Source organism: Adelges cooleyi, unplaced genomic scaffold (genome assembly GCF_023614345.1).
Source record: "Adelges cooleyi isolate 19-005CV unplaced genomic scaffold, UGA_ACOO_1.1 ACOO_flye_CR_arks_rails_tigmint_CR_PRNA_376, whole genome shotgun sequence".
NCBI classification, from domain to species: domain Eukaryota; kingdom Metazoa; phylum Arthropoda; class Insecta; order Hemiptera; family Adelgidae; genus Adelges; species Adelges cooleyi.
In genome coordinates, this window is record NW_026096053.1 from 8,723,916 (window position 1) to 8,846,893 (window position 122,978).

At 29.7% G+C, this 122,978-nt stretch overlaps 3 protein-coding genes and 1 long non-coding RNA gene across 11 annotated transcripts; 2 read left to right on the forward strand and 2 right to left on the reverse strand.

The window, feature by feature from the left end:
- The first annotated feature begins 20,886 nt into the window (after positions 1-20,886).
- LOC126840680 (nocturnin-like) lies at positions 20,887-23,214 on the forward strand. Its single transcript, XM_050576573.1, has 2 exons — positions 20,887-21,121; positions 21,573-23,214. Exons 1-2 carry the CDS (start codon positions 21,055-21,057, stop codon positions 22,700-22,702), a joined length of 1,197 nt encoding a protein of 398 aa, XP_050432530.1. The 5' UTR covers positions 20,887-21,054; the 3' UTR covers positions 22,703-23,214.
- A 20,721-nt stretch (positions 23,215-43,935) lies between these two features.
- Positions 43,936-45,792, reverse strand: LOC126840644 (uncharacterized). 6 transcript variants are annotated; one of them, XR_007686083.1, is made up of 6 exons: positions 45,482-45,792; positions 45,222-45,350; positions 45,039-45,150; positions 44,608-44,774; positions 44,336-44,542; positions 43,936-44,195 (listed from the first exon to the last, which is right to left on the reverse strand). It is a non-coding gene; the product is annotated as an uncharacterized LOC126840644 (long non-coding RNA). The 6 variants fall into 6 exon arrangements; XR_007686082.1 differs by having other exon boundaries at positions 43,939-44,195; positions 44,362-44,542; positions 44,603-44,774; XR_007686084.1 differs by having other exon boundaries at positions 43,940-44,195; positions 44,362-44,542; positions 44,608-44,770.
- A 143-nt stretch (positions 45,793-45,935) lies between these two features.
- Positions 45,936-50,135, forward strand: LOC126840297 (DNA-directed RNA polymerase III subunit RPC2). Its single transcript, XM_050575942.1, has 2 exons — positions 45,936-46,395; positions 46,915-50,135. Exons 1-2 carry the CDS (start codon positions 46,192-46,194, stop codon positions 50,047-50,049), a joined length of 3,339 nt encoding a protein of 1,112 aa, XP_050431899.1. The 5' UTR covers positions 45,936-46,191; the 3' UTR covers positions 50,050-50,135.
- A 178-nt stretch (positions 50,136-50,313) lies between these two features.
- On the reverse strand, positions 50,314-118,971 carry LOC126840681 (otoferlin-like). Of its 3 annotated transcripts, none has more exons than XM_050576574.1 (37): positions 118,856-118,971; positions 97,977-98,023; positions 90,512-90,700; positions 80,869-81,176; positions 77,964-78,182; positions 77,696-77,891; positions 75,023-75,085; positions 72,694-72,778; positions 70,562-70,718; positions 66,147-66,333; positions 61,221-61,404; positions 59,856-60,070; positions 58,971-59,154; positions 58,345-58,529; positions 57,756-57,953; positions 57,578-57,694; positions 57,342-57,494; positions 57,051-57,251; positions 56,822-56,938; positions 56,611-56,745; positions 56,390-56,551; positions 56,178-56,320; positions 55,308-55,476; positions 54,981-55,167; positions 54,708-54,835; positions 54,496-54,645; positions 54,166-54,345; positions 53,959-54,093; positions 53,614-53,885; positions 53,361-53,531; positions 53,113-53,288; positions 52,908-53,038; positions 52,647-52,834; positions 52,203-52,441; positions 51,960-52,138; positions 51,718-51,818; positions 50,314-51,655 (listed from the first exon to the last, which is right to left on the reverse strand). In XM_050576574.1, exons 1-37 carry the CDS (start codon positions 118,932-118,934, stop codon positions 51,475-51,477), a joined length of 6,111 nt encoding a protein of 2,036 aa, XP_050432531.1. In that variant the 5' UTR covers positions 118,935-118,971; the 3' UTR covers positions 50,314-51,474. The 3 variants fall into 3 exon arrangements, with proteins under 3 accessions (XP_050432531.1, XP_050432533.1, XP_050432532.1); XM_050576576.1 differs by lacking the exon at positions 72,694-72,778 and adding an exon at positions 74,203-74,287 and having other exon boundaries at positions 56,614-56,745; XM_050576575.1 differs by lacking the exon at positions 72,694-72,778 and adding an exon at positions 74,203-74,287.
- Between the last annotated feature and the right edge of the window lie 4,007 nt (positions 118,972-122,978).

Below are 122,978 nucleotides of genomic sequence, written 5' to 3' on the forward strand. Positions count from 1 at the left end.
GAAATCAAACATTACACAATAACACTATTTGAATTTGACAAGAAACGTGCCTGGTTGATATACGGTGTCGAGTGTAAGCAATTTAGCTACATGAAAGAATAGTGTGCTTCACACTACCTGTTTTTTACTTTTTAATACTTACATAAGTAATTTAGTAGTTTTTGGAGAATAACTTTTTGGTTATATCTATTTTAAATTAATCAACATAATTTAATATTTAGGGGGATCAACAATAGGATATTTGTTTTTCGATCGCATATCCAATTCATTTTTGTAGAAGAAACACCATAATTATATAGGTAGTATTGTTATATTATATTTTCTTATTGTTTATCTAATTCTTTTTCAAACTTTTTGAATTCTCTTAACCCTTTCGTTCCTGGAATTTTTTTTTTCGAAAAAAAATCAACAATTTTTTTTACGTATTGCACCGATATTGATTATCAATATAGCTGTGTCAGTTTTTTAATCATCAATCTATACTAGAACTTGTGCTTAAAGATATTTTTGATAATGTTAGTACGTTGTTAATATTTTATTGGATTTTTAAAGTTGAATCCTTGTACGAGGATGTCAGTAACGAAAGGGTTAAATGTTCATTCTGTGTTTTTTCTAAAATGTATAGCATAATAAATAATTATAGTTAACTATAATAGTTATTAGACTAGTTAAGTAAAGACGGAAACTTAATCCAATAAAAATGTAACAAAAAAACAAATAACTTAAAATTACATTTCAAAATTTAGTAATCAAAAAAAAATATTACTAACGAAAAAAACAATAAATGTATGAACGAATTGAAGTTTTTCTAGTTATAAAACTTTTAAAGTTATTTTTCGGCGTATGTATTGGACGGAATTAAATTTTTTTTTTGTTAAGCTTACTATTTTCTCTAGGGGGCTAAAAGGCCGATTTTTGATTTAGCTATCAGAAAAATTGGTTATATTTGTTAGGAAATATTATAAAAAAGTAAACTATAATGTACTTATTAATACAGTAATAAGGATATTTTATTGGTTCATTTTTTTTTTAAAGACTATCACAGTCATTTCTATAGGATAAATTACAATATTTTTCCTATCAAGTCTGATTTGTGCTAAATAAGTATGTGAGGATAGTATTAACTGTAGATTTAACACATTTTCACAATCTATAGTGAAGAACATTATCTATGGGGTAGTATATTAATTTTGTTTTATTCCATACTATTTTTTACAAATAAATTTAAAAAGGAAAAAAATGAATCTTCGCGAATCAATAATTTGTATTGTGCTCAAGTTATCAAAAAACTAAAAATGCTAATCCCTAGTTAAAGTTCTCATCTATCCATTGTACTAATTATGTACGGTTACTGTTAATACTGCCCTCATATTCTCAAAAAAACTAAATTATAATTTATCCTTCAATTATTTTGTTGAAAAATATTCGTTAGGACATCCATTTTTTATCGTTTAATAATTGAAAATTGTCGAAGTACCTCCACTGGGTGTTTTCTCCAATCAAGAAATCAAGCAAAATTATATTTATCCATTATCACTTACGCTTATTGTACATACAAATTGTATAGATTGTGTAATATAAATAATAATAAAAAAAACAATTGAAACATTCATCATATTGTGTAAAGCTTTTTGTTGACATCATTTAATAATTTAAATCATTTTTTATAATTTGAAAAATATTTTTCTCGTTTTTCAGTCAGAATATTAGAGCATTTTTATCAAGATGTGTGTAATGAAATTTATTTGTAAGCATTTATGTTCAACCTTAGATTTTATCCGATTAAGTTCACTGCATATGTTTTATATTAAAACTATAAAAATAATGCAGGTAAAAAAATATACAAGTATTGTATGTAAAATTTTAATTATAAAATACAAGTTACAAAAACGCTCATAATATTTCAAACCTTATACTTTTATCTAAGGTAATGACATAAGAAAAAGGAGATAAAAGGAGAGCTAGTTATTAATAAAAAATAATATCAAAGTATACAATAAATCTTAATTTTATTGTTTGAGAAGAAATTAAAATTGTGTAGCTACATCATTTTACTCATTCATTTTACCAATCCGTAATGGTCTTCGATAATAATAATATGTCTTAAAGTTTATGAATATTTCAGAAAATGGTATGTAAACCTCAATTAAGCTACCGTCATTCCTTATTTTTCGAATTGTAGCATAAACTTGCAAATTATAAAGAAGTAGCTATGGTAAATATTTAATAAATTGTACAAAATTTTATATATTTCTGTTAAAAATTCTAATTTTACATTAAACACTTAAAACTGATATTTTTTGTTATACCAAGTATCGAAATTTTGCAGCTATGTAGCATAGTATATTGTATACACAGGTGTTGCATGAGATACATTTTTAAGAATACGCACAATGTACGTGGAATTGTAAAACAGCATTAGCATTATGGTTCTTTAAATGTATTATTCAAACTGGTCTTTATTCAAACGATTCTTGATATCATACACAAATTCACAAATTATTTTACTGATATATTTTTATTATTGTGTTTTGCTATGAATTTAACGACACTAATTTTTATGGCTTGCTTCGTCTCGTGTAATTTTGGTTTCGACAATGAAATTGAAGAGAAGGAATACTATCTTGAAAGAGTACAACGAACGGTCGACCTAGATTTTGGCCACGGAATTATCGCCGACAAACATATCCTAACTAGTAAGTTTAAAGACATGACACTTGGTGATTTGAAAGAAACTGCAGTGGAGCTATACACGGCGTTGGAGTGCAGTTATATGATGAATATATATATTCATGCGGCACTTTTTAAATGGTATTTGCGATTCGAAACGAAACCGAATTTGGTCGCCAACGAAATAGACATGTATTCTTTTGCAAAAGAAGCACAACGTATGCTGACCGCAATGCATAACGTTGAAAAATATAGTACTGCAAAGTACATAATGTGGGCGTATCTAATATTTACAGAGAAAATGGCTAAAATCATGAGTAATCCCGAAAAAAACTTAAGTTCACACGAAGAAGGAATAATAAAGGTCTCCTTTAAATCCATTCAAAATCTTCTATCTAAATTCATTAAAAACCCATTGTGTAAACATTCATTCTATAAGAAAGAAGAAGTGTTTAGTAATTGGCCGTTAAATAGGCATAATACTATGGATTATCACGTATGGACCATGTTACTAACGAGTACCCGAAAAATCATACTTAAACAATTAGATTTTAACGACAGCAAAGGCGTGAATTCGATAGACCACAATAAGTATTCTTTAGACGTGTTGCATTTAAAAGGCGTGTTTGACCAATCTGGCAAGTTAAACTATTTACTTAGAAAATTGCTCGTGAATATTAATTGGAGTGCAGTAAAATACAAATGTCAAGGGTTGTTGGTGTTACCTGAAAATGTGGATTGTAATTCATTGAAGATCAGTTCGGTAAGTTTCAAAGAACTACAAGAGACAATTCAAACCGACTACTATCTGTCTTTGGCCCAACAAATAAACCATTTGATAAATTTCCATTCGAACTTCATTCAATTGTTAAAAGTTATCACGTTACAACTGATTAACAAGTATCTGTTAACAATAATTAATTCAATACCCAAAAACTCGCGTATTGAAGACCGAATTCCACCAATAATGTATTTTAACAAGGAAATAGCTGATCAACTATCGGTCTTTGTCGAAATTTTAGATTTAGGGCACGATGAAAACTTATCATCAACAATTCGGTTCTTTCTTACATTTTTGGATGATAGTCGTCTAAGTTTACGTATAGTAAGAAAATTTCAAAAAAAATTAAACAAATGTGTTGTGTATAATGTAGGGCAATTTATTGACGGTCCAATTATAAAATACATAATGTTTGATGAATTCGGAACAACACAGTCGGCCGTGAATACCACCTCAATGGGACAAACTGATTACATAATTACTGAAAAGCTACACGGGTTGTTAAAAGATATTAGAGGTATCATTATGTACGTAGAAGAAAATATAACCAATATCGTCAATTTCAAGGGGATACATTCATTTATTGACATGATATTCTCAGAAGAGTTTACTAGATTGCAGAAATTGGAAACATTGTACAAACAAAAGTTTAATGTAACATAATCACTTATTTACTTTAAATTTGTTAAATGATCAATTTAAATTCACAAATCAATACATTTTTTTGAAAACATCACAACAATTTTTCTAGTGTATTTAAAATGTTTGTATTTCAATCTCAATAGGTTCAAATGGTTTATGTATAAGTTCAGGGAAATGTATTATAAGGGTCTTGAAATGGAATTTGTTCTTTTAGCATTCAGGTTAGGGATCTCTTCGCTTCACTGTTGGCAGTGGCTCGGTGTTCATTTGGCTGGTGATGTGCTCGATGTTAGAGGCCGACGGTAATCTACTGTAATTTTTGTGAAAATGTTTCCATGTTGCATCTCGTGTAAAGCATGAATTTTTTTATCACCATAAACTTCCAACCTAAGAAATTATTGTAACCCGTTATTAATATACTTATATAATAGTTTTATATTATAGTTAAGTCGTTTACAGAGTACAACATGTATGCCTAAAGTAAAAAAAGAAAGCAAATGAAGAATTTGTATTAACCATTTTTCAAAACGCACACATAAGCCCTTTTGTAGTCACGTTTACTGAATCGTAGAGATACATCCATGGTTATATTTCAACGTATGTTTTTGTATAAATAATGAATCTCCAACAATATCAAACAAATATTTAAGCATTATGCCATTATATAGGATAACCAAAATATGACTAAACGAATCTAGCTGGGAAGTTTGATTGAATAAAATGGAATATTGTTTATTGGTAAACCGTAAAATAATTATTATAAAATTAGCAAAGGAGCGATTATTGTTGAGTGCTATTATATTACATCATCATTAGTTAAAAATTACTTGAAAAATCTGTGTCATAACTGTTAGCTATTTAACTACTTTCTAACTAATTATTTTAAACGTAAAATGAAAGTTGAAAAAATAAGATTGATCTGCTAAACGAGTGAATTGACGACGTTTATTCTCTTCTGTCGTTTTCTGTACATTTTATATATTTCTGTAAAAATAAAAAATTTTGCATAACATTTTAAACTGATATTTTTTGCCCTACTAAATATCTAAATATTGCAGTTATAAAGCATAGTGTATTGTATACACAGGTGTTGGATGAGGTACATTTTTAGGAGTACGCACAATGTTCGTGAAATTATAAGAAAAATCATAAGCACTACGGTTCTTTAAATGTATCATTAAAACGGCATTTGTATTAACGGTTGTTGATATCAATGAAACTATACATCTGAAAGTCCCAAAACATTTTGTTTTGCTATGAATTTAACGACACAAATTGTTATGGCTTACTTCTTCTCGTGCACGATTGGTTTTGATAATGAAATTGAAGAGATGGATTACTATCTTGAAAGAGTACAACAAACAGCCGACCTTGATTTTGGACACGGAAATATTCGCGATAAACATATTCTAACTAGTAAGTTTAAAGACATGACACTTGTTGATTTAAAAGTAACTTTAGTGGAATTGTATACGACATTGGAGTGTAGTTACATATTGAATATATATATTCATTCGACTTTTTTTAAATGGTATTTGCTTTTCGAAACGAAGCCGAATTTGACCGCCGACGAAATAGAGATGTATTCTTTTGTAAAAGAAACACAACGTATGCTGACTGCTACGCACAAGATTAAAAAATATAGTATTGCCAAGTACATCATGTGGGTGTATCTAATTTTTACAGAGAAAATGGCTAAAATCATGAGGCATCCCGAAAAAAATTTTAGTTCACACGAAAAAGGAATGATAAGGGTCTCCTTTCAATCCATTGTCAATCTTCTCAATCAATGCATTCTAGACCCATTGTGTAGACATTTATCCTATAAGAAAGAAGAAGTGTTTGGTGATTGGCCGGGAAATAAGCGTAAAACTATGGATTTCCACGAATGGACTATGCTACTAAACAACACCCGAAACATCATACTTAAACAATTAGATTTTAACGACAGTATGGGTATGAATTCGATGGACCACAATACGTATACTTTAGATGTATTGCATTTAAAAGGCGTGTTTGAATCTGGCAAGTTGAACTATTTAATTAGAAAATTGCTCGTGAATAGTAATTGGAATGAAGTAAAATACAAATGTCAAGGGTTGTTGATGTTACCTGAAAATGTGGATTGTAATTCATTGAATATCAGTTCGGTAAGTTTCAAAGAACTACAAGAGACAATTCAAACCGACTACTATCCGTCTCTGGGCCAACAAATAAACCATTTGGTAAATTTTCATGTGAACTTTATCCAAATATTAAAAGTTATCCCGTTACAACTGATTAACAAGTATCTGTTAACAATAATTAATTCAAAACCCAAAAACTCGCGTATTGAAGACCGAATTCCACCAATAATGTATTTTAACAAGGAAATAGCTGATCAACTATCGGTCTTTGTCGAAATTTTAGATTTAGGGCATGATGAAAACTTATCATCAACAATTCGGTTCTTTCTTAGATTTTTGGATGATAGACGTCTAAGTTTACGTAGAGTAAGAAAATTTCAAAAAAAATTAAACAAATGTGTTGTGTATATTGTAGGGCATTTTTTTGACGGCCCAATAATTAAAAACATAATGTTTGAAGAGTTCGGAACAACACAATCGGCCGTGAATACCACCTCAATGGTACAACATGAAAACGTGACAACTGAAAAGTTACACGGGTTGATAAATGATATTAGAGATATCATTATGTACGTAGAAGAAAATATAACCAATATCGTCAATTTTAAGGGGATACATTCATTTGTCGATATTATATTCTCAGAAGAGATTACTAGATTGGAGAAATTGGAAAAATTTTTCAAACAAAAGTTTAATGTAACATGATCACTATACATACTTTAAATATGTTAACTGATTAAATTTAATTAAAATCTAGTTTAATTAAATTTAATATATCATATAATACACTCTTTAATTTATAAAACATTGTTAATTTATCATTATTATTTTTGTATTATTTGTACTGTACTGAGCCCGATAGGGCGTATATATTATCAATAAATTAAATTAATAAATCAATACGTCTTTTTTGAAATATCACAACAATTGTTCTAGCTTGTTTTAAATGTTCGAAAACTCCAACTTGAAACTCTATGGGTTATGTATTCTTTGCGACTTGAAATTATATTTTAAACTCCAATTTAAATAACACCAATATTGTATTGGAGAAGTGAATGTGTATTGTAAGTTCGAGCCAGGTGGAGTCTTTCTAGCTAATACTAAAAAGTAAGTTAATGTCTAGATTAATTGTATCTACGACATCGAAAGTATGTTTTATCCGAGAGGTAGCTGTTATATGAGATTTTATATTAGGGATCTCTTCGCTTCACAAATAATATTGTATGTTCTTTTATATAAACTAAAGTAAATTATTTTAAGTTTAATACATTAACAGGTTATTAATATCCCAATACTTTTATTTGGCAACTCGATTTGCATTTTACTAAGATTTTCCTAATTCTTTTTATTAGGATAATCAGTTTTTTATTTTATAGATTCAGCTTTATTTAAACTAAAATACAAAAATTATTCGCTTTAACCTAATTTTATGGATATTTTCACAAGATTCATCCAAATAGTTTGATCAATTGGTTTGACTTGTAGATTTTTACAAAAAATAATTGATATTATGTATGTTACCTCTTAATTTGCAAGCGGTCGAGAAACCCCGCAATAATAATTATTTGAGTTCTCTTTTGAAAATTTTGGTTGTAAAATTTATAAGCTCGCAGAACAATGGTTATACAAAGTTTTCGTAAAAGCAAGTGTACAAATAAAAAATATCGATACTCCTAACGAATTCTATCGTCGACTTAACATGTTCCGTATACCAGTTTTTTTTTTAAATTAACATCGATCGCATAGATGGAGCCAGTGTAATCATTATGTTGTCTTGATGATGTTGATGTTGATGTTGATGTTTCTGTTTAAAATCTAAACGTCTGGAAACTATTCAAACTGATGAGTAAACCAAGTATCTAAATATTGCTGTTATATATAGCATATTACGTAGTATACATATTTATATTTAGTATATCGTTTACACAGGTGTTGGATGAGAGATTTTTTATGAAGTATAAACAATGCACGTGTAATTATAAGAAAGAGCATAAGTACCACGGTACTAAGGTGTATTATTCAAAGGCGTTTAGTATAAGCGGTTATCAATATCGATTAAATCATATAACTGAAATTTCCATAATATTGTGTTTTGCTATGAATCTGACGACACTAATTACTGTTACTGCTTGCTTTCTCTCATGTACGTTAGGTTTTGATAATGAAAAGGAAGAGAAGGAATACTATCTTGAAAGAGTACAACGAACGGCCGACCTCGATTTTGGATACGGAATAATCCATAACAAACAGAACCTGAATAGTAAGTTTAATGACATGACACTTGGTGACTTGAAAGTAACTTTAGTGGAACTGTATACGACGTTAGAGTGTAGTTACATATTAAATTTATATATTCATTCAACTCTTTTTAAATCGTATTTGCTGTTCGGAACGAAACCGAATTTGACCGCCGACGAAATAGAGATGTATTCTTTTGTAAAAGAAACACAGCGTATGCTGGCCGCAATGCACAACGTTGAAAAATATAGTACTGCCAAGTACATCATGTGGGCGTATCTAGTTTATACAGAGAAAATGGCTAAAATCATGAGGCATCGCGAAAAAAACTTAAGTTCACACGAAAATGGTATGATAAAAGTCGCCCATAAATCCATTGTAAAGCTTCTTACCCAATTCATTCTTAACCCATTTTGTAAACATTTTTACTTTGATGAAAAAGTATTAATTGATTGGCCAGTAATAAAGCGTGAAAAAATTAGTTTTTATATTTGGACAAAGTTCTTAATTAATACCCGAAAAACCGTACTTAAACAATTAGATCTCAACGACAGCAAGGGTGTAAGTTCGATGGACGACATTGCGTATTCATTGGACGTATTGCATTTAAAAGGCGTGTTTGACACACCTGAAAAGCTAAACTATTTAGTTAGAAAATGGCTCATGCACGGTAATTTGAATGTAATAAAACTCAAAACTCAAGGGTTGTCGATGCTACCTGAAAATGTAGATTGTAATTCATTGAAAATCAGTTCATTATATTTCAAAGAACTGCAAGAGACAATTCAAACCGACTACTTCCCGTCTCTGGTCCAACAAATAAACCATTTGATAAAATTCCATTCGAATTTCATTCAATTATTAAAAGTAATCCCGTTACAACTGATTAACAAGTATCTGTTAACAATACTGAATTCAATGCCCAAAGATTCGTGTATTAATGACCGAATTCCACCAATTCTGGATTTTAACCAGGAAATAGCAAATCAACTATCGGTTTTTGTCGACATTTTAGATTTCGCACATGACGAAAACTTATCAGAGTTAGTTCGATTCTTTAATGAAATTTCAAACAGTGGACGTCTAGACCTAAGCATAGTGAGTAACGCTCAAAAATCATTAATCACAACACTTGAACGAACTGGAATGCAACTATTTGACGGACCAATAACACATAATATTATACTTGAGGCGTACAGTATTTCTGCTGGCTCAATAGTACGACCTAAAAACGGGACAACTGAAAAGTTACGTGCTTTAGTAAATAACATTAAAGAGATCATTGAATACATAAAAGACAATATAACCATTTTCATTAACTTCAAGAGGATACATTCATTTATCGATATTGAATTCTCAGACGAGTTTTCTAGATTACAAAAACTGGAAGAAAATTGTGAACCGCATTTTGATTTATAAATTAAACGCATATTTAAATTTGTATATTAATATAATAATAATTATACAATTATCAAATGTGTTAACTAATCTAAATCCTTTTGGTATCATTTACTGGAATTTATTTTTTTTCAAGAGTTTTAGGATTTGAATATTATAGAGTTATCCCCACTGACGGCTCAGTAACTTTTAGATAGAAAACCGAGTACGAGTAGACAGAAGTACGATTAATTTTTTATTTATGCTGAGATACATTAATGTAGGTATATCAGTGTGGATTGGATGAAGTATGAAATAAAACAAAGCCCACGTATATGATATACATAGGTTAAAAATCATAAAAATTTTTGAAATATTTTCATAGGAATTTATAATCGTCTGACCAACAACGCGTAGGTCCAGATGAATCGCAAAGTAAACTTCAGCGGAGTTTATAGCTGTAGTTTAACCAATACGGGTAACGCTTACTGAATAAAAAGGTTAAGATCTTAACACCTAAGTCGTGTAGAACGAATCAATTCGAAATATTCAGTGGAATCTCCAGAAAGAGAGCTCAAGGAGAGACTTAAGTTTTTTGCATTATTTAATAGGTATGACACAACGTGTTTTTAACTAATAAACAAAATATTTTATTAAAAAATACAGATTAAACTAACACAGTGTAACCCAGCAAAGTCTATACCAAGCACAGCTCAATCCAAGTACTGTATGCATCGAAGCATTATCTTGAACGTGATATTACGAAAATATAATTTTTTAACTATTAAATGTTTTTTGTAATATATTCGGTTTTTAATAAATGCTGTTTAGGAGTCGAGCAATTTTATTTCAATATTTGTATGTAGTGCGTACGTGTTCATTTATTATTTGTAAGTACTAGGTACGGCCGTTTTTTTAAAAAATAATTTTAAATAAATTCGTTATAATTTAAAACGTTATAGATTGTGGGACACTTGTATACACAAAAAAATGGTACCTACTGCCTACACCTCGATTTTCGAAATCAAATACCCAACGAATATAATATTTTCAATTATAAATGACGGTGCTTTATACATTTTAAGTCAAAATTTAAATGGAATATTCTTTAGACATAGTACTACCGATAAATGTTGACAAACCAAAAAAAGTAATATAAATCCTTCCCCTTAGATGGGGTGGAATCCTTTTCGTTGTTAAGCTTTTTTTGCTGAAGTTTTAAGGTTTTTTATTAAGGAAAAACCCAAAGAAATAAAAGGAAAAATTACACTTTGTCCGCAATCAATTTCTAGGTTGTTATGTTTGAAAGAATCAACTATCAACCGGTAATTGAAAACATATGCATTATATTGTTAATTATAATGTATGTGTAACTATGGCAATAAATTGCTATAGATATACGATTAACCCTAATCGTATTTACCCTAAAACAGATCCAGGGGGGTCTTAGGGGTCATGACCCTCTCAGATATTATATTTTTCCTTCGTATTTATTTAAAAACAACTAGATAATTTTAGTTTTGTAAAAAAAAAACTAACGTTGAGTGAGACAACAATACAACTGCAATTGAATTTTCCCATGATATTGACTATGGGCATTATTTCCATAAATCGTTTGTTTTATTATCGGTGTTCCATTTCAGAATTAGTTCCTTATGTGAAATAATTTCAGCCATTTAAAAAAAAAATAATGACTTTATTTTTAAGTAACAGAAAGTCATTAAAATCGAGTTTATAATCTAAAAAGTTGGTTTTTCGTGTTGCTAAAAATTTGAGATTTTGTCTTATATTTTTTTTTAAGAAAGTTTTACATAATGTGTGGAATTAAAACTGGGATCTCGATAAAAACCAATAAAAGACGTGAAAAGTCATAGTAAAGTCGAAAAAACGGTAAATTATATTATTTGTACACATAATTATTTCAACTAATTTGGATACTGTGGTAGTTTTTTCCATTTTTTTCGACCTTTCTATGACTTTTCACCTCTTTTTTTGGTCTAACGTTTTTATGAAGATCCTTGTTTAAAAATTACATGTTTAATGTAAACTGTATATAAGCACACATTTTAATGTTTTTTAGTGCAAAGTCACAAAGCCCCAACCTTGATTATTAATTATATATTTGGATCAAAACACGCCACATTTTATACAAATAATGACCAAAACGCAAAGTAATTTTTTGAAGTGCCTACCAAACATTTTTTTGTTATCAAGTTTAACGTCTTCTCTATGTGGGCTAAAAGACCTATTTTTTAATTTTTTGTTTTTAAAATTGTATTAAAACTTGTAATTTATAAGGGTTTATATTTTTACTTCATTATCATTTTTTCTAATAAATCTTTCTAATTTTCTAATAGCCCAATCAAAGTCGGCCCTTCAGCCTTTATAAAGAAAATAGTAAGAGATACGCCAAAAAATTATTTCTACGTTAGTAATTTTTACTAATTAATAGTATACTATTATTATTTCTTAATATTAAATATTTTGTATTATTTTGAGAAACTTGACCTCCCCCCCAAATTTTGTAGATATAATTTTTAATAATAATAGTACAGGTTATAATAAATCATAGGCTGACAATATCCTCGCATCAGACATACTCTTTTAGGGTTTTCGTCCACAAATATTTTAATTTTTTTTTTTATATTAAAAAGTATAGACAATGATTATGTGTACCATAATATATGTAATTTGTACACGTGGTATTTTAGTTTAATATTTGTTTTATGGCTACATGTGTGTATTAAACTTTAAAACATTTGTGATTACACACAATGGTAATATTGTATCCGCTTGATAGCAAAAGGTGTGTCTAGAACTCTTTAAAGCAAAATTAGAAAAACCAGTACAGTGGTGACGGGGCATAGTGGCGGTGGAGCATATTGGGAGGGGGGATCATAGTTCTAAAGAATTATTACAATTTGAAAAATATGTAAACTATTCAGGTGTTTTTCTCGATTTTAAAGTTAAAGGTGAATCATTTTTTGTGTACTTATACAAGTGTTCCATAATCTATAACATTTTAATATGCGACTTAAAACTATTTAAAATTATTAGTTAAAATTATTTTTAAAAAAAACGGTTGTACTTACAAATAATAATTGAACACGTATATACTACGTACAAACATTTAAAAAAAATATGCTACACTAAACAGCATTTTTTTAAACCGAATTTCTCATAAGAAACATTATTAGTTTTTAATTTTACAAATTAAAGTTAGGGAATTGTTTTTTTTTGCAATTATAAATTATTTATGTCTGGTTTGAGTATTGTATTAACATTTTCTTCAAAAACATATTTTTCTAAAAGGGTGTAAAAATTTGAAAAATAAAAAAAGAAGTTAACATTTTTCGCCTATGAGCCACCAAAGTAGACATTGCACACATTTTCGGATCCTTACGTAGGCACTTTAAGAAAATACACAAAAAAATATGTCATAAAAAAGCACATTTTTTTAATTGTGACCCAGCAGAGTCATTATTATGTATAGGTAGTTATGGAAATTTATTTTCATATTCTTAATATAATTTGTATGCGCATAATAAATTATTAACAGGGTCAATGCTTTTATCGATATTTGTATTTTTAACTGTGAACACTGGACCTTCCTTACTTACTCACATACTACTAGTACTACTCCTACTTACTACAGATATTAGCAGCAGAAATAAGTAAGAAAACACCATATTGTTTGACCGTGATGAAAGAATTAAAAAACTTCGACAAAATCGAATATAATTCAACCTTATACCCCTATGGCTCATAATGGAATTTTCGTTCTTATTGAGGTTAAAATATAAACATGGTAAATAATATACTGTAAACATTTTTCGAAAACATTTTATATTGATTTGTGTATTAAAATGAATAGGTTAACAAATTTAGTGAATGTATAGCTATTATGTTATTGTATAATTATTATTATATTATTAAATGCGTTAAATTTATTAATTTCATATTGGCATGGCTGCTTCATCTTCCTGTAATACTAAAAACTCTTTTGAGAATTCAATATCGATAAATGAATGTATCCCCTTGAAGTTAATGAAAATAGTTATATTGTCTATTATGTATTCAATAATCTCTTTAATGTTATTTACTAAAGCACGTAACTTTTCAATTGTCCCGTCTTCAGGTTGTACTATTGAGCCGGCAGAAATACTGTCCGCTTCAAATGTAATATTATTTATTATTGGTCCGTCAAATAGTTGCTTTCCAATTTGTTCAAGTGTTGTGTTTAATGATTTTTGAGCGTTACTCACTATGCTTAGGTCTAGACGTCCACTGTTTGAATGTCGACAAAGACCGATAGTTGATTTGCTATTTCCTGGTTAAAATACATTATTGGTGGAATTACTTCATCAGCAGTATTCATTATTGTTAACAGATACTTGTTAATCAGTTGTAACGGGATTACTTTTAATAATTGGATGAAGTTCGAATGGAATTTTATCAAATGGGTTATTTGTTGGACCAAAGACGGGAAGTAGTCGGTTTGAATAGTCTCTTGAAGTTCTTTGAAACTTACCGAATCGATCGCCAGTGAATTACAATCTACATTTTCAGGCAGAATCGACAACCCTTGAGATTTAAATTTCACTTCACTCCAATTACTATTCACGAGCAACTTTCTAATTAAATAGTTTAATATGTCAGGTTGGTCGAACACGCCTTTTAAACGCAATACGTCAACTGAATACGCTTTGTCGTCCATCGAACTTAAACCTTTGCTGTCGTTGTAATCTAATTGTTTAAATACGATGTTTCGGGCATCCATTAGCTTCTCGGTCCATTTGTGGTAATCCATAGTATGACGCTCATATATCGGCCAATTACTAAACACTTCGTCTAGTTTATAGGATAAAAGTTTGCACATCGGGCTTTGAATGAATTCTTTAATATAGTGTACAATGGACAAAAAGGAGGTTGCTATCATACTGTTTTCTGATGTCATTACACTCCTATAGTCTTTTTCGGGATGCCTCATGATGTTAGAAATTTTCTCTGTAAACACTAGATACGCCCACATGATGTACTTGGCAGTACTATAGTTTTCAACGTTATGCATTGCGGCTAGCATACGCTGTGCTTCTTTTACAAAAGAAAACATCTCTATTTCGTTGGCGGTCAAACTAGGTTTCGTTTCGAACAGCAAATACGATTTAAATATATTCATATAATAATGTAAATTCAATAGGTAGCTACATTCCAACGTCGTATACAGCTCCACTGATGCTGCTTTTAAATCATCAAGTGTCATGTCTTCGAACTCTTTATTTGGGTTAAGTTGGTTGTTGAGTTTTCCGTGTCCAAAATCTAGGTCGGCCGTATGTTTTAATTGTATGAAATAATATTCTTTCTCTTCCATTTCGTTATCAAATCCAAACGTATACGAGACAAAGCAAAATATGACCGAAATGAGTGCCGTTAAATCCATAGCGAAACACAATTTTATGGAAATTGCAGTATAATAATTAAGTTTTTATGACTAACCGTTTATACGTACGCAGCTTGAATTATATATTTAATGAACCCGTGTATCCAAAAAGCTTTCTTATTGTTCGACGTACATTGTTCTTACCAACTCGTTAAAAAAGCTCTGATTCGACAACTGTGTGCACAGTTCTGTAATTAAGCATGTCATACCGAATCAATATCTAGGCCCGTGACTCAGTGTTGAACTGGCTAGGCGACGTGGGCGCTAACACACTGCCGTCTTACCCACTAGGCCACTCCTCTTCCTCAGCGTGGAACAATAAGATAGCTTATACGATACACGGGTTCAATTAATATAATATCGTTCCCAGGAATCACCTGGATAGAAGTAATATCAATTTATTTCACTTACATCAATGTTTTCTGAGTTAATTATATAAATAAAAAAAGTTAATTAGCACATGTTTTTATTTTGTGCAGAACAGTTAAAATAATGTTAAAACCATATAATATGCTTATCCATTCTTTTGTTAAAATTAAATACTGATAATAACGACATATTCATTTTAAATAATAGCCAATACATTAATGTCTGGTTTATGACCAATTGGAACAAAACTTTCATTGAAACATATAATTCCTGTAGTAAATATAGCTGGCCTGAAATTATCCATTAGCGTTAAAATTACTACTTTTTGGAAGTCAACAGATACACGAACTCCATTAGTAAATTATATTTTTACTATGTCTTTTAAATTTTTTACGGGCAGCAATGTAATTTTCTTTTTGTGATTTGACCATTTTTTACATAATGCCAATGTCCAATGTTACATTTGTATATTTTTCAGACACCTGTTAAATTTTGATACTGTAGTAGGAGCGAGGCATAATACGAATATGAAACTAAGTAATATATCTAGGCCAAATGGCAACATTTGAGAAATTGATGATAACGATTATGACGATAACGGCCAGAGATTATAAGAACAATTTTTTTTTAAACTACCATTATTGTTATATTTTGCATACCTTCTAATAAAATAGTTGTCAATAAATGTTATGTCTTTAAAAATAAACAGCTTTATTCACTATTAAAAAAACATTTGTAGTTTATGTATTGTTATGATAAGTATTAAATAACACTAAAAATATATAATATTGTAATACTCGAACTAAACCAAATTGTTATTCAACAACTATTTTGAAAAATAATTTTTGAAATAGTGGAAAACATACGTAATAAACGGGAAATATTTATAAAAAGAATCGGTTAATAAATTTAGTGATTGTATAGTTATTATATAATTGCAAGATTATTAATGCCATTGTGGTTTCAAAGTTTCTTCCTGTTCTTGTAATGTTGAAAACTCTTCTGAAAATTCAATATCGATGAACGAATGTATCCCCTTGAAATTAACAAAATTGATTATATTTTCCTTTATGTATTTTATGATCTCTTCAAGGTTATCTACTAAAGCATTCAACTTTTCAGTTGTCTCGTTTTCAGTTTGTGCTATTGAGCCGGCAGAATTACTGTCCGCTTCAAAGGTAATTTTATTTATTATTGGCCCGTCAAATAGTAGTTGTCCAATTTCCTCAAGGTTCGTGTTTAATAATTTTTTAGCGTCACCCACCACACTCAGACTTAGACGTCCACTGTTCGAAATTCCAAGCAAGGACTGAACTATCCCTGCTAAGTTTTCGTCATGTCCTAAATCTAAACAGTCGACAAGGACCGATAATTTATTTGCAATTTCCTTGTTAAAATCCCGTATTGGTGCTACTAGGTCTTCAATATATGAGTCATTGGACAATGAGTTCATTAGTGTCAACAAATACTTGTTAATCAGTTGTAAGGGGATCACTTTTAATAATTGGATGAAGTTCGAATGGAATTTTATCAAATGGTTTATTTGACGGACCAAAGACGGGAAGTAGTCGGTTTGAATTGTCTCTTGAAGTTCTTCGAAACTAACCGAACTGATCGCCAATGAATTACAATCTACATTTTCAGGTAGAATCAACAACCCCTGAGGTTTCAATTTGCCTGTATCCCATTTACTATTCATGAGCAATTTTCTAATTAAATAGTTTAACGTGTCAGGTTGGTCAAACACGCCTTTTAAACGCAATACGTCCAATGAATATGCATTGTCGTCCGTCGAACTCACACCCTTGCTGTCGTTGAGGTCTAATTGTTTAAGTACGGTGTTTCGTGCTTTTCTTAGTTTCGTGGTCCAAATATGAAAAGTAATACTGCCATGCTTAGTTACCGGCCAATCACTGAATACTTTGTTTTTCTTATAGTGTAAATGCTTACAGAATGGGTTAATAATGAATTGAGTAAGAAGATTTACAACGGATTGATGGACGACCGTTATCAAATCTTTTTCAAATGAACTATAGTTTATTTCGGGATGCCTCATGATATTAGCCATTTTCTCTGTATAAACTAAATACGTCCACATGATGTATTTGGCAGTACTAAATTTGTCAACGTTGTGCATTGCGGTCAGCATACGTTGTGCTTCTTTTACAAAAGAATACATCTCTATTTCGTCGGCTGTCAGATTCGGCTTGGTTGTGAATAGCAAATACGATTTAAAAATATTCGAATGAATATATAAATTTAATATGTAACTACACTCCAACGTCGTATATAGGTCCACTAAAGTTACTTTCAAATCACCAAGGGTCATATTTTTAAACTCACTAGTTAGGTTACGTTTGTCGCGGATTTCCCCGTGTCCAAAATTGAGGTCTGCCGTTTGCTGTACTCTTTCAAGATAGTCTTTTTTCTGTTCCATTTCATTATCAAAACTAAACGCACACGAGACTAAGCAAAACAAGATTATAGTTACTATCGTTAAATTCATAGCGAAACAAAATTTTATGGAAATTGCATTATAAAAATCCAAATGATTTTGCTAACCGTACGCCTTTTAAATAATATATTTCATAAACCTTTTTAAGCTTGCTTCTAATCGCATTTACATTTTTTGTTATCTTAAAAATAGCTCTGATCTAACAACTGTGCACACAGTGCTGTACGGTTTCACGCTAAAATTAAAAAAATATATATATTGCTTACCACTTCAAATTACTACAACTATTAAATTAATGCCAAGAACAAAACAAAATAATATTTGCCGATCTTGAATGACAGGTTAAACATATATTTTTCGTTTTCTTTAATTATAAAATAATTTAAAATTACATATTATGTGATGTGGTAGTCAAAAAAAGGACCTCTTGTCAGGTTAGGTTATACCTAACCTATCCTAACCTTACAACATTTAAATAGTGATATTCTAAGTGGTACATTTCCCCAGATAGCTTTATTCTAATTTAGGCTGTTATTTCATTCGATTCCTTGTTTTTCCTATGTCCTAATCTTAGAGACTCCGAGTTGCAATTATTTACATATATTTGGTAAGAAATTGACACATTCATCCTTCATCGTCGTTTTGATTACCTACTAGAAAAGTGCCTTTGCGCATTTTTACTTAGTAAATTAAAAAGTTGTATAATAATTCATTGTTGGTTTTTAAATAAAACAAGTTTATTAATACTTAAATTTACATATATTAATTAATATTGGCAAAATCGCAGTAAAATATTTTACTCGTTAACTTTATTTACATAATTGACATACATTTGTAAACATACATTTGTATGTAAACGGCCACCATATTCTAATGATAAAATTATGAGATGTCAGTAGTTGCTCCTTAAAGTTAAATGATGCAACCAAAATAGCAGTGGGGGAGTAGGTAAGCCGTGGCAAGAAGCAGAATAAAACACGAACACGTCTAGTGTAGGCATCAGAGGTAATGTAGCGTAGAGCGTACCTTAATAAATAGCACCACGATTAATTAAGGTTATTAAATTTAAGATTATTTTTATCAATTACAAAGGTTGGTTTATATTACCCAAAATAACATTGTTTTTTATTTTTTTTTAAAAATCCATTTACGTTTTTCTATATCTTAATTGATAAGGCTTCTGGTAAATATTCTGGGTTTCTTTCTTCTTATCAAGTGTCGGTGACAAATATTTTACCACCTATTTGATAGGACAAGTGTCGAACACCTTAAATATTTTTGTCAATAATGAGGAATACACATAAACACTACAGTCAGGTTTTTACAAAAAAAAAACATTTAGTATATAAATAGCTGTCATTATAAAAATAAAAATGTATCAAACAATTGAATTATACAGATTTTTGTTTAACAAAACAGTATTAATAAAGCGTTAAACCAGTTCCACACATACCTTTTTGCTTTAATGCAAAAGCAATTGTTATTTTTGTCTGTTCGCATGATAGCTTTAAAACCGTTGAATTAATTTTCTTTACTACTACTCGTATCTATTCTTAATCGATTAAAAACCTGATACTAATTTGATACTAAATGAGAGCAGAAGTTAAAAAAAAAATAATTTTTCACCCTTTAAGACCTTTAAAAAATCTGGCGATTTTCAGCTTTCAACTATGACTCACAATATCTTCTCAAAAAAAATGATTGGAATGAGTTTACGAAGAACATTTTTTGATTAGTCCAACAATAGTCTCTAACATGCATTTCACCAATCTTCCCCCTTAACCCAGGGTTTTTTTTGTATTACTAAACCTGCTGTTTTAGGACTTTAGCCTCAAATAAGTCAGAAAGTAAGACTTATATATAACTTATTGAATTAAACAAATCGAATCATAACGTTGAACGGTTCTTACTTTTTTTTAATTTGTGTACTTTGTCGCAACATGCTGTTGTGGTCTAGTTGTTACTGAGATTTTTTCCCTCAATATTTGAAGATGAAAGTCATTTGCAACATAATTAAAAATTATATTTCTTCTTCGCCCCTTTCATATTATATTACTTTTTTTTAGTGAATAATAGTAGTAAGGCTTTGTAGACTGTAATAGATAAACCTATCAAAGTAAATTTTTAATTTTCAACATATATTATACATATAAAGTTAAAACATGAAGAGGTTATCTGTCGAAAATAAATAAAAACTAACACTGCAAATGTCATTTCTTTATTTTAGCACACATAACATGAAAGCAAGAAACATTTTCGGTTTTATGTATTTTTGTAGTGTTGTATGAATTATTTCATAAAATTTGATTACTTTGATAACAGAATATTGTTACGTGTACTTTATATGGATCTTTATACTTATAATATTGAAATTGTACAGAATGCTTCTATTTTTGGTAAATTCCAAATTTAATTCTCTTATTTACCGAAGCTATAATTAACAGGCAAAGTATAGTAAAAGTAACAGTTTCACTAAATTTCAATTTTTAAGATATTTTTAATTTACTTAATATTTTTACTACAATTTTTTCATTCAACGCCTCTGTAAGCTACCACGATACAGTATTTGAATAAATTCACACTGTGTGAGTTAAACATATGTATAACAACTAAATAGGGTTCTGTGTAAAACATAAACGTACAACACAACTGCATAAAATATAGAAAACAAATAAGGTAGTTCACATTAAATATTGAGAATAATATGACGTCATAGAAAAACCAAATAGGCCGAAAAGACACGTATTTTAAAAACAAATTAGTGTACAAAAAAAGAAGCTTACGGTAACACATCATTATTAACTAAGATAACTGAGTTTTTAAATATTTTTAACTAAACGCTTATAATTACATTTTCATATATATCACTGGCTATCGTTCGCACGTAAAATTTAATTAATACTTACGGTCGCAACGATTTATATTTTTCCCATAACATTTCATTTGTTCGGTAATAATGATTTTACAAAAAATTGCGTTTGTTATTATTGCAAAGCTAATCATTGCTCAAGGAAGAATTTCAGGTATTATATTGATCTAATTACATTATAATATACATTAGGGTGTCTTTTATTTTGGATTTGTTCGAAATGTTATGCTTCCAAGATCTCAAACTACTTTAGTGGGTGAAAAAAGTTCCCTATACGTTTCACTGCTCTAGCTCAATATTGACCCGTGTCAGTAAAGACGATGAAGTATCTTATTTAACCTTTTTTTCGGAAGATATAAAAAAAAATCAAGCGCAGTATAAATCAAGTTCCGTCTAAACCAGCGGTTCCCAACCTTTTTGAGACTATTACCCATAAATCAGGTTAGATATTAACAAATACCCCTCCCTTCCAAAAAAAGACTTACTAATTTTTGCATTCTCGTTTAAAGTACGTGTCACACACAAGCGACTCACGTTGGTACCATATGCTTAAGACTTTTTTTATAGTTTTGTATGATAGCTTAATACTTTATTTTTCATCGCAGACGGTGAGGGAGACCACAAAGATAAAAATTTGGAATTTAAACCTGAAATGACAAGTAAAGAACTGTTGGATTTTTGTCATAGTCACAGCACATATGTCAGAGACACGTGTTCTCAACGGATCCGAAGAAAGTCCACTTTAGATTTAAATTGGACTAATCATAGAGCGAACTCGGAAAATGGGTTGAGGGTAAGGGTGTTACAATGGAATATTCTATCGGATGTCTTAGGCCTATATAAAGATAACTTTAGTAGATGTCCTACTGAAGCATTGGAATGGGTTTACCGGCGATGTCTAATACTCGATGAAATGTTTGCCTATGAACCCGACGTTATGTGCTTACAAGAAGTCGACCACTTTGATTTCTTTAATAGAGCCTTGGCCACTCAGTCGTATAGTGGTGTATTTGTACCCAAAAAGCGTACACCTTGTATTGGGATAAAAGGAAATAATGGACCGGATGGCTTAGCAATATTTTACAATAACAATAAATATGAGCTCTTAGAAAAACACAAATGGAACTTTTATCACTTAGCAAGAGGTAGTCGACAGGTGGCATTATTAGTTATACTGAGAGATAAAAGTTCGGGAGTTAAGTTCTGTGTTGCCACCACTCATCTCAAATCACAAAAAGGTATAAGAGAGTCAGCTTTACGAAACAAACAAGGCGAAGATCTTTTGAAATTTGTATCTAAACACGCTAAACGCTGTCCTACTATTATAACCGGTGATTTCAACGCTGAACCCATCGAACCCGTATATAAGACTATGTGCAGTAACCCTAAATTCAGATTGGATAGCGCATACAATTTACACGGTAAAGAATCAGAATATACAACATGGAAGATCAGGGCCGAAGAAGGTGAAGTTAAAGAAACTCTTGACTACATATTTTACACTCCAAAGTACCTAGCTGTAAGTACCATAATCACCATGCCAGAAGAAAAAAGTGTTGACGAAAACAGATTTCCCTCGTTTGCCTATCCTTCCGATCACTTATCATTAATTGCTGATTTTACCTTTAACAAAATACACATAACTACGGACTTGATTGACCAAATATTGTCCTATATTGAAGATCTACAATCATTATTTACCACTATTATTAAAAAGCTATACACAAAAAAATGACTAGCCAGCCTAAATTTAAATTCCACAAATGTTTTCATGTTATTATTATTACTTTTTTAAAGCTGATACTTGGCTTTAAGAGTGTAAGTGACAAGTGTAAATTAGTTATCACAAAAAAAAACCTAGTTAATGAAGTAGTATTCTAATTCTTATATTAAACTAATTAAACAAATTTTAAATGCAATTCAGCTTGGACTCGCATATATAATACGGAGTACGATGAAATGAAAATGAAAATTTTAAGGATTTACAATTAAGCAGTAAAGAAGACAGCTGTGCGTTTTTAATTTGTATTGTATTAAAATGAGAATTGTATTTACTCTCCTTTACTTCCAAGTGGTCCAACCTCCTACAATCTTTAGGTAGAACTGATTGGGTTTCCCATCCTACTACATCATTATTAATCTATAAGTCAATGATTAAGTCTTAGATCTTGACTATTGTTCTTAAAAAAAACAAAAAAATACTATATATACTTTATCTTAATCAAACGTTTCTCGTCATTTTTTTTTTAAGACCTTTTCTTTTTTCTAGTATTTAACAAATACTGGTTCTTTCGAACCCTTTAGAACTCTTTAGTTTTAGTTAAAGTAAACTGATAAATTATTATATCCTAGTTTTAATTGGAAACTGACGTTGGAATAAAAATAAACTAATACTAAACAACTCTTTTTATTTTCCTGTAGTGGTCGTACGATCTTAACATTTTTTTTTGATGGAATACAACAAATATATTATACGATGTATATTTTCGTTTTTTATACTTTAGTTAAATAATTTATACTAAAGTAAATGAAAACAGAAAGAAGTAAATTTTAAATAGTTAATAAAAACGAAGCTATTAAGGTATAAAACAAAACCGACGCTTAACCAAAAATCTAATACTTCAAAGTTGGATATAAATTTAAGAGCTATTTAAATTTATACACTACTTTACTTAACTACATTACATGCTTTGTTTTTTATTGAAATGTTTGCAAGGCTCTATTAAAGGTTTTTACATAGGTATTACATGTTATATTTTTACAGCTTGCGTACGAGTCCGCAACACCACGAAATACTTTTTTATGTATCTAAGGTGGCTAGTAAACATATCAAGTTTCTGGCTAATATTAGTGTTTTCATAATATCTGGCCTAAAAAAATTCATAGAGAATTTGGCCACTTAAATTATTGAATTTATTGTTCAGTTCTATTTTGAACGTTGTGAATACAATGGTGTCGTTTTCCCGTGTGTGTGCCAGCCAAAGCAAAAACATAAAAATGTCAAAAAAATAAAGCAGTTTACCTAACTAAATAATCAAAAATAATCGTTAAAATTCATTACAATTATTGTAAAAATCTAAATTTTTAAAAGAAAATTAAAAATGCTACGGCTCTTTCGATTAATGTTTTCAAAGTCCAATCAATTTCTATTTTACTAATAAATGTAGCCTAACATACACACCTAAATATATATTTATGCAATATATTTGGACTTGCGTTTCAGTAATAGTTTTAAAAACTCACTATGAGTCGATTATGTATTGAACGATTTACCTACACAACGTTAGCCGTTTTAAAATGAGTTTTTCCAAACACATAAAGCCTATTATGCCCCGCTAGGAAATGTGTCAATATTTGCGTAGTCTACTGTATAAAAACAACCGATATATGCTTGTAAATATCGTAAAAAGGCGTTTGCACAGTGTGTTATTTCCCGAATTCTTGCAAGTATAATAATCATAAATCCAACCATCGCATCAGTCCCGTCGAAATAATACATATTATTATACAGGGTGTCCCAATTTAAAATACTAATCGATTTTTCTCCAAAAATACTTATCCAATCAATAAGTTGCTTATTAAAGACTTTTAGAGTACAAAGGGGGACGTTATAAAAGTTTTAAAAATAGGGTCCAAAATTCAAAATGGCTGACTTACGGTCAAAAATGTGTTTTTTTTAAATGGAAACCATGTATTTTTTGTTAACCAAACAAATGTTCTTATCAAAACTAACAACTTTTGTAGGACATTTTTTTCGAAAAACCCATAACCTTGTCATGTGTAGTAACCTTGGTATGTGTGGTAACCTTGGTATGTGTGATAACCATGGGTTTTGTCTTTGTGATACACAGAAGAGGATAACGTTAACGATAAAGATAATGATAATGTAATGGTAAGGTTAGGTTAAGTTGGGAAATTATAAACATACCACGGTTACCACACATACCGTGGTTACCACACAAACCAAGGTTTCCACTCATACCAAGTTATCACACAAACCAAGGTTACCACACATACCAAAGTTACTACACGTGACAAAGTTACCATATGCATAAAAATAAAATATCAAAACTAAAAATAGCTAAAGATACTTAATTTACAAATTATGGGTTTTTCGAAAAAAATTTCCTACAAAAGTTGTTAGTTTTGATAAGAACATTTGTTTGGTTAGCAAAAAATACATGGTTTCCATTTAAAAAAAACATATTTTTGACCGTAAGCCGGCCATTTTGAATTTTGGACCCTATTTTTTAATTTCTTATACTGTTTCCCTTTGTACTCTAAAAGTCTCTAATAAGCAACTATTTGATTGGATCAGTATTTTTAGAGAAAAATCGATTAGTATTTTAAAATGGGACACCCTGTATAATAATAATTATTAAAAACACATACATAAGCCTTAAGGTTGATAATGTTCTCCAACATGTCGAAGGCCATTATTATTGTGTAAAGGTTGTAGTGATTATATTTTAACAGTAACATTATTTTCTTAATCATGTGGCTAATAGAAAGCGATATATTAAATACTCTTTTATTTGTAACATTTTTGTTTTTTTTTCTATGTACCCATACTACTTATAGTTTTGTTTATTTTTTAATTTTGCATCTTGTCTTTCATTATCATAACCGTATGTGATAGTCGGTATTTTTGTACATTTATCACAATTTTAAACAGTAAGCATAAACTTTTATATTTTTTCAACGCGTAGATTTGAATTGAAAATTGGTTTTAGAGTAAAAGCACCCATTATAAAATTAAAAGAGAACAATATTCCGGAGGGCTAGATGGTGCGTTTTTTTCATTATTCCAAGTATAAGGCTCAATAAATAGTTTAGAAATAACGACTATTTTAATATTTTTAAATGACTTTTCAAAAAATGATTTTTTTTTTAAAAACGCACCTTTTCGCCCTCCAGAATATTGTTCTCTTTTAATTTTATCATCGGTGCTTTTACTCTAAAACCAAAATCAATCGAGTTATTTTCAGTTGGCGTAAACATGTTTTTAACCACTGAAAATCACCGGTTCACCTTCTTAAAACGAATTTTTTTTTTCTGCTGTTGTTGTCGTTTTTATTTGTACAAGTGTTTTGAATACCTACGAAAATATTTCACTAAAAAAACGACTTAGTTTTTTTGGATGCAAGTCGATATACTATTATATTATTTGTATTTATAACATTATGCATATTGTTGTTTTCAAATGTCTACAGTAATTTTTTATAATTTATCTATTCGTATACATTTTTAAATCCGCCTTGCTATGTCGGTCTATGTTTATTTACTTTTCCATATTTCGGCACTAAGACACTGTAAGGGTTTTAAAAGACTTTTCCCTCCTATCTTCAATAGCTCCGAATAAATAATATCGTAACCGGGTGTCATTTTTCTTTTGGAGTTTAGTTTATCAACAAATATGAAATCAACAATACTTTGTGCAAATATCAGATTAAAACAATAAACGTTAAATTACATTACATAAACAATTAAATTATATTGATGTATATTATGATATCATTGGTTTTAAAACCAATGATATTATTTAAAATAAAAATGGCATTACCTAATATAAATTTATAAGATCGACGTTCTAAATTCAATAAATACCGTAGTCTTTAAAGGCTGCAGCTGTTCATCGGCGACGAACAATAATACTGTTCTATTACATTAGTCTATAACATCTTTTGACAATATGTATAATATAATATATGTATACAAATATTATATAACAGTATTAAAAATAAGTATATAGACTTGTGGACATGATGTACATTATGGTTATAAATCTAAGTTCACTGGACTGTAATCTGTTCCATATTATTTTTTATATTTGATAAGATACGGCATGTAATGTGTGATATCATCGTAGCTCTCAGCCATACAATATACTTATCTATGGTCACAGAGAACTGCGCTTGTATAAATTTAAATGGCCATGAGAGAATTATTAATAATTAATTAATAATAATATGTGTACTGGCGTACCATTTTTTTGCTAATTTACGTAATAACTGTAATTTAATAAAAAAAACTTCAATCAAGTATAACAATCTTAAAATCTTTATGCAAACGCTGTTGTTCCTACTAGTCGATTGCCAATAGACAAGTTCTGCAAAAGAAAATTTAATAGACTTTTGTGAGTTTTTTCATAATTTAAACCAGGGGTTTTTGACATATTTCAATGCTAATAAGGAAAAAGGTCTTGTAATTTTACAGGAGAGCCAAAATAAAAATACAGTAATTTTTCTGTTCTCTTTAGTTGGAAAACGCTATTTAAAGTTCTAATTTTTATATTAATCCATTTATTTGGCGTGAGTGCAAAAAATCAAATTGTTTAGTAAAGCCCAAAAACCATAATGTTACTCACAATTAGGCTTAAATGACGAAAAGTGACTTTCGAGAAAATGGTGGCTTACGCCAACTAGCCTTCTAACAGTCGGTTTATTTTATTTGTTTCTCTATTACAACTTAAAGGAACATATCACAATAGCATTTGAAAGTAAACCGTTGCCTTTTTATTAGATTGGGTATACCTAGTACAATTGTTTACTTAATCGGTAATAGAGCGTGTATATATTATAGTATCTTTTTAATTATGCGATAAGATTTCTTAATATTTAAATTTAACATGTACAATGCACATGTATGTTTTGTTTTCTTTAAATGTTATTTTCCAGATATATTTGTGTAAGTTCTGTATACTTTTTTAACTACAGAGTGTTCATTATTAACAGTAACGCTGGTTATAACGCTCAGGAAATTTACTAATTTATTGTTTAGTATATTTTTTTTTCTAAAAATCCATTTACAATTTATCATTGGATTAGGACCATTTTAGTGTTTAGTGAGACCATCATCTTTTCTGAAGTACCACAAAAGTTTAGCAAATGACAACACCAAAAAAATCAAAACGAAATAGAAAATACTGTCTTGTTTTGTACACATAAATAGTTGCTGAGTATATGTTTTTTATCTACATTTTAGAATAATAAAATTATTTAAATGTGTTATCATTTTTAATTGACAATAAACGTAAACAATTAATTTTACAAAAAATTTAAACGCGATGATTTTAAAACCGAAAACGCTATACCTAAAGTTATAATTTTTTCAAATAAGTAACAGAAATCTGTACGTTTGTTTGACGTTGTTTGGGTCAACGTATGTGCGAATACCTATACTTTTAATTTTTTTTTTATATCAGCTGTAAAAGCTACATACATTTACATAACTATGTACTAAAGTCTAAAACGCGATGATTTTATAAACTTAAAGCGCTTTAACGATATATTTATTTCAAATAAGTTACAGAAATTCGAATCAAATTTAGTTTTTGCTTTAAGATAGACGAAGGCAGCAGTAGAAAGGAATATATTATAACACTTGTGTGCATAAATCCTCAGCTAGTATGTCCGTTACGGAAAAAAATGTTGAACTATTTGTTATTACATTGGTAATATAACCATAAGTCGCTTAACTTTTTTTTTTATATTAATTGAATGTTCACATCAGAATTTAAACAACCAACACAAGTAAAATTCTAACAGTTTACTTTATCAATGTGTATAAAATAAATACATAAAAAAGAGACAATTTAAAAAAAATCCGGAATGAGAACAAAATATTAAATTTTTACCTGGTATAGCTACAGAGATGTTTAAAGTTTATTTTATAGTTTAATTATTGTAACAATTGCCTCATTTTTTTTTATAGCCTTTATTATGAATTTAACAGCTCAACAACTACACAGATTAAAATTGCCTCATAATTGTGTTGTATAAGAAAAAGGAACTGTCACACAGTTATTTAAGAGTTCATGAGAAACCTTTTACTGACAAATATAGAGCTATTATTTATATTATTTAAATTTTAAAAGTGGGATGCCGAGTTGCATAAAAAGTTAATCATTTTAATGGTTTATTAATTATTAATGGACCAATCACAGGCAACTAAATTGTATATAAAGAATTCTATTAGGTTTGTTTCATGTTAATTTTATCACTTAAATAAAAGATTTTCTTTAAAATAAAATTATTGTTATATATTTTACTATCATTCAACTAAGGGTGTACTCCGAGTCAGTGCATTTAGTTATTTATTTTTGGTTCTGCTGTTAAAAGACAACCGTGTTTGAAAACAAAGAAAAAAGCACTTGTTGTTGTAACTTATTAAGTAAAATATTTTCAAAATATTGTGCCATTTTGTGTAGTTTAACGATAAAACTTGGAGACAGATTTATTCGAATCTGTAAAGTCATCAAAACATTTCAAGTACACTATCCTCTACTAAATAGCCATTTGGTTGAAATTGTACAGTTGAACTGAAAACAAAAAACGCTTTTGATTGACGTCATAGGAAAGACAAATGACTGTACAAAACACACTAATATTTTATTTAGAAAATGTTAAGAATTTGTTCGATTCTATTCATCACAGATGAATGAAACAACGAATTGCTTAAAGTTTCCCAAAAACAGTGGGTTTCAAGGATTACTCATGTTTGGCAAACTTAATATTATGATTGTTAGCATATTTAGATTCATGTTGGTGCGACTCACGTGGGAATTCCTGATGCAAATAATTCGTATGATAAACTCTAAGCCAAAACTAGCCGCTTATGATACAGATGAAGACATTGATTTTTTGATTGAAGATTTCCAATTGCTTTTACCGCGCGTTATTAATGCGTTACACTTAAACGACGACGATATCTTCTGTGAACTCGACAGTATCATCTTAAAACAAGGTACAGATTATTTTATACAAAACACAGATATATGTCTGGAAAATGGATGATGCGATTAGTGTTGATTAATTGCTTATAATAATTTTTTGCCGTTACTACCGTACTTAACAATATAACAAAAAAAGTTATTTTCAAATATCTATTGGCTAACAATTCACGTATACATGACAAACCTAGGGACTTACAACGGTCAAAATGTAGTTTTCCCTCTTTTTTTATGAGTTATTTTTCTATTAAAAAAATTTGACTATAGATTTTTAAGAAAATTGATTATGTCATGGTCTCACTCTATATCTGTCTTTAGTCTAATTTTCAAACCACATTAGGTCTGAACCAAAAACGTCACTCGAAAAAGAGAAATAAAGAAAAAGAGAAAAAAAGAAAAAGAATACACCCTTTCTTGGGGATTTAATTAATGACATATTTATGGTTTGTTAACATTTATCGATATTACTATCTTAATAATATCCCATACAAATTTGTAAAACTAATTTGATCATTTACAAAAAAATTATAGAGCTCTATAATTTTAAGTAAAATATAATGATAAAATATTTTTCGGATGTCTTTCCTTATTTTGAAGAAGAAGACATTAATACTTTCGATTTTTGGCCCTGTAAAGTACCTTGGATTTACGGATTTGGATATATAGAATTATAGGTTACCTGTTTTAAAATAACAAGTTGATATAGGTATATCATGTTTGTACTATATACCTTAAATTTTGTGAAGACAGCATTACATGTGACTTAATGAAAGAAAATAGGCATTTCGCATGTTTCTAATATTTTATTAATTATGAACTAACAGACCAAATTTTTTGGAGATCCATTTTTATTTTGTTTTTGAATACTCAAATGGCCTGGAAATAGTATAGAGGAGTAAGAAATACTGCAGTCCAGCAGTTTCTAAAATTTCAAATGTCGGACCAATTTCTTACAGACCAAGTATGAAATAACTTGTTGCAATTTTACTTTTCAGTTTGATATAAGACATTATTTTTTATATGTACCGCAAAATAAATAGTTCCAAATATGCCTTTTTTTAAATAGTAGTCTTATTCAGTATACTCTATTCAAAGTCTGTTATTATCAGATATGGACGTATGTGTATAACTTTTGAGTCATATTCTTGCGAGAACAGCACATCAGACTGACCGCCCAAAATGGTTGAAAGTAGGGCGTGAACAATTCGATTGGTCTGAAAGTACCATCATATTTTAAAGAAAGCACATATTCGGTACTGTGTAAATACAATAAATCACAAAAAGAGTGTTACACGAAATATAAAAAAATGACAAAGTCTTCACACGTAAATATCGCTATTAAAAGGCAAACTGGGCACAAACTGTAATAGTGTTTTTTTTTAGTTTCTATGTGTTAGATTTTTCAAACGTCAATTAAGTAAGTACCATTTAAAATTATTTTTCGTAAGACAATAGTATTTTTTTTAAATTTTTCAATAAAAATATTTTTGTTCCGCATTTTTAACTATTTTTTTGTTATTTTTTAAAGTGCTATCGACTTTTAATAGTATTGTATACATTTTATTGTAGTTTTAAATCAAAAATAATTTACCGACGATTTTGACTGATCTGTAACTATTTTTTAATAAAAATAAATCGAATTATTAAATTAAAAATATTTGCACAAAGGAATGACTTCATTATTCACAATAATTGATAATGAAGGATAATACACTTAATGTCTTTAAAAATAATTTCATTTTCGCTGCCTTTTCTTTTTAGAAACTCTTTAGCTTAAGTCATTTTACAGAAATAACAATACTCAATTGTTTTTCTTGGTTATGTTGACTTTCAAAACTTAAATTAATACGTATACATATATTTTAAGGTCTAAAACCATTTTTATCTACGCGCATTACTCAACTGTACTTCCCTTTCATCTTAACTTTAACTTTTATATCAGCAATATTATATTATACGCTAGTATGCCGGTCGATGACAAAACTATTTACAATTATTGCACGGTTTTTATTGTTTTAGGTATTTCCAATGAAATCAAACATGAGTCTTGCGTTATTTGTAATATGTTTGTTCAGTCTTATTGTAAGTAAATATAGATTTAAAAAAATTAAAACTATTTCATAATAAAATTTAAATTTGATCCTATCCATAACTATACTTTTATGCTTACCACAAAGTAGTTATTGTACATACAAGGTAATGCACTAACAAAGAACCAATCAATATCTTAAAAAATATTATACTTTTTCAAATTATTCTTTTTCATGATTTTTCTTAATATTAGTTTGCCCAAATATGATATATTATTTTTCAACTATATAACAGCATCCTTTAAGTGTTTAACCCCTATGGACTGAAGATTTTCAAACGATAACGTTATTAATTAAGATATCAATCTTGATATCATACAAACCATTTTGGTCTCTCAATTATTGGTAATATAACTAATTCTCAGAGCCTCTATAAGTTCATAAAACATTTTCTTTGGCACATCTTTATTGAAGGCGAACAACTGTTATACTCCAAAACAATGCTATTTGACGACTTTCGAAAAGGACTTTTATCATACTAATTGTACTTTGTAGTACTACTATTATGTGTGTCTTTTAGATTTCTGGCTCTTGTGAAACTGATGTGCTTGCATGTGCAAAAAACCTTCGCCACCGTTTAGATATTTGTTGGTTTACAGAATTTTTAACGGCAGAGCAATATGCAGACAGTGAGTATTAAAAATAATATTTTGGTTTATTTTTGTCCAATAAGCAAGAAAATCAAAAAGATACTTAACAAGATTAGATTATTATTCTATAGAGACACTGATTTTTTATTGGAGCATTTAAGACACATATATTTCTTTAATTCTCAGATGCACTTAGAAAAACATAACCGAGAGAATATTCATAAAGGTATTTTTCGAGATCAACTAATGTTCTGAATATTTATGAAGTCTAAAAATGTACTGATAGTAGATTGAGACTATATAATGTGTTATACTGAGATATTTAGTCAAACTTTCTGACTTGTTCAAGTTTAATAAAATTACAAATCCATACATAGTGAAATGAATAAAACGATTATTTTAATTGGACTTTTAATTTAGGTATGTTTAAGGGTATCTTATAATAAAACGATATCCTGAAATCTTAAATGTAACCTTGCTCCTAGCGCTTAATTTTTTATGATACATTTTACTTGTAGATTATAAAGTACCTTATAATTACTACTTGTAAAGCGGTATCTGTGGCTAATGGGTAATTTACATTACAAAAAAATTTAATAAAAAAAAATACAAGAATTCAATAAAAAAAATAAAGAGGAAAAAACGGTTGAATTTGAATTATATTACATATACTTGTTTGTATAAGTATTAAACTATAAACAAATTATATACTTACACAACTATTTTAAAATGTTATCAGATACGAGACACGAAAAATATTTTGCAGCGGCTATAAAAGCAAGAGATTTAATAAAGGCTCAAAAAGAGAAAGAAGGCCGTGATTTTATAGTCGAATATATAAGAAATATCACTATCGATAACATAAATATGAACACACAACGGGTAATACATTTTTTTTTTAATGGAAAACCGGAAGTGGCTATAACATTAATTGAATGCTTCGTCGAATTGTTCATATCAGAGGTGAAAACTCATGGATACTAAATTCAAAATTTACATTTAAATAATAATAGGTACAAACAAACTGTTAATTTGTAAATTGTATAATTATGTTTCATTTGATTAAATTTATAATATTTATTTTACAAATTAACTATATATTTAAAATTGTCGGTAATTTTTTTATTTTATGTCTATTAAGTTATACGTGGGGTCATTTATTACAAAATTGTACGTTATTTGATTTTTGCATCTTTTATTTTATTAATTTACTTACACATATTCTTATAACTACTGTTATTTATTCGTATGGCGCGCCGAGTGGTGGTATTGATACACTAATCTCTGTTTATACATATAACAAAGACTCGTGTATGCAAGGAAGGCTGCGAGCAAGCTACCACCATCTTCCTCATAACTACTGTAATCGTAGCATATGCATATTAAAGTATATGAAACTTTATGAACTGGAAAACTTGCAAAAATATTGCAATATTCTTCATAATAGATTAACTAAGAATACAATTCTGTGGCCACAAGTAAGAAATTGATGCGTGATAACTTTGTCATAACTTTTTTGGTATGCGGCCAAGTAAGTTAATTTTTTTTTTTTTAATTTTATGGTTAAACTCATTTGGATTTGAAAAAATTATATATTATGATAAACCTGTTTGTTTACTGTGTGTATTATGATGTTTTTTGTTTCTATGTTCTAAAGATATTAATCATAGACACGAGGCTGGAGTTTTATTTATATGGTGGGTGTACCTTATATTGTGATGAACGTCCTAAAGAAAGGAAAGTATAACAAAATGTTAAATAGTATATATTTAGGGGAGTATTTACTTCAACCCCTAGGAGAGGGGGGGCGAATAATATTTAAAAAAAATAATTGTAAAAGATGTTAATGTGGCATAAACGTATAAAATATTGATCACTACACTTTTATCATATATATATATATATATATACAAAACTAAATAGGGGTGATCAAGGAAGAGTAAGTACTCAAAGCTTGGAATGTATCAATTGTATTGCCTATTTATAAAAAGAGGAGTGTCATGAACTGTAACTATTATATTATAATCGCCCGGAAATCGCCTCGGTGGTGTAATTGGCTCAAACGCGAGGGCAATCAGAACGGAGCTCAGGCTCGCCGAGTTCAAAAAATGGACTGAGCAGCGCAAACGAGGAATCGGAACTCAATGGTATAAATGTTGCACTTTAACCAATGCCTGGGTATCAAACAAGAAGGGACTTACCAGCGCAGAGTGGACAAACGGAATAAAAATGTCTATGAATTCAATGGCAAATCGAGGTACAGGAGGTCGTGGTGTTGGTGGCCGCCACTGCAGATTCCCAGTTTGCAATGAGAATAATATAACCAAAACACTGCCACACATCAGATGCTCCTGTCCTAAAACCGAACTCCTTTGAAACTCTGCACACCACAAAGTACGTTCATCTCTCGCGAACCTATTCCGGTGTAAAGGCTTCGAAACCTATGAAGAGGTTCACTGCGAGATTCATGATGATTCCAGCACCCAGAATAGAAGAGTGGATATTATCGTCCTAGATCGAAGAAGGGGTAGAGGTCTTATTTTGGATCCCACTATTCGATGGGAAACGAACGACGATAGGCAAGATATATCAGTTGACGAGGAAAAAAAACAATCTACACTCCATGCATACCATACCTAATACAAAGCTATGGCATAACTCATTGGGAAGTCACCGGATTGTGGTTTGGGGCCAGAGGAACAGCTTCGTCGCTGCTAGTCTCATTCTTCGAAGCGAACGGTCTAGCAGTCGACGAACTGCGTAAGATGTGTCTTTTAGTCTTGAAGGACACATTGTATATTATCAATTTCCACCTATATTCTACGTAATTTTTGTATTTTTTAATTTTTATTCAATCGTCCATTTATTGGATTATTAGTCTTATTACTCATTTATTAATTTTTGTCTTAAAGAATCTATGTTTACCTGTGTTACTATTATTACCATCAATGTTAAAAGAAAAATTGTGTTATGTACTATTGTATTGATCTAGTATGCTGTGTCTTAAATGGCAACCTATGTTTTAGGCAGCCCGCTTGATTTTTTTAAATAAAGTTGCTTCTCTCTCTTTAGTAATTTACAAGGTAGTAAAATTTATAAAGCTTTAGTGAAACATTTATTATTTATAATGAATTGCACTAAAATGATTAAGTTAGGATATGAACTTTTATAGAGTTCAACAATGTCAAAACAATTTTTTTAACAAAAACAATGTTAAAAACTTATTTTAGTTACAAATATTCATAGTAGGAATTTTGTTTGTAAGTCTTTAAGCTAAAATAATAATAGTTTCCTAGATAAGAATAGCTATTTTTGGAAAACATTAACTTTTATGTATTATTTATTATAAATAATTCAGAAAAATATTAAGAAAAATCTGGTAGTTAAAAAAAAAAAGGAATTATAATAGAATTATTCCAAAATCATTTAGTACGACTTCAGTTTGCACTTAGGTATAAACATTTAAAACGTGCGGGCTACACAAAATTATAATATTTTTCCCTCGTGACAAAAAAAAATCGTATTGAAAAAAATGTCCATTCCAACTACTAATTTCTACTTCAGATTCCTCCCATTATATTTCTGCCTTTATTAAATAGAGTTGGGGAAAAAATACTCTGGATGGCCAACCATATTGGTATTGGACTGGTTTATATTATGAATTCATATATGAAAAATTCAGGGTACAAAAATTAGTCCTACATATTTTATTAAATCGCAAAGCATTTTGATATCACATCACTGTGTGCTAAATTCCAAATTTGTAAAATTGTTTTTGTGGTTGTGTATTCATTTAGAGAAGTGTTTTGCGTGGGCTATTACACATTTGTTGTTCACATCGATACGAAACTAGAAAAATAAGACCTGAAAACAATGAAAAATAACCGTGTGTTGTAACGCGTTTCATAGTACAAAAACTTTGGGTACATAGGCCATTTTTTAGTATTTTCATACTCGTATGACATTATTTCGTATCGATAAGAATTTAAGGTAAATATGATGCAAACAAATGTTTTACCAACGCATACCAGCCAGTGTGTATACCAGCGCATTTCATACAACGAAAATTCAAAACCTAAAATTCAAAAATTGGAAACCTAAATTTGGGCCTCCGGTGAAAGAGTTAAAAATTGTACATGTTAAAAATTACATTTTCTTGTTAAAATTTGACCAGATACAAAAAAATATATAGTACTTAATATATGTTTTCTTATATATTTATTATATCATTAACATCCGGTTAAAAAAATATACACGTCGACAACAAGTTTTCAACAAATATTAATGGAGTTGTTGGCATTTTGAAAAATGAAAATTATTGAAAATTTTAAGAGGAAATATAAATTTTTACAATGTCGTAACAAACAAATAAATTTACAAAAGATAAAAAATCACAAGCCAATATTTTTTTAAAATTATTTTCTACATATTTATCGTATAAAATATGATAGTCATTTACATTTGAAGGGCTGCGGGAAAAAATGATCAATGTCAGTTTTTTTTGAAATTGTGATTTTGGTATCAAATTATTTGTGTTGAAGTATTGCATCTTTTATGCGCTCGAACCAGGGAAAAAATAGATTAGTCGAGAGTAACAACCGCCGGAAGTTTAGGCATACAGGCAAAATGTACTACGTTTTGAAATTAAAAACATGATTTTCTCAGAATGTTAAAAAATTGACATTGATCTTTTTTCCCGCAGCCCTTTATTCGAAAAAAGCCAACACAGCTGAGTAGAGACATATTAGCGACGGGGAGGAAACAGATTATTAGGAATATTGTCATAACTGTAAGTGCTTTTATCGCTTTCAAATAAGCGCTTCGATGCGGATCTGTAGATGGTATCCACGTTAAATGATACGTAGGTATAGATAATATAAATCATTGTAAACGCAAAAATCCTTTTAAAACTAAATTTTTAGTATACGATAATGGTTGATCGTCTGTCTTTCCTAATAATTCGTTCAATTGACAAACTAATGAAACTATATTTTGGATTGACTGTTGACTAGGAGTAGAGACTGCCCCCCCCCACACCATGCATGATAGAAATGCTAAGCGCCCCACTCGACGACCGAACTAGGCCCCAATAGTATATTAGTATCTTTTGGGCGGTTATATAAATTTACAAAGAGTCTCTAGGGATATTTTAGGGCAGATACAGGGTAGCTTCCTGTCCCGGCTAGGGTCCCTTAATTTAGCCTTAGAAGGCGGACAGTCGTGGGTGTGATCCACTCGCCGCATTGTACCGTAACAATATCTCATTAGTTTTCGTTTAAACCATGAAATCAACGGAAATATTATGTTTTACCTTTTACATAGGTTTCAATAAAATAATATTCAAAACAATTTTAATTATATTTATTGATTTTAATATTAAACCAAACCCTGTTAATTCAAGCGTGGTTATTTATATTAAAAAAATAATAATAATAAACCAACTTTTTTCTATCTAAATAATTGAAAATAGTCGTTAAAATGCATTACAATTATTATAGAAATCGCATTTTTTTAAAAGAAATTTCAAAAGGTCACAGCTCTTTTGATTGATGTTATAATCCTAAAAGTTCAATGAAATTATATCTTACTAAAAAAAAGTAGCTTAACATGTATATCTTAATTATTATACAGGTTACTAAAAGAGATTCTAAAATCACCCCTCCCTAAATCCTCTTACCGAAGGGGAAAAAATTACAATGACCTTAAAATGACATTGTATGATAAAAACCAAAAATGATTCACATAAGTCTTTAAGTATGAGTTTCTAAATAATGTTTACAGTCTTTTGAACGTGTAAAAAAATTGCGTTTTCGAGTTAACGCTTTGGCAAGAATTCGTTAAACAATACTTTAGTAAAAAATCATATTTTTATTTTTTGTTGACTTTTGAAATCAGGGTCACAAAAATATGTTGTTTCAAAATAAAACACATGCGCCGATGTGCGAAATTTTACAAAAACCATACTTTCTAACATTTAAAATAATTTATACATGTATTCAATGTCTTTACATTAATGCCTCACCCTATATATATATATATACAACCCATGGGATTCTGATGACCAGTGGACTTATTAACCTAAAATGAACCCCCAACATTTTTGAAAATCAACTTTCATTGTTGCCGCTAATTTAAATATTTTAAAATTGAGTAAAACATGGAGCAATGGGTATTTTTAAAATAAATGTCACAAATAAATGATACATCATTTATTTTAAGATCCTTTTCAAAAAAATTTTGTGTAATTGATATTCAAAATGGTTACATTTTCTTAACATTGTCTTTGTCTGTATTCATACGCATAAGGGGTTAGGGGTATGCATATTAAAATAATATTATGATTATATAATGGGCGAGGCATAAGTTGTAAGAAAAATATAACACGATTTTGTACAAAAAATTTGTGTGTTTTTGAGAAAATTGTCAACTAATTGTTATAACCTTGGAATATTTACAAAACAAGCACACTTTATTTTCTTCGTATGTCTATTCAATTCGTACATTCAAGAGTTGTTTTTTTTGGGTTAAACTATTATGTTTGAATAAAAAAAAAAAAAAATAAGCGCCCGCCAGCGAAGAAAGCTACAAAATATATTATATATTTATATTATGTAAAAACACTAAAATCACAAAAAGAGTGTAAGGCGCAATTTAAAAAAAATGCGACTTGAAGCGTCCAAAAAAAAAAGACAAACTGTACTAGTGTTCTTTTTTATTTTAGTCACTATATGTTAGATTTATTACACGCCAAATAAGTAAGTAACGTTTAAATTTTTTGTTGTTACATTTTTTTTTAAAATTAAAAATTGTTCTATCTTATTAAGAATAATGATAGGATGCGGCTAAATAACCGTGTAGAGTTATTTATTTATTAAATGTAATTATTGCGTTGTCGACCAAACATAATTTTTAGCAAATTGTTCTTAATAAAATAAGATTTAAAAAAAAAAAAAAACCAAAAAAATAATAAATAAAAATAAAACAGTTAAGATATAAACCCTACGTGTTTAATTGCAAATGAGAACAAATTAATTTAAAAAAAACACTTAAAAATCTTCACTAAATCAAAAGTTATTTCACTTGTCAAATTATTGTAGCACACATATATTATATATATTTCACATAATATGTCTGTCGATGACAAAACTATAATTATTGCGGACTTTTTATTGTTTTAGATATTTACGATGAAATCAAACATGAGTCTTGTGTTATTTGCAACGTTTTTGTGCAGTCTTATTGTAAGTAAATATAGATTTTGGAAAAAAATTAAACTATTTCATCATAAAATTTTAATTTGATCCTATCAGCAAAATAGTTATTGTTATTATTTATATAAATAGATATTATAATATATTTTATATTTTCAATAATCTCAATAATTATATTCATAAGTATCTTACCTTTAATATAATATGAAACATGTATTATATTTTAATATTGTTGAAGTGTAAAAAAAACTGTTTGTGCACATTTTTTTTCAATAGAAACATACATAATACAAATTTGTTTTATTAAATTAACTGTTTTGCATAATGTATCTTATATAATATTAGCGAATATACCACCTTATGGTCTCTCGAATATTGGACTATAACTAATTTGCTGAGCCTCTAAAGTTCATAAAACATTTTCTTTGACATGTCTTTATTCAAGACGAAACACTGTTATACGTTAATACAATGCTGTTTGACGATAGCCGACAAGGTCTTTTATCATACTAATTTTATATTATAATATAGTACTACTATTATGTGTGTTTTTCAGATTTCCTGCACTGGAGTTGAACTTTCTGAGCCTTCATCTGTACGGAATCTTCGCATTCGTTTAGAGCTGTTTTCATTTGAAAGTTTTCTTACGGACGAGATGAAAAACGACAGTGAGTATTAAAAAACAATAATTTAGTTTATTTTTGTCCAATAAGCAAGAAGAAATATGATTTGATTATTATTCTATAGAGACGACTGACTTTTTTATTAAAGCATTTTGGACACCTATATTTCTTTAATTTTCAGTTGCACTTAAAAAAACCTGACCGAGAGAATATTTGTAAAGGTATTTTTCGAGATCAACAAATCTTCTGGATTTTGTATAAAGTCTAAAACTGATAGTCGATTGAGACTAATAATGAGTTAAACCAAGACATTTAAATTTATGATAAACTATGATAATCAATAACATATTTCAGTCGAACTTTCAGTTAAAACCCAGTTATTCTCACATTGTGATTTTAAACATTTTACGTTGATGCGTCAATTATGTTTTGAAGAGTGGTTTTATCGATTTCAGTTAGGTATAATAATTTTTAAGACCCGTAACATGTAAAATGTAAATATTTGTAATATGACTGACATTTTCATAAGATAAAACTGTCTAGCCAGCTTGAAAACAATGTAATCAAAATCTTTGTCGATTAAAGTAAAGCGGGCATTTATCCTGAATTGTTCATGTTTAATAAAATTACTAATCAGAACATAGTGAAATTAATTAAACCTACGGATTTTTTTAATGGGACATTTAATTTATGTATGTTTATTGCATCTCACAAAAAAACGATACCCTAAATCTTAAATGAAACCTTGTTCCTAGCGCTTAACTTTTAATGACACCGATTACTTATACATTTTCTAGTACTTTAGGTAAATATATATATATATATATATATATATATGTGATTTGTTTACAGACAAATACAAGTGGTCGTTATTCGTTAAATTTCTTCAAGCTGGTATAGATGCAAGACAATCCATAATAAATGGAAAAGTGAAAGAAGGATATGACTTAATATTCAACGCAATAAAAGCTAATTTCATCGATAGCGAAAATATGAACGTTACAAAAACAATAAATGAGGTTTTTAATGGCAAACCCTACATTGTTGAACAATTAATCAAATGCTTGGTCCACATGTTTGTATCAGACGTGAAAAGACTAAATAAAGAGTTTAATCCGTAAATTATACAATTATGATTGAATTTCTAATATTTACTTCAGAAATAAACTATATATTTTGAATTGTTGAATTTATGTTGTGTTATTCTTTAAATATCATCTTTAAACTTATTTTGATTTGAAAAAAACACATTTATTGTTTTATAAAACAAAAATAATAACACTAAACACTTAATACAAAAATTATCTTATTTTAAAGTTATAGTTTTTTGACCTAAATAAAAATTGGTTACCTATTAAAGTTTTAAGTTCATATTTGTACAAGTGTAGTTTTACCGTTAAAAATGTAAACCGGCTGGTCTAGATGGTCTCCCGTATTATCCTAGCCTAACCAATCTGAGCGTTTACTGTAGATAAGAGTTTTCCTTTATGTTGATTTGGTTGTTATCAATAAAATAACAACAAATTATTAAAATGAAAAAAAGTAACAATTATAAGGCTAATAAACCTGATTGTTTACTGTATGTATTAGGATATTTTTGTGTGTCTATAATCTAAAGATATCAATCATAAACACGAGGCTGGAGTTTTATATGATTAGTGTACATTATATTGTGGTGAACGTCCTAAAGATAGAAAGGAAACAACTAAATTTTTTATAGTTTACCACTAGGGACGTATTTACTTCACCCCCCCCCCCCCTATACACCACTGTTTATTACTTATGTCTAAGCAGAGCACGTCACACCGTTAGTCTTCAAAGCACAATAAAAAGTATAAAAGATGATCTAGTAATCGGGTAAGTTTAAGCGTATAATATGTGACCGCATGACTAAAATTAAAAGTTAAGAATTTATCGTCTTATTAACATAAGTAATATTCAGTCGTCGATAAAATTGGCCTCCAGTAGCTATAATAATTAATAACAAAATAATAATGTATTTTAGCAAAATACCCAAATACACGAACGTACCAGAATTGCCTATACAAAACGCCGTATTATTTTAACTCAAATAAAATGTATTTCAGAACAATATTACTTTTTAAAATTTTTAAAAATGAGTCAAGTACGGTAGTTGGAATGAAAAACAATTTGATGTTGATAGATTTGTTATGATGGATAAGTCTTTGTGTTACATTTAATACAAGCTTAATTTTCAATTTTATCTTAAAATATAGGAGATAAAAGTTGATTAAGCTCATCAATCACCTTGGTATTTAAAAGTGCACAACTTTTACGTTCTGATTCAAAAAAGACCATGAAAAACAAAAAATAAAGAAAAATTCAGCTAAAACTGACAATCTTTTTTAATGTAAAATAAAAAAAAACTTTTTTTAAAAACATAAAATTTTACATGCAATCTACATTTTCAAATGTTGTTTTTGTAAAAAAAAAAAAAAAGATGAACTATGAGTTGACTATCGACACAATTATGAACATTTACTTATTAGCTCAGATTTTGTAACGTTAGATCTGTCTGAATATTAAGCTGTCTGATTCATATCATATCATGCTTAGTAATTACCTATTGAAAGTATCTTACACTTGTATTATTGTGTCATATTGAAACAGTAGTCTAGTCAAAAACAATGCCTGTGCATTAGTACAAATTGTATTAAACACATACCTGCAACAAATGTTTTCATCGACGATTTTTAGAATATATTTACTTAATACCACATCGTTATTTAACAATATCTGTTTTACATATTTCGTAGTATTCTATTATAGACCGTCACACAAACTAATATAACATGTTTAACTATTTATTATTACCATTTTTTGGTAATTGATAATTTGTTCAAAGACATACTTTAATAACGTAAACGTTTCACTGCGATCAATAAATTTCTATTAAGGTTTTCAGTATTTTTGGCTATCTGTTCTTTTTATTAAGTTGTACTACCTAAAATACACTATGAAATTAAATATTATAAAGTGTCTAAATAGACCAGTCTACAAGTAATAATTTTATGTTTTTGAACAATGAGCACTAGAGGCGAGATCACATCTATCACCTATGACCGATGGCCTCAGATAACATAAAACTAACAAAATTGGATTAGAAACTAACCTAGACAATATTTATATTAACATATTTTTATTTAAATAAAAAATTAGTATCATTATGAAATATAAAGTATAAGAAAAATGTATTTTTAATTAAAACAAATTTATGTCAATAAATTTTAATTTAACTAAAAATACCTAATTAAAATAGTTGCATTTTGGTAGTAACCAATTTTTAAATTTTATTTATTTAATTACAAAAAAAATTAAACTTTTTATGTAGAAATCTGTTTCTAAAACAACTCATTGAAAAGGTCAACAAGTTGTTCAATCTATTTATAGAATTTATACTGAACCAGTCAGTCTCACGGCTCACAATATTGTCAAAGTGAAAGCATTTTTTATCACCAATATGGCTTTATTTAAAAAAAAATTGTATAAACAAAAATAATACCCTAAAGCTTATAAAATTAACTTGTAAATAATTTGATATGATCAAAATAATAAAAACCATTATTTTAAAAGCCTACATAAAACTCCTTAAAAACCGCCCACTTTCAATTCCTTAAGAAAAACTATTTGTTAGTTAAGCAAAAATGTATTTAAAATAAGTAATAATAACTCATAAATCTACCTTTGGGTTTTGAAAAAACATACTACAAAAATAATTAAAATATTTATAAATTAAATAAATTTAACACACAACAACAAGTTCATCCTTCAATCGAAAAACAATGTTTTTGGTTGACATTGTACGTGAAGTTTAAATTATTAAAACAAATAAGAATAAAAATTATTATAATAAGAATTTTTTTTTCTCTAATAACATGCATCTTTGCAAATTTTTAACAGGTACTAGACTTTAATAATTTCTGTAATACACAAATAGTCCGATAGATTTCTGAAGAACAATCCTGCAACATAAACAAAATTATTGTTTCATAAATAATAAGAACTTGCAAGTCATATTGAATCAATAACTTGACAATAAGTAATAATTATTATTTGTAACAGTTGTTCAAAATAATTATCAACACTATGTGTTAAATAATACCTGACAAATATTTTGCACGAACATACTTGGTACAGCGGCCTTTTTATCAATATCAACTTTTATAGTATTTGTAGAATCGGCTGCTTCTGAACATAACAAATTAATGTTTTGAAATATGACTCCGTATTTTGGTAAAATGTTCATGTCTATCATTATGTTGAAAATACCTTTATTCTTCTCGGCAACTCATATCGCACCAGGAATTTTCTAAAATATTTATAAATTATACAAAGTTGAAACATTATCAAATATTCAAATAAATCTAACCTAACCATTTAAATGCCAGAAAGGGTGATTAGTCTGTTGTCTGTTAAGAAGATGTTAACCCTAATAACAGGACAATTCCCAGCCCAGTAAACGGAGTCGCCTGGCATCAAATTGCTGAACCAGCAACAGTGTACACTAGAGTGCTGTCTTATCCGCTAGCCCATTTGTCTTCCTCAAAAATAATAATTATCAATAAAATATTTTACATCAATATTTATAGCTAACAAACTAAGCTAATTCTTATTGTATGACTTTAACTTTGCACATAGCCCTTCGAATGGACCAAAAATATTGAATTCTTGAGATTGGCAATAATCAATACATTATATTTGAAAAAAACCGTAATTTAATTTTCTATTAAAAAATCGCTAGCTTCTTAAGAAACATTCTATTTGAATAAAAGATAAAATACTAGTTGAATCATTGTCCTCCTTACTTGTCTATGTTAAGCTATAGCTATATTTGATTGACAGACACATAATTTATAATAGGGTTTTTTGCCTCGTTCTTTATCCCCCTGACAATATTACTTCCATGAATTGAACTCTCTAAACGCTCATTAAATATAAAAGAAAATATTTTAATTTTTACTCATTTTCAAAAAAATAAAAAATAATACCTTCTCAGCTCTGCATTGATGCTTATAAATGTATAACTTTGTGAAATTAATGTTGTGTTATCATTGCAAAATTGGGTAAATGCTATTAAAGCGTAATGACGTCAATCGTTTCTTCATAATAATTCCGTTCTGAAATTTTCAAAGCAATAATAAATTAAAATTTTTAAAACAAGTAAAATGCCTAGTGAGCCAACCAAATAGGACGAACACAATTTTTTATTTAAACTATCTTTTATTTGAGAAAACGATGATGTCCATACCTGAATTTTTATGTCCACTACCAAAACAGAGGACACGGAAATCATGGCAAAGGGTGAAATAAATAAAAATTAGGTTTGATAAATTTGCTGCTCGAACGACGTTCATATTTTCTTCTATTAACGATCGAATTCTCAATTCACAGTCTAATCTCGGATTATCGACTAAATAACCAATTTTAAAAATCATAATCCTAATAAACACTACTTAAAAGATACTTATATTTTAATATACGTATAATAATTTATAATATGTGTATTGTGTATTATTAATACATTTTTATATATAATTTGTAAATTGTAAACAATATATTTTAAACTTTGGTAATATTTAATATGTAATAACTGGTAAGGGTGCACGGCGCAATTTTAATTGATAACATCAAATTGTTATCAATACGTTGTTATCACTTATCAATTTTTAAATAATCTTGCGGGCTGCGGCTCAGATCACACATGCACGCTGCAAGACTTTTGGTTTGTTTGCAATATTTTGTTATAACTTATAAACAATAACTATAAATTGCTTCAATTAACGATTATTTTTTATAGCCAACTACCTATTATGTTTAAAAAAAATTACTTAGTTCAAAGTTTAGCTATATAATGTCTTAAGTGTTATAGATTTTATAAGACCTAATTGTTATTTATTTATGTAACTAGTAGTTATATTTTTTTTAAATAAGTAAAAAATACAAATCCAGCTGAAAAAAATGGTAGAGGTACTACGAGATAAAGAATTTCTCGTTAAAGAGTATCTAGAAACTCGTGGATTATATAGCCATCACATAAATTCATTTAACGCATTCATTGATCGAGATCTAAAGAAAATTGTTCAACAAAACCATGCCGTACGCAGTGACGCTGATCCAAATTTTTACCTTCATTTCAAAAACGTTACAGTCGGTCATCCACAGGTAATATAGTATTTTGTTAACAGAGTAATATACATTTTATTGAAATTAAATGTTTGAGTTTTATTACATTAAAAAAGATATAATACTTTTAAATTAATTATTTTATTTTGATGGGATTTCATCCATAATACATACAAAACATGAGTCATGTAGAAATCTCTTATTATTGTCTAATTTATTATTTATAAGCATATTAAATTTCATTTACTATTAATTAGTATTTAACTTTAAAATTTTTTTTTAATTCAAAATTTACAAAAGTACATTTCTTTGTATTATTATTTTTAACTGCCAGGAACATAGAAAAATGTACCAATTAACATATTGTTCAATTAAGATTGTATGTAAAACAAGAGAATTTGAGATTGGACTCATAATGTTATTCTTTAATAAAAAATTAGTAAAAATGGCGTTTAATGGTTTACTATTTATGTATTAAAAGATAATACATTGCCCTAATATTGATAGATATTTTAATTAAGCATACATATTTGATAAAAAATAATTATTTAATTTTAGGTAGATGACGGTTTCAATGTTACACGAAACGTTACACCACAAGAATGTCGTCTCCGAGATCTCACTTACTCAGCACCCATATATGTTGATATTGAGTATGTGAAAAGCGGCATGAAGTATCTGCGTAAAGGATTTATTATAGGCCGTTTGCCAATCATGTTGAGAAGTAACCGTTGTTGTTTATACCAGAAATCTAATGCCGAACTGGCCAAGATGAAAGAATGCATATACGATTCTGGTGGTTACTTTATTGTGAAAGGTACTGAAAAAGTAATACTCATGCAAGAACAACCAGCCAAAAATAAAATTTTAGTTGAAAAAGATTCAAATGGTGTACCAACAGTACAGGTAATGAGTAGTACTGTTGACAAAAAATCTAAGACTAATATTATATTTAAAAAAAATTTAATATATGTATGCCACAACGCTCTTGAAGAAAACGTACCATTTGTTGTTTTTATGAAAGCTTTTGGGGTTTGCTCCGACCAGTTAATATTACAAATGGTGGGAACAGAATTTCCTGTTATGAATCAAATGTATCCTTGTTTTATTGAATGTAACAAGTTGGGTATATTTACTCAAAAACAGGCCCTGAGATATATTGGAGATAGAATTAAAAAAATGGGTTTCGCTTCAGATGACTATGACAGCCGAGTCATTACCGAAGTACATGACTTTTTATCTACCGTTATTTTAGCTCATATACCTGTAGCAAACACAAACTACCACATGAAAGCTATTTATACATCAGTGATGGTGAGAAGATTAATATTTGCTCTGTCCAATCCTGAACTGTTTGATAGCAAAGATTATTACGGTAATAAATGTTTGGACTTACCGGGGTCATTTTTGAGTTTACTTTTCGACGATACCTTTAAACGTTTTACTTTTGAACTCAAAGCTGTTGCCGATAAGAACATACCAAAAGTAAAAGCGACTCCATTTGATATTATTAAATACATCAGAACTGATACAATTACTAATTCACTCGTTTTCGCTATTCAAACTGGCAACTGGACCATCAAGCGTTTTCGCATGGAAAGGCACGGGGTCACACAAGTATTAACTAGATTATCGTATTTGTCCGCCATTGGTATGATGACAAGAGTAAATTCTCAGTTTGAGAAGAGTAGAAAAGTATCCGGTCCGCGATCACTACAACCTTCACAATTTGGAATGTTATGCCCATCTGACACTCCTGAAGGCGAAGCATGTGGTCTTATAAAAAACATATCTCTCCTGGCTCACGTTACTACCGAATCTGAAGACGACGACGCCGTAATTAAATTAGCCCTAGATTTAGGAGTTGAAGCTGTTGGTTTACATTCAATAGAAGAACTCCATGAAGACTATAAGTATATAATCATTTTCAACGGTAACATCATAGGCTCGACTAATAAATGTATTGATTTTGTAGACAAATTTCGAATGTGCAGACGTAAAGGCATGTTCAGTAAATTTATCTCAATTTATATATCAGAAAGACACAAGTGTATTTACATCAACTCTGGTGATGGTAGATTATGTAGACCTTATATTGTCGTTGAAAATGGGATTCCTCTATTAAACAACTCTCACGTGGAAGATCTGAAAAATGGCTTTTTAACATTTCAGGATTTCATTGATAATTCTCTAATTGAGTTTATCGATGTTGACGAAGAAAACAATTGCCTAATTGCGTTCAGCGAAGAAAAAATTGTTCCTGGAACTACTCACATGGAAATGGCACCATTTACCATCTTAGGCATATGCGCTAGTGTCATTCCTTATCCTCATCACAATCAGTCGCCTCGAAATACTTACCAATGTGCTATGGGAAAACAAGCAATCGGTACAATAGCGTTAAATTATTTGCATAGAATTGACACACTTCAGTATAATTTGTGGTATACACACATTCCGATGGTTCATTCAAAGGCTGTTCCTATGATCAATTTCGACAAACTGCCTGCCGGCCAGAATGCGACAATCGCTGTGATGAGTTATTCGGGTTATGACATTGAAGATGCGATTATACTTAATAAGGCCAGCGTCGACCGAGGATTTGGAAGAGGTGGTACTTTCAGAAATTCTAAATGTTTCTTGAGACATTATCCAAATCAAATGATGGATTCTATACAAGGGCCCATTATAGACAACACGACGAAAAAACCAATTTACAAACATAGAGCGTTGGATAACGACGGTATAGCCGCTATAGGTCAACCAGTTTTTGACAAACAAGTAACAATCAACAAGGCGACTCCGAAAACGGTTACAGTAGAAGATGTTGGCGGCGATAGGGGTTTCAAAGACACTCCAATGCTGTACAAAGGATACGATCCATCTTATATCGACAAAGTAATGATAACTTCGAATAGCGACTGTTTTCTGATTAAAGAAAATTTTCGACAACCGAGGAGACCAGAAATTGGCGACAAGTTCAGTAGTAGACACGGGCAAAAAGGAGTTGTTGGTTTGATTGTTAATCAAGAAGACATGCCATTCAACGAAATGGGTGTGTGTCCTGATTTAATTATGAACCCGCACGGTTTCCCGTCTCGTATGACGGTCGGTAAGCTAATAGAACTGTTGGCCGGCAAAGCCGGATTGCTGGAAGGCAAATTTCAAGATGGTAGTGCATTTGGCGGAGCAACTGTTACCGATGTGAGTAACGAGTTACAAAAAAACGATTTCAACTATCTGGGAAAAGACGTGCTCTACTGTGGCATCGATGGAAAACCAATGGAAGCGTATATTTATTCGGGCCCGGTATTCTATCAGCGACTCAAACACATGGTAGCCGACAAAATACATGCTAGGTCCAGAGGTCCTAGAGTGTTGTTGACAAGACAGCCGACCGAGGGTCGGTCCAAAGACGGTGGACTACGAATGGGAGAGATGGAAAGAGACTGCCTGATCGCGTACGGTGCAAGTATGTTAATAATCGAGCGATTGATGTTAAGTAGCGATGTCGTCGAAATGGACGTATGCAAAATTTGTGGTTTGTTTTCGTACTCTGGATGGTGTCACATGTGTCAGAAAAGTAACTCCGTGTGCCGCATTAAGATGCCTTACGCATGCAAATTGCTCTTTCAAGAACTCCAAGCCATGAGTATTGTACCGAAAATATCTTTAAAAAAATATTGCGACTGAAACGATAATAATATATTATTTTATTGTTATGATTTTTACATTTCCCCCCCTCCCATACAGTTATTAATATAATTGTTTGTTTGTATATAATTGTATATTTTATCATGTCAATCGAATCAAAAATAAATGTTTTATTTACAATTAAAAATGATGATAATTTAAAAAAAAAAATTGTATTCCATGTATATTATTTGTATTTTAAGTACAATTAATTTACATTGATAATGGATTACATAATTCTATAATAGTGTTCAAACTTAATCATAATGGTATGAATATACACGTGTTACAGTATCCATACAGTAAATCTTAATTTCTTAAGTATATTAGCATATAATAATTTGTTGACAGTCGTAAAAAGGTTTTGGTTATAATACTTTTGTTTGGTTGGTTAGGTAGGAAACGAAATTTATTTGACTTTAATGTAATAAGATGCATATTAATATACATTTTTGATTTGTATTTATTTACAATTCATTGTTTAGATAAATATGGTGAAAAATAATAGACAGAACAATGATAATTTAATGCTCGAGTGTTATGTTGCAATATTTTGGTAACAGTACCTAATTTAAAAATGTTTTTAGATATTTTTACAACCAGTTAGGAAAACTTTCCTGAGCAATAAATAATATGTGCTATCGATTGAACAGTTAAAGACTATAATAATAATAAAAGTCAGAGTCTCGAAACGCGTTTCAGCCAAAGTTTAGTGTTTACATCTTTTTATTTTAACTAAAAAATTATAATTTATACCATTAAAGTAATATGTTAGTCCAAACAATGTAGACCCATAAAATTAAAACACTTTATTTTTTCAACGTTCTGGGTCAGAATTTTTTTCTTATTTGTTTATCTGTTTGAAGCAAATATATTAGGAATAAGTAAAATCTTTAAACTTAATTGACTCAAAATTTTAATTTGATTTACTTATGCTGATGTTCTTATCGAAATGGAAACTGGCGTGGTGTTTGTTTTCATTGTCCAAAAAACTTTCTATTATTATTCTGTTCGATAATTGATTTTTATTTTTGAGTTTAATTCCTTTGGTTAATAACCTGTACTCTGCATCTTCTGTGAGTTAATAAATATAATAAGACCCTTAAATTGGATAAATTCATTTTATTCGGGGAACTAGTCAAATAAGAACGAAATTATAAAATAATTTTAAAGCTACAGGACTTATCTATGCACCTTAACCTATTTAAATAGAACAAATGATGAATGGAAAGAAATTAGGTTTTAGAATGCCTAAGTAATATCAATAATTATGGACCATTTTGGTGTTGGTAGTGACACAAAAATTATTGCTTATGATTCATTAACATAAATGTGATATTTTAGTAAACGAAAATTACTCATTGATATCAGGATAAACACTAGATGAGGTTTTAATTTTGTTTAAATAACCCGGCTTAAAATAAATTAGGCTCCCAACATCTTCTTAACCGAGTAACCTGGTATTGAATAGAAAAATAATAATAACATGAGAAATATGGCCAGCACCACGATTCCTTTGAGAATTTTCCATTTGTAGTTATGCCAAATTATGTATCGTATCGATTTGAACGGGTTCAGGAACCACATGAACGATGCATCGGGTCGGCTGAAGAAAAAAGTACAACAAATTCAAGATACAACAAATTGAATTAACAAAAAAACATTTACTTTGGTTTGTCTAGTGGATCAGGTTCGTTGCGACCGATACCGGCAGGAATTTTTTCCGCTTCTTCGGTGGATAGTAAATGTAACTCGGCTTCGACTTTACCCTGTATACAATTAAATAATTTTATATTTTTATTAGAAAAAGTAGCAGTAAAATAAAAAACGGTAAAAAAATAAGCTACTAGCCATAAAATGAAAAAAAAAACACATTTACTTTTACGTTTTGATAAACTAATCTTACAAACCGTCAGTTCCATCTCTTCGTTTTCCTTTTTCACGTAAAACGGCCACCAGCCTTTCACTCGTTTCTGTTTAAATATGTTCACCATTGGGACGGATCCGTCGGACTTGAGCATCTCTAACGTGCATAGTTTTGACGATTTGGCGCCTCTTGGAAAATTGTTCAAATCCAGCGTCAGGGCTCCTGAGAGGAAGACAAGAACGTTAAATCGTTTGAGTGCTAGGAAGAATCGTTAACGGATTTTTACCCAGGAAATCGTCGGCCGAGAAGTGATCGGCGTCCCAGACTTGGAGCTCCAATCTCGCCGGTATTTTGCTTTCTGTCTCGTCCCACGAGAAAAGCGACTCCTTTTTCGAAATCACTATTTTCTCTTCGGCCACCAGGTAGTCGAACGGGAAAAGAAATCTCCAATTGAAGTTTCCCTCTCCGGTCAACGACCTGTAGTGTATGTCCGTGCTCTGACAGTCTTCCGGTCCTTTCAACCACCTGCCGATTTGTTTATATTAAGCATAACTAATTATCAGTTTACGGCGTCTTCCGGGAGGGGAGTTGGAACTGCTCTCTCACAAAAGCATTGTGTAGGCTATTAAGGATTGTGTATATCCAATGAATTGTTTGAATTTATAATTATAATTTTGGCCCTTTTTCTTTCAATTTTAAACTATAATTTACTATTACTACTATCACCGACCCTTTGACGTAGATGTCGCTCATCTTCTCGCCCGTGAAAAAAGCGTCGTCCTCCAACACCACGTCGTCCGTGTTCCAAATGATCACTCGCAACTGATAGGATTTGGGTTTCCTCGGCGATATATCCAACGCAGGCCCGGGAAGTGGCATGTCCATCGGAAACAAATCCACCCACATCTCTAGCTTACCCTAAAATCGGTAATGTAAACAAAAGTTAGTAAAGTTAGCAATCAAAGTCGGTATTTTTCCGATTGTGATGCACCCTTTCGATTCCGGCTTTGTCCGCAATGAACAGCGGTCGTGTCTCGATGTGTTCGGGCACCAGGTGGCAACCCCTTTTCGGTATTTCGTGCCAATTGTGTAGCACAGCTAAAGCCATGTGCTCCTCCGCTCCTATACACACACGCACATACAAAGAGCCGGTAACTTGTATCATTTTTGGAATGGACTTGCCACCAGACACTTACCTTTGGCACAATACCAATCGATCGTGTCTTCAGTGTTGTTTTGAAGACAGAACGTTTTGGAACCGATTTTGACCGTGCCGTTCATGTAGACCGGCGTGTCAAACTTGGCTTCTTTGCACAATTTCGCCAATATCTGCGTGGGCTTCATCGAATCCCTCCAACGGTTGTAACCATGCCTGTGAATTTGTTTGTTAATAGTTATTTAATCCGGCTCGTTTCACATTCTGAAACCGTAACCGCGCACTCACAACTCGTATGTTTTGGGAATGCCACAGGTCGCCCTGTGTCTACTGTAAAATCGGTTTTCCAAGTCTATTCTGGTCTCACCGATCAAATCGTCCGATCCCAGCAAGTCCCAGTCTAGAATCTGTACGGTTAGCATGGAGTCTTGAGGGAACGTGGCTTCGATTTCAAAGCACCTGTCGGACAATAAAAAAAAATGTGTCAGATATTCATCAAACACCCGACAAAAGAAGGTGTGTGCTCTTTTCGCGGACGCACTTTCCAAAAACGGGATTCAGCTGTTTGGATATGTAATTGTCTTTGTCGCTGATTTTCTTGGACCCCAGCTGCAGCACAACGTACGGGTCGGCCTTGCCGTTTATATCCATCGGGTGCAAATCGTTGGCCTTAACTATGTATACCCTGACCAAAACGTGGATTGGATCGTTCGACGGCAACCCTTGGAAGAAACCGAATTGCGGATCGAATCCCATTATCGTGTGGTCTTCGATATCTCTCGGCAACGGCCACTTGTACACTTTAACCGAACCCTGTAAAATATGTGATTGTTAACGGTTTTGGTTTTGTAAACGCGATTAGTGCCAATCGATTGATGATACTCGCTTTAAACGTCCCGACTATCCTGGCGTCGTCTTCGACATCGTCGCCGGTCTTTTTGCCTCGGTACAAGTCAAAAGGCAACAACCATTCTCGAAAACCGTTAAACTCCGGTTGTGCCTCCAGCTCGTTGGAATATATCTGCGCGATTAGTTGCACTCATCAGTAAGGTCTTACGCTTAAACAAGAGTGCGTAATCGACGAGCTTCTTACCTTCATAGTGGCAATTTTTTTTTCCATTTCTCGTTTCCTTTGAAATTTCTTCGGGCTCAGTTTGGCTACGAGCCGCGAAGCTTTCGTACCCTTTTTCGTCGACTTGGCCTCGTTATTGTCCGCTTCCATTTGAATGGGTAACAGTCCGTTGCTGTCCCCGTAAATGGATTTTCGATTTTCCTAATGCGAAACAGAGCAAGATGAAACACACACATATATATATATATATATATATACCACTCACTAGAATGGAAGGTTAGGTTAGGTAAGAGAACTACGAGGTGATCAAATAGTATACATTATTGAACAACAAAGATAATTAAAGCGAACCTCTAAGATGGCGTACTCAACGGACGCAAAGTACTTGGTCCACCAATCTCTGCTATCATCGTTCCTCATCTCGACTACCTCCTCGACGCTATGCTTGCGATTTCGATTGTACTGAGTTTTAATGTCTTTTTGAGTCAAGTGACTCGACCCCTGAGAACAAAACCGGAGATAAGATACCCGAATCTAATCTGTTTCTACGAATACCGACTTACATAGTTAATGTAAATGACCGAGTCCGGCTTGTCGAAACCATTGTAACCTTTATCGTACGATTGCGTGTTGTTGTGGTCGTTTTTGTGAGGTCGACGAGGAGTCGTAGAATTTCTTTTAATGTCTATTTCTAAAGAAATACAATACAGTTTTGGTTTTCCACGAAGAAACTCATTTTTAAAGGGAAAAAATTGTATTAGGTTTTATTTAATTATATATCTAGACATGACTTATGTAAAACTTATGTCAAGACGTTTATCATATTATATTCTTACGTTGCAATTGTTTCAGTGACTTCCTTCGTTCCATAGCTTCACGGTCCCTCTTAGTTGTCGGTACGTACATGTACCTGTGTATAGAATTAATAAGATGTGTTCCTACTAAGGTAAAACGTCCGAAACTTCGACAGTCGACTGCACGTATTGTAAGTGGCGGTCGATAAAGTTCTTGTTCCGGCAACTCCTGAGAGGGGGAAAACGATGAACTGTTTTTAGCAACATGAACCCGAAATTAAATCCAAGTTAATAAACTCTAGCTCTTTTAGCTTCGAATTTCCAAAACTATTGGACAGACTTTTATTAATTATACCTCGAAGTACTTACGAGTTCTAAAAACTTGACAGGTGTGCTGAAATTTGGATTTTTTTTGGCGTTTTGAATGATCGACGAGTAGAGGATGTGACCGGCGCATTCTATGTCTACACGCGGTTTGTCTACCGACATGAGATGAACGCGTTTCAAATCCCGCAATCCCCAAAACAATACTTCGATCCTGAAAACAAATTCGTTGACGTTAGTTCAACAAGTCATGAGAGTCCTAACAGTATGTGTACCGGGCATTGGCTATTTCGAGTCACATTATTGTTAGACGAACAAAACATAATAACTACACAGTACAACCAAAATGTTTGCCTATGTTAGTTTTGTTTGTGTCTATTGTTTGTCGAACAATATCTTACCAAAGACCCGTAAGTCATCGACTTTCTGACACGCGATATGTCATTCTGGTACATGTAAACATTTTTATATTTTACTGGTATCTAGTATTTGTATGGATGAATGGAGTGACAAGGGAGGATAGAATAAGAAATGGATACATAAGGGGGAGTGTAGTATCAATTGTGGGGAAAATGAGAGAAAATAGGTTGAGATGGTTCGATCATGTTATGAGAAGATATGAGGCAGATGCAGTAAGAGGTGTAATGAAAATGAATGTAGGGGGAAAATATGGAAGAGAAAGATCGAAGAAAAGATGGATAGATGGAATAGAGAGTGATATGGGGATAGCTAGGATGATTGGACGAGATTTAGAAGATCTATGAAAGAGTAGGACTAGGGCGCCGACCCCATGTAGTTGGGTGTGTAAGGCGAAGATAAATAAGAAGAAGATTGGTATCGGTAAAAAAAAAAAGCAACAAATATGCTAATTAAACACAACAGGTATTGCCAAACGTTTGTGTAGTGGCGGCTCACCTGTATTTGGCTAACGTAGGTCGAATGTCTTGGGGAATCGGCAACACCGGTCCGCAGTTTTGACTATCCATTATGGAATACACATCTTTCGGGTCCGGCAAGGGTGGCAGCACAGCACTCTCACCTAAAAACGGGTTGGGAAGCTGCGAAAACAAAAACAAACATGTGAATATGGATTCAGACATGAAAAGTCTGAAATCACACGCTTATACCTGTAACAGCTCGAAAGTGGCCAAAAGCTCTCCGGCGTGTTCCATGCCTCTGTGCACGTCGTACCATTCCAAAGACGGTGGAAAATCTGGTTTTACGTAGTCATCTTCGAGTAGTTTAACGTGTGGCCTGGCTGAGGTGCGGCCGATGAATTCGGATTTGCCCTGGAAACGAATAGAGCAACCGTTAACGCGCGTCCTCCCGACAAAATTCGATAGATTACCACTTTGTCTTGGTCGAATATCTCCACCACGACGGTCGGCGGGTGACTTTTGATGTGTTCCTTGGTGCCGTACAACGTTACCTGGTCGATGATCAGCAGTTCGTCCCAAGTCGGAGACAGCGTTTCGTCTATCACCTGAGACCACATGAATTTACCGTTAACAAATGATCTCACGTTATCCGGAGTACCTACCAGATTGTCGACGAGGTACCTGGGTTTTTGTGGAATGCTCGCCGAATATAACCTGTGCGTACGGGTCGGATAACCCGGAAGCGTCTGAACCAATCAACGAGCGGGCTTGGTACATGTATGCTCTCAGCTGGAACATCTGGAAAAGGTTAAATTCAGTGATTTGTAAGTACTTTGAAATCGATTTTCGTGATAGCTAGACATAGTTATATGATGGGGAACGATTTTTGTTTGTCGGACGAACGACCTACATATTTTTCGCGGTAGTGAATGTAAGCCGGAGGAGGCAATCTCGGGTTGTCCGGACTGTACAGCTCGGGAACGGTATTGTAACCGCTGGGCAAACCCGCCGACAAATACTTCTTGTGCTTCATTTGTCCCAGCCACGTGTACACTTGCAGTTTAGCGGGCACCGACCAACCCGAAGCGCCGCAATTCTTCTTGCCCGGCAACTATAATTGCAAGTAATAAAATATACAATAAACACAATTGCCAATTACCCATATATAGTTTAGTTTCGATATCAACGTCATTAATTTTACCTTTAAAAATATGCTGTGCACTTTCGAACAGAACTTTCCACATTCCTCGTCGGCTACCGAATAGATCAAGTGCCTAGCCATTATTCTTTGGTACGCCACTCTCTTGCCGTTACTAACCATCCACAGGAAAATATCAGGTAACGAGTGTTGCGGCTAGAACGCCAATGAACTCGGTGAAAATACATCAGCAAGCTAACGCTAACTGACCGTTTTTTTTTTAGTTTAAACACACTTACGTCTTCAACGAGCATTTTGATTTTCTGTAAATACCCCAGCGAAGTTTTATAACGCTCCTTGAACGAATTCTTTGTAACTATAGCTTTTAAATTTCTCGACATCTTACCCACGTGTTCCTGTAGACAAAAATATGGTATACAAGTATGTACATTTGGAGCCCGAAAACCCCATACTAACTATTTCTCGCAAACAGAGTTTTATCCTTTCCTTGTCCAGTTTGGTCTTGCCCAAACCCTGACCGCATCCCACGCCTTTCGTAAAGTTCACATACCGATAACAGCTCGACGATAGTTCGTCCAGGACCGATTTAAGTTTGTCCTCTTTGTCCGGGTCGTCGTCGTCTAGCAAGAACGACACCTCGTTCAAACCTTCTTCCTGTTGCATGAGGTATAATCGTATAGGGTTATTTAAATTTTTTTACTAACCGTTGGTATCGTTTGGGGTGTCATCGCGGTAGCAAACGGCTTAGAAGATATCCGAATGGGACATTATTAGTATGATGGCTAGCCAAATATTTACAACACTATCAATAGAAATAATTGTAGTGTGTTTGTGTAGCAATTAAGGACGATTTTTTTTTTTTAAAAAGTAAGGATAGGATTTATTCAAATAGTTGGAATAACAGTTCCAACCAGTATACGGTAAGTTTTTCCCAAACAAAATCAACTGATGTCCCTCAAATTGACTTAGAACCCGTTACACTCTGTGCTACTCCCTCAAGGTGCCTTTTACGGTGTCCATCCTCGTTATTATCATCTACGCTTACCAACTTATCCGTTATTTTATTAATTAAGTTGGAGTTGTACATCCTTCTCCGATAGTCCGGCCAGGCGGACTTGACGTGCAAACAAGGTTTGTCTTCGCACAACGGTAGAAAGTAATACGTCTTGTCGTTGGTCACCGGCTTTATTGCCGCTGTCGTGCTCTGCCAAGATTCCGAAACGACGCTTTCTGTCGATTTCAAAAGTTATTTCACGAATATAATACTTTTATAATTATCACATGTTATTTTAACCAATACGCAGTGAGGAAAAACATTAAAAAGTGGCCAAAAGTAAATTTTCTCAAAATGTTTTAGTTAATCATAAGTCTGAGCATTTATTAAAAAAAGTAGTATAATAATTAATAATATAATAAAATTTGTAATTTTTACAATGTAAACTTCAACCTTATGACTGTTACTCGTGTGTATTTGAAGTGAATTTTTTCCTAGCATCTAGAAAAAAAAATTCTATCTAGAATCTAGCTCCACCATTTTTTTATTCCTAAATCTGCCCCTGTACTTTTAGAATATACAATTAGGCGAAAATGTATTAGATAATAGAAAATACACTTTTGATCACTTTTAACGGGGTTTCTGACCACTTTAAGATGTGGCAATCGTGTAATTACCCAGCACGTTGAACTTGTCGTGGTCTTCCTGGGAATTTGATTCGTTGTGACCGTCGATCACGTTGCCCGCATTGCCTATGCTCAGTTCGAAATAGATTGGCTTCTCTCCCAGCTTTTTGTCGATCATCGACGCGTCCAAGATGGTCACGAACAAAAAGAACTCTTCGTTCTTACAATACGACGTCTGAAAGCCAAACGTGATTTACTATAATAAAATATATTTAAAAAAAATTTCAGATCCTTAGCTCAACTCAGCCAGACAAAATGTCGACTACTTAGGATGGTCTGATTTGAATTCTATAAAGATATACGAGTTCTTCGGCAACTTTATTAGGTTTTATAGAAAACGGATTTTTGATTTTTTTTATGTAAAAAAATTGGGTTTTAATATTGAAAAAATTGCAAATATAATTTATGTAATTACAAGAAACTGAAATGTTTAAATGAAAATCGGCTTCCTACATAACATGGTAAAGTAGCCAACGAACTCGAATCTCTTTAAAGAATTGAAATTGTACCATCCTAAGTAGTCGAAATTTTGTCTGGCTTTTTGGTCTAAAATAAACCAAAATGACTTTTACTCATAAAAAAATTACATAAATTAAAAATAATACCTTGAAGCTTGTAAAAATTAACCGGAAAATTAATTTACATGGTCGAAGTTTATTAAAACTACTTTTTTCTTAAATATTGCCTACACAAAACTTCTTAAAAACTGACTGCGTACAATCCCCTTGACACGGAAAGTTATAATTTTTCATTAAAAAAATTCCAACTTGAAATGTAATCACTCTTATCCCATGTTTGAAAAAAGTTTCTTAAAATGATCACTCTGTATATTCAAGTGGGGTGGAAAAACCAATCGTCGTGGTTACTTATTTGTACCTCGGTAATTGGATACGTAGGCTCGACGTCCACTCCGGAGTTCAAAAATTCAGTGTTTTCGGTGATCTCGGTGCGAATAGACACCAGCACCCTGGCCCTGTATGACACCCCTTCCCCAAGTCCGGTGTTGAGGGTGGCGTGTTTGTCCAGAATGCTGTAATCCCTTGTTGACCCGTACATGTGTATGAACGTCGGTCCGAAGGTAGGCGGGAAACCTGAAACATCAATACACGGATGAACGGATGAACAAACTCGTACACAACAATCGACCGTTTACGTTTAATTAAAAAAAAAAAACCCAGTACGGCGGGGTCGAGGCATAGTGGGGTCACATGTCTGACCTTAACAGAGTTCTTAAATTTTGCTTATAAAAACTTCTAAAAAACAGACCGCATGAATCCCTTTAAAAAGATATCGTTGGTCCAGACACAAAAACAACCCAATTGTAAAAACAATACCTTCCCAGCTCCGTATCGAAGCTAATCTAAAACAATTAAGTGTATATAATATATTGCCCGTCGCTTTAAAGGGGCAATTGGCAGTGTTTGGAACGAGTATATATGTGTTTCTCAAAAGTAATTGTATTTTAGTTTTTTTAACTGTAAATGCATTCCTTTCAAGCGAATTTTAACGCTAAAAGATACTTAAAAAATAGCCTTTCCATTATATTATACGTTAACATTTTTTTTTCACTGCTCATTATTTTTAGTTTTAATTACATTTTGGAGCTCGAAAGCCGAATAAAACATTTAAAACGATTACCGTACGTCCTTGGAATTTAGGCTCCTTAATTTTTATTTATTATATGCTATTAACTATAGATAATATTATCTCAAAATTGTAGCTAAATTTTTTTCATTTTTAATAAAACCGGAAGTTTTTGTTTTTCAATACATTTGTGTTTTTAAATTGATTAATTTTCGCAAAACCCGTATAAAACCCCAATGTACGGTTTGATAACATAATATAAAACATTTTTTCCATTGAAGTATCAGTTTTTTTTTTTGTGAATATTTTAAAAGACAATTATCTATTTTTTTTTTTCATCAAATCAGTCTATTGAGAGTAATGACTATGTGCGCGTCGATGACACAAAGGCAGAAAATGGACACGAGTTATATTTTTCAAAAGTAATGATCCAAAAACTTATAACTATAAAACTTTCTATTCTGCAAAGTTCTATACTCTGTAACTTTATTTGTTCGATGGAGAATGATGGTAATAAAAGTGTTTTGGCGTGTGAAAATTCGGAAATCCATAAAAAAAAGCTTAACCGAAGGACCAGAAGAAAATGTATAGTTTTTTTCCATACACACAATATAAACCCTGGAACAAAAGTCACAGAACCCCGTCCAAATACATTACCTTTTTCGCCGTCGTTGGATATAGTTTTCAGGTCGACAAAGTGCGTGCCGATAATAGTATTCACCGGATCGTTGTCTCTTAGCTGAATTTTAATTCTCTGACAGAGCGGCGGGAACATGTCAGAAAACACAATTTGTTCGTTCCACACTGGCGAGTAACTGTGCTTTCTTACACTGGTCTTGCCCTTGATAAAAAAAAAACAAACAAATAAATCCATAGCTTAGTCATTAGCATTATACACAACTCCTTGTCTTGCCAAACATCAATTCGTATATCGATTATTAACAATATCTGCCGAGCCGCAGGTCTTCCTTTTTGTAACTTTTATTAAATGAGCTTTAAATTTCTTTGTTTTCATTATGGGCTTCTTGTTAAATTGTGTTTACAAGCGCTTCGCAACTTTTTCATTTCTTGGAAAAGCAATTGATTTATTCGACATAATGGTTGTTTTAATATAAATGTTGAAAGATCTAATTAATTTTCGCCAAAAACTTACATTTGACCTTTGAGATCTGTGGCCGTTAGTCGGATAATGATAACGCTAAAATTACTGGTATTTTGTAATTAAAGCTTAAAGCTTCTTTTGGTAATTTAATCGTTTAAAACCAGTGGAATATTATTATTATATTATCTTTTTAAATTTAAGTATGGTAGATATGGTTGAACAATACTAAAACGTATAATTAAAATTATTCACCGGGGAAAATACATCCGCTGAATAATTACTATTTTTTTGTTTTATAATAATCCCATTGTTGCGCCGAAACAATTATACATTTAAATACTTAATAATGTCTTTCGTTATGTATTAATACAATAAGTGCAATTTCGCCGACGACATTTTTAATTTAAGCACCGTACTTTTTTACAGATGAGTTTTAATTTATTTTATGAAGACATTATATTTCAAGAATACCGAACAACTAGATATTAAAACACTATAATGTTTTATTTTGTTCGTTTTAAACCCCTTTACTCTTTCTTTAAATAATACGTAAATAGATATTATGACGATTACATGTAGAAAAATAATTTATCTAGAAGAGTGTAATTTTTGTTACTGAATATTTTTATAAATAACTTTATTATTAGATGTTTAGCAAAGAAATTATATAATATTATAGTTTATAAAACTATATTTTTCATTCGGTCGTTAACCTATTTGAAGATTTTGAGATTTTGAGAGTTAAACTGTTATATTATTTTCTTGTCCCATTCGAATAGAAATGTCTCTATATTTGTATCGTATTTGTTCCTAGAACTTCCAACCATTGTTTGGTAGTTTTAATGAAAAGTCATAACAATTTTTCAACATATTTTATTCGACTAAATGTAATAATTCGGCCCTGACTACGCCAACAATATATAAAGACAAGCTGAACGATTATATGAATAATATAAAAGGACAGTGATTGACGGTCACATCTTTTGATTCGACGCAGTCGTGTCTAATATAACGAGTGTAATATTATAGTGCAATAACTCCGAATATACATCCGAATAACGGTTTACAATCTTGACAGTAAAACATTAAATTGAAGTGGGTCATTACTTTTTGTTCGACCCATTTAATAAATAAACCTTTCTGTCAAACGCAGTTGGTGTGACTTATCAATAAATGTAGCCGTGTTTAGTAGTAGTGCTTATAAGGTTCCCTTATACATTTTCTAATGATCAAGTACAAATTTGTCCATACCACGACAACAAAGTGATAACTTCAAGATTAATCTACTATCCTAGAATGTGTCATTGCTTTCGTTTTTACAATACAAACGTTTTAAACTTAAAATGAAAAATAAATACTTAAATGCTTGGTGTGCTGTAGGTGATTAGTCAATTTCTGTTTTTGCAACCAAAGAGATTTTTTAACCTATATCTTTTATACCAACTTCAGGTGCCAAACAATTTTAATTTAACTTCGATGCGGAGTTGAAAGGCTATTGTTTTTACTATGATGTGGGTTTTTTTTAGTCTGTACCCACTGTAACTTTTTTTTACTAGACCCAGTTTCCTTGGGTACTAACTATATAAATCACAAATTTTATATAAGTGGTACCTTAGGGGGGTAAAAGTTGAAAAAGTTTACTCCTTTACCCTTAAAATGAGGGAAACTATAAGAGTTTTCAATTTTAAACTTTTACTGGCTATAATTTCGAAAAAAAAGTAGTCGGATCGTGTTGAAATGTATAAGAGATATTTATTTGGTGTGCCCCTATAGGCTTAAATTTAAATTATAAGTTTTTTTTAATTGCCGGAAAACAAACTATTTTTTTGTAGATTTTGTATATTTTAACATAAATACGTCAAAAATGATCAAATTATGCCGGTTTTTTATTAATGCGCTCGTAAACTATGTACCTTATCTCACTGTGAATTTTTTCTGTGTACATTTTAACGTTTTTATTGATGGTCATTTTAATGAATTACTTTTTTAAACTATATTATGGTTTTACCCTTTTATGTATATCCCATGCCCATTTGGGCGTTATATTTCAATACATAAATTTTAAAAAATATATATTTTTTTATATCGGTTTTCCATATTATTTAAATTAATATAAAATATCGTTTATACCTTCCTACTTTTGGAGAATAAAACGATTACATTATTCATTTTCAATGAGTTTACGCTAAAAAAAGTCTATGGGTAGTCCTGCTATAGGTAGTCCGTAGTTTCTTTGTTTCGACTTAAATTGATATATGAAATGAAAAATACAGCCATAAAAGTTAAAACAATATTGTGAGGGTTTCTATTAAAAAAACGATTAAAAGGGCCAAGTGGCTGAAACTTAATAGGACAAGTGCAACAGCTAATTTTTTCAACTGAAAATAATAAATAGTCAATTTTAATTAATAATTTTAACCACCAGATGTTAAACGTTTAATACATTTAAAAAATACAATTATTAATTCTATCTACAATTTTTCATTAACACTCGTCCTATTAAGTGTAGGCACCCCACTTACCCCTATCTATTTTATTAAGGGGTAAAATATAGGCAATATTTGACAAAAATTGATGTAGGAGCCATTTTAAATAAGCCAACTAATTAAAGGGTAAATAAATATTAAGTTGTACTGATTATAAAACTTTAAGTTAAGTTATTTTTCCTAATAAATACTTCCTGCAACAGGAAAAAATGCTTTAGAAATGATCTCACAGCCTTTGATTTTTTTTTTATTAAGAAGTTTTTCAAGAAACTATTTTAAACAACCCAAAAAAATATTTTGAAATTTCTGCTGCCTGCAAATACATATATTAACAAAAAAACATTTTTTTAAAAATAAAATTTCATTATTTATAAATCATTAATGTTAATAATTATAATAAAGTATATACTATGTAGGGATTTAAGTTATGATAATAATTTGAACTTGATAAAGTGTAAAATGGGCATAATATTAACTTTGTGAAAATCGTACAGTTTAAGCATCTTACTTCGGGCAAATACTTAGTTCTAGATTAAGCTCTCTTGCGAGGCTTTATAGGGTCTCCCATCCCGTGATTAAAATGTATACCGTATACGTATTGACCTTGTTACAAATGCATAATAATAATAAACCTCTTTTATGGACTTGAATATTTGTACATAGTTATCCTTTTTAGACCCTTTACATAATAAATATGAGCTAAATTAGTGATTCCTCTTTTATGTCATTGGAGACCATTATCGTGGTGGCCGTTAACAAACATTGTTATTTCTTAAAGCTCAGATGAATTATGAACGCTAACTAAGCTAACTCGATAATATCGAATAAACTCGATGATGTATATATATTTGCATAATATGGTGTTTATAGTATAATATAATACGGATATAATTTAAAAGCATATACTAGTAGTAAACCCCAAGTTAAAATCGTTCTCTGGCACTCTCTCTCTATCTCTTTACCTCTTTCTAGATTTTAACTATATAGCATAAATCATTTTGTTTTCGACAAAACCTAAGTATTCCAAAAAACACCTAAGATCAAAAACCTTAAACTATAGGTATACATTTTTTTGTACGGTTATTAAAAATAAACTTATTTACAGGGTGATCATTTTAACGTAAGACAATTATTTTCTCGGGAAGTAATACAAATGCTATAGTTTTTCTTTTTTATGTTTATGTAAAATTACAATATTATAAAATTACCAAAATATTTACTTATTTTATTGATTTCCAGAGCTCTATAGACAATTACCACTTAATAGCTAACGTGTATATTTAACTAGCTTTTAAATTAAGACAAATGTTCTGGAAATGTTGACTGGTCGATAACCAGTTTTAGACAATTACTTCTTAAGCTATTAAAGTTTAGGAAAGTAGAAAAGGTGAAGTGAAATATTATTTTTATCTGCACGCATTACTCAACCACACTCCCCTCCCGTCCTACATTTAAATTTTTTAAAGTAACTATCTAACACTGATTATCGACCAGCAAATATCGGCAAATGTTTTCAATTGAAAAAAATACCTAAATATATACCGTTCAAGTTTCAAACGTCGATAGAGCTCTGGAACGATACTAAAAAAAATAAGTATTTAGTCATTTTATAATATTGTAAGACAACAAAAAGAAAAATTATAAATTTGTCATTACCCTCCGAAAAAATGAGTGTCTTACGTTAAATTGATCATCTTGTACATCCTTGATAAATCAAACCGTATGAGAATATTAAACAAAAAAATGTATGTGACGTATAATCTAAACCGATAAATCGCTTTGTATTTCGTTTCTGTATCCGATTTTTATAATACATAATATAGTAATAATACTCTCTACGATTTTTCGGAGAGGAGTTTTTTCAATCAGGAAATCTGTTCACGTAGGTAAACATGTGCATATTATAAGACCTAAATTAACATTTTCTTTTTCCCATTGTATCTTTCAAATAGACTCGAGGGTGAGCTTTAAATATAAAAACAGGGTTGGACTTACTGTCAGACCGGCGAACGATACTTGCACAAAAGGGTCGACCAGGTCTCGACTTTCACCGGTAAACGCTTTTCTCATGTTAGCCACCAGCGTGCTGTTCATCTTCGGCAATCCGTCCGCTCTATATATGCGCACCACATACTTGGCTCTCTGTCTATCCACCGGCACGCCGTCGGGCAACAGCAGGTTCCTGTTGGATAGCAATCAGTAAAGCGTTACGGTAAATCAATCACTGTATTTTAGCGCCCCTCCCCCCATCTCCCCTCGTGATAATTGATATTCGTATAGAATACATCAATCAACGGCACCGAAAAACTGACTAAAATTAAATGCGTTTAGCTTAAACGCGCCGAACCGTCTGTAATGTTATTACAGCGTCATCGCTTCGCTGGTGACATGCCATATAATATAATAATATGGTCGTTATTAATCACATTATCCATCTGTCAGTATCACCGAAGAAACGCGGTTATTTTACCCCACTTGAAAATGCTGAATTTCACACATTAGCTGAGACACTATTTTAAAAGCACAATATTTTTTTTTTTCGTTTTCAATAGGCTTACAAAAAAAAACCAACGTAACCGTACTAATTTATCTATGTACGTTAAAGGCGACTGAAATACAATTTTTAGGACAACTAAGGGACGGGATTTTCAGTACTCCACTTATCTGGTGGATAACTAACTACCGGATAACTTAAATCAGTAGGTCAACCATCAGATTTTTAGTTTGCCGTCTTTCACTTCCCATCCACCGATTTGATAACCGGCGATTAGTCTGAACTTCAAAATATATTGAAAAATGTCTAAAAGATCTACTAGCATTAAAACAATGCCATATTTTAATTAGGTGCCTGTTTCTATCCAAGACTCATTTATTTCTACGCAATATACCTACAGACTTTATTACTATTAAGTACTTTTCTGAAATAAAATAAAAACAATTGAAGGGCACAGAGGAAAAACGGTAGTAGTCACATTATGAAAATTTTTTTTTCAAATAGTTTTTTTCAATTTGTGATAATAATTTTTTTTATTTTTGTCAATAGATTGTTTAAATAAATACATTTATTATTAGAGTAGCATTTAATGTGATTTTTTTTGTTCTTATGTAAGAGGTAAAGGAATTCATGAACTTTGTTTTTGCTATACTCTAAAATTTTCATAATGTGACAACTACCGTTTTTCCCCTGTGCCCTTCTGTTATTATTGAAGGAAGTTTTCAGTAAAAATCGAAAAAAAAAGGTTTTTATTAATTAGGGGTGTGTAGATAATATTATTATTAGCCGGAACTATAATAGTTTTGTTACACTAGATTAATAGTTAAGCAAATTACACAATAAAGATTATAAACAATTTGTATGATTAATGTATTTGTTCCTAAAATGATTAAATTCAAATTCACTCGAAATCGACGTGACTCGCCCACTCTTGTTATATGCTTTTTAATTGGATATGTTGAATTAAAAACTAAATCGGGTTTGTGTTTAATTAAAACTAAAAACACTACTCTACTTGAAAAACGGTGTAATTCGTTGGAACTAAGTACTTTACTTGATTATACTTATTAGTGATTGTTTTCTATCGGACCTATCGCAATCAATAGTCTATATATTGACCAAATAAGACAAATACAGCGATAGGTACCACGTTATCGCTTACATTAAATCCTGTATGTACACAAGGAGGCGCCCCTGAGCGTTGGTGATTTAGCTTTAAATAGAAATCATGAAATACAACAGACTAACGACATTGATTGTCGAACACATCGGTCATGATCAATATCGAAAATGACTTATTGTTAGCCATTATATCGACTACAAATGTCTACCGGATGAGTTAGTGCCCACATTGTACTAGAACTTAGTTTACACATATAAATAGATCTGACCCATGAAGAGAATATACACTTTGTTGATTAACATTTTTGTATTGGTAATGTTTACATTTCAACAATGTACTTAAGTAAATTGCTGAATGGCGAAGGTCTACAATACATTTTTATCCGTGGAAACTTATGAATATTTTCTATAACATGATGTATATGTGTAATACCGAATTTTCATCATAATTCTAATACATGTATATTTATTTATTGATGAAAAGAGACACGCGGGCTACCACTACCAGTAAAGTTTCGAAAAATTGAAATTATTAATCCACATAAACGTCAAAGAATTACAACAGCGATAAAACGTCAAACAATATAGTAAATGAATGTCGCAGCAGTTGTCTATTTAAATTTTGAGATAGATTTGCCTACGTTATTTTTAATATTTTCCAACCGAATCCCTTGTCCTCAGCCATTCTGCTTTCAGAATCAATAACATGGGACAAAGGAGGCTGTTTATGTGTAAAATTCCACAACCCAAAGGATGTCCTCGCTCAGACGCCAAAACTGTTACGGGCATTGAAATAATATACGGTCGTTAGAAGACCATTATACATTATTATGGATAAAAATCGTTTTATCTTTAGGTTGTTTACCAAACAAGATCAAATGTCACACGCAATCGCCAGAAATTAACTTATACCTAACTGACATTTATCATCTTGGAAACATTAAACTTGGACGGAAGTTACGGTTATAATATTTATGAGAGTTCAACGATAATAAAAATAAAAATGTTTTTAAGATCTCGGACCATTATTTTAGTAGTAGTATTATTTCACTTAGTCTCTCATAATATGTTTAAAATAAAAAATAATTCAGGCAGCGCGCGGAGTACTTAGTCAAACTTCGGCTAATTGATTTAGGTAACTAAATATTTAAATTACAATATACCGTTTAATTGTATGATATAGTGTAATAAAATAACATTTCTATAACAAAAACTAAAAAAATCATTAAGAGTTTGGTCGACAAATTTAATTTGTTGACAAAACTCTTACAGAGTCTTACAGAAATTATTAACTTTAAAGCTAATTCACCAAAAGTAGTTTTGACTTACTACCCTTGTACCCACAAACCGTCCAACACAAGTACCTAGTAATGCAAGTATACTATATAATTCAAAACTAAAAGCTACAAGTTATAACAGATAATCTTTCGTTGTCGAACTACACTATTGCAGGATTCAGAGAAAAGCTAATAAAACAAATGTCATATCTTTAAAATATCATACAATGTCTATCTTTTATTTTATTTCAAATAAGTACACAAAACTAAAATATGAGAGTAGTTGAAAGCAGGGGGTTTTAATGAGATTTATATAGGCAATGTTTAATAAACAAAGTGATTTTAATACATTTTAACAGTGTCAATTTTTTTTCAGATTTATTCGTACAGCTTCGGGGTATTTTTTTTTAACTTATTTAATTTTTTCTTAGAGTAATAGGTGTTGTGGTAATAGGAAATGCGTCTGCTGTGACAAAATTGTGAGACTTTGGCTAATCCATTTCCAATTCTGTAAAAGGATAAGAATTTGTGAGGCCTTTATTGAGTTATGATGGGAAACGATTATCATTAAAAGTTATGAGTTATTGAATTGAAATCGGACCAGCTAAGTAGTCAATATTTTGTCAGGCTTTTTGGTTCAAAACATAAAAAAAACAGACCGCTTTCATTCCCTTTAACATACATTTTATTAAAAAGTATTCTGCTGTTTCATAAGTCCTGGTATGTTCACAACTCGACTGATTATAGATCTAAATAACATTTTGGATTTATTGGGTTTGTATACTCTACCCCCTCCTCCCCCCAAAAAAAAATACCTAGTTAGTTCGTTCTTAAAAAAAAAAAAATGTTAATTATTCGCCAAAGTAACGGCGAATGGCTTCAAAACAAGTAAGGTTGTTTGTAAATTTGAATTCCAAATTTGAGTATAGAACTATTGTCTGAAATATTTGAATACATTTGCATAAATCAAAATAGGATTGTGAAATCAATGGCGGCTTATGGCGTTTTGCAGAGCATGTTAGGTCAAAGCGTTATTGAGAAGTATGTACCGAATTTCGGACGTGAAATGAAGCGTAAGTACAGGGAAAATAAAAGGAAAAATCACTTTTTAAAACGACTATTTTGTTGTTATAAAATTGTTTTTTCATAACTTAGATGGGAGTTTTTTCGGGTAAGTTCTAGTTGAAGTAGAAACATATGTCCTTGTACAAAAACAGATCCTATATGCGTCATAAAAGTTGAAAAATAAAATAAAATATAAAAATTGATCCTTCTTTCCATGGTAATATGTACGTTTAAACATTTTAGCTTAATGTTTAGTTTTAGGGAAAAATTTGCTGTACAATACGCTCTAATAAATACTAGTGTAGATGCCTCTTAACGTTTTTTAGCAGAATGTCAACATGTTTTTCTTAGATTAAAAAAAAAAGAATTGACTTTCCTTGTTTTTTCCGTCTTGTACCAGTCAAATTAAATTTTGCATAGACAACTAGCAAAGGGGGAAAAAGGTCACTCACGCTTCGATGTCGTCTTCGTCCTTTTCCGTTTTCGGCGGGATCTTGATGGTGTCGCCTTTGCCTATGACGCTAATATCGCATTTTAGGTATCCCTTGGGTCCGCCAGCTATGTCGTCCGGGTCTGTCAGCAAAGCCCATTTGTGATAGAACTGGTGTTCTGAAAGACACACATAACCATGCAAACGTTACAGAATTTTTTCTTTCTTAACCGACGAAACGGAAAATTTGATATACTCAAGTCCGTGTTAGCGATTTTCAAACGACATTGTTGATAGGCATATATTTAATTTATTATTATCTAAAGCAAGCAAAAACAACAATTGTAAACGTGTAACCGTTTTCCACTAGTCTAGTCGTGTGTACTTGAAAATAATTTATGTACTTAAGTAGTAGCAAAATGGGGCTTTACCGCCCATTGTATATAAATTCTAGTTTAACCTTATATATTGTTTAGTATAGAAAATTCTTTTGCAACATTGAGTGTTTTACTAAATAAGAAGTGGAAGAAATAAATCATATATAAAAACATGTTTCAAATAAACTATAGTCATTTTTAGTTTATTTGAAACATGTTTTTATATATGATTTATTTCTTCCACTTCTTATTTAGTAAAACACTCAATGTTGCAAAAGAATTTTCTATACTAAACAATATATAAGGTTAAACTAGAATTTGTATAAAATGGGCGGTAAAGCCCCATTTTGCTACTACTTACTTACTTCATTACTTGATATTTTTATACATGAATCTCTTGTTGTACAAGTCAATAAACTCTAAAGCCTTTCAAAAATATTTTTTCAATTAGTTGTAATTATATTTAAGTTATGATTTTCATAGTTAATCCTGATTAAATGTATCAATAATAAAGTCAATTGTTTTCAGTCAATCAACTTTTTATTTATTTTTTTATAAATAAGATGTATTATTGGGAAAATATTCTATTGAAACGCTTTTGATTTCTGCCCCATCGTATTTTTCATTTTAACTTAGGAAAGAGAATAATTCCGTCGGCTGTGAATGCCTAAGAAAACACGAAATAATTAATTATCTGCAAAAATATAAAAAAATTAATGGTACAAAAAGAGTTTTTGCTATTTTCACATTCAAAACGTTTTTTTGTTTAGCAGAAACGTCATATATAACCATCATTATTTAAATTTGTTGCAAAGTTTTCGGTGATCATCCCGTTGTATTAAATTAATTCAAACGATGGCATTTCGCCATTTGTTTAACTGTGGAAACTTCTATAATTTTCACGCAGATGCAATTTAATATGAAAACATCAAAAGTTTAGTTTTATGAAATATTAATTAAATAATACGTTTGTGTATAAGTTACAGACTTCAGTATACAATTTTATTAATATATATATATATATATAATACAATTTAAAAGAAAACTAGCATTATAATAATAGAAGTTGAAAATACATTTGAAAACTATTCTAAATAAACGTACAGAATTAGTGGAATTTTATGTAATATGTTTTATTGACTTTTAAATTAGAGTTAGGGTACTTGCCACGGCCTAAGCAGTATCGAAAACGATAAAACGTCAACAAATTATATAATATGCCCATCAACAATATTCTGTCTGTCAACTAAATACATGACAGAAGATAATGTTTAATTTGACAGCAACGTATACAATATCAACAAAGCATAAAACAAAAAAAAAACAAAATACTCGTTCAAATTGTTCTGAAATCTAATACATTGGTTTAACGATAATATTGTGTAATCTTTGAAATAAAATCATGCAAGGAAAACACACTTGTCTACTATGTGACATAATATAATATATGTAACGTGCAGAAACAATTGTCAAACTCAAATAAATACCTATTTAAAAAATAAAAATAAAAATAAAGATGAAATATGAAAATGTCATTAGGAAGCAAAAACTTATAATATGTATTTGATATTTCTAACATAATTGAATAAAACGTTGTTTATATAGTTTTGATTAGTTATCTAGAAATAAAAATACTAATAAAAACACACATTACAAACAAAAAATACCATTCCTAAAATATCTCGTTTTCGCACAATACTTAGATAGTAATATCTATTATACATGATTTGATTTCGAGTTCAATACAATCGTTAAGGTAGGTATCTCCATAAAGTACCTGGTTGGTACCAGACGGTGCCAACGTCTAATTTAAAGCTGCCCCACAGTTTCGACGCTTTTAATATGTGCCTTGATTGTAAGACCTTTACGGACATTATGGACAGACAGAAAACAAAACAAAAACAACAAACGCAAATTTATCAAGAATTTGTATTAAAATTAATTTTTTCTAACTATTAGAATGCTTTCGAGAGATTCAATTTTTCAGTACATCTGTACCGTTTATAAAGAACAAGCTTTAAAATTATTCTTATAATGAAAACGTAATTATATATAATTAGGTTTAATTGTATAAGCCTTTAGTTTTGTACAAGGCAGTACAATTATAGAAATTGTAATAATTGTGTTTTTAATAATAACTAAATAAATAAATAAAATAACTGGTTAAAAAATGTACAAATAAACCCTTTTTCATTGTTTATATTTCCCAATTGATAAATATAAAAGTTTTTAATTATAATGTTACATCCGTCGATGAAAATAGTTTTTAAAATTCGAAAAAATAAATAATAAATACAATTAACGCTAAAACCTTAAACCCTTACAGACCTAGGATTTTTTTTAGAAAACCTATAGAACTATTATCTTTGAGAGGTATATTATACTTTTTTTTTAAATAACATTTACAATCTGTACATATACTTATTATATTTAAAAATTAAATACATTTTTTTTAATAGACTTAGGCGTGAAACTACCACTTTACGATCGTCACGATCGATGTTAGGCAGAGCTGCAAAGTATTTTAAACATATGTTTATTTTATAATTTTCCCAATACTTATATTAATATTTAATAATATGTTATAAATGATTTATATATATATGTTTGTTATTTTAATTTAAGTAATTTATTGGTATTTGTTGAAACATACAAAAAATAGACCTTATCATATTGCTTTCCAAATTATCAAATATTAATCTCAAAGCGTTTCAGAATTGTATAATTCGCGAATATAGTTTATATATTTATTATTGTGGTTTATACAAAAACCCACAGACTACACAAAGAAATCGGTTCAGGCTCAGTAAAACAAACAGAATAAATAATAACAAAACTAAATTTCTTAGCTTTGCGTCAAAGCAAAAAAAAACCCTTTTTTTAGTAGTCTTCGTTGTTGTACAGAACAAATATTAGCATTAGAAATCGATAAAACAAATATATAAACTTGTCGCGTTTAATCAAAATCAATGTTGTATACAACAACAGTGCAGTGTAATAATTATACTGCACTAAACATGGATATTTTTGCGGTATAATATAAAAATACAAAAAAGTAAAGGCAAACAATATGATTAACAAGCAAACGGTGTGAGTTGAAAAATAGTTACAATAACAATAATAATAATAATATATCTATTGTAATAATAACAGCTATCAGTGTCGACAGTGTGTTTTAAGTGTATGTAGTGTGTTTTGTGTAGTATTCGGAAGAAATGTAAACATGACAGATTTGAATAATGAATCAAAAAATTAAAAAAAAAAAAAAAAACTAATATTTATATACCGGGCGTATTATAGACGGTGCACAAGTCGATCTTGAACGATCCAACCACCGTGCCTGACCTTAGGATTTTTTTAGAATGCAAAACCTGAAGACGTTTATTTTTTAATAAGATATACATTTTTTTCCATAATGTTTTAACGATTGCCAATGGAATATTCTAAATCAGTTTCATATATATAGTCTACACAATTACATAAATGTATATGATTATATACACTTAAATATCGCTGAATTATCTGAAATGTTTCATATGTATCAATACCTAAATTTGTCCTACCAACAATTTATAAATACCTAATTAAATAATTAGAAACGGATATTTACGAAGAGACAAAATAGAGGTAGTGTTTTTTTTTAAATACATAGATTTCAATCACGATTATTTAGTTTACTAATAACACTGTAGAAACAATTTTTGACTTCATTATTTATTTTAAAGCCATTGTTTGCTTTGTTTGTTTTCTGTATTTGGCCTATATTGTATATTTTCATTTTGAATTGTATTTTATTTATTGTTAAATTGGAAATTCAAAATGGTTTCTGTTTTCGAGAATGAGTGTATAGCAAATATTTGCCGTATAGCCTAAAGGAAGCATACACCTTCTTATAATTTAATATAAATGTATTTGAAACATTTACAATATTGTATTTGGCTTGGAAATTAAAAATATAAAGTTATGTAAGTAATACATGTATGTTACTTAATTAAGTCGGTTATTTCTACCGCGATTAAAATCTAGTTAGTTACTTTTGCACCTTAACATATTTGTTTAGTAGAAAATTATTAAACAACAGTAATTAAAATTTTAAAAAAACTTACCGATAATGTAATGATTTTATCAAACAACATCACAGTCGGCATGTGGAAGTCGAACACAAAATACTGAAATGAAAATATTTGATTAAATATGAATAACTATACAATACTTATATATCAGAGCGTACGACGTTTTTGATATTTTTTTAATGGTAACTTAAATTTAAAAACACATAAACTGTAATGCCAATTTATTTAATATCAATGTTAGTACAGTATAGAAAGTACATTAGCATAATATTATACGTATAAATTATACATATTTAATAGGTATACTCAATCACAAAATGTAAAACTAATTAATAACTAATGTATTCAATTTTTATCAAACTATTGAATACATTTTATAATTTAAAAAAAGTTTATTTTAGTTTGAAACTGTTTGTTATGCGCTCTAAAAGTTTTACAAAACTCAGTTATTTAAAATGAACCGTTGTAAGGTAAAAAACGTGTTTTTTTAAGTGTTTAATTTTGTATACTCCAAGTCATAAATAATATTATTTGGATAGGTACTAAAATTGTTTTAATACATCAAGTAAAGCTAAAAAAAAAATATTTTATTAATATTGTGGACATTATTTTATTTATGCTCTAAGTATAACTTTGTGTTCTTTAATTAAAAAAGATAACCGAACATTTCATGTTTTTTGACCTTTTTTTTTATAGACAAATTGGCATGCTATTTTAATGGAATGTTTTGGAATTGATTTGGAAAAGTTACATTTAGCTCATATTCGGTTTCTTTACCGAATTTTTCTAAACATTTAGCATTTGATTGTAAAACGTAATTGCTAGAATTGTTTTATATAAATTTATATTTTTATCCACAAATGTATACACTTTTAATTAGTATATCTAATGCAATACTATTAAGACTCAATAATATACTTATTTTCTACAATTGTATTATATAAACACAATTAGAAATTCAACGCTTACATCTGTCATTATTGTTGCAAAATACCAATATATTAAAAAGACCGTAAGTCCACAATTGCCTGTGTTAACTATACTTTTAATATTGTGAATTACTCAAAGATAAAATATTTATAGTGATTATTCACTGTCACGTCGACTAAACGACTAATAGGTGTTGGTGCTTTGGTACACAATTGAATAGAATAAAATGGCCATTAAAGAAAATAGATACAACGCCTTTATTAAGATGACGGAAAACGAAACATTACATTTTACAACGCGACAGTTTCTATTGCCGACAAAATGGATAAAGAAACGAATAAATAATTTATGGAAACTGAGTAATAAAAATATAAGAGGACGAGATGCACCTTGATTTCGAAACCTTTGAAAATAACAGTAAGATAAACTTGTGAAAGAAAAGCTGCTTCAATAGATGTGTAATATTCTTAGAATACTTCATTCAGGATGAAGTATCCTAAATGAAAAATTCATCTTTAAGCCTGATGATAGACAATCTTTCCAAGTACACGGTTTTAACTTGAACAATTATTGTATAATTCCTTTGCCGCCCCAGTGTAATTTCCAGGGTATTGTGTTGCTCTTTAGGCAAATTACAAGGCAAACAAATTACCTAAGTACTACTAGGTTGCTCGAGTTTTTTTTCTAAATTTTTAAACACACAAACTCGAGCACCGACCAGTCGGGAAAGCCGTAGGCAAAATATATCAATAAGAAATAAGGCGCTGGTAAGAAAACGGTCTTGTCCGATTGCAGCCGCAAAGTAAGTCGAAGAAGTTCTCATTAAATATGTCTATAAGAGTAACTCCGCGGCAGGCATTCGTTATGTGAGTCACGTAATTTAAACCGTGAATTATAGCCGCTAACTCAAGTCCATTTGAAAAACATTCCACTGTTTTTAGATTAAGTCCGTGTCCTCGTTTTGGGTCCGGTCTAATCGGTTCGAAAATTCTCATAATTTTTTTTATATCGATCCCCAACCGTTCTCCCCTCTCCAACCCCCAGAGGGTTGATTTTTTTCTAAATTAAATTATGCTTCTATCTTATAAGTATGGGGTACGTTATTAATGTATTACTTTTATACAATGAAATTTATTAAAGCAAAATAATATTATGTTGTATATTATAAAACATAATTATACAATAATTCATTACCTATTTTATAATTTATATTATTATAAAAAATAATATAACATTAAATACGTTTCAATCAGAAAGAAGAATTAACATTTTTAAATGTAATTTTTTTTTTTAATTTAGAAAAAGTTTATGCAGTTATTCTTTTAAACTATACAATTAGTATTTTACAAAAAAAATTCAAATTAGAAAAGTTTATTATTGATTTTCGACATGTTTAAAAAAAATAAAAAAAATGAAGTTTTATTATTATTATAATAATTATATTATTATAATTCGCATGTTTACCGTTTTTACAATTCTAATTATTATTTTCTTTAGTTAAAAAAAAAAATTAAACACCTAACAATTAAAAGATTTATAATTAAATTTGAAACATAAATGAATACCATACTCTTATTAAAATTGATATTATGTTATACACTCCTGTTTATGCGTACTCAGTTTTGATTCAGACAATATTACTGTTTTCACCTAAAACGGAACTGTACATTGAACGAGACTAAGCCCCACCCCTTTTTTTTGTTCATCTATAATAGTGGTAACAGTTTAATAGCGCCTATAACCGTAAAAAAACTAAATCCTCCTCTGGGTACATACTTCGTTGTAGTACGGACAGTTGGTGCTCTCTTTGACGCTGGTGTACTTTTTGACTTCGCCCACCTGTACGCAAACCACCGGGTCCATGTTGAGTCCGGCCAGCTGTCTGGCCTCGACGATGGTCACGCACACCTGGAAGTCTTGGGACTTGAGAGCGTTTTGCAGGGCGTTCAGATGGTCTTTGTGCTTTAGCGGTCTAAAAAATAAAACCCCCGAAAGTCGGTTATACAAGCAAGGTAAAACAAGTCACTGTGGTGCGATCACCGACTTCCTGGGCTTTGGCGAGTAGTCCGATTGGACCGACCGGACGGACTCGTTATCGGACGACAAGTCGCTGGTCTCGGTGCCTTGCCCACGCTGATGGCCAATCGTCGGGGCCGTTTGTGCGCTATCGTCGCTGTCGACAAGTGCCTCTTTGTCCGGCGAAGTCCTGTGTTTGCCCATTCGCATTAAGCTCTTTACGCCTTTCTTGAATATCGTGCCCCGACTGTCGAACAAAATCACAATTATTATAATTATTAGTTTTCTCGGAAAGTAATTGAGACACTTATGACTAGTTTTAAGCAATTACTTTAACAATGCTCCGCACTCCACCGGCCGTCCTAAACTTTAAACTCTACAAACTTTGAAAGTAATTATCCTGATTATCGACTAGTCAACATTTATAGCAAATTATTCTTTATTTAAGAAGTGTATAAAATATGTATATACGTTGTCATTTAAGTTTTAACAGTTGATAAAAATCTGGGAAGAGCTAAAAATGTAATAAGTTGTTATAATGCAAAATATAAAACATTTCTGAATTAATATGCGTGTTTTAATATTACATAAATTCGTTAGAATACCTTTCAATGTTTTTGGGTTTCTAAGCTTTCATAATAAAACTAAAAGATTTATTTGTTGAAAATACATGTTCGGAAATTCTGTTATTAAGACTTTTTTTTTCTAGCATTTTAAAATACTTTACGATATATAAAACCAATCCGCATATTCTTTCAGAAAATCCGTTAAAAAGTAAAAATTATAATTTTAAAACAATGTTTTCATCAGCTATGGTGCTGCATGATGGAATTAATTAACGTAGCCTGTGTAAATACGGTTTTTGGGTTAGAACTATACTAAAGTCACTCAGTTTTAATTAAAACAGCTGCAGTATACCACTTTTCCTTTTAACCGCTGTTTGTCTCTTGTTTGTAACATCATCATAATACTATCATATTTAATAACATAAATTCTTGCTGGACTCGTCAAATATCGTCAGCCATACGATATTGAACAGATTTAATACATCTAAAATATGAATTATTTTCAAAAAAAACTACTAATTCCTAAGGCAACACCTAAATACGGGTTTGAGAGCTATTTTATATTTTGAAAATTTTCATTCTCTGGGATTATTTTTTCCTGGACATTTGAGATAAACCCTATTAAAAGGGGTTTCCTTTTTTTTGACATAAAATTATGGGCTCATTTATTTTGGCCGTTTTAACACTGCAATATTTTAAATAGGCTATTATATATAACAGCACACTGACTGGATGTGGAATGTGTACACATTTGTTTAACAAAGACGACCTTTGCAAATAAAGTTATTAACTTAAAATAAACGATCAGTTCGAAAAATCAGATTGCCGATTCTTATTAATATATTTATTTCCGAAATAGGAAAGGTACTTTAATTTTAATTTTTTGTATTATTATAATACTTTAATGTATGTTCACTTTTATTGTATATAAATCGACATACATGAAAGCATATTTTGTTATTTTTCCATAATGTTAGTTATCGAGAAAAAAACTCAAGACACTCGTTTAAAGTTCTTACATAGGATTAAAGTCAAAGGAATAATAAAAGTATAATGTCTATCGATCTGATTATATTATTTCATATGATATTTGCCATGACTTTTTTATGGTTCACCTGAAAGTAAATTATACTTCTACACTAAGTTTATAACACAATTATATTACAATTCTGAAAAGTATAAACTCAAAAGCAATACAATTTAACGGTTTAAGCTATTTAGTCTGAGTGGGTTGTACAATATAATTTATAATGGAACGAAATTGCAATATTAATAATTTTGCTAGGTGTTATTTTATAATAAAACAATACTCGTTTCAATGTACTCAAATACCTAAATAATATTAATTAAAAAATAAGATTTATGGTTTATAAATCGAGTCATGTTTTTTATTTGTATTCTACATAAATCTTTTATGGTGCTATTTTGTAAATATAAAAAATACTAAAATATTATAACGTTTAAATGGATCGATGGCTGGTATTTTCTATAGATCCTTTAGCCTTCTGTATTGCAAAAATATACATTTATTTTTTAATCGGATATATTTACAAATGCATTCAACGTTTATTTACATATTATCCAAAACTTACTCGAGTATACGGTCCGCACAGTCGATTAGCATTAAATATTAAGTACTATAACTTTTAAATTGATCTAATCCGATTGTACGGCGGCTACAAAAATCGAAACTGGATTTATAAGGGTTACAAATACTACTGTATGTTATTTATTATACGCGGTCGTTCGCCCAAGACAATTTACAATATTATTATTATACTGGTTTGTCTTGTTGGCGAGTCATAAATATTAATAACACTTGAATAGCGTTTTCAAAAAGAATCCATATAATACAGGATGATCATTTTAGGAGTGTAATATTGTAATATAATTCTTATCTGCGCGCTTTTCCCAACTGCACTTCTCCTATCGTCCTAACTTTTAAACTCTAATGGCTTTAAAAATAGTTGTTCAAAACTGGTTATCAACCAGTCAACATATTTTAGTGAAATATTTATAATTTAAAAAGTTAACAAAATGTATACGTTACCATTAAAGTTTCAAAAGTTAATATAATGATAATCAGTTTTGGAGGGGGGTAAAAACGAAGAAAAAGTTGTGAAAAATGGAGATCACATTGTATAAAACACTATGTGAAAAAAAATTAATTTTCTTAATTAACCCTATGAGATATTGAGTGGTTCACGATAAAATGATCGCCCTGTATATACAATATTTACATTGGATCCGAGGGTCTCCGGTAAATCCCCAAAGTATCGTTAAACGCTTACCCTAAGCCCCGACAAACTCCGGCCTTAAGAAGAGCGCGCGTGTCTGAATATCAAAACAAACGAAGATTACACCTACCTTTTTCGGTCGCAAGTGGGGGGAGACGTCGGTTGGGTTTCGGTGTAAAAAGAACTATACCGGAACAACCCTTTTTTGTGGGTTTTCCCGTCTTGAACGCTGCCGGATGGTTCTGCGCCGCCGCCGTCAGACCGCTGACCGCTGATGAAAGACTTCTCAAGGTTGGCAATATTTTGCTGCACGTCCAACAACATTTGTCGTTCGTCCGTCGACTCGGTAGGCGATTCCGGTCTTGAACTGAACACGGAAATCCGGTCGATTCGGTCCATACCCTCGGTCAAGTACTCCAAGTCCAGATCGATTGTGATCTAGAAAAAAAAAAATTTTTAATTAAAAAAAAAAACCAAAACAGCAGGTTTTTAGTTTGCTTGCTCGAGTTACCCTTTTCTGGTGGAAAGGGTTAACACGCGATATTTTCTTGGACGTACATCGTTTATCGGTAGTTTTTACCTCTTATCTTAAAATATTTTAAGTATTTTCAAATAAAAATGCTATCATTTATATCTTGTCAACGCTATAATATATTGATGGTATTTTTCTTTCTTCTAACTGGCCAGATTGTAACCCAGGTCTTTCTGTTTGCGTCACATGAACGTTAACTATTGTTCAATTGTAACAAACTTGTCCACATGCCATAATAAAGCCATGATAAAGTACGAAATAACACGGTTGATGGAATAATGAAATTACATTTTACTTTTTATAAATAACCTTTCCAGTCCCCGTTGGAAGTGAAAAATACACACAACAGAAGTTCCAAGTTTTCAGCTGTCACATAAGTCTATGTATTATGTAAGGATTCATATAATAGCGCTGTAAAATGTGTATGTCCCGTCCATAACATAGGTAATAAAGTTTGATTAAAATTTGGTATTGTTCAATCAATTACAATGTTTCAAATAGGACGTTATTTATATGTAAAATTAGTGTGTCAATTTATTAACAATGTATTAATATTTTATTAAATTAAAACTCTATTAAATATTGTAATATAATATAGATATAATGAAAAAAAATATTCTGTTTGTGACTCTTGTGAATCGATTACAACGAATTAATCATAACGCTAAAACAATTAAATATAAATCCATACCGGTGTTTAACAGAACAATAAAAACATATTTCTAATAATCACAAAAAAAATAGAGATACCGCCGAATAAACTCATAAAGATCCATCCATGTTTAGAAAATATGAGCAAGTTTCCTTTGTGAGTATTAGTAACACAACACTAGAAGTCATTTTTGCAGATGAAAATAAAATATATTTTCAAGATAATTATTCAAAACTCTCACAAAGATTAATATCAGGGAAGAACAAGCTTTTTTCACAAACTGAAAAAAATGCAATGCAAACTCTAAACAGGCTAGCTGGCAACAGAGGCGAGTGGAGAGCGCATGGAGTCTGCAAAACCAACCGTAAGGTTAACTGCAAAAAAGAACAACAAAACATCTCTTTGTAAAATCAACAGAAAATAAATGTTCAAACAGCAAACGTGCTTACAAATAAAATCCTTTTATATTTAAATAAACAAAGAAATCGATAATGCAATTTATTATGTTTGAGTATGGAAATATTATAAGGGAATTTGTTTAAATAAATGTAAAAAAATTAATAAAGATTTTTTTTTTAAATCCCGACATATTCGGTAGACTATTGATAAAAGAGTCACTGAATGAAGAGACTAAATATTTGTTTAAAGTTGTTTAAATTTTAGACCCTGAAGAACCGCATTCAAGGTAAACGTTTTTAAAATTTACTTGATAACGCTTATAACTAAGGGGTGGTAAATTATGTTGAACAACACAAAAAAGAGTAATATATTTTTAAAAAAAACATTTCTGTGAATAAAATATATTGAATAAAAAAAACTTATATAAATTGGCTTATTTATTTTTGATAATAGACGTTTTACTCGTGATCATAAATTAATTTATTTTATCTGTATACTTATCCTATTGTATAGTGTAGTCATATTATTACTATAAACTCATATTTATTAAAAATACATACATTTTTTACATTATCTACAATTTAATAAAAGTACATTATCTTATTCCCATTAAACCCTAAACTAGATAGTAACATCAAGATGAGTCGAAAATAATTGGTAACATTTATGTACATCAACCAAGTTATGTATAGTAAAATAAAAACCTATAACACACAATTATATTATCTTAAAAATTATAATTGTATATTTATATAATATATATTTTTGAATAACTCTTTAAAAACAAAATTACATTTTATTAGCTATAAAACGATAACACATACATAAAACATTATTTTATCTTGGTTTTATTTTATTTTTTATTTTTTACTCTAAATTCAATATTTCATTATTAAGTTCTTCTTTATATTGAAATTTGTATTATATACAGTTAAAGCATTTATGTAAATAAGGATTCAAAACAGAGTGCTTTATTGCTGTTATAAGTGGTGTAGTGTTTTCGAATATTATAGTGGGATGTATAAACTTAAGCTCACGACTGTCTTGAAAGTTTTAACTAGAATTCCTTTGAAATTAATAAGAAACGGATGTTTGTTAAACGATCTCTATTGTAAACAAACAATTGTTTATACAACGATTTTTCTGTTCAACATCGTTACTCCTTAAAGGAAGTATAATTGTTCTGTCCACATTATAGTCAACAACATTAAAAATAATTACATCCTCACTATTTATCATACATAAGTGACCATTATTATCTCAAAGGCATCTAAACAAAATTGTTGCTAGACAATCCCACTATAAAAATTATTATTAATTTTTTTATTATAATTTTAATTTATGTTTTATACTATAACAATGACAAGCTAAAAAATAATTGAAGTGTTACAAATACTTCGAGTTTTCTTATGGTAAATATTTTTGCAGCAATATTTTCGTTTAAACTTTCTACGTCATCTATTTCACTCATCATTAAGGTTTTCTTAGTTGTTTTGACAAATGCATTAAAACTTGATGTTAATGAGCCACTATATAATGTCAACACAAGCTGTCATAAATAGTTTTCCAAGAAAACTAATTTAAATCAATATACTTTTACGTTTAAAAAGTGTCTTTAGGTTTAAACTTTTCTTAATTATTAAACGTAAACCATCTAGTTGAATATATTTTTTTAAGTGCTATATATTTAAGAGGAATACTTAAATATGTAATCTCAATCAATACTTCGGAAAATGTCAATAATAACAAAATGTTTAAAATAGTCAATACCTACTCGATGAGAATAGTCATTGTAGGCTATGATGTAGGCTATGTAAGGATATTCAAATGGATTTTTTAGATTAACGAATAGATTATTATTTATAGAGTTTTAAAATTTTTAAATTACCATATTTTAAAAATCTTGTCAGCAATTGGAAAAAAAATCAGCTATACCGGTTTGAACACGTTTAAAAAAAATGTAGCAGTAAGAAAGTAGATACAAGAAATCAGAGTGAAAAAACCTGCACGTAGTAACAGACAGAAAATAAGTGGGTAGTTTTTATTAACGACTAGACGGTTAGTGGTATAAATAAGTAAATTAAAATAGCTGACATCACTTGTGTGAGAATAATAATATAATATTATTTTATTTATTTCAGTGAAAAAAAAAAACCTAAATTAAAAGTTGTAAATCCTTTTAGTAAAATCATTGATTATGTAGTAGACAGATAGCCCATAGCATAGGAGTATTCGGCGACTAACATCATGTTTATCCGTTTATGCCAATTCTCGATAGATGGCGTTGGGCGATTGTGAACACCGTCAAAATAACAGGTAGATGAAGGTTTAAAAAAAGATCTTATGTAAACTTCGCCAGTTTTATTTTTTTACCTGTTATCGGGTCATGTAAACTCCACCACTATTGTTTTTTTATAAAGAAGATTTGTGATCCGAATATTGACCCCGATGGTACTGCAATACACGTTATTAATGTTTATATAGTTTTGGTTGAAACAGAAATCCCGACAGATACATAAGTTTCTTACACGGGCGTCGCACGGGACCATACGTGGACATACGTATTTTGTTACTTTCGTTCGCTCGTGTATGCCTAGAACGCCTTTTTTTTATAGAATAAATAACAGTGATTTGTATTTATTTAATTTTAAAGGAAAAAAAATTAATTAATTAACACAACTTTTGGTACGTGGTACTGGGCATAACCCGTATAACGACGCGGTCGTTGACATAAGACAGCGATAAAAATAATTAAAATTAAAATAAAACACAATTTACAATTAAAAAAAAAAAAAATCAAAACATTATTATGATTAAAATAAAACTCAATTTACAATTTAATAAAAGGAGATCAAAACATTATTAAGATTAAAATAAAACACAATTTACGATTTAAAAAAAATATATTCTGTGTCAGAATCAGAAGATATTGTTGAACTTTTAAAATTAATTTTTTTTTGTGGGTTTACTGGATCAATTAATACGGGATTGACATCTTCTTGGGTTCCATAACACAAGCGCTCCATAACGGTTGCATCATACGGCTAGTCGCTAAATATTAATATTGTATGGCCTATCTGTCTATTACATAATCAATGGTAAAATGTATTTACTTTAAAAAATCACACCAACAACGATTAATGATAAATTTTAAAACAAAATTATTTTAGATGACGATGCGAATGGATTGTTAATATGCATGTAGTAAAATTGTCTACTCAAAACGCCGTGTAAAACTAATACGATAAAGTATAATAATGGCGTTGGATTAAAATTTAACAACCACATTTAACAATTTCTTTAATAGTATGTAGTATGTTTAATATAATCTTATGATAATTAATCACAGTTTCCTATCACCTAACCTAACTTTTTTATTCGACCAGTTCGCTCCATTGAGCTTAGGCATCTTAACTGAAGTGTTGTTTCAATTAATTTTGATTTGAATTATTTTTAAAACAAATACGTTATAATATTTCAATATTTAATGGTCGATGTTAGGATTTAATTTAAACGATTTAGATATAGCAAAGCTAAACAACAAAATACAAATCCTACACAACTACTCCCCACGTCAGCCGAGCTTTACAGTTTTTATTTATGGTTTAAATTCGTTTATTTTTTTTTTATAATCCGGATACTAAGCAGACATTATTTTTTGTTTAGTGATGCAGATTTGATTATAAATAACGTTTGAGTGTTGGAGCTGGCATGTAAAATGTTTTTATATTTATAATATACACGGTGTATATCATTATTTTAAGTAGTATACGGCGAGGCGTAAGCAGACGGCAATTAACCTTGTTGATGATGACATAATACTGATCATGCGTTGTGGTAGGCATAACCCTCACCGAGCAACATGAAATATTAATGAATGTGCTGTAATGGAGTATTGACCGAGAAGCTGGAACAACGTTATGCCGGCTATAGTAATGGTATAGTAACATTTACTGGCGCTTGTGTGTAATTTCAGATTATTGTTAGAACTTGGAAATCTTGTAGAATGCAATGAAAGGAATTGTAGACAACTCTCATTTGGACCTCTACATAGCAAACCTGTTAACTTCAACTATTTTACACGTATCGTCGTTTGTTAGTATTATACATACAAACAATACATATTTTATTAAATTGCTTGTCGCCTGTCAGATGGGTTCGGTTGGACAGAAATTAATTTAAAAAAATTCTTCATACATATCAAAATTTAAAATATTGTAAGAAAACAAAAAAAAATATATATATATATATATGTTTGCATATTGGCCCGTTTATATTACATTAAAAAATAAAAACGTGTGCTAGACGAGCATGTGATTTCTTATATACATAAATTTAAATAAAAGACATTTATATTTTAGATACTCTACACGATTAGTATTCATACACGATATCATAATAAGGGCAAAGTTATAACTTATTATTTGACATAATACATTTTGCATTGAAATCGCAAAACCTGAACACTCTTATGAAAATAGGTCACTATAGTTTTATAAAAAAATATTATAACATAATTGTTTAAAAACTAATAAAATCCTAATGATTTGAAACTTTTAGCTGGTACCAATAAACATGGGACGAGTCAATGGCATTGTATAGTAAATATTACAATTGTAAGCGATTAACTATAAATACGCATTTTTTATATTGAACATATTTTTTCACATTTTCCACTTGTTTAAATACTAAAAATGCCAAGATTTTGTTTATAGAGTAATATAATTGTAATGTATTTCAATGGTAAATAATGAAATCAAGCAATAACGAAAGGGCAGAAATACAAAGAATTACAAAGAGATTTCACTAAAATATCGTTTTAATGTTAAAACACAAAAAAAGTAATAATACTTACAATTTCTATAGCCGAATTGAATAGGATTAATTAACTCAGGCAAACACTTTTAGTCCTAAGGTGTGTAAAATATAATATTAGGAAAAAAAGTATTTAACCGAAAAAATAATTTCAAACCCGTCTATTCAATATTCTACATTTTACTTCAAAAAAAAACCTGTAGTCTTTATTCCTTTGGATGGTAAAATAATTGTATTTCTTATCTAATATTACTGTTTTCAATAAAAGAGACTCATACAAACTGCCCAATAGATTCGTTTCGTTAAACAGAGTTACACAGTTTACATAGATATGTTGGTTAAATGAATAACATATTTTTAAACCAGTTTCTTTTATTGAAAATTAAGAAATAATTATATAGTACCGAGTCGACTCGGTTAGAGGAAAATATACTGAGTATAGTATACTGATATGGTAAACGCTATGTTTGGTCCAATATCGTTAATAAATTATGATGTTAAATCTGCACATCGTTTGGTTTTAAAATGCTAAATATATGAATCTAAAATTGGGATAGCGAATCAATTATTAGCACACAAACAACGTCACGTGAATAATTAACTTAGCTTATCGCATTAACGTAAATTGTTTATAAATGATCAGCGAAGCAAAAGCACTCTGCACATAATACACAATCTGGTAGTTTTCACATTATGTAAACTCCCAACAAATTACCACAATAAAATACTCGAATCGCTCGTGCAATAACCATTAGAGAAAATATTGTGCGTTTGTTCGATTCAAATACAGTTTACAAAACAAACACCTTCTGTTGTTGTATTGTGTTCAACTTCCTATTTATGAGCACTTGATCAATTTTAAAAATGAACCAAATATTTAATTTGTTCAACAACTCCCTATTAATTTCACTAAGCTCTGAACATGTTATGTAACGTTTTTCATCAAAATTCAAGCGACAATTGATGAAAATTCTCGCTTTAGAAAATTATACAATTGCTCATAGCTGCTACCTATACAATTAAATCTAATGATTTTTATTCTAAAATCTAGCCTATATCTCTTAAACACATGTACCTAAAACACATTGTAAGCCTAGAAGTAATCATATTTGCCGGGCTTTTATAATAGTTATGTCTCTGCTTTGACTCATAAAAAAAATCTAATCATGCCTAATATTTTATTCTAATAATATAAAGAAAACAACTCCATGTATAGAAAAAAATTAACGTTAAGCGAAAATGTTAAGTAAAAATGACTTTTCATTTATTTTAATATTGTTGTGCGCGACGAAAAAGTTTTTTTGACTACATATTAATATATTATACTTTTTTATTTAATTTTTAAATATTAATACTGAAGACAAACAGCTGTGTAATAAAGACAATAATATTTACTGACACAGTTTAATAATACCATTAATAAATAAAAGTAATTTCAGAACTTTTTAAAACATTTTTCAACTATTATTTATAAACTGTCATAAATCATCGGTGGGCAACAATGGACAGATTAATTCAATTTTGAACAGAATTGAAGTTTTAGATTGGATTTGTTATTTTCAGAATCAAAAATAGTTAAATATTATTTTTGCTAAATTTGTACTTAACATTACGAGTAAAGACCGCCAAAGAAACAGATGATTGATTTAACGAAAGATATTTTTGAACGAACACTGTGTACATGGAAAATATAAGAGAACGTTATAAGTACTGGCCAAAAGCTAAATGGTCCAGGTTTAAGGTTTAAGCCTAGTACGAAAACATATTTTTCAGGCTTAAGACGATATGTTTAGACTTTGAACCTTCTACTAACCATCTCCACTGTTTTCCTAATGATTTGTCTTGCATTCATTAGGGTTGAATTTTTCTATACCAATATTTACCATCTATAACGCGGCCTTTGTTTTGGTATTTTCTCATTGAGCACTTTTTTTTTCTTTTCTTTTCAGCGCCAATTCATACTCTACTCTGGTTGTTTTTTTTTTAATAAATTCTCATCACCGAATATGTCTTAAGCAGGTCTTATTTCTCATTTATAAAATATGTGAACGGGTGTGTTTGTACATTAATTATTTCCCCTCCGGAAGTTGTAGGCATACCTATAATAACTCTGTTTATATTGGTTTACAAAACAAACAATAAAAATTACCGAATAAACGGATTAAACTGCTTACACTCAATCGTAAAACTTTAAGGCGAGCCCGACACGGAAAACGTCTGTCTATAACCAAAACTTAATTTCTAACATAGAATTGGTTTTATTTCATGAAGAAATGCCATTCTGATAATTTTAAACTTTAAACTAAGGCCGTAATTTAAAAGCTATTCGTTATTTGTATATCAGTCTTGGGAGCATTATATATCTACTCTACATTATCATAAAATATATAATAGACAAATATTCAAGATATTTTATTTTAATAAACTCATTGTCCGATGTGTGTTTCCTGGCAATAACATTCTATTAATCTTGAGACGCTTTTGGAACTCCGAAGAGACATATTTAATTCGATGACATTAATTTTCTTTGTACCGGAAAGTAAAAACGGGTTGAAGTCAGTGGCATATTTACGGGGGGGTATCCCCCCCAGAACACTATCAGTACACAAAAATATAACAGTTACACCTGATGAAGTACTCAATATTCTTTCACTGTCCTCAAGAAAATTAAACTTTGTTTTGTAGTTAAGAATTCAAATTTTTGTTTACACGCAACATGTTTATAATAATATGAATATATGTTTATATTTAATAGGCAAGGCTGTTAAAATCTGTTTATTCCCCCCCCCCCGTCGAAAAATCCTAGATACGCTACTGGTTGGAGTTACTGGTAAAGAAGCAGTTTTTGTATCGTATTAGAATCTAATAAATGGAGGTTTTACTATTACTTAATACTGTTATATTTCACAGCAGTGTATTATATTGTATTTCAGTTTTGATGTTCTCTTTTAGGAAAACAAAACGTACTATCTACCCACATTATTATATTATAATAAATTAAAAAACGCCATGTATTTATAGGTAGGTACCAAAAACAAAATTATACATAAATCTCTGTTAAAGTGGCTAATATGCATACGGCTAACGACTAATACAAAAACCGCCTGCTTTTGTTTCGAATAAATTATAAATTATAATACCTACATTGTTTAAAACTTTTTACATTATATAGTATATATTTAAAATTATAATTTGAAAATATTCTCAATCTTTGATACGCGAAATCCATAAAATATATTTATACATATTAACATCATATTACATATTCAAATGATTTAAATGACACCGCGTGATTAAATATTTCGAATTAATCCTAAGACAAGTGCAAATAATTAAAGAAACGATGGAACATTTTTTAACACAAACTGTACTTACAGGTAATGCTCGGTCGTTGATATCCGAAAACGAATCTATCAAATGGACGAATCGTTCAGCAACCACTTTATCTAAGGGCAAGGTGTAATACCCAAGTGTCTTGTCACATTGATGTCGCTGATGGCTCAACAGTTGTATGATCAACAAATCATCACTTTCCAATTTCTTTAGCAGAGGCCAATCAAATTTCTGCAAAAAAAAAAATAATTTACACTGTTTCAAAACACTGTGCGTGGAAAAATTTTAGGATTTTTTTTTAGGGTTTTTCTGACGTTTAAATTTATATAACTAAAGAGTATAGGCAAACAATACCATAAATTATTTTTTTTTAATCTAAGAAAAATATGTTTACAAAGGCAGTACGTCGAATATGAATTTGATGAAACCGAAATCGCTATTTTTAAATAACAATTACTTTCCAGAATATAACATAATATACAACTAGAAGATGAAACCGCAAAAATATTATTCAAAAATAGGTCGTTTAAGTTTCAAAAGTTGATTTCGTGTTATTGAAATAACTAAAATTAAATTAAAATTACAAAAAAAAAGTTACACTAAAAAAATAGGACAATTTAATTTTTTTCAGAGAAAATCAGTTTTTTTTCCTTGCTGTATAAAAATACTAATAATAAATAGAAAATACATTTTTAATTTCCACTTTTCTAAACTACATATTAAAAATAAAATGAAACTCAATGACTTTATAGGTATTTCATTAAAAAAGTTGTTATCGTCAGCAATATAAATAGTCTCAAAGGAAAAATATATTATATAATCATAAGACACTGCGTAACTAAACACCATCTTTATTAAATCGTTTTTTATCTTTTTTTCTTTTAGTTTCTCTCATAAAAATGTACTCAAAAGTTAAAATGTGTCATATTTTGTGTAATTTTTTTATACATAAAAAAACAACGAAAGTTTTGCAAACAGAAAACAAAATATTTTTTCTCGTTTTAAAAAATCTTTATTTAAAACCATCTCATAACTTTCAGTTGGACAAAGGCGATCAAATTCTCTAACAAAATGTATGTAGAAAAAAATTGTTGATGTTTTCGTGATATATAAATATTGAAATTGCTAAAATGAACCAAACATCAAATATAACGTTTTTAAATTGGAAAACAATCGTGTGTAGGCACTTGTAGTACTATTCGTGTACTGCTAAATAATTTTAGTGTCCTATACGAGTTGGGTTCGCGTGTTAATACTCAGTTAAACTTATTTACAAAAAAATGTTTATATAAAAATAGTATTTAAAAAAAAATATGAACGAGGAATGTGCGTGTAAATATTTTTAGCCGAAGTGAATTCGAAAAATAGGCGTTAAAAAATTAGCACATTAACATAAATATGTTTAATATGAAATGGAGAAAAAAATGCTACTGCGACAATTGTGAACGAAAAACAAGTAAATCGATAGGCCAATTGATTACACAACTTATTCGCATACGACGATTGTTATAAAGCGACGGATGTCTAATGCTTAAGTGTCACAGACACAAGAACTGAGTTCCCATGTACTTGTATTGGTTTTTTTAAGATACAACTAAGAATGCAGGGTTAGATCAATTATTGTGTTTTTAATCTTAATGAGTCATGTCAGCGCTTCGGCTTCAGCTGTTTACCGTAGTGTATTAGTTATAAAGTATCATATATATGTAAGTAAGGAAGTGCTGTAAGTGCTGTGTATCCTCTCGAGCGTAATAGGTCAAACAGTTTCAGAGTACTTGTCTTAGGTAAATGAAAAAACGTAAAGTTAACAGTCTCTTGTCGTTTATTTGTGTGGAATTCGCCAACGTTTGTTCGTCGTTGTGCAGTAAAGGGCCGAGAAATATGGAAAACATGATATCAGAATACTTGCAAGTTTATAATAAAAAAGTAACCGAAATGAGCAATAATGATTTATATCGATGACACGCTTGTGTACTTTGAAAACACTCAGTGATGTGGAAATGTTTTACCGCTGTTTTTTGACTCGGTACTTCACTGTTATCTCAATCGGTTGGATAGAAATTAAACAATAGGTTTTTGTCAAAACTCAGTATCTGTTATTTTAGAAATGTCGAAAATTCAACGGACGACCGCACCAAAACAACCCTATAAAATATAAATCAGCATACCTATTTGCTTTTATAGTAGTCCTTCTCTTCAAAGAGGAACACATTATGAATTATGCGAGTGGGTACCCAAAGGGACGTAGTTTACATTTTAATAGAGATATTTAAAATACATTACTAGGCGTGAAAATAAATGACTATCGGACAAGTACGAACCTATGCGAACAAGAAGAAACGGTCATCGCAAAAACACACAAAGAACATTCCAGACTAGTCTACCGCCACTTAATAAAAAAATATTTAAAAAAAAACCCTCTCCGTTTTGTGACAAATGTACACGGTCCGTACATACCTCAGAATATATTACACCGAAATTCTTCAAATACAACAATCTGCACATACCTAACAAATCTCATGGCGACCAGATAAGACTTCCAAGTGGTACAGTGGTAACCGTTTCTCAAAAACATATCAATTATTGACCTACTGTTTAATTGGGGGATGTTAGAAAATGAAATTAATGCATAACATAGGTTTGCTTTTAAATGTGTGTTCTTACAGTTGATAATGTGTAAACTGTAAATTTATATTTCTTCTTAAAAAAAAAAACATAAAATTAAGAATAGGCTTAAAACTTAATAATATTACAGCAATTATTGTTACAATACTATTAAAATAACGTATTATAATAGCTTAATAAATTATACAGTATAATAACTTAAAAACAACCAAAAATATCCTTTTCTTCAAGGAGAAACATATGAATCGTTAGTATGGCTTATGGCACCCAACTACTCTTAATCTTCACTGAACATTTCACACAAACCGAGTAAATAGTCGCTAACCATTTATCAAGAATCATTAATTCAATTTTGGTCAATAATGAAACAGACTTTGATCTACTTAAACGTGTTAGGTAAATTTTGAACTGATTATTTACATTCGTGGTAATTAACTTTTTGTAATAGTTTTTCAAATAATTACTTTGTTGTTTTTCAGTTTCAAGTCGTCGAAATTAAAATTAAAATACAAAATCTGAGCGCACGGCAGTGCGCCGGCCAAGTTCTAGCAATACAAGTGTATCTTTACACGAACCAATTCACTCGGTATTTCTAACTCTCATATCTCTGCTATTTTTTAAGATGGGCTTTTAAAATTTAAAACCTAAATTAAACTTAAATAGTTTAGGACACTGTTTAAAATTAAAGCCTTAATATTTAGTCTGTTTTATGCCTCATTCCCAAAGGTCATATTTCATTCACAAACTGGCCAAGTGTTAAGCAATACAAATAAAAGAGTAGTATTGCTCATGAAAGTAGGAGTGAAGTGTGGTTATGAACTAAAGAAATAGCAGACTTGGCCACAATGTAGATATCACTACTTTCATAGGCTGACATTTTTGGGAGGGGGTCTGGAACTTGGCCTTTTTTCACTGTTAGGTTTTTGTTGGGGATTACATTTAACTGACGCAATGTTTACAATATTTTGTTATACATATGAATACATATGTATTCAATCAACGTTACATTTACAAATTATTATTGAACTTTAAGTTTTTTTTTAAGTTACTTTAGAGCAATATGCGTTTTTATATACCAATATGAACTTGCATTGTGTATTGTTTCGGTGTTTTCTATTTGATTTGTATTTTTCACTCTACAATAATCTTATAAGGCAAATCATAGTATAACGTCTCTATTATTGTTTATAATAAATGTAATACCACGGAGATAATTTAAAATTTACTAGTAAAAAATAAAACAAAAGTGTAACCAAAATAATGAAATTAACTTATGTTAGATCTACATGATAACATCACATTATGTATTAATTAAAAACTCACGGTACTGATAGAAATTTAATTAATTTTTGCACGAGGTCAAGACGTATGGTTAACTTGATAAAAACCTCCAATTTTATATCGAGATAAAAATTACACGATATCACGACGTCCATTAGGTATTTTGCGAATAATGTTACTACTTGAAAGCAAAGATAAAGTCACTTTTTTCCATCTAATTTGTAATTATCTAATTACACCGCACAAACATAATTAAATTACTAATAACGTCTTTACATTTATATAATGTTAGTCAACACGTGTTCTTTCATGTTTGTATCTTTCTTAGTAGTATACCACCGATTCAAAGATCTGTTCTATTCGAATTGCATATTGAAAGAAATATTGCAGCCAATTACAACCGTCTCAAAGACAGCTGCCTTCTTCTTTCTGTTTCTTCATAAAAATCCCTTATAGCACATCCCGACATTTCTGTGGGCTGAAACATAATGTATTTTTGTTTTATTTTCTATAATAATCCAGAGCACACATGTTTTCTTAATTTCGGTTTCCCGAAGTTTTCCAAATTGATTACCCATCACATCCGACCAAAATAATTATAGTGTACCTTACTAAATTCGCCCACGACTTAATATTGTGTACTGAAACTACAGCAGCAGTTTTCCAATAAACAACAATTTGCTGATTGGGTCAAAGCCTGTATCTAAAGCCGGAAGTCCGAGCCGAACCATGTTCTTGGGCATGCTAATGTTTCATACTGATAACAATCTTAAGCTACAGTAATCCTTAGAAGGCGTGCGTTCCACCTTATTACAATATTTCAAATCATGCCGCCTTCGCTCTATATAAATCGACCTGACCCGGAAAGAGCTCGACAGAATGAATTTTGAATATTACACAACGGCGCAGTCAATAAGGATTATTCAAAACTTCTGGTGAAGGTATAATATATTATAATCTACCACGAATACTTGAATATTATATTATATAATATTGAATGCTATCCAAACTTCTAACATCCTGAACACAACTAATTCATGGGTATTATTCAATATGTATCAAATAGCCTCATAGTAAACTATTATATTATACATACATCTAGAGATGTTAAAACTTGCATCTCACTATGGTATATATCGATGTATAACCTCAGTGATGTTAAAATTGAGAAACCTGGTTTCAGGCTTGAGTCAAGAGAGAACCAGCTTTTCGCAAAAATTGAATAAATTAACCGTGCGTAAACTGAAACGCCCTTTGATTGTTTAAAGGTAAATTTCTTTTTCCCTGACACAAAATATTAAGTCATATTAGAAAAATTAACAGCGAGTCTTATTAAAAATAAAATAGTTAGCCAAAATTTACAAAAAAAAAATTTGATTTGTAGTGTCAGACTGTCCTATTTAAAATATCTTTAAATGTGACATCTTATAGAATATGTCGGTGTTACTTGACAAATTACATAACCATCTATTAGCTTGTTCGATAAGTTTGTTTCTCTTCAAAATTATTATTAATAGCATTATGATTATGACACAATACTCATTACACAATTTGCCAATCCGATCATCGTTAATATATAATATTATATTCACAATCCATAAACCCAAAAGCTATTATTGAAACAGCACAGGTGACGTTGTGACTGGAGTTTGAGCTGTCAGGATAACAGCAAGGGTCGTGGTCAACAATGTCTCTTATATATCACAACAATTGTTATATATATATATGCACAGTTCTTGATGAACAACATTCTATAATAACAGATAAAATTACTGGTAACAGTAAATATCACTTGTACCCTTTCGGTTCTCATCACACCATTACAGCATTTGTCCAATATATATTAAACAGATATATTTGTTTGTTAATCAAGTAGTTTTAATTAAATGTTATTGCAAAACGCATAGGATAGTGCAGTAAGCTAATGCGAATGATAAACGGACGACTCGTGCGTCATACCGTTTTCCAAAGGCAGACACAATATGCCCTGGGGACTTAGAAAACTATTCTTTTGTTTTTTGTACACACTAATGTATTCCTTTTTCTTTCAGTAGTATATTACATCTGTTTCGAACAAACTGTACAACTTTTTTTTTAACAACAGAACACGGTGTTAGAAAAAATAAATGAAAAACACTTGAATTCAATATTCTCATTTGACTATTTGAGCGAAAATAAAATGTTTAATTTGTTCGAAACACACGGTTATATGCATATACAACAAATCATTCGAAACATCTCAGTAATGAACGGTAATAGTTCCCCATATTTTTACATAGGTAAATGTTTCAAAATTATGACAACCTATTGAAAAACATATTAAGTACATCGAAGATTTTATCTACCCTTCAGGATAAAATCCAAGTTCAATTTATTATCTAACTATGACTTTTATACTTAAGAAATTAAATTTAAATCTACTATAAATTAAAGGCATGGTTAAAAAACGGGTTTAAACTGTTTTGCCTGTTATATATTGTAAATCAAACTAACAAAAACAAATACATAATATAATAAAGTTTGACCGTTTACTGGAAATGGGCGGCTTTAGGGATTTCTGTGTTTGTATATCATGAGTTTACATAAATTCTATATTAATGTACATTGAACCTCCCTTTATAACTTGTATATCAGAAAATAATAAATTAAAATATGAATTAACTATTGATATAAATTCAAAAAGTTTTAACTGAATGGTTACACCTTGTGATAAGTATTAAATACATTAAATATTAACAATTTTCAAGCAGTGGTCAAAATTAAAAATACTAAACATTCAAACAATCATAATTCAATTATATTTGAAATATCATTTACTATAACGGTATGTAGTAAGGTAACAATTGCAAATATATCTATGTATAGGTATGTTATGTAGAACAAATATCTACAATATTTAAATTACTAAAGGAAAAAAATCGTTATTTCAAATAATATGCATGTTAATTTTGCGTGATAACTTTTATAATACATGTATAAGCTTACATACATGGGACTCCTACGGGTCATTGCCTTAATAACGTGCAAGTGTGTCTATAATACAATATTTTTTTGTGTTTATACAAATATATATATATATATATATATATATATATTTAGCATACGTTTTCAGTATTAGAAAAATTAGTCTCTTTATTATGTTATACAAAAGTACTTGTACAACTTTGTATATGATTTTGTTTTATCTGTTATACGAAAACCGAGCTTTAGTTATAGTTTTAAATTTATTATGAGGTCGTTTTACATAAAAACCAATTTTTAACGAATTATAATGCTAGAAATTAGAGTGAACGTATATATATTTATTTATTAAAAAGTAGAACATAGTATAGTAACAACATATAGTAGCAACATAATAAAATAATAGAATGAACATGTCTATAAGATTTAAGAAAGTCAAAACCGAAAAACTGCCGTTTCGTCTTAGGACAAACCTCGAAGGATATGTTGAGATGTACCTTTTAACTTCTGAGCCGACACGCTAGCGATAAAGAAAATAGAACAATAATGTTTATCTAATGACGGGAGTTTAAATACTCGCAATAGGTACTTGGGAATGTAAATAATTATAAATGTTATTAAAAAATGAAAATTATTTTACCTGATTAACTAACGTAGAGTTGATTATTTCCGAGTGTTGTTCGACGCCTGCAATCAAAAGTTATTACATTGGTCAGTATACAATAATAATTTTAAATTTTAAACGGGTGTATGAAAAACTAATACATATTTTAAAAATTAAAGGGTGACTTTAATTTTTTGGAAGTTAAGCGTTTTGTCGGGATGAACATTACAATTGTAGACATACCTAACCTTTTAATAAGGTAAAAGCCCAAAAGACAACCAGTGAATATCTTATTAAACTAAAATGATAAAATTTCGAATTATTTAACTTAAATATTTAGAATTTGATATAAACGTATGAGTGTCTACATATATTGATAAAACTAAAATTTTGTATTAAATTATTTTAATAGTGTATTGTGCATAATAGAGTTTTAACTAATTAATATGGCTGCCTGAGAAATGACCATTTATCATTTAAATGGTAAAACGTTTATGAATGATGAAAATAAAATATGTTACTGCGATCCAAATGTTTTCTTAATTTATTAGAACAACACATTTCACTTAGAAAATATGAATGATATCTACTATTCAAGCACTATAATATTAATATAACCTACTTTGCCATGTTTGTATACGTTCAAGCCTAAATCTCTATATTATATATTTTCCACCGCCCACACGTCCTACAATATGCAACATTCCGTTCTTAAAAATGTTCTTACTTTGGGGATTAAAATTCAAACCACATAAACATATAAGTTTACCCTGTAATAAATATGACTTTGGAATATATCTTGGATTATTATAGAGTCCAACAGGGAATAACTGTTTGTATAGCTACATTTGTTCCGAAATAGTAGTCCCTAACCAATATGTAATATTATTGTTGGTATAAATCATCATTTTTTTACTTAAAGGTAAAATGTTATGCAAAAAAATATGTTAAAGTTATTTTAACTTCGAATATTAAATTAAAAAAGAGTATTATAAAATGATTCAGAATGACTTTCTACTGTATTTATCAAAGCCACACAAAATTATAAAAACACATTTGCTAAAATAATTAATTTAAATAAAACAAATATAAAACTAAACTAATTAATAATGAACGACCCTAGGTATATTACAAACCAAATAGTGGGAAACATGTTAAATAATGACGTCATCACTATCTGACGGAAAATGTTATGTATTTATATTAGAACAGTTATTTTTGTTCGGTGTAAACAAAAAGTCGTTAAAATGGGGTGTGAAGACTTAAAGTTTATTCTGTCTCATAATTTGTACGCGAAAAAGAAAATAATAATAATGATGTTATCTTTGTTTAAGGACCGCATCATTGTTTTTATTGTACGTACAAGAGCTGTACTGTAATTACAGTATATTATTAAAGTGAGGGAAGAATTTCATTTATTTTAAATCTACATTAGTTAGGAACGAATACGTTTTTTTAGTAATTAATTAAAATGATTTGGGTTTCAGATTATTAATAATAGAGAGATAGATAAAAACAAAAATATCGTCGAGCTCTCTGAAGAAACGATTAAAGACAATATAATCAAAAATATAACTATAACAATATAATATACATTTTTTTATAATAATGGTATAATACACCTGTGTTAAACATGGCAAGCCTTTAGGCTACCGAATATTGTCAACTCAATTTAAAGATAATTGAAAAAATTCATTCATGTGTTATATCGACTACATTTTTTTTTTTGTTACAGATTGTAAGACGTGATAAACCGACTGTGTTCTGTACGCTTAAGTTAAATTATTCTGTTAGCAGGCATTTTTTCCCGCTTAGTATGTACATCTGCAACGCACGTTTCCGGAGTTTGGCTTTCAATTCTACCCCTGTATACTGTTAGGGTTGAGGGGGGGGGGGGTCGCAGTATATAAAATTAAATATGCGACGTTTACATGGCAACAGCCTGTGAGAATTTTTACTGCGTGAACATTGTAAACGTTTTTTTGCGACTTGTGACTTTTTCCGGGCATATTTTTATGATATTAATTATAACAAATATAGCAATATTGTAATATGATAACCGCACCGCATTTGTGTGGCGGCCGTACGGTGAAACTGATAACCCCCCCCTCCCTTAGTGCGTTAATACTTTTGCCTGAGCCTGGATTGAGAGGGAGTGGCAAAAAAACGAGTCCCCAGAGCACATGCATTGTTTGGGCCAGCCAATCGATAACCAGACATACATTTTTTTTAATTTACAAGATAAAAGTAAATCTTAGATAGTAAAAAAATATGGCAATCCACCGCTATCTTTTTATTAGTATTTGATGATATATATAAATTGAATTATTCATATTTTATTAGTTGTAACACTATAGTCTATAATTTAGTAAAAAAATCTCACTCCATACAATAATACTTAACACAAAACATTACACGCGATTGTTCAAATGACACACTTGAAAAAATATTTGTTCAAAACGGTTAAAAACCAATATTTGTGAGATTATAGATAGTTTTTTTTAAACGTCACGACTGTTTTTTGTTTTCAACGTAATCCATTTCAATTTTTAAAAATCTTATTTCTAAAAAAAACTTGAAATAGTACAAAAAAGATAACAAAAACATACTGTAAGTTCTTCAAGTCAAGGACAACATTAATCAGTGGTTACTGGTTACTGATTAAACTACCGAAAAAGTTCTTAAATCGATTTGGTCGCAGAAAGTTAGAGAGTAAATCTGGGTGTACAAGCAAACTTTTGTTTGCAGTGCTTGAAAGTTCTCCGTCTTATACGAGGGCTGACTTAACGGTAGTGTCACGAACTAGATTGTTATCCAATGTAGTAATTTATGTTTCACACGTTCAAAAATAATTAAAGACAACCATCCAAGAATCATACGTGTACAGCTGAAGAGGTGTCACGGAATTTTGTTTTTCTGACGTTTATCTAACCTATGTTAAAAAAGATACACGAAGAATTATACTTTGCTCGAGTGGTCTTTTATTAAAAAGAATCATATTTTAAAAGCGGTATTAAACAAATATTAAACCGATGATAATAATTTTTAATTAAAAAACTCGATTTAATTTGTTCTCAAAATCAACTGCTGCTATTAATCAATTAATTATTAACAAAATGTATATTAATTGTTTCTAAAGAATCAAATGCAGCCAACGTCTACAAAACCGAGATAAAACAAAAACACTATCTAGTCACCACACCCTCAACGCGACATGGCCACTAATTCTATAGCTAAACGGTTCGATAAAACTAACCGAAACCATTTACAACGGCAAGTCCTTAATCCTTTATCTACACGTACATAGTAACAAAACAAAAAAAAGTTTTACATTTCCTTTTATCGTGATTGTACATTTTAAATACAAACCTAGCAACACATTTTTTATGGATATTAAAACATGATCTGATGTCTAAAATTATGATTTTTAATAATCAATTAATTGTAGAAAAATAATTACATATGTATAAATACAATTATATATACAAATACAAAATTACGATAAGAAACTATTTGAATCAATTATAACCGAAAACATTTTTAGTCTTGTTCAGTTGAACGGAAGTTGACTGTAATTTTATTTATAGTTTACTTATATATAATAATGGCTATAGTCGGTTTATGTACACATTAATATTCAATAAGAAAATCTGAGATATTTTTGTATAATATAATACAAAATAAAAATGTGCACCGATTATTTTAGCTCTTGGTGCGCTCTATTATATAATGTGATTGGTAAAGGTGTTTTTTTTTAAGTAGTTAAAGTGAATCATTTATGTATGTATTGTTTTAGCCAAATTAGAGATATGTTTCTTATGCTGTAGTCAGTTTAAAATATAATTTAAAACTATTTTATTTTTGGGCTCGTCCCGATATATTTTATAAATAAAATTAACACAGTTCATGAAATTGCTGGTACCGTGGTCAATGCCAAAATATATATTTTACTACAGTTGTCTAGTCTAGAAAGTTTGATCTAGAATTTTATCGATTAAATATAAGTGCATACTCAGCACGTTCGTCGGGTTAGTTTTGAGAAAAAACATTTGTACCATCGATTTGTAATATAATCAGCACAGGCTCGTGTTGAACAAAAAAAGGTAGAAACTAGAAACGAAATATACCAAAAGCATTTAAAAAAAAATAAACAATGCCAGAAGTGTATTTGCTTTTTATGTACCTGCTAAAATAATATATTCGATATGTATGACTGTGTTCTGAGTAATATCTTACTGAAAATTTTTACTAAAGTAAATGAAACCGCGTCGCGGTCTGGTTAGTTCGAGTCTCGGTTGATTAATCGCGTCGAAGAAGCAAAAAGCATGTTTAAACTTTTCGAGTAAGTAAGTGAATATTAAAATGTTTTTGTTAACAATTCAAATAAAGAGCAAGCTTCTCTCTTGGAAAATCTTTAACATTTGAATGGCTATAATGACTAGAAAACCCTTTAGCACTTATCTATATTGAAAGAACTTAAGTACGAAAACCACAGACACGGGTCATAATGACAACGGGTATGTTCCTAATTAATGTCCAGAGAGTCATGCTGAACACATTTTTTGTAAAATAACCCACTATAAAACATTTTTTAAAAACTGTTAATTTGGCCAAAGCCGTGTCAAGGTAAAAAGTCCAAACGTGTGACCGACCCCCCAATAACCGAAAAAAGAGGCTAAGAAGTGAAAAATATTTTTTTTTAATTCAATTTATAATTATGTTTTCCAAAAGATGGATTGAATTATGAATATTGTTAACCGTTATGTATTACCATTGAGTACAGATTGTACAATCATTATACAATTTATACTCAATAATATTATGCAAGACTAAACAAATATAAAACTATTAAGTCTTAATGTTTCTGTTATGGTAAAAATAAAAATGTTTTTTTCTAACAGCTAAGAAAAGTTTGATGTTTTAATTAAATACGAAACGCGTCGGAATGTTGTCGGAAATACCATAAGTTATTATATTTTTAGTCTAAAGACAAACATTAAAGACAAACTTTAATATGAAAGATGTTTTTTTCTCAGAATAAAAATTATACAACTGACCGCACAATAAATGAAGATTAAAGTATGAAAGCTGAACAACGTCCGACGATGAACTGAAGACAATAAAACAACAACCACACTGCCAGCAAGTCCATATTTATATCGGTAAACTTTAATTGTCGTTTTCGTCGGTACTTAGTGTATACAATTTTAAATTTACTTTAATTTTAAACCAATTGAAATACAACTGACCTCCCGTTCTCCATGACTATAAAGTGTCAAAATTAATAAAAACGCATATATCTCCCAAAAACAAAATATATATGCTTAATTGACAAACAACAAAGTTTGACCAAAAAATATTAATTATCGACATGTCCTCGAGAGCCATAGAAATAGTCAAAAACATTCAACCTCTATCAAAACACAATCAATCTCATATGGTCCCACTCACACGGTGGTATTGAGAGAAATGGCATTTGCTGGCAAAACGGCAAAGAGAGCTGTCTTTCAAACTGACATTCCACTGATCACATCTCAAGAAGCTACCGACAAAATAATTTTAAGAATAATGCCTGTATATAAAATGTAGCGACAACGATGAAATAACATCTACCAAAAAAAATAATAAAAATAAAAACAACACATTAGGAAATTTCAAATCTAATTAAAAAAAAAAAAAACTATGAAAAACTATATCACAAAATAGATTTTTATATTTTTGAAAATGTATTTCATATATGAAATGTGAAATTAAAAAAACAAACTAAATTATGTATTGTGTTAGTGAACATCATTTTTAAATAATATCAACGAGCACTTTCTTATCAAAAACGACTGCAAGATACTATGAAAAAATTTTTTTTAAAATTTAATTTGTATAATTAAACATACAATAATTATTATATTATATTATTATGTTAGTAAAATGTTATTGTCTTTGTATTCTGTGCTTTTTTTGGCATTCATTATAATATATTGCTCTTCTGATTTAGGTTCCCAGTAAGGTACTGAATAAGTATAAATTCTAAGGCCTAAAATTATTTACCCGCTTATAAATTAAACTTATACATATTTTTTTCTTTAAGGACCAGACTTTTTGTACACAATTCTATAGGTTTTTACGTCACTTAAAGTGTACTTTATAAGTATATATATATATATATATATACTACGGTAGTTTACTTTTATGGTCACTAATGCGAACATAAAAGTCGATTTAAAATATTTTATCTAGAGCTCTCACAAAAAAAAAATTGTTTTATAATAACTTTAAAAGTTATACACACACAACATATGAATTTACCATACCGTCAAAAATATTTCCAAGCCTAGTCATAAATGTACATACGCACGTTCCATGTATCACTACTCATAAATCACCTATCTACCTACAAGCAAATTTTTTAAATTATGATATATTTGTGCGCTATGGAATTGGTCCCCGACGTAGTTTATTCATAGCCCTACTGCGCTATTCTAACTTAAAGTGATGTGCAATTGATGAGGATCAATATATCCACCTGTTGACCCGAGGTAAATGAGAACTTTATAGGTATATAGACAGCTTTATCCTTTTTGACACTATTATGATCAAGTAAATGTTATTGGTAATATTACTATTGAAACTGCGACTGTAAAGCCGGCTCAAAATGTAATTTAAAAAACCACTAAAAAAACACAATCCATCCAAAAGATAATATGACGTGTTTAATAATGAAAGCGCCGCGTTAAGAAAACTTTTCATCTTAAGTTTTGTAATCAGTTCGTTGAATTTTGGCAATCTAAATTAAACTTTGTCATTGTTTCTTTTTTATTAAAAAGAAACGATTATACATTTAAAATGTTTAGATAGGTTTTTTTTAACAATTATTATTTTAGCGCCCTTATTAAGAAATATATCTCAACATAAAATCTAGTATAGTAATAATATATTTAATTAAAAACCTGGCATTCAAGAAGCAACACATTATAATGGAAATAAGCACAGGATATTGGGTGTGGACACTAAATATAGATACTAAAAAAATAATAATAATACAATTTACTTTAAAGTTACAAACATGTTAGTTAGTGTAACTACATTTTATTATTAGTTATTATTACATATAAAAATACAGATGTGATTAAATGTGTTAACGCATATTTTTAAAAAGTAAATTAGCAATACCATATTTAACATATTATGTTTTTTATAAATTGTATAACATAATAATAATGATCTAAGTATTATATGCGTAATATATAATATTACAATAATTTAACTCGTTGCTTATAACGCGTTTAATTTCCGGTTGTTTGACACTTTTTTTTTTGCAATAAATTGTCTGTTTTGTTTGTCAGAGGATTTTACGGGCCATATAATTTAACGGCCACATTAACATTATCATATCACTATGTGTGGAGCCTATGAAAAAGATACTTTGGGAAAGCTCTTTAATTTAATTTTTAAGCAATACACATTATTTTATGCAGCACTTAAGAGTTTTTATGTGACACTGAAAATATATCAATTACCCATCAAATAAATCTTTGTAAATTAAAATATGTAATTTAATTGTTAATCATATTGTGTTAAATTTGTATTACGTTATGATTGATTTCTCTCAGATTAATCCTACGAAAAATAGTGATTACTAGTTAGGTTAATTAAGGCTGTCAGCTTTAACCTTTTTTTTCTATTAAATCCGGTGGTAACCATCTATGTATAATAGAACAGCTCAACAAATTTTATTGTAAAAAACTGTGTCGTGTTATTTACAAAAAAATCATTTTTTAAACGACCCAATAAAATCTCGATGGAAAATTATTTAACTTTTGTTTTAATTAAGCCAAAATTAGTCTACCTATTGTTTCCAAGTACATTTTGTCAATAATTAACTGGCCATATTGAAGTTGAGGTTATCCGTGTATGTTAACTCATCAAAAGTTATAAATAGTTTCTTTTATAGTAGAAGAGTGTAAAACTAAATGGAATGGTAGATTAATTAACGACTCCGACTATATATTACAGTTGTCTGCAAAACAACAATTAATTTCAAAAAGGTCGACAGAAGAAAAATCTAGAACAGCAGCGCAAGTTTTTTTTGCAATAATCTTTTTTTTAATGAAAATAAATAATTTCAATATCCTTTAGTATAATAATAAAATTGCATACGATTACATTGAACACCTTGGTAGAAGAGTGGGCCCACATTAGCCATTGCTAGGGTTAACTTGTTTATTTTTACTTCTCCCACTTGATGGCATTGATGATAAGTGAATACGTTTTTTGAAATTTTCCAAAAACGACATTTGAAAGTTTCCAACGCAGTATACATAATTCTATACATTGTACCAAGATAGACACTAAAAAGGGTATCAGTGGTATTCATACAATTTTACAAGAACACAAAATAAAAATTATACAATATACATTCAATTTGTTATTTTTTATTAGTTTTCTTCAATGTCTTTATTTCTATTTATAATCGAATTTTCCAACCAAAAAAAAAATTGCCCTTTTAAACGAAAAAATGTGTATGGTATAAGATTATAAATGTTTCCTGCCGTTGAATTTTACCTGCCCCTATGACATGAATTTGCCCTTATTACACAGAACGTCAACATTTCAAATTTCTTTTAAAAACCTAAAATCAAAACGGTTTCTCCGAACTCGAGTTATATTTTTTATTTTATTTAAACGGAAAAACGTCCACAAATGCTGTTTAATGTGATTTTGTAAAAACGACGAGCGAGCGAAATTAGTTTAATAGGAAAATTGTCGTTTCACGAGTCATTAAACGTACGGCCCACGTGATGTCATCGAACACTAAATATAAACGAGGTTAATCGGGTCTTGTATCCTAAAATATACCGTTTTGAAATTTAAATAATTCAATATTTTTTTTACAATTTCTCGTAACATTTATCAAGAGATCTGGAGTATAATGACGTCACACTTCCTTTTGGCAAACCCTATGGTCGGTAGTTCCATGATATTGTAAAGACTACTCTAGCTACTTGTGAACCGTCGCTCGTACCATCCGAATGCAATCACCGTAGTATTGTCGGCTGAGAGAATGAAATTAATAAAAAAATTTACTTACCTAATTGTAAACTGTATGACCTTACGTGGCTATCCGGAGTATACAGTGTGATTCATTTAAGATAAAGCACTCGATATCGTTTTAAAAAAATGGAATTTTGTAGTATTTCATTTTGAAAACGTTTTTGTTTGCCACGTTATTTTACAATATTAAAAACAAATATTTACCCTTTTTAGTATTTTCCAGAGCTCTATCGACTTTTGAGACTTAAATGGTAACAAATTTCAATATTGTCAAATATTGTGAAATAACAAAAAACTTAAATGTATCCAAAAATATTCCCTATTATTGCAAACTAAATGATAACAGAACTTTTATGTACATACGGATAGCCATTTCAAAACGTCAAAGTTGTTTTTACAAAAAAAAAAATTCTTTTGTCTTGAGTACATAACATGAAAATAAAATACTATTTTGGTGGAATGCGAGACTGTTATTTATGACGAATAATAACATCATTTTACAAACGATTTTAAAACAATTAGTAAGTGTTAAGAAGAACGCTGGAAACCCTGACATTTTTACATTATTTATTAAACCCATAAAAGATGACTAATATTAAAAAAAACTAAAAAAAGACTTAACTTAAAATGTCCGGATTAAGCTACGTATATAAAATATAAAATATGTTTTATAAGATTAAAGAAAGATATATTTTTCTTTTTTGCACTACCTTTTCTAGTAAAATATATTAATTTAATAATGTTATACAAATTCCATAAAAAAAGCATTTGTAGGACTCGACATATTCAGATTTACATATTTTACATTAGTGACATTTTGTGTATAATATGAATGTGCCAAATTCTTGTTACGTGCACTTTGTATAGTGTGTATAATACCTAAGCGTTTTAGTATTTAAAAAAACATTTTTAACGTTATACCAGCGGGTGGTTTGTTTGTGAAAAAAATCGTTAACTATGTCTTTCGCTGAAGAAAACAAAATCTCAAAAAATAATTAGCTAACGGGACCGGACACCTGGCGTATGAATACATGCGGTGTTTTTAGATTGAATTTTGTGTCACGTGGAGCCAAAATCACTGCAATGGATATAAAAAATATTTTTATGTATTATTTTTCTCTTAAAAATTTGACTCTATTTTAAATGCCCAGAAATAAAAAAAAAATGTGTTTTTATCACTAACATATTCTAAAAGGTATATGAAAATATTAGTACTATTGTTTCGTTTGTAATCTTGAATAAAAGTAATAATTATTAAAAGAAATATAGTATAAAAGTTCAAAGATATATTATATATAAAAATATCACGATAAATATTATGTTTACAATGAACTTCATTAAAAACCATTATAAACCCATGTCTAGTGCGAACAAAACATATTTATATATATATTATTTATAATTATATAATTTTTTTTAAAGCCACAATAGCTTCAGTAGTTATTTAGTAGTCTGTTTTATAATTCACAGCCGTCCCTTTTTACTATTTTTAATGCAACGTTTAATATTTATACACAACATTTGTTTTAACTATCGCTGTCATCAGTCCAACTAAACTAATTAGCTATTGCGCTCTAATTTACATATTTTAAATATAATTTTTCTCTCTTTCCCTCTGTATTTATGTAACAACCATTATAATTACCGATATTTTATTGTATTTTTAATCGACCTCGGGAAAATCAGGTTCTTTATATGAATGTGGTTTTTGTTTTAAGTCAATTGATTCAAGATAATTTTTCAATAGTTTAACGGTTAAGTAAAATAAAACCCGGCATTAAAAAAGGAAATAATATTGTTTCGTATTGTCAATTTTTTCAGTTATACCACAATGCGGTTTTCTTGTATTGATTTATTGTGCGTTTGATTCATTTTTAATTTATACATTTTTTTTATTATTATTGAACAATTCGGATGTATGATGTATATGCTACGTTACTATATTGAAATCATGAAAAACGAACGGTGGAAAAAAAATAATATGCATTGTACAGCGCTCGAGGGATTACTAAATTACATCTGTATTATTATTATTATTTACAACTCCCGTTTTACATGCATGTTGTTTCAACTATACATAGTTTACTGGAATTAACGTTTTGTTGTATTGCCATATTAGAGAGAAACATTTTGTGCTTCGAGAAATACTATCATATATTTGCTCATATCGTAATCCGGTTTTAATGTAATAATAATAATAATAATAATAATGTACGACAAATTCGAACGGTACAATAATATTATACTTAATTCTCGTGTGTAATGCTATTGATGTCACTTCCAAGTGCTGTAGCCTGTACTTAATAAATGTATATATAAAATTTTATCCACATACACATTATTAACCAAACATATAAACTACATCCTACCTACCCGACACATATGCTAATTATGTAGATAATCGATGAATATATTTCACCGAACACTGTGTAAACATTTGTTAACATTTGTTTTTCTAATGACATAGTCTTGACGCAAAGCGCTGTTAATTCGTTTGTTGGCAAGGTCGTTATAATTATTATTTTAGCAATTCACCAACCGCCACATGGTTGTAAAATAATTATAAAAAGAATTCCGTTAACGTTTTAGACTAGTACGTGCATTTTTTGTTAATCAACGTTCTGGATTCGGAATTGCTCTGGAAAATGTATCGCTAAATAATAATTATATTATGTTGGGACAATCTATTTATTATAAAATTATAGATTTTCCACCCCTCGAGGTCGTTCAATATTAAATAAAAATGTTTAAAAAAAATATACGTTACACTACATGATTATTATACGAAAGCAAAATCAGAGCGCTATTTTATCGTGAACCATTCAATATTTCATTAGGTTTTAATTAATATCTGAATTTTTTTTCCATTGTGTTTTTATATAATGTGATTTCAATTTTCCTCAAATTGTTTATGTTCCTATCCTCCTCTCAAACTAATTATCTAATTATATCAACTATTGAAACTAAAACGGTAACGCATATATTTTATTTATTTTTTAAATTAAGAATATTTTACTAAAAATATTGACTGGTTGATAACTAGTTTTGAACAACTATGTTTAAAGCCATAAGAGTTTAAATGTTAGGACTTAGGATGGGAGGGGAAGTGCGCGCAGATAAAAATATCTTCTAAACTTGAAACTTCAATCAAATCAAAAATAGTTATCCAAAACTGGTTATTGATCAGTCAAAATGTTCAGTACGTTATTCTCAATTTAAAAAGCTAATGAAATATATGCGTTACCATTTAAGTTTCAAAAGTTGATATAAAAATTATTAGTATGGGATAGAGGAACATAAAAATTTGTGTAAAATCGAGATCAAATTATATTAAAACGGTGTGAAAAAAAATCAGTTAAAAACTAAAACCCACTGAAATATTGAGTGGTTCACGATAAAATGATCACCTTGTAGAGCCCTCCTTACGACCATCACCGTTTTCGATCAGCGGCAAACATTTTTTTTTTACATTTTAATTGTTTTACACAACCTATTTTTAATGAGCGACCAGAGTTTTTTTTTAAGTGTTACCAAACTAATTAATTATATCTTAACAAACGCAATTTTTCTCACGACGTGTAGAGGTTTTATTAAAATCGTTTAACGTTATTTTAATAATTATTCGCATCAAGGTTTTACCGTAAGCCTTTAAATCCGGGTCATGAACTGTAGGATTAAATTTCAACAAGAAAAAACGAATACAATTTAACCTCCCGGCAGTGACAAGTTTCCATTTAAATATTCAGACTTAAAAATAAACGATATTATTTTAAGTAGATAGCTTATAAAGCTATAGGAAATCATATAGCAGTATTTAATCAGACCCTTATACTACTTGCAAGTAATATCCCACAAGCGAGCAACTATGTTTTGATAAAATATAATAAATCAGGCAAATCGAGCTAGCTGTTTTTCCTTGAAATGATACGGCCCAGCCTCACATTGTAAAAAAGCAAAATGTTAAAAAAAAACTATCTTACACTTAGTCTAAAACCCTAACAACACGGAAAATTATAGTGAAAACAACTAAGACCCTGTTTGGGTTGTAAAGCTAAGAAAAAATGTCAAGTAATTCGAGTTTTTAAACAATCACTGGTCACAAACAGATATCATCTCCTAAAAATGGTAAAAATAAAAAATATCTGTGCAAATCAATAACTTCACCTTTTGGAGTACTTCCAGATAAAAATATTTTACCGCTACTCTTTGTAGTACACAGGGTCATTCTTTTACCATGAGCCACTCATTATCTCACTGAGTTTAGTTAATAATTGAATTTTTTTTTTGTTATATACGTATATATAATGCGATCTCAATTTTCCACAAATTATTATGTTTTTACGCCCCTCCTATACTAGTTTTTTTGATACCAACTTTCGAAACTTAAACTTCTACTAAAAATGTTGACTTTTTTATCAAATAACATTAACAATTTGTCGAGGTGTTCACCGATTTGAACGTAATATGTATATATAAATTGATAACATTGTAATGCGATTGAATAAAAAAAAAAGAGCAATGAAAAGTGAATACATATATGCATTATACATGGTGTAGAATACATGTACACGTAGTTGTTGAATTTTATCTCTTTATCATCATTTTTAAATTTACTATTTCCTCTAAACAGTAGGTAATCTCTTTGAACCGAAGTGCTATGACTTTAACCATTGAAGTTTTAATACCCATTATTTTATGAGCACGTTAGTATGAATGGTACTCAAGTTTGATACATTAAAAAAAAAAAAAAATACTAACACATTTCAGTACTTACTTTGAGTGTACGGCCTCAATTTAAATACCATAATATTAAGAAAAACCATACTGTTGTATTAGATTGTAGCGAATATTTTATAAAGAATAATTGATTGACATTATCGCCGTTTCCACCCCAAGAATAGTTTTATCTTTATATACCTATCTATATATACTCTGAATTAGCTACACGACGAGGCTAGGTACTAAATATTCATGACTCTCCTTTTTTATCTGTTACGTGAATAACGCCTCTCACTCGTCGCTTAAAAGTATAATGATGTTCTCCTCGACCGAAGAAAAAGAGAAAAAAAAATGCTCGTGACACTCAACCCGTGTCAATACTAAGACTACCGTGTTTTTCTTGAATAAAATCACAAAAAAAATACTACAATTATATGTACAATACATAATTACTTAATAAAACTGTAGCGACATGTGTTCGAAAAAAAAATAAACAAAATGTTTATTTACATGTGTTATTGACAACATTGTCTCTGCCAGTATTTTATAATAGGATGATATATCTTTCGTTAATTTAATTAAAAACGGATTTTTTGTCATTTCAAACATCAAAACTCCAATGATATTTTTTTTTAAACGAATTTTTTAAATTCCTTAAAAATATCACTAATACCCGTGTTTTTGTAGCCAACTCATATGATTTAAGTGTCACTTATACACTAAATTTAAAAATTCTGAATACAATTGTTCATTATCAAATGGCCACTCAGAAGTCCGCACATTTGATGCACCTAAATCCGCTCCAACCAATAATATATTATGCCATGCCATTTATACCCTAATTGTCGCTAGGCCTCTTTTGTCATGGCGTCATCGATGTTTTCACACTAAGGTGATATCTATTTTGGTAGAACTTTCGAGAACCATTTCTATTAAACATATTTTATCGTTTAGATTTAGCCAAACCTTCTGCGGTGCGGCGGCTCACACGCTTTCAATAAATTGGGTCTTAACGATAATCCTGTGGGCACAAAACGTAATTACACGGTTTACGAATTTAATCTTACAATTTTCGATGGCCTCGCCTTTCGGATTGCAAAGGAGGTCTCGAAACAACAATTTTTGTGTAATGTGCAACGTTCAATTTAGATCTATCAATATTGCAAAAATCTTCTAATTATATATTTTGAAAATTATTTTTTATATTAAAAAAAAATCTAGTTTTATATTGGTTAGTTGTAGGTTTAATTGGTAATTAGTTTCTATTAAAAATACCTGGAACGTTTAATAAAAATTCCTTAAAAATATCTTCAGAGTAGGCGTACACGCGTCCAGCCGAGTAAGCTGTCTGCTTATGACGCTATTACCAGTGTTTTATTTGCTCACGTCTGGGCAAACCACGGTAGCACTTGGGGTGACTGTGACCTTTAATCGATATTATGCCAGGCAAAAACTGTTGAAACTCAGCTTCACCTATTTTAAGTGTTTTCATGCTGAGTATACTCAAATAACAAACGAAAATTTGTACATAAATAATTATTATATCAATTCAATTTTATCTATGTTAAAGATAGCAATTTTACAGCGAGTACAACAGTAATTTAACAGAATAAAAACTAAATAGGAATTATGATATTTTCTCAACATTTTAATAAACGCATTTAAAAGAAATATACTAGTTTTTTTATATTAAGAATTTATCCGATTATATCTGAATGGCTTTCATACATCACACAATTCACTAACTACAATTGTTATCATTTTTTGCAGAATATTAACAAAAAAAATACATTTCCGTTAAAACTAATACCTTTTAAACTTTGCAGAAAAGCTCATATACGATAAAGTAATTACACTAATATTCAAGTTGGTAATTTTTATCCTAGGACATTTATCAGTGGGACAATTTAAAACGCTTACTATAATTTCATTATACTTATCTTGTTAAAGTTTACCAAACCGCCAAGCAAAAGTTACGGTTTTTAAAACTGCAGTTAATTTTTAGCACTTGTTTTAGTACCTTTCATTGCATCTAAAATGTATTCGTTATCTAACTACTTTTTTAGTTACATTGAACAAATCACTTTTTTGTTGTTTGAAAATACTTAGTTTAAAAATTAACAGTAAAGATAAACTTAACAAATACATAATCATACATATTAAAATCTAGATGTAGTACAGTTCAAAAATAAACTAATACAACTAACTAAACCAATAATTTCTTATTAACTATCAATTTTTTAAAACAAAATTGCAAATCTCTATGCTCCACCGGCGTTGTTATAAATTTTAGTTTTTTAAAGTTTTAATTTTTTTTTTTATTGGCCAATGTTGAATAAACTTTAAATCTTGCGCGGCTAAGTTAAATTATTGGTACATCGAAAAGAAAATCTGTAGTAAATATTAACGGTAAATATAAATAGTTTTCATACTATGTCTACAGTCTATGAGGATATAGAAGTAAATTTATTCACCAAGTAATATAGAATAAACAATATAAAAAAAAATTGAACATAATGAAAGAAATTCCTGCCACGACAGAGAATACTATATATTTTATTATTAAAAATACCTAAAGTGTTTTGCCTACAAGAATTTGTCTCTATGTAATTGTATTTATTTTCAAAAATGAAAGTAGGTATTTTAATTCTCAAATAGGAAATTTACAGTAAATTTTTTAATTAAAAAAAAATTAACGTTTCTGAAAACTTTCCACATGAAATCCCTAGCGCAAAGCATTTCCTCGTTTAGAAGTAGTCGAACTAAACGGCGAAGTTAGTGTAAACTTGTTCTGAGAATGCTAGGAAGCAAACTCCAATTAAGTAATAAAACGAGCAGTAAACTTTGCACAAAAGTTTTTCCATATTATCAAGCATCTGTTGCATCATAATTTAATGAGATAATTAATTCAATTATTTATATTAAATTAATTGGATTATCCGTATTACCTGCCTACATGATAACCAACTCGCTAAAAACCTTTAATAACAAATCAACCAAAATAATATCACCTCAATATACTGATATATACTGGTATTTATGAGCAAATAAATATTTTATGAACAGATCAGACTATGTCAAAAATCTGTACATTTTTGTATTCACACCATCAACACAAATAAAGTCCTGTATGTTATTATCAAATAAGATTGGAAGATTGTTTTCTTTATAGCGATTTTAATTTTAATTAAATATTACTATAAAATAGAAGCCATCTCTATTTTAAAACAATATTTTTTATTTAATGACGAGTATGGTCATAAAATATAATATTACATTATCTACCGGTACCATGTTTAGTGTCTAATAAAATTACTTCTTATTACATAGAGTAGCATATCTTATTTGAATTACTGTGCATTATTATGAGTGACTGCAGTATTTTTAGTTATAAAAAAATTTGATAAGTAAATAAATTTTATTAAAATTTATAGTGAGAAACGCTACCTTAATCACATTAAGTAAAACAAGGTGTAATTTAACTTTGTGCTTGTTTTAAAAATAATCATATTAGTATAATTATTATCACTCTGGGCTAGGTATGGTTTGTTACAATTTCTTTACAACAACCCAATTATTTCTTTCTAAATTAGCTTAGTAAATTTAACGAAGTCGCACTAAAATTGTTTCACCAAGTCATAGCTCTTTGTTAATAATTGGTTTATCTACTTCGAAAACGATTTATGTAGCAAATATTATAAAAAGGCCAGAAAAAACTTTAAGACAATATTTGAAACTCGTATCGTACTACACAACAATAGTTATACTGATATGTACTACACACATGGGTGGTGCGAAATTGCCTATAAAAAGCGCCGTACAAAATCAAAAATATGTGTCTTGATATGATATCATTATTAGCGTGAAAATACCTAAATAATGTAATAAAATTTTCCAGAGACTATTCTATTAATTATTGTTCTTTTTTAGCCGTTATTTAAATAAATATTATAGCTTGCTAATTAATTGTAATAATAATACAATGACAAAACAAATTAAGTAAAACAACTGGCGCTTACAGGAACAGAAAAAGAGTATTGACACCTTAGACGGTGTAAATGATTAAATGTCTTGGAAGACAGGGAAAACAAAAACTGTCAATTTGTATAAAAGGGAATACAAGATAACATAAATTGAGTAAAATACCAAATGGCTGGTTCATCAATATGTATTAAATAAGGACCTGATTTAAGACACGAGAATTACATTAGCAAGACAAGGCCATATTGTGTTCAAATCTAAGCGATTTGTCTTTTGATTAATGTTTACTCTTAAATGACATCATTAAGTTCATCATAGTATTTTTACAAATTAAGTTGTGTCTAAAGAAAACCGTTTATATTTGATATGTCACATGGAATTTATACCCTTTAAAATCTATTGTGTTTTTTCTTTTTAATTTAAAAATACAGAATACATCATTTTTTTTTAGTACATACCTACATGAATCTTACATAAAAATCTAGGAAGGAAAAACTTTTTTTTGGCAGTGTTTTTATGAGTTGTGACAATACAAAAATGATCTCTACTAAACCAAACGGATGAAAATATATGTTTAACCTTTCATTGTAAAACCATAATGCTTATAAATAAGATCCAAAATACCAAAAAAAAACTATAAATGCATTTTTGTCGTATAACTTAATTTACTGAGGTATATATTCACAACACACATATATTTTTATAGCGTACAACCATGGACCATGCAATAAACGTATAGTAGTAAAATAAGTAAGTATAAACTTTTATTACAGAGTCAAATTATACAAGTTTTCGAATAGCTCCTAAAGTAATAATTATCCTCGAACATTTTTATTAAAAACGTTGTACATACTCAAAATAAAAATGCCGTTTTCTAATAGTACTGGTTTAGATTGTTTTGAAACATGACAATGCCAAACAATTAAGGAGAATGGTAAACAAAATTGTTGTAGCTATTAACAAACGACCGAAGATAACCTTTAAGAGTATATATATATATTTTTTTTTTTTGTCTTCCTATTCTAAAACGTCAAAGTCGCAATATACCAGTTTTGTGAAAAACGTGTTTAAAAAATATAGCAATTGTAAATAATATTTATCAATGTATTAATATGTCATTCTATAGTAGTTTGCCATATGAGACCTTTGTATGAAAAAACATCACCCATTTTTATTTTATTAAAAGCGATGGATGAATAAATTAAAATGCAAATACCTACAAGAAAACAAGTATCTATAAAAAAAAAAAAAATAGTATACAAAAAGTAATAATGTTTGAAGTAATATTATACAATTATTATAGTAATAACAACCTAAAATTAATAATATTGATTGGCTGAAATATTTTCTAGAATAATATCTGATAGACTTTTAATCCTTAAATGATAATTTAATGATACTAAAAAAAAGATACTCGTGTTATTAAAAAAAAAAAGTTTAAGCCACATAAATTTTGTAAAATTGCAGACATAATAAATTATGTCGGAACAAAAAAACGAGGAGATACAGGGAACAAAACCCCATCGGTCAGTGTAAGGCAATTATCTTACCTCATCCCATGTTTCTAGGATTACCGCTACTTTTATTAATATATTTTTTTTAATTAAAAAAAAATTATGCACGCGTAAAACGTACGACTAATTTTAAAGATTTTCCACCAAAGTTTTTTAATCCAGCAAGACGTGGAGTATAATACTACAACGAGTTCATCGGCTCTGTGTATTTAGTACCAGCTATAAAACAATGATCGACCAAATGAATACAAGGTAATCCTGTATAATACAGGATTAGATATCATTTTTCTAATCAAAAACTATTTTATTATAATAGTAGAAGAGTATAAGGGCACGCAAACATGAAGCTACAATATGCATACAATCCAGTCTTTAGTAATAACTACAGCGATTATTTTTATAGCATAAAAGTAAAAGCCGGAAGGGTAATGTTTTTTATTAAGTATCATTTGGTGTACCATCCATTAAAACTAACAGTTTTTTAGTTCAAGTATTATTATCTTTTATTCAAAATATGCACTTTTATCAAACATATATTATTAATATATAATTTGTATATAAATTTGTCCAAACCCCAAAGAGGTGATTTGCTCACAAACACATATTTTACAGTTATATAGTTACAGTTATATATATATATATAAGTCAAATCCCAAATACGAACAAACTTTAAGAGCAACCCTCCGCAGAACTTTTAAAACTTACCCTGCATGTCTGTTACGATGAAAATTTTACATAAAATGTATAAATTTTACACTGGGTTTTCCATAAAAACGCTTAAAAACCCCAAAAAGGTGTGAAATTCACAGAAAAGTAGATAGAAATATGTGAAAACGACCTCAGAAATCAAAACAGTTGAAATAGTTATGTGTTATAAGATAATTTTCCGTTCTTTATGTAAATTTTTTTTAGCTATTTGGAAAAAACATTAGAAAAATTCTCAAATTTTTGTGCAACATGAGAAACCGAACTTTTAAGATTATAAACTCAAATTTAATAACTTTCTGGTGCTCGAAAAAAATTTATAATTTTTTCAGACGTCTGATATTATTTTACATCTGAAACTGATTTTTGGCGTTTTGGCTCATACACAGAGTTGTGCATTATTCGAATGAAATACATTATTCAAGAGAAAAATATTCAAATAACTTGCAAGTGCGGGTTTCAAGTCTTTTTAACTCAATTTCGTATAAATATAATACATATATGTATTATATTACATATAACATAGAAGTACAAATTCATGTTTATAATTATTTTAATTAATATTTAAAAATATATAGACACTTTTTTTACTAATATTTTTGTTAGAATACAATGATTTTGAGATCAGTCGGGCACACTCGAAGCGTATTGTCTGGATTGGCCCAGTTCGGCCTCTAGTTAAAATTTGTCTATTCGGTCCGGTTCGGTCTGGGTTATACTTGATAACTAGTCAATTTCAGTGGTCCGATCCGGTTTTGAACAAATTTTTTTTTTATCCCGGTCAGGTCTGGGTTCAATAACTTAATTATGGTCTGGGATTAGACGGACCGAGTTATTTACACAACTCTATGCATATATATATATATATAAATAAATTGCCCCTTTTTAATACATTTCGTTCCGTCTACATTGAAAAAAAATGAATTAAAATAATTAAATAATTCATACCTCTAAACTCCAATTTGAACAGTCTTTCGCCGTTATACTTGGGCACCTTACAACAATTAATCTTCACAATCACACGCATGGTCACGCACGAGACTAGCCACAGTGGCCGCGCTTCAACAACTAGAGGCGTTGAGGCAGCAGGACATAATACAGTCCTACAAGAGCGCCTCTTTCTGGCGCAACAAGCGTTAACTTGTTGATTCGCCTTGGACTCGACCCGTTCCCGTACCGCCATCTACTCTTAACACACTTAAGTACAAAGTATAGTGCACGAGAGTACGGCAGATGGCACGAACAAAACCCTTAACAGTATACCGTCTATAGGTAGCAGCACTTATATTGTACACACACAATCTGTAATGATATTGTATTACATTTTTTTGTTTCAAGGAGTCACATTTAGCTGTATCTTTCATATAATAGAGAAGCAACTCAAAAAAATTCGAAAAAAAAAATAGAAAACACTTAATAAATACTAGTATACGCATTAATTTACAAAATTCAATTACAAGACGATAATCTGAGCGCACAGCAGTATATTTTCATATAATATAATATATATTTTAGTATGTCTGGAAAATTATGACCCAGAGTAGGTATAGTTTTTGTTACTTTAAATGTCTGGTTACACGACGTTTTAAAATATTCAAGAAATAAGTACTAGGAACCGCTACAAATAGTAAATTCTATTTTTTTCGAGTATCGAATATAAAAATGTTTAGAGAATAGGGGCTGGTTATTTTATACTTGACCACCAAATATAATTTATTATTTCATATTAATATGATTAGCACAAAATCGAAAAATATGGATCATTTTTCTTTTGACAAAGTTTAATAGTTTGAAATTGAAGACGAGATGTATGCATTAATTAATAGCACTTCTATTATTACTCAGTTACTACAATAATTACTCTGTAGTCATGTAAAAATAGCCAATGTATATTAGTTGGTGACATTACGACAAAAGTTGTGGTTAAATCCAAATTTCAACTAAGAGAGAGTTATAAATTGTACAGTAATAGCACTGCCAAGTTAATATGAAATATAAACTTATATTATAATAATATCGAGATGAGAAATTATCCAATGAATACTGACAAGAGAAAAATGAAACTGTGAGAAAATTAAATTGTGAGCAGTTAGAGCTATAGTAGATAGCAGGACTAATGAAATAATATATTGTTGAGTAATCACTATACTTTTTAAATAGTTCTAGCGGACTATAATTTTGAGTGGAAAAATATGTAAAAATGTTAAGTGGTTTTTTCAATTTTGAGAAGGGGAGGGGTAAACTTTTTAAATGTTTGGCTCATTGAAGGTAATGTTTATGATTCATAGACTTACATAAAGAAATCGGTTAGGTTAGGAAAAATTAAAAAAGCATTATTGTGCAATCAATATTCAATACCTTCTCAGCTCCGCAACGAAGCTAAAAGAAAATATTGAAAATAAAAGCAAAACATTTCAACGAAGTACGGAGAAAATATATTGTGGACATTTAAAAACAGGTTATTTATTTTGTGTTAGATAATAAAAACCAATTACAAATTAAAAGGAAAACAAAAATATAAGTAACAAAAAAACAAGCAAATAAATTATTTGTTACCAATAACAACTTACAATGAGTAAATAAACGTTATTTTTATTTAATGTTACTCACTTTTAAAACTTTAAACTTATAGCAAAAATAGGGAGAAACCAGAGATATTTTCTACAACAGATAATTTTCCTTTTCCTCCATAATACACAAAACACAATTTAGAAAATAATTTCAATAACAAAACACTTCTCGACTACACTTCTAATCTAAAAATAACAACTCATTTAAAAATTAAAGGCTAAAGCGTTATTAATTCACATTATACTTTACAAAAATAATAATGTTGATAATTTATTGAAATTTATATAAAAGACTTCTGCATTACTCGCTGTCTTTACTTTTAAATATACATTACTCGACAGGTATTTTTTTAGAACTCAATGCAGTGTAAAGGCAGCCAGGAAATAATAATCAAAATAATTCAAATACCATATTGCGCAAAACTTAGGAATTTAATACAGAATTTGTTTTTTCACTTACTGAATGCATAAACGAAAAATACTTTAAACGTTTACATTTAAGCATAGAATAAAAGTAATATTATTATAAATTATCAATTGGTTAAAAAAATATTGTGAAAAAAAACATCTTGAAGGAAATACGTAAGACTATGAATATGTCAAATCCACCCCTCCCCTCACCTCCTCAAGATTAAACAGTACTTTCAAGATTAAATTTAGTCTAATAACAAATAAGATTTGATGGACATATCGACTTAAAATCGTTTAATAGAAATCCATATTAAAATACCTAGGAAAAAAGCTTGGAAATTAATTTACACTAAAATTGCTCTAAGACTTCATCGATCATATAAAATACTAAATCATATTAAATTAATTCTTTAGATAACGCATGATATCATCCATCTTATTCATCTTACCATCCATCTAATTCTTGTGTAGGTAGTTAACTTAATTTTTTTTCCACATTAAAACTATTTACACGATAATAACTAAAATATTTTCAATTACTTGATATACTTTGAACGATTGCTGTAGATCATAACAACTGTGTACCTTGTATTTATTCTTTTTTTTTTTATTATTTATTAGTATTACAAAAGCACACGCTGTGAACTGTCAAATTTATTTTGTGTTTAACGTTTTACAACATTTCAATTTTCAAATACTTTAAATTGTTATACAAGTATATTATACGTTTAACAAACGATATTGAAATCCGACCCAATTGCTAATTCATGCAACCGTTACGACTAAAGTCTTTGAAACTTCTTAAAACTTGAGCGAAAATACTTTGAGAATTTTTATTACAGCTCAATCTAATTGAAAATACCTTCACAAAAGTGAAACGATATTCGATTTTTAACTTACACAATATTTTCCTGACTAGGTGGATGTGTAAACTAAAGATTTAGAATTGTTTGAATGAACACTAAGATCGTGACACTAAAACGCCACAACCACTTAATCGGGCCCTTCATTAATGGACATTTTTGCTGGGCTAACAATTCAGCACGTAGACCCATCTTCAGACGAGAGTGTAGCTTACAGGACTTTGAGATTGGAAAATTTAAACCTCTGGTTGCGCTACAAAGTATCAACGACAACTAAACGACAATGGATTCCCACTTAACAAACTTCTCTTAAGAAAAGAAAATAATTGGAAAATATTAGAGAGTTTTAAGATTAGCAAGCTTGACGTAGACCAAGTACACATTGTTAAAAATATTATGAAAAATTCTACGAATACAATCTCCAACAGTCTTCAACAACGTTGTGTCAGAAGAATTCATTAGAAAAATAATACAAACTGGTAAAGGAATTAATAAAAAAGAATGTCTACTAGTAGCCGACAACATTATTGTGTAATAGCTGTTAAAGCAAAGAAGAAAATTCAGATAATGACATGCTGTCATACGGGAAAGCGAATAAAGATGGATCTAACGGTGAATGAAGATAAGACATAGTTTATGGTAATATAATCAATCAAAAATACACTACGTCACAGCCTGAAAGTAGGCTACATGGGATTTAAGAAAGAGGAAATTTTAGTTAACTATTAATGCATATATATGCGTTTGGATAACTAAAAAAATTCAGCAGAATATAAACGCAACAAGCAAATGCTTATTTGCCCTAAGAACATGTTTTAAATCAAAACTAGTAACGCAGAAAAACAAAGTGATGCTATAATATAATTTAATTTTTGTTAATAGATGTACCAATCATATTTGATCGTTATAGTCCACCAATATATACACATCAACAAAACTTCAAATTGTTCTTTCAATTTTTCGAGTTAAACCTAACTAAGCATATTATAAACGTCTGAAATAATTCGATTTCAGATGATAATTTAGATTTATAGTGTATATATAATGTATATCGAAGTTTTATCGGTTAAAACTTTCAGGAAACTTCACTCGATTAATATAATTTATATCGGCTATCGAATACTATAAATTGTATTAGAAGAAGTCAAAACTCTCATGAGTATGTACATGTGGTGATGATTATTATAAGATATAACCTTTGTTTTTAAAGAATCCATGAAGCAGTTC

Bases quoted from the DNA above. Each gene is read 5' to 3' on its own strand.
- LOC126840680 (XM_050576573.1), top strand. From the start codon at position 21,055: ATGATTTTACAAAAAATTGCGTTTGTTATTATTGCAAAGCTAATCATT. The intron at 21,122-21,572 runs GTATTATATTGA...TTTTCATCGCAG, and splicing joins TGCTCAAGGAAGAATTTCAG to ACGGTGAGGGAGACCACAAA.
- LOC126840297 (XM_050575942.1), top strand. From the start codon at position 46,192: ATGGTAGAGGTACTACGAGATAAAGAATTTCTCGTTAAAGAGTATCTA. The intron at 46,396-46,914 runs GTAATATAGTAT...ATTTAATTTTAG, and splicing joins TTACAGTCGGTCATCCACAG to GTAGATGACGGTTTCAATGT.
- LOC126840681 (XM_050576574.1), bottom strand. From the start codon at position 118,934: ATGCGTGTGATTGTGAAGATTAATTGTTGTAAGGTGCCCAAGTATAAC. The intron at 59,155-59,855 runs GTACAAATAAGT...TTTGGCTTTCAG, and splicing joins CTACGTATCCAATTACCGAG to ACGTCGTATTGTAAGAACGA. The intron at 55,477-56,177 runs GTGAGCCGCCAC...ATTTGTTTTCAG, and splicing joins CCTACGTTAGCCAAATACAG to GATCGAAGTATTGTTTTGGG.